General features: G+C 45.4%; 2 protein-coding genes across 2 annotated transcripts in view; one reads left to right on the forward strand and one right to left on the reverse strand.

The window, feature by feature from the left end:
• Nucleotides 1-15,244: 15,244 nt before the first annotated feature.
• On the reverse strand, nucleotides 15,245-118,541 carry HCN4 (hyperpolarization activated cyclic nucleotide gated potassium channel 4). Its single transcript, XM_026856356.1, has 8 exons — nucleotides 117,645-118,541; nucleotides 88,226-88,649; nucleotides 56,319-56,480; nucleotides 47,631-47,849; nucleotides 34,037-34,183; nucleotides 31,802-32,042; nucleotides 29,714-29,878; nucleotides 15,245-16,967 (listed from the first exon to the last, which is right to left on the reverse strand). The coding sequence occupies exons 1-8, from the start codon at nucleotides 118,349-118,351 to the stop codon at nucleotides 15,403-15,405; spliced, it is 3,630 nt and encodes a 1,209-aa protein (XP_026712157.1). The 5' UTR covers nucleotides 118,352-118,541; the 3' UTR covers nucleotides 15,245-15,402.
• Nucleotides 118,542-132,880: 14,339 nt separating this feature from the next.
• REC114 (REC114 meiotic recombination protein) overlaps nucleotides 132,881-144,179 on the forward strand; it is a gene marked incomplete at its 5' end in the record, with an annotated part of 60,599 nt that continues 49,300 nt past the window's right edge. The window contains one exon of the mRNA XM_026856003.1: nucleotides 132,881-132,955. Within this exon, the coding sequence (XP_026711804.1) occupies nucleotides 132,881-132,955 (75 nt within the window). The remainder of the gene's footprint in view (nucleotides 132,956-144,179) is intronic.

A 144,179-nucleotide genomic window follows, 5' to 3' on the forward strand; every position in this document is an offset into this window, starting at 1 on the left:
GAGCACCATGGGCCACTCAGAAAACTGATGTTTGGATTCTTAATACAATTCAGAGCAAAATAAGCTACAGAATAAGTATTTAAATAATAAAATACACACCCCTTGTCATGAAAGAGAGGGTGTACATTTTCCTTTGCCTATTTTTTACCTATACCCAAAGAAATACCATCGTACATACACAGTATTCTTAGCTGGTGGGTCTTTGTGAATATTACTTATGTATAACACCATGAATGTTAATATTGTCATTGAATTTGGGGAGGGGGAATATTTTTAATGATAAAACAACTGTTCAAAGTTGGTTTTTTAAGGTTAAACTAAAAGAAACATTTATTCAATTCAGTGTACAATCTGTATTGCACTTTTTTCACATTTTAATGCTACGTTTTCTTACATATCCTGTGATTTTAAATTTGGAACATTGTGTATCCTTGTAGTGTCATAGTCAAGCTGTTAAGTGACAGCTTCCCTCAGCGACATTTGGGGAAAAAACCAAACCTGTATATTGTTTTATGATTCTCATGTAGAATAATTTTGAGGACTGCTGTAGACGTCTACCCTTCTGTACAATTTTTTTGCTTTTCTGTAGTATTTGCTGTATACTCTATGGCTTTTTTTAATAACTTCATGTTTATTATTTTGTATTGGACATCCAATACACTTTTTTTAATCCAATCAAATTCTGGTCTGCTTGGAGAGTTTGTTCTCTTTTTTAATTATTCCTGTATCTTTTTTTTCTTAATTAGTATGGTGACCAGGTTTGGAGTTTTACTCGCCTCTCCTTTTGTTGTGGTTTGGTAGGTTGTGTCCTCTAAAGAAAGAAGAGGAACTGTTACTCTCCCCTGCCCCATCATTGTGCAGATACTGAGCTCATAATGTCTTCCTGGTTAACTCCCCTCCATCTCAAAGCTTAGTAGCAGAAGTAACAAACAAGCATCAGAACAAAGGGTTTCAAATCAGTGAAAGAACATGTAATGGTAAACCCGTAAATCACAGAAAAATAATACTATAATTCTTTGAATATAGCACTTTCTGTGTATAGATTTTAGAGTGCAATAACTGAACTCCTTAATGTTAAGCTCATGCTAAGTCCAGACTCCTCCTTTCACTACTCGAGACTCCCACTGATCAGCCTGGTCTCTGCAAGCCGTCCCCTCCCCAGTTGTGTCCCATGTCCTTGGGACCATCAGCCCATTCCTCATCCTCACCTCCGCAAACAGGACTACAGGCTACTGCCTTGTTTTACACCCCCTGACGCCCTATTTTCTAGTCAGATCCTTACATTTACTCCACACTGAGGCCTCAGGTGGGAACTGGGCCCTGAAATTCTCCTGTAGCTGGTCAGGGGCTTCTCATGTGTACGTGTACGGGAGAGGAGGAATGGGGACCAAAGGCGTTAATCAAGGTGAGAGTGTCACGAGGCTCATCCATGACAGACAGGCAGAGTAGATACAGAAGGGAAAAACCCAATCCAAAACCCGACACCCACCACACAAAACGCCCCGCCCTCTACTTACTAACCTCTAGCTTTAAGAGTATTTCTTGCTGTTAGTCAGTGCTGTGCTACCAGCGGGCAGCGTGGCAGCCCCCGGAGGCGTGCAGCCCCTCGGGCTGGTACAAGTAACAGAAAACGCCTGCGGGGAGCTGCCGCCTCCTGCGCGCCGGGGACACTAGAGGGCAGCGGTGACCCGCCGGTGAACAAAGCTGCAACGCCAACCCAGCGCCCACACCAGTTCGGCATCCACCTGGTAGAGAATAAATTGCGTCTCTCCAGCCTAGGTCAAGGGGACTAACATGAGTGGTGCTGTCTTCTTAGTAGCAGTTCAGTGACGAACTCAAGCTGCAAACCATTTTGTTCACTCCTAGCTGTGGTTTTCCCTGGTAGCCCTTTGGCTTCCAACACAGAAGCAAGGGGTTGCCTCGAACACCTTGGATAAATTGGTACAACACTCCCAGGCTTCTTCCTGTTAAGAACAGCCGCCTGTCTTCAGATGAATTGAGACTGGATTTCAGCAAATCACAGTTCGTCTCAAATAAAAGCATTCCCGTAGGGGCTCAACATGATTTAACTAAACTGCCTTTGCCAGAAATGTTAAACCACAACAACTTTTCTGTGGGGCCAGGTCTCCCCTAACCCAGCCTGGCTTCAGCCAGGTTCCACATCACCCTTTACTACACAGGGGCGTGAACACAGAGAGCCCCTGTGACTCTTAAAAGCCAAATGCTGGAGCTGTGGTGTGACTCCGAGAGCCTCACACAGCAGAACTCCTGCCTCCAAAAAAGCTTGCCAGCTCTCCAGTCTGACGGACAGCCTGGAAGTCAAGGGTACAGTCATCCAAGCAAGCAGGAGTGCAGAGCTGACGGGCAGTGGGGTTGGAAAATGAAAGCCAGCCCTTGGCAAGCACAATGTAGAAAAGCGGCCATGAGAACATGAGCGTGAGTGAAAGGGTGGCAAACTCCCACAGATCCAGAATGTACACCTGCCTTTTCAAAAGGCAGGAAAAGCCTGAATGTGACAGAGTGCCAGAGAAACAAACTGAAATTCAGTGAGGGGGAGCAAAGGAGCATTCAGCCTCCTCCGAGTGCTGCTGGGCCACCTTGCTGTGGGGAAAGTGTTCTCCACCAGCTGGGGGAGGCTCTGACCAGGGCTCCCTACATGCACAGGCAGGGTTGGTAGCAGTTGCACAAGGACAATGACCTATTCCCTGTCCTTTAGTAATTGAAAATCAACTTCTTCCAGTTACTTTCCAATTTCAGCTCCTGTTTCCCAACCTTCTTCCATCACACACTGTCTTTCCTCTCTGTAGGGACAGGGGCCAAGACAGCTGGTTCCTATAGGGCTGCAATTTAGAGCAAAGGCTAGTTTTCCTTGGTAATTTTTTCGGAGGCAATTCAGTTCCCTAACCCAGCTGTCTCGGGACATCCCACTCTCAGTCAGATGCCAAGCGGCTGCTGGCTAAGGCGATCCTGCAGGTTGTTCTGCCCACAGGGTTTGGTCATGGTGGCAGTTTGACCACAGCCCTTTTGTTCGACACACAAACTCACCAGTAACACCACTGCCAGCCTTGGAAACATGACGTAGTGCTGCTCTAGTATCTGCAAATCCACCTGAACCAGACACAGGGTAGCCCTGGTTACAACACCCTGCCACAACCCCATCACTGCAAAGGCTGGGAGAATTAAATGAGACGTGCTAGAGATGTACCAATAAAGTCATCACACATTAACTTAATCCAAATCAGTAGTACTCACCCTTAGCGGGCGCTGGGCAACAAAGCACTGGACTGCCGCAGGCTCCTCTACCTGGAGGCTTTGCTGTGACCCTTTTTCCCTTCCTATGCTGGCTGCCAGTGCCTCCATCTCCTAGAATTTCATCATTCTGTAACAAGGGTGTGAGGTCTTCTGTCCTGGGCTGCAAACCTGAAGAGAAAAGAAAGAGCATCCCCCCATTTGTAACCTCAGTGTCCCTGGCTGGCAGGGCCTCTGCAGACAGAGCTGGGATGTTTTGGAAAGCCCTGACCTGACCTCAGCCCCCCCTTAGGACCCCGTCACAGGGAGCAGAAGACCACTGCCATCCCAATGGCATGGCTAACGCAGACACCCACGTCCCATTTTGCAGCAGGACAGAGGGACTGGGTGGGGACCCCCAGCTCTGGGGCCACAGCACCATCCGGGGGGGTTGCAGAGCACAGAGGTTTGTCCCTGGGCTCCCTAGAGCCCCGCTGTGATCAGACAGATGTCCTGTGAGCCCAGGGAGGGGTTTCCCTAGTGTAACAAGAAACCAGGGGTGGCTGCATGCCTGACAACCCAGTCCCAGCCAGCATCCTCCCAGATCCCAGCATCCTTGTACGCAAGGAAAACACCAGACCCCATTTCTCCTCTGTGGGCACCGTCACCATGGCAACAGCATCTACTTAATCTGGCCAAGCTCTGCGCTGAGGACGGGCAGGCTGGGGCAGCTTCCTGCCTGCACAGGGGTTTCCCTGGCAGCTGCTGCTGTTTTATGAGGCACAGCCCTGGTCCTGCACTGTTCCTATCGATCTCCTCACTGTCTGCAGTGAAGATTTGGAGCCTTGTGACAAAAAAACCCCAAGCCTGTCATTGGAGAAGGGCACTGAGGTATTAGCAGTGAGCAGCTGCCAGGGAAGCCTTCCCCAGGGGCTCTACACAACTTCTCAGTGCCATCCATAAAACCTCTGCTGGCTCCCCTCAACCTCAAGGGCTGTCCCCGTGTTATGCTGTGCCCCAGGAAAAGCCACCCTGCCAAGCCCAGAGAGCAGGATCCTCAGGATCTCACCCTCCCCTTTTCATCTCCCTGTCTCTGCCTGGCTGCTCTTGCTCCTCTGGAGCAAACCAAAGGTTATGGTATTTTTCCATCCTCTTCTGAAGAGGCATGTAGCCCTCACAGCATCCCCATGGCCCAGAGACCAGGCTAGAGGCACAGCTGCATGAGAAGGTGCTTCACAGGGGCTCCCTTGGCTGTGTTCCCTCCCAAACCTCTACAGCATTTGCTGTCCTCCCTTGCCCAGCTCTAGGCACCAGCACAAATAACCAGGGTGGTTCTTCCCAGCCCAATCTGCCTGGGCTCCCCGAGCAGGTACTACCTGGCTTGTAGCAACTCCCTAGGCCCTAGTGCTGCCCTTCCAGGGAGCTCCAGCAGCTAAATGCTGTGATGGCCTCAGCAACATGCAGGGTTACTGAGCTGAGGCCACCTCAGCCCCACACAGGATCAGCCACAGCTGGAAGGGGAAAAAACCCTGCTGGTGCCTGCAGAGTGGGGCCAAGTGTGCAGGGAAGGTGATGGAGCCAGAAGGACAAGTCACCCACAGACACAGGGCTGCCGGTGCTGAGGGGCCAGGGCACAGAGCTCAGTTCCCAACACTGCAGCACACGGCACCCTCCAGAGCCTTTCACTCCAACCTTGTCCTCAGGGCCACCTCTAAGGGGAGGGCAGCCACAAGCAGGGGTCAGAGTCCCCAGTGGGGATTAGGAGCACGGAGCCAAGGCTCAGCTTTTCCCCCAGAGTTGTTCCCAGCACACCCCAAAAAGCAAGCTTCAGATAGTGAACCACCCTAAAATCCCCACCGCCCCTCTTACCTAGCTTAGAGGAGCCTTCTGCTTACTGTGAGGAGCTGGGCTGGAGCCTGCCCCAGTACCCCACTTTCCCCAGGTATTTTCCATCTCTATCCCCAGGGTGAGGGCCCCTTCCCAGCTGCAGGGCATTAGCCTGAGTGCCCAGCCCCGTCCTGCTCATCACCGTGGGCTGTTCTGCCTACCCGGCTGAGTTCTGGTTTGCTGGCTGGCCTAGAAACAGGGAGCTGAGCAACAGTGGAGTTTTCATAGGATTGAGGGCTGGAGTGGGGGACAGCCCTTTCCAACCAGGGTTGCTCCAGGCACTGTGGGAGACATGCCATGAGCCACTGAGATCTCAGTCAGCAAGCAAACAACACCATCACCACAAATTACAGATGGATGCTGAGTCCCCAGTGCTTGTGACTCATGGGCTCTCAGAGGATATTTCCAAGTCCCCAAGGCTGGTGCCTGCCTGTTTTCATACTGTGTGAACCAAACTCTATGATTTTGGAGACCATTTTGCTGCAGGCAGGGAAGAAAACGCGTGTGTGTGTTGTGTCCATGCACAAGTGCCTCCCGGTCTCCCTGTTCATCCCTGGGGTATCTGCAGCTCCTGTAGGTGCCCTCATCATGGCTTTGTGGGATCACATTTGAGCCTTCATGGTAGAGCTGATTAAAAGCTACATGTCAAGCATCTTTCTAGAGTTGAGTATTAAGTATATGTTCAGTAACTGTGTCGTCAGTTGCCACAGCCTTTCCAGAAGCACAAGACTTACAGTGACGTGAAATATCAAGTTGTCCTGGCACTAGATCTTTGCCATAAACTGAGGTGCAAGAGGGGTCTGAGGCACCAGGGACAAGGCTGATAACTCCTCAGGGACACTGTTCCTACCTCACTCTGCAGCCATGAGCTACAGAGGTGGTTCAGGCCAGCGGTGTCCTTCCCCCAGCACAGTGCCCCCCTCCCTCCCCAGGCTGGCCAGGGGTCCTGTGTTCCTGGTCATACATTCAGGCTGCTCCCGGGGAGTGAAGCAGAAATGCTTGCAAAGGAGCAGCCCAGAAGCCCTGTTCTCCATCTTTCCTGCCCTGTCAAGACCAAGAAGATCCTCCCAAGCCTGCTAGGCCCTTCTGACTCTGGTGGGTTTGCTCCAGCAGAGCCAGGATGCCTGCACCCCGTGCCAGGTGGTAGGGGTGAGCCCCCTCCTCCCAGGGCGGTGAGGCAGCTGGGCCAACTGGAGCATCAGCAATAGCCAGGAGCAGCTCCCACCTGCAGGCCCCCCGCTCTCTGTCGAGCCACCCCAGGGGACACAGCGGCCCACACAGTGCAGCAGAGCGGCACGTCAGCACGGAGCCTCCGCAGAGAGGAGCTGACAGTGATGGGCACGCACAAGGCCGGAGCTGACAGCATCCTTCGGCCGCAGCAGGCTGCCAGCACGGGTGGACTGAGAGGAGAGCCAGCACCAGGTCGGGGGGGCAGCTGGCCATGCCCTCCCAGGGGCCACCCCCGCTGGTCCTGTAAGCTGTGTGGGACAGAGCTGGAGGGGGGCAGAGCACGTGTGCTCCCCCGGAGAGGCTGCTGTGAGCTGTGTGGGCGAGCACCAGCCATTCCCATCACAGCTGAAAAAAAGTGGATGTATGAAAACATAAAATAAAAGGGAAGAGGGGAAAAATGACCCTGAAGAGCTGTCTAATTTGCTGCACAGTCAGGGAGGGGAAGATGTTTAGACATGTGGCACGGGGAGATGGTGTTAACACCTCCCTGCCTAGCACTTGCAGGGCAGGGCACACACAGCCCAGCTGCCAGGGGAGGGGGATTTCTGGGGGAGGTGTCCTACCCCGTACACGGGATGCCCATGCCAACAAGAGGAAGTCCTACAAAGGGCCTAGCATTTGCTCTCATTTTAACCTATCAAGCTGTTGTTTCTTTGTTAAAACAAAAGAGCATCTACCTCTTCTGTGAGACTTCAGTCAATGTCTTTTCTAATCAGGTGGCTGCTAAAAGGTGGACTTGAGCAGAACAGTCACTGCTGGTGATGAGGGTCAGCAGGTAGCTAGAGGCTGAAAGGCAGCTGTTCACAATGCCTTCTTAAAAGAAAATCAATCTACTCTCCTGCAACTGTAAGTGGCAGGACCAAGTTAGGATTTTCTTCCCTTAATTTGCCAATAGTAGATGGCATCATATTCAGCTCCATTAAAACCAGAGCCTAAAGTCAAATTGGGGCTTAGGCACAGACTCTGTGTGCTGGAATTAGTGAGACAAAATGTCTGATGCCTCTGCAAGTAACATGACAAAACCAATGTGCATATATTCGTGTGTTAAAATTCATCCCCTTTTTCTCAACAGGGAGAAAGCGGGCAGTGGGGGATTTGTCCGAAGACACCTTGCCAATGCAGCCCGCAGTGCCCTTGGGGCGGGGCCAGGGACACTGGCAGGGCCCCAGCCCTGTGCTGGCTCTGGTGACAGACCAGCCCTGGGCAGCCCAGCCCCTCAGCTCCCCAGCAGCTCTGCTGGGGTGCTGCTAACAGGGTCGTCGGGGAGGGTGGCACTGGTAGCAGACAGCAAGTAGAGGGTCATCCTGCACGTTCAGTGAGGCCTCCCAGGACAACACCTTAAAAAGAGAGAACACTTGGGACCTCAGACTTCAGCACTGATGGTCTGTTTCCAAACGCAGGTGATGCTCAGCTGTGACTTGGGGCCACAACACTGCTGTGTCCCAGGTTCTCCACTTGGTTCCCTCTTGCCAGAAAAGCAGTGTTCAGCCAAGCCTGCGCTTCTGCAGGGAGGGAGACAGTACTGCTCACAGTGTGCCAAAGCACCTTGACTTAATTTCTGCATATTTCTGAGTGTAGGTTTGAGCTTAGAAACCAAACTGGCTGCCAGTCACACCCTGGCTGAGGGGCCACATGCACACACAAAACCTGGCATCAAAACATGAGCATTTCTCCGTGTGGGGAAGGGGAGAAATGTGACCGAGGAACTGCATGACTGATGAAAAGCAGCTGCAAAACCACCTCTAACTCCTGAGGGCAAACCCAAAGTGCATCTTTCCCTGCCTTGCTTCTCTTTCCCACTACCAAGGGGAAACATTGAGCCCAGCTTTAGTTCAGTATCGGGACAGGGCAACGCACATCCCTATGCATAGGCCACCAGTCGGACACCTCAGCCAGGGATGGAGGGGTGGGATACTGTCTGCAAGGGGGTAATGGTGGATGGGGGGGGAGTCTATGGCATTAAAGTACCACCAGCAAAAACGGACTGCTTGTTTATGCTACTACAGCCTGGTTCCTTGGCCTCTACCCCCTGCAGCCACCACCCTGGTCTGGTTCTTCCACAGCATTGCCCCACTAGCCTGGCAGAGGAGGTCAGCACTGGAGCAGAGCATTGCCACTGGGTTCCCAGGGTCCTGGCCTGGGCTGGCCTCTTTCCTTCCATCTCCTGGGACTCACATAGTGCTGATGCTCCAGCTGAACCTCTCGGGGGCTTGGAGAGGTGGCTGCCACCCACCTGTGCTGGACAGAGAGAATTACCTTCAAGGGGCAAGATCCTGCCTCCTCAGGTGCTGAGCCCATGCTGGTGCCAGCAGCTGCTGTCTCTGGTTCACCAGCAGTGAAGCTCTAACTGTCCTTGCCTATGGGAAGCAGAAACTCATGGTCAACCTTTCAGCATCTCACTGCAAGGGCTGTCAAGTAGCCTGCCCCTCTCCTTTCCCTCCCTGGACTCCAGATCCCTCAGCCACAGGACTTTTCTCCCACCCTGGTGCCTCCCTGGGATCTATATTCCTGTTCCGTACCTTTGTCCCAGCGAGGGACATGGCCTGCTGGCAGAGATGGGCTGGGCTGGAAAGATTTCTGTGCACCCCATCACCTGTGCCCTCACCTTCCCCTCCCCTCACCATGTCTCCAGTCCCACAGGGAGTTTTTGGGGCCCATTCAGTCACTCATGTTCTCTGCGGTGACACGTGGTGTGATGGGCAGTTCTGGCCAGAGGTGGCTGCAGAGCAGCTCACGTGGGCAACCTGCTCCAGCTCTGGCAAGGGGTTGGAAAAGTCCTCTGCTGTCCTACAGGGGTGTGAGTAGTGAGATGTCACCTCTTTGCCTGGAATACACCAGTTTCTCCTGCTTCTGCCTGAAGGTGGAGGAGCAGCAGTGGGTGACCCTGCACAAGCCGTACCAGGCCTAGAGCAACTTTGCTTTTCACGCCCCGTGGTTTGCACACAAATGGGGGCACTGCCTTGTGTAAATCTTCCCTTCCACATCCCAAAGCGATCCTCTTCCACAAAATAACAGGGATGCAGAGTCTTGCTCACACGGTTTGCAGCTCATCCACTGCCGTACCAGTGCCTTGAGTGGGCAGGTACGAGATTGGCCCCTGAGGCTGGGTGGAGTGAATGAGTCAAAGGTGTCACTGGTGTCTGATTTTCTTTAGTTTAAATAAAGTATACACTGTAATGTATTAATTTCATTGAAGTGGTGGTTCCTGACTTACTAATGTTGCCCCTAGCAAGGAGGAGAAAGGTGCAAATCTCTTTTCCTTTTGGGCACTCACCAGAGTACCTTGTAGGGCACCTGTTGCCTCCTCTGAGCTCACCAGTCCTGTGCCCAGTGTTACAAGATCCCTGAATTTGCAGAGGAGATAAAAGAAGAACTCAGCCAGGGCATGCACAGCACCATCCCCAGTGCCAGGCTTCCTGGAACCACATTAGAGATGTCGCAGGGTCTCTCTTACAATGGTTGTGACTGGAGGACAGCGCTGAGTGGTCCTGCCAGGCTGCTGCCCAAATAGCACTCCACCATTTTGTGCTCAATGAACCTCATCCCCTTGCTGGGCCAAACAGCTCAGGGAGTTTGCAAGGAGGAAGAAAAGCCTCATTTCCAAGAGCTCATTTCCTCCCCAGCTTCTAACCACAGCACCAGCATCACTTTCCTTCCTGTCCCAGGCTGGCTGGTGCAGGGCATCCAACAATCCCAGTGCCTGTGGGAAAACATTGCCAGGAATGGGTCTGTTCTATCATCTCCAACACCTCAAAGTCTCTCATGGTGTCCAGGAGGTATGACTTTGGGAGCCCCTGCCTCTCTCCCATAACCAGAGACTGTTTGCTGTTCTCCAGGAGGGAGGGTGAGTGAGGTGGGCAGCTAGTCTGGGACAGTTTCCCAAGACAAGGCTGCAATTCCCACGAACAGCCCTAGCCAGAGTGTGCCTGGGGAAAGGAGATGGTGATCCTGCCTTTTTCCCCACTACAAATCCCCACACCAGAGGGCTGGGTCTTCACAAGGCACTGCAGGGGAGGTAGTAGTGACTAGGAGGCGGAGAAACCACTCTGTTGATAGGAGGGTGACTTGGCTCTGCCGTCTGAACAGTTTGTTCCTGACAGCCGGTGTGCAAGTATAAGAAATCCCAGTGCAGTCTTAAGTCCTTTCAATATGATAAGGAGGCATCAACACATATGCTAAACTAGTCAAGCCCTTCCAAGTGTGTTTTTCTACAGCCGATGGGGCTTCTTCTGGCTTTTCCAGAGAGTGGACCCTGAGATTTACTTTGATTGTGGAAAAATCTGGCTGTGCCATCCTGATCCATGATGGCCCAGAGCAGAGATGTGGCTACTAGCTGGGTTGAAATGCTCTGGGTGAGGTAAAGATCAGCCTCCATTAGCTAAGCCGTGTCACTGACTCCTCTGGTATCATGCTTGTCATGAGGACAAGGTTATTGTGTTCCTGTGATCTGCTCTGCCCTCAGGAAGGGCCCGACATCCCCCCGATGTACTCCTGCCCGTCCTTCTGCAACTTCTGCAGTGGGGCTGCGTCTTGAATCCCTGCTAGCTGTTCGTGGACAACAAAAGGCAGGATTCACAGGGAAGTTTAAGAGCTCAAAACTTGAATTTTGTTTTAGTCTAGCATGAAAACCTTGAAAGTTTACAAATCTTCTGTGAAATAGAATTCTAAAAGAAATTTTTGATTGGGCAGGACTGACTCATAATCCCAGTTTCCTCTGTAACAGTAATGGCAAGTAAAATAAAAAAAGCCTGGCACAGACATTCATTTTGAAAGGCAAAACAAATATTTTACTGCCTGAACTTCCCTTACCGAAAATCCAGGACAACTGACCTGCCAGGGCAGAGCCATCTGGTTTCAAGGGAATGGCATTTTCTGATTCAAAGGTTTGGTTTACTCCTTCCTCACTAGTTCTGCTCATTTACAGCCAAAGTCAGAGAATTCATGGAGGGAGACCAACAGGATCTTCCATTTTCCTATAGCATCAGAAGCAGGAGGGAAGAGAAAGGGAATGTCCTGCTTGGACAAAGCCTGTCCTGTGCTGTCAGGGGGAGTGTGTGTCCGTCTCTGCATCCTTCTCTGCAAAATGCTAATTTCATTCATGGCCCTGGGGCTCCCATTTTTCTTTTTTGCCATCTCTGGCATTGGGAGTCCTGGTAAAGAAGGTCCTGGACCTTGTTCTCAGCTCAGCAGGACAGATACACTGTTAATGTGTTAGCAAAGTCAAGTCTTTCACTAGGCAAAGTGTCAGAGGGCTAAATGCAACAGCTGGATGAGAAGGTACAAAGAAAACGAGATTTCAGAGAAGGAAAAATGAATGTGAGGCACTGTATGGAGGTGAGGCTCTTGATATGAATTGGTTGGAGAGAGAGCAGGGAGGACGGTATCTAGCTACATCTCACTGCCACAGGCTGTAGGACACACTCCAGCAGCTGGGCTGCTCTGCCCTACCTTCCCTTTGCTACGAAGAAAGGGCACAAAGCTATACAGCTCCTGTGTGAGCTACTGACCCAAATCATCAATTACATGCATACTCCCCAGAGTGGGTTCGGACAAAGACTCAAAGAGGGTATCACAGGAGTGAAATGAAAGCTAAGAGCTGAGGCTAGTTTTACCTTCCTAAAATACATCAGGTCCTGACCTTGGCATCATCATCCAGCTTAGTCTGTGATCTTGAAACGGCTACTTTCTGTCTTTCATTTTTTGTCCATTTTCTGTGATAGTCCCTATTCCAAGTTGTTAATGTCTGCATCCTGTGGTAGGGCTCCTTAGGCTCATCTCTGAGGATCACAAAGTCAGCCAGAGTTCCCATGTCTGCCATTAATGTGAAGGATTTTCATACACACATTTGCAAAATATCTACCAGATTTCTCCTTTGTACTGTTAAAAATTCAAGTGTAAGCAAAAGTTTTAAACTTTTACTGTCAGTGGCTTAATACAGACTTCCTACAAGAACATGTGAGGTGGAGATGTGGCAGCACTACTACAGCTCTAACGACATCAGGAAAATATAGACAGGAATTGAGACAAACCCCTGCATCTTCTCTGTTCAACAGGAAAGAGAAGGCTAAAATGCCACCTGAGGCTTTTTTCTTCTTGAAACCTTATGTTGCATGAAGTTCAACATTTAAAGCAGACAGCAACTCAGGGGGATGTTTTTTTCACATTTTTATTTACTAAGGTTTTATTGTGTGTTTTATATTGCAAACCCCACCCCTAGAACTCTTCCCTCCCTTCCCCCCAAAATAAAACAAAAAATAACAATAATAATAAATATAGTTCCACCTACTGAGACAAGCCTAGTGTTGACTGAGGTCCAGTCAGAATAACTCAATATTGGCTACTGCACTGCTAAGAACTGGAAAATCAAACCATATCCCCGTGAAAAACAAAGCAAAGGAACCCAACTGAAGAAGGATGTTCACCAGACTGGTGGATGGAACACACATCTACCAGAGACAGCCCTCAGGGTGTTTCTGTGCACCTCCATTTGTCTGAGTGTCCACAGGGGTTGTTGAGATTCAAGTACCAATGCAGCAGTCACAGGACAGTCATCCACGAGGGCTTGGCATGGCTGGGCTGAAGACCTTTCCCACCTGCTTATACGAGATACCCAGACCCAAACAGCTTAGCTCCCAACCTCTTGAGGTGCTCGTTCTAGGGGCCCTCTAGCACATGGGGAAAAAAGACTGATAAAACAAATATAAAACTTAAAAGGATATTGTGAGTTTTCCTTATAGGAACTGCCTCATACCTATGAAAATATGAGAGGGTCTGTGAGTCTGCTTCGATTCCGTCAACTGATTCTGTTTCAAGATGAACCTGTACATATTTGGAAAAGCAGGATCTATATATTATAATTATCACCTGCCAATCAGTCCTACGTAAGGGTCAAAATTGACATGTATTTTAAAACTAGGAGAGATATATATATATATATATATAAATATGTGTGTGTGTGTGTGTGTGCATGTTTACACATGTGCATAAATAGACTACATATGTGTATAACTATACTGTATATATAAAAGCATGTGTGTATTTATAGATATATATATATAAAATCTATACACACACACACACACACACACATGCACCCCTCCCACCACACACACTCACACATATACAGTTGTATGTAACTAGTAGAAAAAACATTTCTAGAGTTCCCCTGATCCTTTAAGGAAGACCAAAGCTGATTACATCTGAATTCTGAGCCACCAAAGCACATTGAAGCAGGAGTGCCCAGGAGTGCTTGCAGCAACATTCAAGATACAGGCACATATCATGAGTTTTGCAAACAATTCGGTATAAAAAACAACTGTCAGCCAGTGTTTTAGGAGAGAGTTGGGGGGTGGGAGGAGGTAAGAGAGGGAGTTATATGGACCTGTATCATTATCGTGATAATAGCGCGTTTTTTGGTACTGCTGCATGAAGTCCTGCTTTCCCTCTGAGGGCTGGAAGGACCCCATGATAGCTGGAAACAGAGGGAGGCTGGACATGTGTTTCTAACAAGTGTTAGAATTGAGCACCTGACTCTTTACAGTGAGGTGGCCGGGGACACCTCTTGGCCTAAATAAAAACAAATGAGAAAGAAAGGATCAGAGTAAAAGAAAAGGAGACATTTGCTCTAGAGGTAAAGGCTGTAGCTTCTCAGTGCTGTGTGCACCCCATGGCCCCTCTACTGTCTGCATCCCACTTTGACTGCCTTAAATCAGGGGAGCCCAAAACATCCAGCTCAAGGTGTCTGTCAGGCCCCAGATGTGTCCAGTGACGCTGCAACTGCAGGGCGAGACCAAAGCCAGTCAGGTGCAGGCTGTTATTGCTGGTGAAATCAAGAAAACTATTTCAATTCCCCCATGAGAGGAAAAGGTCGGACCATGGCTGGCCAAATTTCTGGTCTTATCTGGTTTAATGGGATAAACATAGTTGCAAATCTGGAGGATTCTTGGCTGGGAACCAGTATTGCCCTCAGTGCCTCAAAGCTCAAACGCCCCTGGGTTGAGGAAGAGGGCTGGGGTGACTGCACCCCACTTTTCAATCTTTTTCTACCCATTTCTCTTCAAAGTGGTCAGCCCATGGACACTGAGACATTAAAAGGGAGAGGGAAAGTTAAACTGCTGCCTGTTTCTTCATCCCTCCCCTTGCCAGGAAGGCAGCACACACACCTTCCAAACCATGGAGATGTTGAAACTTGGGCTCTTTTGCTGGCTGGGGCCAGCTGCCTGGTCCCACAGCCCACATCCACGATGCCTACGGAGAGAATATTCACTGCCTTCCTTGTGACTTGCAAGGGACTGCTTCTTGTTCCCACTAGAGCATCAGTGGAATAAGAAAAAGACAAGCATCTGAAGTTAGGCCCGTCCATCTCCTGTCACCTTTACCTTCTTCAGATGGAGTCCAAACAAAAACAGCCCTTCTGAAATCCCCGGAGGGGACTGCATCGGTGAAACTCACCCCTCTTCTGGCTTCCTCTGCAACCTGCTGAACACAAGAGAAAGCCTGGGAGGAAATGCCATCCAAGTTCCCCCCATAACTAGTTGCTGCAGGCCAGGTTCACAGCTGGTGCAAAGCAATGCGAAGCTGAGGCCAACCACAGCTGTTCTAGAAACACCAGCTACAGGCCTGACCTGATGTTCCCTTTTATGGCCCACACCAACCTTGGATCTTTGTCTCAACAGGAAAACCTTTTTTGGTGGCTTCTATGGCTGATCGTTCATATGCTCCAGCTCAGGTACACAACTTGTCTGTGCGTTACCTCGTCGGATTAAATTTGCTCATATCCTTTTGTTCCATGTATGAAAATATTCTATAAAATCAAGTGACCAAAAATCTATAGCTCTAAGAATACCTGGTTATCTTCTTTTTTTGTTGTTTTTTGTTTGTTTGTGTCTCTGTGTGTGTGTGTGTGTGTGTGTGGTTTTTGTTTGTTTCTAATCACAGTTAAACCTAAACAAAAGATATGGAGAAAAAAGGGGGGGAAGAAAAGGAAAAAATGACTCGTGAAAGTCTAATCAGGAACTGAATTGCACGGCTGACATAACCAGCTCTCAGAAGGAGTCCTCACAAATTGGAGGGCAGTTTGGATCTGACAGGTTCCAGATCCCCTGTGAGCACTATGGATTCTTTCCGCCCACCAGCAGTCAGAGAAGCGGCGCCTGCAGCGCTGGCCCCAAACACCAGCGGATGTGGTAAAGAACCTGAGGACATCTGACGGGGTAAAGTCACACGCCCGGGAATTGAGCTACAAGGCTTCCCAAGAAGTCCAGTCCCTCCACCAGGAAAAGGAGAGAAGCTGGAAACAGATTCTCTAGAGGAATGAGGAGAACTTTGGCTCAGTGTCTGAGCCAGCTCCTGGGGCAAAGATGGCTGGGAAGCAGAAATCAACTTGATGTCCTGGTTGAGCCGTCCCGGCGGCACAGGCGGCGTGCTCTTGGACTGCAGGATCTGCGGAGGTGGGCTGGCGGTCTGAGGCAGGAGCAGAGAACCGTGAGAGCCTGAGGCCCCGGAAGGGCCACACTGAAAAGTTCTTGTTGCCACTGGGCTCTGACTGGGAGGACTAAGGCCAGAAGGGGTGTAACAGGGAGAGGCGACACCAGACTGCTGTAGTGGAGACATGGAGGCAAAAGGTGGCCGTTCCTGGTGGAGCTGGGCTATCGTTCCAGTTAAAGATCCTAATGCACTTGGATGTGTTTGGCACAGGCCTGAGGACGGCCCACCAGAGCCCTGCGCCAGCTGGCTTAGGCTGGAGGATGGAGAGTTGGAAGAAGGAGGGGATTGGAAGTGATTAATTCCCCCCAAAGTCCCACTGCCCGAGAGCTGCTGTAACTGTCCCCCCTGCAGTGGTCTTGTGGTGGGCTGGAACTGATTGAGAAGACTGGGGGGTGAGTTTGATGAGAGCTGGGTGAGTGATGCTGATGGGGAGCTAGTTGTGGCTTGCTGGAAGTGCCCAAATCCACTGCTGGAAATGGCTGGCGGCTGCTGCTGCTGCTGCATGGGCTGAGCTGTACCTAGGGGTGACCCGGAAGGTGCGTGCTGGAACTGGCTCAGTCCCACCGAGGATGCACCACTCAAACCCGGCTGGCTTGAGCCGCCCGGAGGGGATCCCACCTGGAACTGGCCTAAGCTGGTGGCAGCCGAGAATCCTGCGAGCTGCTGGATGTGGAAGGAAGAGGACGACGGGGTTTCTGCTCCTGGTGTATGCAGCTGGGATGGAGTACTGGAGGGAGAGCCAACGGCAGAAGGACCAGTCGACGGGATGAGAGACTGAAGCCTTTTCAGCTGTCTTGGAGTCTGGTTGGATTGCTGCCCCAAGGAACCCAGGACAGACACCGGAGGACGGAAGATGGCTGTCGGGAGGCGTGGGTGGTGTGTCAGAGCTATAGCGACAGAAGTGGTGGCTGCGGCAGCTTGCAGGGGTGCCTGGATCAGTGGGGTCCAGATGACAGGGGTGGGTGTGGATGCGGCAGCGGCAGCAGCAGCGGCGGCAGCCTGGACGTTGTGAGCACAGTGTGCCATCTCTCTGTCGTGCTGCACGATCTGCTGGATGATCTCATTCTCTTGGTAGTTGAAAACACCCGAATTGAGGTCATGCTGGACTTTATGCAGCAGAATGGAATTTTTCTTGCCTGTAGAGAAAGTGAAGAGAGAAAGAGTCATTCTGATATGTCAAAGCATAGGAGGCTTCCTCAAAGCTTCCTGCCAGACTTTCCTCGAACTGTTGGCACTGTCTCTCCTCCACTGTCGTTATGGGATCTGTGCACAGTTTCTGTGCTCCAGCAACAAGATGACAACAAACATCATGTCTTCTGCTTTCGTGGTATGATCAACAGACCTCAAGATCCCAGAAAGATATGCCCAACAGGACACATATTCTGAGGCAGTAAAGCCACTTTGGTAAATGTGGCAGACCTGGAGCAAAGCTTATGAATCTGGAAGATTTCCATTTTGCACCTCATAATCTGAACTCCCATTAGAAAAAGAGAATAAATCTAAAGGATGCAATTGTTTTTGTGTGTGTTTGCAAGGGAAAACCTCAAAAATATAAAACCAGTAAAGTCTCCTGAGTCTTCAGCTACTCTCCTTCAGCTTATGCATTTTCCTCATCTGTCTCATGCAACTTGTTCACTCTGGAGTGAAATATGTGGTTTTAGTTGAAAGTAATGTTCTCTATGAATAAGGAACAGAAGGACTTTTATGTGCTGGAAAAGCTCAGCTGGCCCAAGGAAGAGACCTCAGATGTGCTGCAGCTACCATCTTACCTGGCCATGGCCTTCTGGCCCCAGCTTTAAGGGAACTGCAGGCTAGCAAACATCACATTCCGGCTGGACTTCCTAGCCTGCAGCAAAATATTAGCTCAGCACTTTGCCTTTTCAATGGTCTGGAAAATGTGGCGTAATGAGTTTGTCTGGTCTGAGAGTGCACCTGGCACTGAAGGGATGCACTCTCCTGGACTGAAGGACAGAACCATTCAACGCAACAGGATGAGATGCTGCCAGCGATGCCCTTTCACCAGAGCACAAACGCCTTCTCAAAGCAGAGGCTTTCTGATGTACACAGGCTCTCTGCATAACAGCATTCATATCTCTGTTCTCATAACAGCATGCACATCAGTAACTGTGCCAGCACTGATTTATAAGGAGCTGGTATATGCTGATTGGAATGATTTTCTTACAAAATCACTGTGGATTAGATCCCTGTTCTTGCCTTTTCAAGGGTCCTCTATCCTGACAACATATGCCAGTTTGAACTGGCTTCCTTTTCACTTCTGAAGCTGTTTGGATTTGAAGGGTTCAGCCTACTAAATTGTGTGTGTGTGTGTGTGTGTGTGTGTGCGCCCTCGTCACATGTCTGTACACAGCTCAATTTGCAGCTGAAGCTCAGGGGTCGAGTGTAGAAGGGTCACCCCTGGATGAGGCGCCAGCCAGTTTGGATCAGATCAAAAGCTGTATTAACCCTCCTCCTGAACTAAATGTATCCTCAGGCCCTGCACCCATTACCAAACCTCTGCTCCGATTCAAATGTCATTTCTGCTGGTTCCTGTCTGATCACTTCTAGTTCCTGTCCAGGACCAGGGCAAACAGACAGCATCTGGCCACATGCTGCGGATTCACAGAGCATGAGGTAGTGGCAGGTATGGAATGGAGGCCTGGGTGTGGAAGGGCCCCTTCTTCTGCATTTTAACCCCCAAATCATGTTATGCTTTACAAATTAAAGGCTGGCAGCACAGCTCATGTCAATTAAGTTTCCTGCAAACAAGGGGTTGTGCATTAAACTTGTCTCCACACTTTTACAAAACAATGAATTTCAAGACAAGTCAACCGTTGGTATTATTGACTAAGACCACAGTATGGTATTTAATTTGTCCCATACAGCACTCCAGTTTAAACTGGCCAGAGTGGACTGCCATGTTGGGTAGTAGTTCCCAGTGAGATTCCAGAGGAATTTCCTTTCAATCTTATACCAGTCATATCTCAGATCTTTCTGTACAGATGTTGGTACACCTCTGTGCATAGATGACATCCAGATTGCTGTTTGGGTTTTTTAGTGTATGATGTATCTTTTGCAGCTGTAACAAATAAAAGAGTAAGAGTTTAAGGACACGCCTCTTACCCTAGCCTAATGTAAAATCCAACACCTGGCAGCAAAGAACTTGAATGACACTCTGAAGAGGGTACCTGGTATCCTGGTGTCCTAAAAAGTAACTCAAAAATGGTAGAGTCTTGGCTATAACTAGTTGAGTTCCGAATCTACCACCAGAAAAAAGTGAAATAATTATTGCACAAATAAGGAGGAAATTGTAAAGTAGAAGGGAGATACTAGTCACTACTGCATATAATGATGGGAAGACATACAGTATGATGTTTTAGTTCTAGTGTCTAGCTGCAAAGCTTGAAAAGGTACAGAAAATATCCACAAGAATCAGGCTTGAAAAACATCAGTAAGTACAAGGTATTCAGCTTCTCTCAGACAAGAGATGATTTGATACCAATTTATAGGGAACTTCACAGATGAAGGAAGCTGCTAAGAACCATTCCCTTCAGTTCCAGAATGACCCATGAGATACTGTGATTTTAGAAAGCCCATAAAGAAAAGAATGAGCAATCTAACTGTAATTGTAGCTAAGTACTGGAAGAACACACTGAGGGTTTTTCCTTTACTGTACTTTTCAAAATCAACCATTTATCTCTTTATAAAGGATGAGGTGTGGCTGTAGCAACAGAGTGCCATGCAGTAGTGTTAGGCGACTGTTGGGAGCGGGTGAAGCTTGCAATCTACAGCGGGCTGAACTACACTGTAAAACCAAATCACTAAACTGCTGATGGAGTTTTGATTCTGGATCTGCAACTGGTGCATTTGGGATGTGTCTGCTGTGGGTAGTGGTACGTTTGATATGGAATTCTGCTTATACGGGATGTTTAACAGGTTTGTGGTTTACCTACTGTTAATCACTCCCTCCCAAAAAAGCAGTAAGGCAGATGAACTGACCTTTCTTTTCTCACCTTGGAGAAAGATATCAGCCCTGGAAGAACAGAGTCCTGAAAGCAAACAGTGTTCTGAGCTGCTAATGTCATTACAGGGGCTGGAGAGCTTCTCTGCACTGGAAGTGGTGTGCAGGATATGTATATAACATGTTTTATCATATACTGGCCTGGAATAGACAGCACTGGATATGCCCCAAACAGACAGATCCTGGTCCTACCCGCGCTCATGCAGCCAGGCACACCAGAGGGAGCATGAATGTCACCGCTAAACTTAAGAGCATTTTCGCAGTGAACACAGTGAAAGAGAGTGAACGGCACAGGGGGTCACGCTGCGCGCACACACACACACACACACACACACACACACACACACACGGTAGTGTCCACCTGCTATCTACTAGAGTCACATACGTGCTCACAGACAGATAGATCCCCATCACAAAGAGCTGCTTAAACCAAACCAGAAATACTAACTGCTCCAAGTCTGGAGAGAAGGAACAACTTATCTAAACAAAACTGACAGGTGAGAGAGAACCTACCCAGCACACTTGAGTTAGAGGGATTCAGACTGCAGGTTTGTAATCATTCTCTTTCTGGAGTTGAAGGTACAAATCCCAGCATGGGGAATCTGTAGCTATCCTGCACAACTGCAAGGTCAGGACGTGGACGGGAGACGACATGCTGAGTTCAAAGCAGGCAGACAAAAAAGCCGCCTTACCACATTTGCTTTCTTGGTAACAGACTGTAACAAAAGCGTGCTGAGGAGGAATGGCTAGGGGTAGGAAAAGGAGAAACAGCAGATGTTGCTAGTGCAGCTCTCCAAAAAGCTTAATACCAGCAACTGCTCTGTGATTCCATCATTACACCTCATCTCACTCTTTTAATTCCATGTCACCTGTCTTTGGCTTCTGATTTGCTTGTCTGTGCTGAATAGCCTGCAATTTCCATTGCTGCCCTCAGTTCAGGTGAGAAGCCATAGCGATGTTAATCACAGCTGCATGGCTGAATTGAGGGGACTGATGTTTTCATAACCAGAGCTCTTGAAAACACAGAAAGAACTGAACAGCAGACTCTGGTCTCCTTGGCAGAGCACTAAATGGAGAACATGCTAACATTTTCCAAACATGCATACTATTTACTGGAAAATGGTTTGATCAAAGCTCCTTAAATTTGTGTCAAATTGATAAACTACTTCCAGCAAAAACCTTGCAGTTGCTATTTTTCTTTTTTTTACTTTTTAAAACAGAACATTTCAGTTTTCCTTTGAAATTACATTACACTTTATTTTTTTTCCTGAGCCCAGCTTGGATGTATCAACTGTTTAATTAGATCAGTTTTTTCTTTTCTGTTTTGCCAAAAACGTCTCAAATTTCTGCTCCAGAACATTTAAAAAATTTACTGAAAATATTCTTTCAGTTATTGGAGGAAAGAGGAATTTTTCAAAATCATTTTTCAAAATTGTAATTGGTTAGCAAACTGAAAAATTAATTGGCTCCACCATTCTAATTAACTGCATCATTTACATGATGTTTCCACACACCAATGTAAGTTTTATTAGTTGCTTCTGGAGTCAATCCTCCTTGCAACCAGCACCAGATGAGAACAGGCACACAGCAGAGTCCTGGTAGGACAAAGACATTTTCCTGGCAGGTTTGACTAAGGTCCTGCATGAGACATAAGCCAACGGTGGAACAAGGCTGTAGAGCAAGTTTGCTTGGGCTGGTGGTCCTGAGATTATTTCTCATCATCATCATCTTACTTATGAAACCGCTTCAGTTTCAAATTAATTTTTTCTGCTCTGGATTTAGTGTCGCGGCACCTGCCTCAAAAGGCGAGCGGAGAAGACAGCAATCAGAAGACTGAAAGGCTGATTAGATTGGTTCTGTGTAACCCTAATTGAAACAACCTTCTGCAGCTCACAGCGACACTTGCTGAACTGCAATAGAGTCCTGTGTTCTTGCTAAGCCAGTGAGAAGCTTCATTAGTAGAAAGGAAAAGTGACTCCTGTTTCCCTTCAATCTAATCATGGAAGCACGGAGGCTGTATGTACAGAATTTCTCCTTCTAAATTGTTTATCCCACATGAATTAAGGTGCTGAGCAAAGTCTAAGGTACTAAGATAAACAATCCATCTAAGCATTTCTTCTCAAACCCAAAAGCACTATACGAATTTACTGAGATGCCATGGAGCTGGCATAGGAGCCATCTGCAACCACCTCATGCACCAACTCCCCACTGTTACTTACTCTGAGGTAGCTCAAGGCTCCTTACCCTACTACAGAGGGGGAGAAGCTGCTTTGGGTTTCTGCAGGACAAGTGGTGTGTGACAACCTGAAGCAGGGAGGGCTGGGCGGCTCCCGAGCAGCCTCTGGGGCTGGATGTGCCCCTGAGCCAGATGGAGAGACAGTTCAACTGATGGAACTACAGAAGCACAGACAGGTAAAGGTCTTAAAACTAAAAGGTCTCCATGGCACAACTGACTTTTTTGTTATCTTTGTACAGCTTCTAACACAGTATGATTTTTTTCCCATTTTTCATCAATGGAGTGCTCCGGGTTCTAAAAACTCCCTATTTTCCTCACTGCAACAATAGGCTAAATACAGGGGGAAAAAAAGAAAGATATTTGCAGCCTAGAAGATGTTCATAGCAAAGCTACTGGTGCTTTGAAGTGGAATGGGGAATGTAAAATTATGGAAACTAAGCAAATAGAAGTTGTTCCCTTAATAAAGAATTGCAAAGTCAGATTTTCCTCAACTGTAGATAGCACACAAAAGAACAGGGAGAAAGGCTCATGCGATTTCATAAAAGGAGCCAGCACTCAACAATAATTCTTCAATCAAATAATCAAAATTAGCCTTCTGTTGTTAGAATTCTGCACAGACACCAGGGAAATTAGCTGTGACTTTCTGTTCATTTCTCTTTTCAGTTCTGTCTGAGCTCACTGGCTGCAGTTTCAGAATTCAGGTCACTAAATTGCTTTCTGAATTTGCATGTATTTAAAATAATCTCACTTTATTAGGCTGGTTTATGCCCTGGCCTGCTGTCAGAGTGGTTGCCCCCTGCCATATGGTTACTTCTTTCAGGTCTTTGCTTCTTATTATTTATATGACTGGGTGCTAAACACCCCGCTTGGATCAGGGGTTGCAGCAAAGGGCTCAGAGCCCACTGCAGCTTTGAAGGTGGTCTCTGCCCTCCCTTGCCTATGGGTTACTTGGGTCCTGAGCTGGTCTCCTGTGGTAATTCAGCTCGCTGTCATCGTCCCCAGAGGGGCAATACAGCAACTGGCAACTGCAGGCAAAGAAACCCTGAACATACTCAATAACTGGCAGTTTGCTGCAGCTGCTTCTACGCCCCTGGGGGAAATACTCTGCACTGGGACTATGTTGGTTGGAGGATCTTGCTGCAACAGCTTTTACCACTGTCTTAAGAGTCTGTGTATACAGGGAAATTAGCTGGAACAGAGATTTCAAAATAAATCTTAACTCCCAGTGTATGTGCCCTTTTCCTGTTCAAGCCTGACTCTCTCCCAGATGTAAGTTAACCCACACTGAACTGCATTATCTGTCATGTGAAGGTTTCTGCTCAGGATTGAAGGACCCCTTGGAAGCAAAGCAAAGCCAGCTGGATCAACTCTAAAAACATCCACAGGGCAGTTCAGTGCACTTAACAAATCTGTTCTTGAAACTAATTCAGAGTAACTTTCCCGGCTGTGTAAATACTTTGCAAACTGGATGTGTAGTTCTCGATAAACTGCAGTTAATTGCCATTTGTGTGCTCCTACACCGGGATACGTACAAGGCAGCACCCGCCTGCATACTGCGGTTTCACTTCTCTCTTGCTAAAGCTGCATCCTTTGAACTCTTATGGTACATTTAAAGTACAACAGTTTCTCCTTCTCCCCTGCTCTGTCCTCTGCAAGCCTAAGTGGAGTTACACCTGTACACAGGGGTTGTATTGCAGGAAAGCCAAATACCATATTGGAAGGGAAATAAATTTTATCGGTGTAGAGCCCATTGTACTGCGGACATCAGCTGAATCTGTCTTCTTATTACCGTCTTAACAAACAATAATGAGTTCAAAAATTTAAAACAGACAATCTTTCCAAGTGGAGGTCTTCCCTCCCTGTACAGCTCAGGTCTGCCACTGATTGCTTCTCCTCTCCCACAAACCAAATAGGTATCTTCAAAAATACGTGGCATCTCTTTTAACAGACAGAACACAACCTTTAACTGGGACAAACTGCCACACATCAAATGATACATGGTGAGTAACATTATCTGATAAATATCAGGGCAGTTAAACAAAATTAAATTAAGCTTTTCCTCTCTTCACATTTATGCCCATCATAGAGAGATTTGCAGAAAAAAAGCTGAATCTATAGAGCTATCTAGAGTAAACTGTTTGTGAATATCCATGAATGGGTATAAGAACTGTGTAATGCTGGAGTGCCTCTGATGCCCTGTAATGCCTGGGGCATGATGTCCTGGCTGTTACTTATCGCTGAAGACTGAAGCCAAAGAACTGCCTTCTCCTCAAATGGCAGAAGTGCTTGTGTCTGGAGCCAGAGCTCCTGCACTCAACTCTCAGTGCCCTACTGGAGCTGACAGCTGTGACAGGGACAGATTCTAGAAGACTCTGAACATTTTGGCACTGTTTTTCTGCCAGTTGTGTGCTTTGCAGCGTGGTCTGGTTTCAGATAGCTACTGGACTGCCTTTCAAGGCAGGAAAAGTCCCCTGAGTCTAGAGGTGTGGTTGGTAAGCAGGTCCTACTTCATGCAATTAAAGAGGGGGTTGAAAAATATTTTTAAAGGTGTTAGAATGATTAAATGTTATCTGAACAGGTCTTTTATTTCAATGCAGATAGCAAAGAGCTGTGGATGTGGCTCTCTAAATATAAAAGGAATCCAGTAGTTTGTGGGACCCATGAAGATGGGGGCACAAATATATGCTATCTCCTACAAGTCCCCCAGCTCTCTCACTTCTGCTTAATGTCTCCCAGATAGCCAAGTACCAATTTTCAGTACTCTCTAGAACTCCTGCCTAAAAGAACAAACTTCCCAGAGAATGTGCACCCTGCAAGGTAGGCATGGGTTGGGACAAACTGATGTGACCAAAGTCAAAGGCAGGTCTCCTGAGACCTCATCACCGACGCCGCTGTCCCTTCTATTGGGGTGTCTTAGGCTTTATTTTCCTTCTAGAGTTGCATGAGAAATAGCATGTCATATTCAGGTGAACAGGGTTCCCAGTTCACCTTAATTAAGCTGAAGTAATTTGCATTCACTCATGGCTGGTGAGTTGTTGATATCTTTCCTTAGGCTAAACAGAAGATACTCTGAGTCTGGGCTTCACTTTCAAATAAAAAGAAATTCAAATATTTACTTTCTGCTTAAGTCCAAGCTCCTACCCTGCATCTCTGTGCTAGATAGCATTTCCAGGGTGTGATTCACCTAAGACATTTCAGATAGCCACCTTAGGAGAAGACGAATCACACTCTAAATGCCTTTTTCTCTGCTGACTATAAAAGCCAGATTCAGATGCCTATATTAGTGTTGAAATGATGGGAGAGGATTTCAAGTCAGAGGAATACACATAGTGGTATTTGAACTTTGATTCCTCATAAACAGTTATGTTCGTGAGTTATTCAGGTGACGAGAGAGGACACAACACAGGAGAACCAATGTTATCTCTTGTCAGCCACTGATACCCTCACCTACTCAGTACTTGGATAATAAGATGCCATCTCCTTAAAGGGCTGGGCAGAGTTCAATGTGATTTTGAAATAAAGCTTTCCCCCAAAGCACTCAGACTCCAGCACTGTATACCTGGGCCACAGGAACTTTTATCCTTACGTCACCTGTGCCTGTATCAGCAGCCTCAAATAAGAAGCATATATATATATATATATATATATATATATATAAAAATATCTATCTCACCTTCTGACCAAATCTGCTTCCTCATCTCACATGTGCAGCTCTTTGGGGGTTACTCACCTGCATACAGTAAACAAATCTGGGACTACAATGTGGATACAGTGCAAAATTTATGCTGAGTACATATTGTTTTATTTAAACACTATTCAGTCCGTTTCATTTATTCATATGATTTGCAGGGCACCTGCCACGAGGGAGGGGCAGCTAAGAAGCATTCAAAGACCGAGCTCCACCTTTGTTAGCATTATTTTCTCTGTAGAAGAGATGAGGAACTGAGGCACAGGGCAAAGGCATGACTAGGACAAACAGAGAATCTGTGGCAGAGCTTGGCACAGATCCCAGATCTCATTCAGAGCTCCCCTGGCCTAACACAGGGCAGCTCTTCCTCTGAGGCAGCAGATCCCAGAGTATTAGTCATGACCTAGACAAGCGGGGTTGCAAACCCAACCAGATTTCAACTGCAGAAGCATGGTCACGAGTTGATAAATAGGGTGCCCAGTCAAAAAGTTTGGGAACAGCTATTTTTGTGGCTTGTTTACAGAACAAGGCCTTTAAAACTTCTACCACTATAATATCTTGAACAGACACTCTTGTACTGCAGTAATATTATATAATTATATTTAGAGGCTGGTATTGTGTTTTCTTTACTTTTCTTTGCATTTTTAGCACCTGCAATGCCCAAAGGAAATGGAGGCACTTTTAATCCTGGGTTAACTGGGATCCTTGTATCTAAACATATGTAACTGGCATTGAAAATGTATGCATTTCAAACTACGGGGCAAAAAATTCCTGATGACTATGAAAAAATAACTTCCTCTGGCTTTAAGTATGCTTCCAGCTCTCACCAGTGACCTTGATATGGATGGTGAGCAGCCTTATGGTATTTATGGTATTTATTACAGCACCATGAACAATGGAAAATAATTGTCCCCCAATATTTTTTGAACACACTAGTGAATTTTGATTTGATTATATTCACAACCTGTATTGTATTTACATTCAATGAACATTTGAGTGGTGGTGTTTTACATGTGCAAATGCTTGTGAAACTCTGATTTTAAACTTCAATGGTCACTGAAAGCCAGTTTCAAACCAGTCAGGAACAGAATGATGCGACTTACGTAACTGACGCATCACAAACTGGGACAATTCACAAATGCTTGTCTGACAAAAATTACTCACTGGGGAAAAAAACAAATCATTTCAACACACAAATACTACAAAGAATTTTACATCTTGGTCTAGAACAAGAAAAAGAGGAAGATTTAATCAGCGATAAGATGATCACTAATCAGTGATCAGCCTCACTTCCCTGAGTCTCAGTCTTCAGGCCCTGAGCCTGGGGAGAGTTAGGCACGTGATATTCTGCAGGCTGAGGAGTTCTTCAGAGACTGAAGTTCCTCAGAGCAGAGTTAAGCAGGGACACAAATCTTTGCAGAATCCCAGCCTTAGTCAATTCATGAAGACTAATCCCTTCCAGTCTTTAAAGAGCTCTGCAAGTGCAAAACATGTGGGAAACTTCTTCCCCAGCCACACATGGCACAGGCAGGATGCCAGTATCAGTTCCCATTAAGCACAGAGGTTAGAAGGGTACATGACCATGCTCTTTGCCGAGCGATCAATGTAGCTGACAGCTCCCTGGGGGGCTGTGCCCTTCGTGCTGCTGCACTGCCCATCGACCAGCACACAGATCAGGGTGCATCTGCCCCTCTCCTTCCCCTCTGCCTAGCCACAGGCATTCAAACTGCATTTGCTCTGCAGAGTGAATGCCTGATCGCACCTCCAGTCAACCAGCACAGCTCCTGTTGCTTCAAGGGATGAGGTCTTACGTTCTCATCCTGTCTCCCTGCTACCTAGACAAGCTTAGACCATGCTTTCCGAATCCTCCACATAGCAGGGAATTCTGTAAACATCTCCCCAGTCACTGTGACTGGATGGACTGAGGATTTTTCTCCCTGCTCTCTTGACTCCTCACTGCACAGGGGGAATACCAGGTGGATCTTCTCCCGGTACCAGAATAGTGATAAAGCCCTCTGAGTCATTTCATGTACTCAGTGAGGCATGGGCTTCTCAAGGACATGTTGTCAGCTGGGTAGAAGGGAGTTAGTGAATGCACCACTGGCTTGGAAAGAGGCTCCCATTTGCTTCCATCTTGTGTACAGATCCTGAGCTGAATGTAACAGGAACCAAAAATAGGGTCCTGTTTCTGTTGATACCTTTTATGAACTGCCGTTCCCTAACTTTAGTCCTCTAGAATAATCCCTCTACTTTCAGAGAGGGTCTTGGCAGAATGCAGTAATCTTGACTTTTCTGAAGTCACATGCTGTTACACAGCTAAGAGCACTGTTCCTTCTGGATGGTGCACATTTCAGGTGAAGGTGAAGAAATGCCTTATTTATGTAGACAGGGATTTCCGATTCCAGTTTCAGCAGGGTGCACATAACTCCCTTAGGCCCTCTTGGGAAATTCCAGCCAAAGAGTGTTGGGTACAATGGGGTTGAAAGTGCTGTGAAGACGCTATTTTACAATAGTAGAGGATGTAAAGTTGATTGCCAGGGAAACAAGGGTAGGGCTAGGATTTTCACTGTACAACTCTGAAGGTTTCTGCCTTTTACATCACATAGGGACTGATGTTGTCTCAGGTCAGCAGAATGGCAAAAGGAGGGGAGGACAATGCCAGAGCTCTGCACCTAAGGGCCTGTTATTCCAGTTGCTCTTGTCACCTTCTGACCTTATGTTGACATATTTCAGCTGTCTGTGGAAGAGAATTTCTCCTAGGGGAAGAAGCATGTGATATTCTTCATGCTGGTTCAGAAATTTCCATGAATTTTAGTTACATGTGCAGCGGCACACAGAGCAAAAGACAAGCAGCACAGGATGCTCTGCCCAGGAAGCTGAGCAGCACTGACCACATAAAGCTGAAGAATTTGAGATGAAGTCAAGCTGGCCCATCCCTGGTTGTGCCTGACATTACATTTTCTTAGCGGTTTGTACAGTCTAATTTAAATAACCCAAGTGATGGGACTACTGCCACTTACACTAGGGCCTCATTAGTGTGGGCTTTGCCAAACTCTACATATTTAGCTCATAACCTTTTCCTCAGGGGTCATACTTTCTGATTTGCAGCAGGTAATGAGATGCACAGAATACAATGTTCCTGGCATGAAAAGCCCCAGAGGCACTGCACCCCTTGCTGCGATGCCAGGTTTTTCCCTACCTCCCTCACCCCATTATCCTCCTCGCCTTCTGCATTGTACTCAGACCTGCAGTGACCTTTTTGATTCTGAAAGGCAATGAAAATGCATGCAGTCTTAAGAGATGTATAATAAGAAGCTAAAGAAGTTAGACTGACATGCTTGGTCCTCAGCTCTGCAAAGACTTCTTGTGTGACCTTGCATAAGTCATTTAATCTCTCTGTGCTAAATGTCTCTGGTTGTGACCAAGGAACATTATCCTGATCTTCTCTAGTTTCTAACACGGATGTCTGCAGCACAGGGTATGTCTCCCACAGGACAGGAGAGCATCCTGGGTTCGGTCAGTATGAACTATAAAATCCAATAATACTCTTTGGTTAATTGTGCTTACTTTGAGCTGTGGGCAGTTAGGTTTTCATCAATTGTGTATTTACACATTCTGAGCTAAAATTAAAAATCCAGTGAATTCACCAGCATGCCCCTGATGGCCTCAGACTGCAGATCTTGGCTCTTCATAAAGACTCTTGGAAATAAATGGAAGCAGGGGCCAGCAGAAATGTGTATGTGTGAGAGAAAGAGAGAGAAGGATGTGAATTTTACTGATTGTGAATGGGGCTCCTTGTAAGAGCTGAAGTCAGGCAAGGAGAGATAGGCTGGGATCTCCTCCAGTTCACAACTCCAGCAAAGGAACTATGGACCAAGCCTGGAGATGGGGCGCCAGAGCAGCAGGTAATGGGAAGGAGACCCTCACACCTTCTACTCACCAATTCTGTCCAGCCTGTCAAGAGCCACGGTTTCAAAAGCTCGCCGCATCATGGGATACTCTTCCAGCACCTCATTGAAGTTGTCCACTGAGAGGGAGTAGAGCCGACAGTAGGTATCAGCTCGCACGCTGGCTGTGCGCCGGCCACGGGTCAGCAGGCAAATTTCTGGAATGAAAGACCCAGCCTGAGAACATGGGATAGACACCATCAGCCCTGCGGTACAAGACCTGGCACTGTCACTCGCAGGCAGTCCTGCCTCCCACCCAGACTCCTCTCTAACTGGACTCTACCTGCTCTCCTGCTGAAAACATAAACTGTGGTAATATTCTGCATATGCAGAAACATTTAAAAATACCAAGGGGCTCAGTTGTGGCAGCTGCTACACACAATTGCACCTCAGGGATTGTGCTGATCTAATTAGCCAGACAAGTTTTGTTATGGTGGATTATCAAAGAAATGATTTGTGCATTCAGACTGGAGACACTGTCTTTCCCCAGCTCCTCATGGGCACTGGGAGCAGAAGGTGAAGTCGTGCTCTCTCTGAAGCTAATTCTCTCTCTAGATTTGTAGTAAAGGCTCTGTGCTGACCTGTGGCCTTGGTGCCTGGTAGTAATTTTGATCCCCACACCCAGAACATTTGTCGTTTAAAAGTTTTCAAAGTTTTTTGTAGATATGCCACAAGCTTACAGATTGTCAGAGGAAGCCAAGTTAGTGGCACTTACTAACTCTTGGTGTATTTACACTGCAGTCTACTGCAATCTACTCCTAGGAGGATGCTCAGCTGGTTACAGAACAGAAAGTCCTCAACTCTACCATAAATGCCTGACTCGGGCACAGACACACCTTGAACACTCAGTGGAGAGCTCCTGAGTCCTGCTTTTCCACTGATTACACACAGAGTATGGGCAGCTAAGCCAGGAACTTAAAGACAGATGGTGTGACTTAAAGACTGCCAGTACTCTTCTCTGTGCTCTATGCTGGGTGTCAGTCCAGCAGCACCATGCTCAGGATTCATTCTGGGTCTACCCCAAAGCACTGGTATAGCAGCACTACAAGGTTATAAGTGAATTATGAGGCTGCTTTCCTAAGGAAATGATGCTTATGAGACCATGCCACGTGTGTGAGGAGGTGTGTGTATGGAATGTAAAACATAATGAATGTCACCACCAATTTTAATCAAATCTGTCAGAGTCAGGGTATCCTGAATCCAACCCTGTTAACTTCAAATCCCAGAAAACTGACCCAACTTGCTAGGGACATGCAAGATCCTTGTATGCTGGGCAGGTGCAGACAGATTGGTTCACAGGAGCTAAGAGTCTAAGAAGACTGTAGGAAATACATGGTAGGGATTTGTTAATAGAGGAAAGGCAGGCTTCTGCCCCCTCTCAGTAGGCCATTAATTGTGGTGCATTCAGTGCTCGTACTGAAACATGCATCTACCAGAGAACTGTCTGCCTTGGGCTGTCAGTGAGGTCTCTCCGGGGCCCTGATAGGAGAGGTGTCTGTGTTACTCCTAAGAGCAATATCCTAAATCTTGTTTTATAGTCTTTTCTGAGCTCATGCTAGTTTCACTGTTCCGGAGCTCTGCTGCTGATACATTATGCCTGCCTGCTGACCTTCATGACATTTTGCTGAGCCACAGGCTGGGGAGATGATGGACTACGTTTTTTCCTCCGTGTTTATACTGTACCATGTATGATAGATGCCAGACGGTAAGACTAGGCAATACTATAAAAGTGCTTGGAGAACTGAGAATGCTTCATTTTTTTTCTTTAGGATCTCAGCTTCACAGATCTGTCTGTTTGCTTGGGGCAAAAAGAAATGAACCTACAAGAACTAAGTTTCCCTTCCCCCTTTTGTTATTATTTATTATCTAGACTCCTCCACTGCCCATGAGTCCCAGTCACCTCCCACTGCACAATTTACTATATGAAAAGCTGCAAGACGGGGAAGATGAACAGAGATGGAGGATGGAGGAGGAGATACTCCATCCCTGTGGTGGATGCCATCCCTGCGCACCCAGAGCAAGTTAAGGAATGTATGAGCGATAGCAGTGGGCACTGCTGTGGGTGATTGACTAACACACACCTCCAAAGTAGGAGCCATCTGCCAGCTTGGTCTCCTTGTTGCCTTTGGTGAGGACGCTCACCACCCCATGCTGGATGAAGTACATCTTCTTGCCAATGGTGCCCTCCCGGATGATGTAATCCCCTGGCTGAAACACTTCAAACCGCAACTTGGTCAACATGGATGTCACAAAGTTGGGATCTGCATTGGCAAAGAGGGGCATGGAGGCAACCAGCTTCCGGCAGTTGAAGTTTATGATTTCCTGATCATGATGAGATGCAAAATAGAGAGAGAGAAAGAGAGGGAGGGAGGGAGAGAGAGGGGAGAAAACATGGGACAGGGAGAAGAAGAGACACACACGTTTAGTCAACATCTGATAACCTATGAAGATCTCCCACTTGACCTGTACATTACAAAGTGGGGAAAAAAAATTGCAGTTCCCTTAGTCTGGGTCCCCCTGTGGAGGCTGGAATGGGCTCTGCATGCTCAGAGCATGTAGCAGTGCGAGCTGAAGCTGACAGACTGACACCATGCTTCACAGCTTTCATTCATATGCTTTCTCTCTGAGCAGGGACAATACCCCCCCAACCTCTCAAATACACACAATATACCTCTTTCTGCAGGAAACCTTGAATTGTGAGAAGTGCACAGCACTGGTGAAACGCTCTATGAAAAAGCCCACGGCTCCTCTCTGGGAAAATGTTGTAACTCCCCTTGGCAGCCCTATGTTCTCTGTTGCCCTTGCTTGTCAGTGAGATATTAAACAGCACAAATGTGCCAAGGCCTCGGAGAAAGAATCATCCTGGGCAGATGGGGACAGCGTCAAGAGAGGGGAGGAGAGGTGCCCAACAGTCACTGTGGTATGGGCTGGATCATCAACCTCAGATGAAGAAAACCCAATTGAGCTGTTCAGCTGTCATACAGCAGACAGGGACTGTGCCTCCTCCTGTGGCTTGGTGTCACTCAGAGGGTATGACAGCGCTTTCCACTGCACAGGAGCTGCTCTGTGCCATGTCAGCCCAGAAAGAGGCAGAAAGTGATACTGAGTAAATCACCTCAGCACAATGCTCTCCAGCCAAGCAGGGAAGGAGCATCTGGATGACTGGAACAGGAAGAAAGAGGGCTGAGGAAGCATCTGTCTCCTCCTCACTGGGGTTCTTTTCAGGGTTGCCCTTTGAGACAGCCCTTTGGAAGAACTAGTTTTAAAATAAGGCTGGTAGATTCTCAGCTCTTCTCTCTTCTATGGAGGTACATTATTGGGGGGAGGAAGACAGAATAAAGACCACTTCTAGTGCTTGTGGGGAACATACTGGAGGCATATACTAGGGAGAACGTGCATTGCTAGGCTTCAGCTAGGGAAGGGGCTTTTCTGTGAAGACTTTTTTGAATTGTGGGCCCTTGTAGAAGGCTCCTCCTTCCTTTGACTCTACACGCTGTTACAGCTGATGGATGGGGCACTGATGAGGCCAGCACACTGCATAAAGGTTTATATAAATACATGAGATACAGCTTAATATTAGGGAGGACCAGGTGGGAGCGCCCTGAGATGCTGTCGAGGCAGCAGGGCATGTTTGTGTGGGGACAGAAGGGGGCTTGCAGGAGTGTGAGGTAATAGTGAGGCACTTTCCAGAGTGCTGTCCTGCAGGGGCTCTTGGGAAAGGGGATGACATTGTCAGACATTGCCATGGTCTCAGAAGGTGCCAAGATGTATCTATTCACATGCTGAGTGGGTGGCAGGGCCAGCACATTGCCCCCCACATTGCCTGTATGTCAGACATCACTTGTGCTGCAGCAGTTACCAGACTCAGGCAGGACTCCTGCAAATGACAAGGGCCTGGGTGTCTCTCTCCACGGCAGTGACTTCTGCCATGACCAAGAATACCAGCCATACACCAATGGCTAGGACCGTCACTCCCTCTGAATGAAACTGTCTCCAACAGAGGCATAGCCAAGCTGTGCATCATGTTCTTCTTGGCCTTGCCCTCACAGAAAGTTAGGCACAGCACGGGAGCAGGTACAGGCCCAAGCAAAACAGGGCCTTTGAGGCTGCTCAGACATGTGGATGTGCTGTCTCTGCTGGGCATGACACCAGAGCACACACACAGCCAGTGCTCACAGGAAAGCTGGCCTCCCACCACTCCAATCATTTGATGGTGCCCTCTGCAAAGCACTGGGAGAGGACACTGCACATCGGGGACTCCACAGCTGCCAAAGATGACAGGAATATGCATTTCCCAGTCACTGCTCCCTCCTTACCTCTCGGAGGGGCTCACTCAGCTCTCCCAGGATGCTCTCCTCATCGAACATCTTCCCCTGGTAGCGGTGCTCGTAGTAATCATGGATGCGCTGCCGCATGTCTGCGGGGAGCTTGTGGAAGGACATATACTGTTCCACTTGTTTGTACTGTGCAGGGGAGAGAGGAAGAGAAGGAGTTACCAGGACATGCGACAAGTGGCACCCGCTCATGGACAAGCACATGCTAGACCACAGTCATACCTGCTTGTTTCACACCAAGCCAGGTCCAGGCAGATAAATCCGGTGCAGGAGAGAGCAACTGTCTGAACACATGGGGAGTTTGCAGACATCTTTGTTATAGTCCCCAAATGGCTGCCTTATGTTTTAACCTTTAAATTTATCCTCAGCCAGTTACACTGCAGAGATAACTCCTCAGTGCCTGGGTGCCGAGCAGACAGACACCTGTTCTCCCCTACACACACAGCAAAACCTGGGACCAGAGATGAGTAAGAAGTGCCCAGCTGGGAAACTCCTCACAGCAAATATTGCTGAGCAAAGACTGTCCAAACCCTGTGCAGAATGAGAGCAAGGAAAGTACAACGTGCCCCCAACAGAAGGTTTTTCCATGGCACACAGCAGAATGGTGGTCAGGGTGTATGACCTGGTAGCCTGGCTCTACTCCGGTAAGTGATGCACAGCACCTCGAGGCCTCAGCCGAGCACAGGAACCCACTGTACCAGGGGCTGTGAAAAACAGGAGAGTACAGCTCTGCCTTGGATGTTCACAGTCACAGACAAACTGAAGGATGCACAAAGACAGAAATCTGAGTTGTTTGGTTGAAGCTGCAGTGGCCTGCTTTTCCTGTCTGTCCCGCTATGATGGCACCTTTACCTTCCCACCTAGGGCTGCACAGGTCCTGATTTTCTTCACCTTTTGCTGGGTCTCTATTGCCCCATGCACTTGTGCTATCTAACCTGTCCATATTTTTACCTAATGATTTGCATTTCCATCATGTCACTTAGAGTGGAATACAAGGGCACACTCTGACTGATGCCAGAGCACTATCTGGGGATGAATGGTGCTTTCTATGAATAAATGACACTTCCTCAAGGGCACAGGACTGTAAATGGGTTCACTTGCCTTAAAGGTGCTGCAGGGACAAGGTCTGTGCGTTGCAATGGTCATGCTCCCTCCAACTGGCAGACAGCACAGAATATGATCCTGAGTGTGTACCACACTAAATAATGCTGACAAAAAGGACCCTTTTGTCTGGCTTTGCCACCCCTCTTTTCCCTCTTCTTCCCAATAAATCTGTCCCTGAATGCCTCTTTACTGCAGCTTGTGCCGAAGAGCCTAATTACCAAACTTCTGCTCATTACAGACCTCTCCTGCACACATCAGTGTCACTCTGCTCTCAGCACAGTCTGTGCTGGCACTGCCTTGCATGCTAACAACTTGATCTGCACCAGAGAGGAGAAGGAATTACTCTAAGAAGCCAAGGTGGCAGAGGGGACACTCGGGGTTTCCTGGCGTTTCCAGAGCTTTTTGTCTGTAGCTAGCAGCAGAGGAGCTGGCTGTAAATATTCATGATCACTACAGCATGATCAAAGTCAAGCGAGTCACCACCTCCCCACAGGGAGCCAGGTAGGGAATTGGCAATGAACGCTGCACTTTATTATTTGGTTTGCTGAAGTTCTGTAGAGCCTGGCAGGACACTGTGTCAGGCAGCACTATGCTGGGTGCTGCACAGTCTGCAGCTCGTGCATGAGGGAGATAAAGGGAGCAGAAACCAGCATCTCACATGCGGACATCTCACTGGTCTGAGCCTGCTGAGAATTCTGCAGGTTATGCTCTTAAATGCAGAAAGTTTAAGGGCTTGGCTCAGATGCCTAAAAGTAGGTGTCTACTGCTGCTGGAGATGCACTGCAGCATTTGAGACATCCGTGGGACCCGGCAAATCAGACATAGGACATGCATGACACTCATTGTGGAAAGGGAAAGCATTAGGAACTGGTTTTTGCTGACTCAGGTTAATTAAATTTGTCCTAAATCCACAAGTAGTTCTGCTTGTTTTAATGCTGCTTTTTTGTTGAATAAATTATTTGCCAAAACCAGCACCTTATACTCTCAGTTTTAGCCCATGGTCTTGAATTGGACCAATGACCAGTGTCACAAGACGCCTCTCATCACCTACTGCCCGCCACCTGCCCGCTACCCCTCTCCTCTCCACCATAAGCACTTGTTATCAATCTTCAACTTACCTTTGATTCTCAGGAAAAACACCCCCAGCTTCTCAGATTCACAAGCACAGTTTGGATGAGGCGACTCAGACTCTTTGCTTATTCACTACTGTACATGGATTTATTGCTTTGTAACAAAGAGCAATAAATTACTGTTCTGCAAAGTCCCTAGGGCTTGTCAGATTCTCCTAAAATCACTGTCCCTAGATAAGGCTTAGAGTAAAACCAGGATAAATTTACTTCACCAGAAAAAAAGGTTCTGCTTCTAATTACAAATTAAAAATACAGTTATAAAAGAAAACCTAAAATAAGAAACCGTAATTCCCTGTCACATTTAACATCTTGGCTTTCCTGTCTTTGCTAGTGCTACCTCCTCTCACCCATGTCAGCTGGAGAGTTTCAGGGGCTCTTAACACTCCCTTTCACAGAGATGGAGTCTGCAGAGGTGCTCAGAAACAAAAGCATAAGCCCCTCCGCTCTACATTCAATAAATTGAAGATCCATGGGGGGGTTTTACCCTTTCCCTTGGAGCTGCTCAGCCAGGCTGAAGGCCACCACTCTTGCAGTGCCTACATCAATAGCTACTAACAAAAAGGCCACTAAAACATGGCATGAGGGAGGGCCTTTCCAAGTAGTGGGGTGTACATGACTCTTCTCAGCTCTAAGCTCTACACAGATCACTCCTGAGGTCACCAGCAACACTCAGTGATGGGACAAAGCAAAGGGGTAAGGGTAATCCTGTAGTGAACATCAACAGCAGAGTGTGTGGGGATTAAAGGCTTTGCCTGATAACCCTGAATTTACAGGTCTTCATTTTCTGACTGAAGCCCTGACACCATGCAGATCTGGCACTCACTAAAGCCACTTCATGCCCCCTTGAGTTGGCACCCCTTTGAGTTAGGCCAGGCCTAACCTGACAGCCCTCTTTTGCCTCCTTTCTCCCTTGTACTTTGTTCAGTCTTCCTACTTGTCTCCATGTCCTCAGTCTGACCTGTGCTCAGAGGAACGTGCATAGATTAGTGGCCTCTCTGAGTTCAACTAAAAAGACTCATTTAGCAATTATTTAAATCTCTCGGAAGACAATCAAGTCCATTTTAAATCCTAACTCATTTTCTTAAGTCTGTTTTTCCTCAAAGAAGCCCTTGAAGGAGGTATTAATATATCAAAAGGAAACCATTTAGCTGAGTATTTTTCCTTCTATAACTGGCCACTTTCCCTAGCTGTCTCACCACTCCCCTCCCCTTCTACTAAAGCTCAGATCACTCACAGTCCAAAGATAACTAAATATTTTTAACTCCTTCCATGCCCTCAATCTCTATCATGAATCCTCCTCTCTCTGGTAGTAAATCACTGGCTAAAAAGGACTATTTCCTTGCTCTACTTCTGAATATAAAAAAGATCCTGCATCTGAGAAGAGCTGCTCCCATCCCAGTCCTGGCATTGACACCTCTTCAAGTCCTCTTTTAGTCTACACACATCACTCTTCAGAGCTTCAGAGAAATTCCATTTCCTGAAGAAATCCCATTTTTGCATCTCAGTACACACACATTCGCAGTACGGCTACCAACACAAGCACACACACAACCTAATGTAATGAAAGCACTTGGGACGCTTGTCTCCTTCTTGCCAAAGATAAATATACATTTCCTACACAGAGCTGTTGTACTGCTTGCATCCTTCCAGAAATAGGCTAAAATAACCATGGGACAGAGTTTAATCTCAGTCACAGTTGCCCACATCTGGACTCTATGGAAGTCAACAGAGATGCACTTCTGTAAGAAAAAGGATAATCAAGCAGAGTAATGCATTTTCAATTAAGTGAAAAATTATGATGCTCTGACAGTATTTTGAATGCTTGGTAGCATATATCCTGTTGGATTGGATTAAGATACACATAAGCAGCCACGATGTACAACATTGTGGCTCTCTCAAGTGGATTAGCGTTTCATAGGGGTAAAGATCAAGTCATGAGATTCACCAGATGGAATGTCTGGACGGGACACAGCTGCACCTTCCTTTTATTTTCTCTCATCTATGATTAGGAGCAAAACAGTGCAGCTCCCCAGGATTTAGTCATCATCGAAACCAATAAATGCCAAGTTAACAGAATCATCTAGGTTGGAAAAGACCTTGAAGATCACCTAGTCCAACCCTTAACCTAAGTTCCATATTTTGTCTTTTAAGCTGTTCATATTTCCATTCTCAGGATTTGTTCTATGACCAGATCTACATCTCGCTCAAAATGATGAAGACACACATTCTTATGGAGTCAAATGACTCCAGGAGTGAGAGGTTTAAGGGAAGAAAAGTGAACTTTTGTAACAAAATAAAATGATGCCGACACTTCTGGTGCAATCTTTGTTGGTCTCTGTTTAGTACCAGTCCTTGCTTATATAATTTTGCTCTTCCCTCCTCCTGAAATTTTGCTGAGAACTGTAACTGGTGCAGGCTATGACAGTTTATCCAGAGTCTGCCAACACTTATGAACACAGTTAGCTCTACACACATACTCATGCTCATGAGCACTGTCCTGCTGTTTTCCAGCAAGAATATAGACATTCATAAAATTAAACGTGCACAGGGCCGTCTTCTCCATAGCAATAGGGAAGTGATTGAGAGGAGCTGTATTCAGGCACATGCTGTCCCTTCCATATCGAGGATGGGCCTACAGATGAGGCTAAAGCAGGAGCTGGATTCCTTCACAGAGGGAACCAAAGAAAACTCTAAAAGAACTAGAAAGTGGAAAGAGCTGACGTGTCTGCCTGACAGGAGTGGTAGCAGGTGGGGATCAGAGTGCCGTACAGGCAAATTGTAGCAGGTTGTATAGGAACTGGTGGTTATTTCAATTCTAATTGAACCTGAACACCTCAGACCACATCTAGCACAGCACCAAACATTATCAGTGCTATTTCTGCTTCCTGATTAATGAGCTAAATTTAAACCCATGTCCATCTTCAGCTTTGGAAGCTATTTTATAGCTATCTCCATTCTGCAAAAAGCTTTATGTTATGTCCTGGTTCTGAGTTCTTCCAAAGACTGCGTTAATTTTTGTGCCATGGCACTAGCTCAGTTTGCTGCAGGAAGATAGCTTTTAAATGTTGCATGTTACATGCTGAAAAACATGGAAGAGTTTTACCCTTACTGCAGCGATACCTTCAGAAATTATCTTACCTAGAATCAGGCTCTTTATCTCTTGCTGTGTTACAAAGACCACAGACACTAGCAGAAAATTTTTGGAGCTTTTTTCCCACTTCATATACAGCATTCATTATATTGAGGATGGCTGTAATGATCAGCTGCCATAACTGCCTCCCCTTGCTGTTAATCAGTACCTATTCAAGAAAGGATTATGCTTCAGGCAATCCCATTTCTGGGCTGTAAGATGTCAATAGACTGAGCAGGGTCAGTTGTGAGCCTGATGAAACAGTTGGCTCATAGCTGTTTCCCTCCTACCAGCTGCATTGCTGCAGTGGCCACAGCTCAAGCCAGGGAACCCCACCACGGGGATGGTGCCGTTAGCACACAGCACCGAGTTTGCTGTCACACACCCAGAGGACGTGTCCTGGCTTTGTGGCAATCCAGGACACGGCTGCTAACTTCAGGGGTCCTAGGAGAGCAGGTCCAAGAACTCTGGGACAAATCTCTGCATTAAAAGTTGTGGGCAGTGACCCATTTGTCTGCTGTTACAGGTGCTCAGCCTTAAGGTCTAATCCTGTTCATCACAGGAAGGTGGTACAATGATGAATGTATTATGTACAAACCTGGCTACAGAAACAACTTGTTTTCCATGACTAGCTCCAATCTGGGAAAGGCACCTGAAGAGAATGCCTTGCTGGGTTTGGGAGGTCACATCCTAGCATAAGTCAGTAGTGCAGCACAGGGAACTTATGGACCTGGTCGATGAATCTTTTATTATTCATTAAGCACTGTGAAACTCCTATCACAGGCTATTTTGGAGATGTCAGGTTGCATCACTGGATCCACATATCTGGAGGTGTGATGGGGAAAAAGAGATCAGCATTACATTCATCAGAAGAGCAGAATGAGAGAGATGAGGGAAAATCTGCCATCAGACAAAGGCCAGAGGTGGCGAAAAGGGAACAGTGAGTCTGTGCAATTTTAAACCAGCATTGCTGGGAGCAGCCTTTTGCCAGGAAAGACAGCTCAGCAGGGAGGCTTAGTGCTTCACATTATGATGTATTTATTTATTTATTTACAGTTCAAGTGCCAAAATGAATTTCAAAACTGATAATGAAGTTTGAAATCCCACACTGGGATATGAAGAACTGCTGAGGCAAGAGCACTTTCCTTTCCACAACCCCACATACAGTGCTTGTGCATGCACAAAACACACTGCTCAGACCGGGCTGTCATCGACGCTGCTCAAAGAACAGAACTATTTGGCTTCCACTCTCTGAAATAAGATGTCAAAATCCTAGCAATAATCACAGTATCTCTGATAGAGGAAACCAAGACGAATCCCTAACATGAACCTGCTGACAGAAGGCAATCTACATGGCAGCTTTTCGTTTCTCCTTCTTTAAAGATGTGCTACAAAGACACTGCAGTGTTGCTGACTCCTTCCTTCCCTTGTTCATGTGAGCGTGGAGAGAGTACTGCAGCTACTCCTGCACTTCGCAGCCATATGCTCCACGTGGGCACTGCCCCCCGTAAGATGGGCACACACACACCCCCAAGCACTGAACTGTCTGCTCTAAGTACTGGCTGATCCCCACCGCAGAGAGATCTGGAAGACATAGTTTACAGCTTCAAAATGGGGCTTCTCTTAGTAATACACGGGTAAACAGTTACAAGCAATAGTAAGTTCACCAATTAAATATTCTTCTGCAAGAACATAAACTACTCAACCCCAGTTTAGCTGAGGCCACAAAGGGAAGGCAAGTTGCACTGCAAGATGTTTTTAAAAGAAACCATTAGGTTTTCATTCAGAAAACATTTCTGTTTTACAACCAACTCAGGATTCTTTCATGAAAAGGATTAAATAACCTTAAACAATTGACACGAATTTCTGATTTTTTGGTTGAGCTGAACTGAATGAATCATTATTTATACCACCCCATCACCTATTTCTTACAAGCATTCTTCTAAAATTGAGATGGATGTGGTGTCTGTGAAAGGACATCTGCCTTGCAGAGCTGGATGCACAAGCCTGAGCCAGCCTTTCTCATGAGCCTTGAGTGCTCACTGCCTGAAAGCAGGCTTGGAATCAAAGAATGATATAGTTTGGAAGGGACCTCTGGGGGTCCAATCCCCACCCAAAAGAGGGTCAGCTTACATCAGGCTGCAATCTTCTGGCAGCCTCCTTGGACTTACTATCACATGTGGGTGGGTATGCAGAGAAGGTGAGGATGGGGGACTCTTTGCTGTTCCAGCCGTTCTTTAATACATCAGGGTGGAAGCTGGACCCCTTCTGTTAACTTAAACTGCATCTCACCTTTCTCCTTTTACTTGTTGACTGGACTGCAAACCAGCCAGAAAACGCAGCCCTGGGTTTTTTACAGAAAAAGATACGTAGAGGCAGTGTTGAGACACCAAGCCCAGTGCACATCAGACACCCTTGCTTCTAGACACAGTCAGTAAAGCACATCATTTATAAGCTTTGCTACCAACCCCAAATGCTTTGATTGACAGTAACATAGGATATAATAGTTCTCAGGCTATCTCTTAACAGTCTGAGGTAATACACAACTACTGCAGTCATAACAGGATAAAGCAAGGCTCTCCAAACTTTTTCCAATTAGGAAATTTGATTAAATTTTGCATTAGATTAAATTTTCCAGACACCTTTAATTTCTTGAGTGCTGCACACTCCCTACCCTTTCCTTCACACACACACTACCAGAAGATTAAGGGAGGTTTGCAGCTTTCCTGACATCCAGAACTGAGACATTAGCTCAGGAGGGGACTTCTACATAACCTCTTTGAACTCTAGGAATCTGGGAATGCCACCTGAAAACCTACAGGCATTGGTGACCAATCACCTTGGGAATGTCACTTCAAATCCTGTCCAGACTGGTAACGAACATGAAATTTCCCATCGGACAGTTCTGTGGCAAAGTAGGTGTGGGAGTAATAGCAGTCTTTGGCTAACTCCATGCTAACGGGGTTGCTGACACTAGTTATCTCAATGTATTTGTGCTGTGCTGTCCCCAAGGTAGCCCTGGCTAAGCCAACCCTAGAGCCACGAGAATTAGCACAGCTCCAGAAGAGTGCTGTGCTTGGGTTAATTAGCTCTGCTTAAAGGAGGGATGGAGGGGCGCTCATCAGCAAGGGCATGTTGCCAGGCTGATGTGATTATACTGTATCCAGGACCCCAGGTAGGGTATCTGTACCAAATTCCCTGCACACATTCATTTGGAGGCAGTTCAGAACACTGAACTGTGTAGTGAAATGGCCTAAAACCACAGGGGGGTCAGGCTGAGGGCCCTGTTCACCTGGTGGTGTGTCTCATTTGCAGGTGCTTTGAGGAAGAGGAGAAAGAATAAAAGAGGAACACAGCAACTCCTGGCCATACCCTCCTAGCTTTTCTGACAAAAGCAGATTAGGGATACTCACTGCCAGTGGTTGTATCTGCATCATAGCATTCAGTAACACTTGAAAGATTTTCCTTATATGAATTGGTCTAAATATTCTGAGGCTAATCAAACTTTGGGCCTCTGTAGCACCTGTAGCTGTGAGTTCCACAGTTTTTAATTACATACCATAAAAAAACCCAAATCCCTCCTTAAACCTGTTGCCTAATACGATTCTTTACTGCTTGTCTTGAAGAAAAAGCAAGGACTGACTAAGCCCAGAAGACAGACTCTCAGCTCTCACTGTAGTAGGCAGGCACAATGGCAGTGTCTCATTTCCCCTCTAGTGAATATTGGTCTATCATCCGCATCAACAGAGATGGCACGTTCCAGTTGTTACGATTGAGCCTTTACAATTACTAAATTTTCCCCAATTACTCTATGTTGAATTTGGGCTGATGACAGAAGAGCTGAAATGCTGATAGTTGGACAGCAAAGTGCTTTTTTGCTTGGATAGCCAGTCCATGGGGTAAAAGTGTGGCAGGGATTGTGCTGAGGGTTAAGCAGGGCTGTTTCAGGAACTGAGAGGTGATGTCACTAGTGCTTCTGTAGGATTTATAAAGCGATTCTATCTTTAGTGTTACCTGCTTGCCCCCTTGCAACTGTGCTGCAGAAGGTGCTTCTTCAGAATAATGACAAGTGAATATGCAAGTGCCTACCCAGTTTCAATACATATTTTAAGAACAAGAGTCACTGGATAGACTGTTCAGGGAGGAGGAGGAGCAGGGGAATGAATGTGGAGAGCAGAGAGCTTGAGAGAATGCCAGTGTAGCAGACAGATCTTGAGGAGAGATGAGGTTCTGTAAGGAGAGATTACAGCTTTGCTGGGCTGTGCAATGCTGACAGCAGCAATTCCTACCTCTCATCAATCATTCTTCTGTATGTACCTGAGAAGATAACATGGGAGAGCTGAGCCTCTCTGCAGGATGCCCATCACTGCTTGCATCCTGCTGGGATGGGAGAGTGAAGCCCTGAGTCTCTCTCTGCTTTGTTCCAAGGAGCATGGCTGCAGCAAGCAGCATAATCACGGCTCCCACGAACCTCAAGGTTACAAGGCTGCTGGGGAGGATGACTCTGTGGGGGTGGGGGTGTGTGTGGTGACTTGACATAAATATTAATCCATCTGAGCTTTAGGATTAGAGAAAGAAATTAACAGAGGAACCTGCAAAAAACATGAAAATAACTTGCATATTAGCCTAGTTTATTCATCTCCTGGGCAGGAATCACTCCTCCTCTCTTGTGAGCCACAGTTACTGCAGGTTGTGGGGTAATTTCACAGTCAGTGATGAACTTGCATGTTAATGCTTGAGCTGATCCACAAATAGCTGAGAAGCACCTTGCGCCTCTGCTCTTGCTTATGGACCATCTCTACCAGCACCCTGCACCAGCTCTGGCACTCACCGGCTCTACAGCAAGCTAATTCAACCCACTAATCTGGCAAAAAACTAACCCAGAAGAAAGAAATCAGCTCAGCAAAGGTCTGAGAAGTACAAAAGGTGGTGCACAAGAGTGAAATGATGCAGCTGAGAACAGTGGCTGGGAGCACTGGGTGAGAATGGTATGTGAGACTTCCCTTCTTTGGCCAAAGCTGTCAGATCAATTCAGTTATAATATGTAACTACACAACATGGCTTTGGGAATTTCTTCCATCATAATCCTTCAAGATGGACATGTAGTAATATTCTCTCACATGTAGGAAACAGACACCAATCTTTGGGTGAAAAGATATTTTGGAGCCGGACAGCAGACTGAAGAGAAGCTTCAGAGTCAGCTCCTGATCCCGCCACTGTCTCTCTTCATGACCACGGGCAAGTAATTTAGGGCATAACACACTCTGCAATGCAAGATGGGACAGACAGGTCCCTTCTAACTTTGTCACTGGGACTGGAAAAAAAACAGCCACTTCAGAGTGCCAGATCTAAAGAACTATTCCGATTCAGAGGTTTCTGAGGGAGGCACAGAGCCATTTACATGATGGCTGTGCCACTTCCAGTGCCTGAGCTGGTGTGAGTGCTCTGTGCCACATGGGACTCTCCACTTGTGCTCGGCACTGTACTGTCTTGGAGGGGGCAACTTCCCTCTCCAAATTCTCCATACTTCTTCCCACCCCATCAGCCCTATACAGCTTCCCTGCCTTGCAGCAACCAACACAGAATGAAGTCAGATGCTATGGGAGGAGATTTAGACGGGCCAGGGAGTGAATGTCCAAATGTTCAATGAATCCAACCCAGAGTGAGACAAGCCTGCTACTGAAGCCAGCAGAAAGCACATCTTGGCTTTCATTCCTCTTCTCAAAAGCCCTGTTTGTACAAGGGAAGAACAAGTTGGTTTGGCAGAGATCTAGACAATCTGAAACTTCACCACAAACTCACTCCTGAACCTTGTGCTGAAGGTTACACGAAGCAAAGCCTGTCGGTACAGTTACCAGCAATAACCTTCTGTCCTGTTACTGTTATTTCTGCTATTCCTCTCCCTCCCCACTGTCTCCCCCTCCTTTGGCTACTCCCAGAAGAGCTGCTAAAGCCTCTGTAGCCTGAGCCTCTGCTGCCATGAGAGGCAGAGCCCTGTTTGCAGCCCCAAGGTGTATTCAGCAGAGGTCTCTAAACTGCTGCCTGCTTCTACCAATCGACCTCCAAACTTGTTGAGATTCTCTGCTTATAATATGCTTCAACAGGCACATTGTCCCATGAGGACTGAACTAAATTGAGTTGCAGGCTGCAAATCATGAAGCAGCCTTATTTTAATCATGGCTATTCAAGTGCTAAGGAATGCAGAAAGTAAATACATATTTGGTTTTAGGCCATCATTTGTTGCATTTGCAAGAGGAAAATGAACGTACTCAATCCCCGAGGGTTTAATCCTAGGAGAATAATCTTGGGAAATGAACCTGTTGTAACCACTACACATGAAATACACCCTTTGTTAAATCCTCTACCCACGGCTTTGTCACTAAGCTTTTCTCCTGGATCTGTTAACCCTCTCATTCACATCTCCACATTGTAATAAGGCTTTAATGTCTCATGCTTCTTCTGCCACCCCCACCACAGTCCCTGCTGGCTTACTGGTGACTGATTTCCCTGAGGACTGACTGGAATCCAACTTTCAGGGTCAAGTTCTGCCCTTGTCTTCAGACCTGGCTTGGGAAAAAAATTGTAATGCGCAGTCCTGCAGGTGTAAACTTGGCTGTGGCTAGGATGACCAGGTGGTTGGATTTTCACATCAGTCCTTGACTTCTGTGCTACTTCAAACACATTTAAATAAATGCATACACAGATTCGATCAGCTTGCATTCCTAGTGCTGCAGTGTCCTTCTCTTTGGCATGCCTTACTCTCAATTGCAATTAGTCCACCTGATCTGTAACACAGTGCTAAAACTCTATGCAAAGCCCGATGTTCTAGTTGCATCCCAGTCCTCCACACTTCTCATGGGCCTTTTACTTCTTTTGGCTCTAGCTGTGGTTTGAGATCTTCCCTATCCTCAAACCATGATTCAGCCTCTGGTTTTATTTGCTTTCACTCTCTCCTCCACTTTCTTTCTGCGGCCCAGCATTGTAATCCCTGTGTCTCAAACCTGTTCCCAGGCCATCTAACAAATCCTTTCTCCCACCTCCTCTCTGAACTTAAAATTTACCTAGGCTGTGCATGCTAGCCATAATTTACCCACTTGAATAACAGCTACCCTTTCACCTAACCTAACTGCACCTGGCAGGGTCAGAATAGGGCTAGCAACTAATTCTTCCTTTTCTTAATCTTTAGATCAACTGCATTCGTAAGACCCTAAGACCCTGACCATAACACCTCCTTGCCTCTGGCAGACTCAGCCCTACTAATTGAGGGCAATTGTTTTTGTTGATGCCTGAAAGTAATCTACTGTCTTTGTGGTGATGTCCCTTCCTCCCCTCCGAGCCGCCCAGGCCCTTGCTCTTAGTTGTACACAGATACTCTTTAAGCAGCTCTCCTGTTTTGTGGAGGTGCAGGCCTACTGGCTCAACCAGCAGTTAAAGGCAGAAGTTTTGCCTGTGTCCTAGAGGGGAAAGTATCATTGCACCAGCAGCCCCTTTGCTTTACAGACAACAATATACTGAAGGCATGGAAAGAGGGAAGGAACCGATACAATTCCATGAGTTATCCCTCATCAGCTGAATCAGGATGACTGTCCCTGTTTGCCCCTTACCATCTTACAAATTCACAGCATCATCTTAAACCCACCACCAGCAGTTACTGCCGCTGCAGTGGTAACCTGATCAGTTGTGACATTTCTGCTCGTGCCCTACATTATGCAATTCAACAACTGTGCAACTAATTCAATAGCTACCTGAGGAACCTGTTTGGAGCTCCTGAGCTTTGATCCGTGCTTTGGGGTTTGTTATGTAGTTTCACTCAGGAGCACTGAAGTGAATAATCTGGATACTTTTAAAGAAAGTACCTGCTAAACAAAAGCTACACATTCTGGAACATTCACTTGGGATTTGAAACAAGATCTCGGAAAGGAAAAAGTGACTTACAGTTTTAGATACCAGTGACATTGATAATGTTGATCTAAAAAGACAGCCAGAGACAACAAGAATCACCCACTTGCCCTACTACTATTCATCTGATCTTGCATCTATTTCCTCCTGAGGGTCTGAGTGAACGGATGGGTGTGAATTACCAACAAACGGCCGCGGTGACAAAGACACTGCACCTTTGGCCTCTCACATGGTCACTGACAGCCCTGGCTTCCTCCAGACAGTGCGTAAACCACCCCTGGGTCACATAAGGGTTGCAAAGCCCAGTCCTTACCTTCTCCTGGTACTGACGCCGCGAGGAGTCCAGAGACTGGATTAGGGCTGTGGCATGGCCGATGAACATGGCATAGCAGGTGGCACCGACAATCATGCTCAGCATAGTGAGCCACACATCTGACATGCCAACGGGCGCCTGCTGCCCGTACCCAATGCAGAGCATGTGGCTCATTGCCTTGAACAGCGCATAGGAATACTGCTTCCCCCAGGAGTCATTCTAAAGAGACAGATAGACAGACAAAGCTTTAGCAGTGGGACAAGACATTCTCTTGAGATGAACACATTTCTGAAAAGGATACCTAACGTCAGACCCAAAAGTCCATTTTTAAAGCACCTCTATATGTTAAACGAGCAATTCATTGATGGCTTGGCACTGGTGGGCACATTCAATTTATTTTTTTTTTAAAGCCCAAATTTAGTCATCTGACATTAACTGACTTTGGCCAGGGTTTTTACAGATTCCATGTACTCCTTCCAGCAAAACTTTCCAGAAAGGAAGCCAGACAGCCAGACATACTGGTAACCTGGGATAAACTGTGATGATGCATTGCGCTATTTTCAAAATGACCCACATGTGGGAGAAGGAACTGAAGCAAATAATTAATCCACTGGGAAAAGGACTTTAACAGTGAACTGCTAAAAGAGACCCTGAGCAAGGTTGCTAGCAGCAAGATCTTAAGAGTGGGAAAAATCACTCCCCACCAATTTAGGAAATGGTCAGAATCTCTGGTCATTAACTGAAGAGATGGGAAGGGCAGAAAATTAAGATGATAATGTCCAGACAGTGAGTTCTTCTCAGTGTAGAACAGGGCTTTTTTCAGGGAGCTAAGAAACTACAAATGGTCTCATTTGAGAGATGCAATATACCACCATGAGAAGCCAGCTGAAGTCAACAGCTTCTTTCGAACACCCTGTGCTCTCCCACTGCAACTAACACAAGAAGCACCTCGGCAATTACATCATGGGATAGGGAGAAAAAACAGGATAAGTTTCATGATTATTCTGATGAGCGTGAGTTCATGGAACAGCTCAAGGTACATTCACTGTCCTGTGGGTATTATTTGCTAGCAAGTCCTTGCCACAAAACCTTGTAAAGTAAATGCACTGTCATCACACATTGCTATTACAAGGTATGTGAAAAAATACCTCTGCTACAGTGACATTCATTGCAGCACATAATCTGTACATTCATCAGTCTTCTTTCTGTTCCTAGGAAGGTGTTAACATTATGGATATAGCTTTGCTGATACATATACCACGGCAACTTAGAAGGTCATTGTACAGATGGCCTGGTCTGCGGCTTGTCAAACAGACAAGCAATGCTTTTGTGAACTCCATTCAGAGAGATGCAGCAGCCTCAGCACCAGTGACCAGTAATGCTGGGAGCCCTGGAGTTTACTGGACACCTCCTTGGAGGTATCTAATCACAAGCAGGTGGACGGCTGACGACCTCTCTGCAAACAGCTGAGTGACACTAATGTTGATGGAAATTTTTCAGTAAGCTTGCAAGTAGTAAACAGAAGCAAAGCGTATTGTTGCTGTTTGTGAGCTGTGGCAAAGAGCTGGAACCTTTGGAGAATGTTAATGCTTGGTTAGGAGATAAGCACATCGACAAAGACAGGCGATAGTGTTACCCTGGCCATATTCAGTTACATTACGCAAGACAGGCCTGATTCACACTGCAACAAGAAGGGCAAAGCAACAGAAGTGACAGCAAAGCGGACGCAGAAGAAGCAGCACATTCACAGCCCCAGAAGAGGCTGCTCCCTGCTGACGCCAGCCTGTCTGGGCTCACCTCCCTAACAAAGCAGGAACCTCTTCACCTCCCGCACTGGAAAAAACTACCCTGGAGTCAGCAGAGAGAGACAAGGGACAATGTGGCCATTGGTGTCTCTATTCCTGGCCATGCAGCTGGCCTGTCAGTGTGTGAGGAGCCACAGCCCAAAGGGGAGCCAGCGACAGAGGAAGGCAAAGAGCATTCGCACTCTGCTGCCTGTGCAGGGCAGCAGGAAGGGTCTGAGCACTGGGGCTGCCTGAGGTGTCAGCACCAAATCTGCTCGCTCCTTTGCTTCACCCATGTCGATGCTGTGGCTCCCAGGGTCCTGACCAAAGAAGTAGGGGGGGGCCATTTTTCCACCAGCCAGGTTTTGTGTCATTTTGCAGACCCACTTCTGATCTGTGAAGGCATCAAGCATCTCACACACCTTACACAGGCCTCCATGTATTTTCACTGTTAACACTTCCAGGAGCCCCAGTCCCTTTCCCTCAGCCCTGTAGTACCAGCAGTCATAAAGCCATGGCCCTGCACTTACAGAATGCCAAATGCTGTAAACTCTGTGGCTTTAACCCATCTGTTGTCCGTGCTTCAGGAGGGAAGCCGTCATCCTGAGACAACAGGCAGGAGCAGTCACACTTGACCAACCTTTGCTTAAAATGGTGCATCACTGTAAAGGTGGGCAGCATATTCACAGCTTTGCTGGGGCAGAGGTAGTAGTGTGGGTGTCCTGTCCCATCCCTTCCTGGCTAAATGAATTCCTTTCCCCTGCAGGCATTTCTCACTGGACACTGCAGACATGCTGCTGCCTTCTGAGTTCAGTGTGGCAGTAGTTTAACAGGGCAGCACATCTTCACAACAAAATTGAGAGCAGGGAGAGAAGAAATGCTGAGCTGAAATTCCAAAGGGAATCTGGGAAGACAGACTATGAATAGCTGAGCTGGAATCTGATATATCAGGAAACTGGCTGCCAGGGTCTTTAATGGCCATGAATGATCAGAGCCTAAGAGGAACATCTGGGTATCTGGCAGGTTCAAGTTTTAAAAGCCATTCTTCCAGCAACTTGCTGCTCAGGAGTGCTGTTTACGAGGAAGCTTGCCAGTGTTTTGTAGGAATTAGTCAACCAAAACTACAACATCCAACACCACTGAGCCCCTACAGCCTGCAGAAACACTACTGGCTCCCTGCAAACTCCAAACTTAAAAGTCACAACCCCAATTCCCATCAGCAGCATGGCTCCCTGTGAGGACAGCCTGCTTTGTGCCAGACAGGTCGCTGAGCAATGACAGACTGAGGGGCTAGAGCTGGAGGAAAACACAGAGTGTTTAAAAAACAATCCTGAGCAATGTGGTCTGCTGGGAGAAGAGATCAAGGACTGATGGAAGAGAGGAACTTCAATGAAGGGGAAACCTGTTGAAGCGATTACCTTTAGGACACAACCAGAGCACCTACAGCTCTGGATCCTCATGGCACAATTTATGTGATGACTCTTTGCTTACAGGTCTCAGTATTTCTCTAATTTTAGGCCTGCTCTACACTCTTTTGTTTTCCACAGAATAAGCAGGCAGGTCAAGAATGATGTACTTTAAATCAGACCAGTAGGAGTGGTTCCAAATGTACTGTGGGCACAAGTTTACTAGCACCACAGTGCTATACTGACACAGCTTGTTTCCATAACATTCGTACCCCTATTCTCAATATAGCTCTATGCCAGTCCCCACGGTGGGAGGGTTGTACTCCTTCAAATATACTGGAGTGGGTAAAATGGCCCATTAGGGTAGGTAAATGGGGCCTTAAACTGCAGAAAGAAAATGACTCCTCATTAACCACATCTCAAAGCAAGCTGAAATGGAGCTACAGATCTGTGCTTGAACATAGTCAAGAGGGATGTTATCTCAGACACATGCCAGGCACTATGAGCATTTGCAAAAGGGAATTAAAATTACTTTGAAGCGGTTTCTCAGACTAGCTCGTTTTTAACATCCACACTGGCAGTATTATAAGAGTTTCTCTGGGATTAGTGTCTGGACTGCAATGCCTCTGCTCAGATCTACCCTTGAATACTTGGACACGTTCCTGGAGCTCTTCAAAGGCAGCGTTGGGTTCTGCAATAGCTTACAGAAGCACCTAAAGCGACAGTATGGTGTCTTATAGGATGTTCTGGGTCTGACGTACATGTGAGGATACCTGGCTGAACCCTCACTGGAGAAAACCAGAGAGAGAAGACACAGAGAAGTCCTGGCAAATTCTTGTGGCAGGGGCATAGTCCGTGGGCACAGTGTTATGCCTGACTTACCTCGCTAACATTTCACAGTATTAAGGAGCTGTTTGTAGTGAAAGGGCATATTTCAAGCTTGTGAACTCCCACATTTGTCTCAGCAGTGATCTTATCTGGCCACAGAGCTGTTACTCAGGGATTGCTCCTGCACACCACTTAGGAAAAGCTGCAAAATAAGGCCTCTGAACATCACTGCCCTCCCCTGGACAACACTGTAACTGCTGGGCCGCGACAAGAAACCTTCAGATCCAGTTTAAAGGAAGGGAATAGTGGGATGAGAAAGGGAGATGACAGGTCAGACTTCACATCGGACAGAACCTGTCTGTTCTTGGCTTATTTCCAAGGAGACCTTCACATAACAGAAGAGATTTTCTCAGAACTCTGATTGCACCAGTCTTGACTGTCACAGTCAGCCTTGCCCAGGACCCCCACCCATGCAGCCCTGGTACCTGGAGCTCCATTTCAGTGCAGACCTGGGCACCCAGCACTGCGCCCTGAACATACACTTTAGCCTGGTGTCCAGCCACGCCTCTGACCCCACCTGCTGCTGCTCCCAACCAGGCTCCCTGGGTGGACCTTGGACATGACTGTCGCCCTGCCTTCACTGGAACAGTCAGTGGACCCTGTTCTGTTATCATCACTTCTGCTCTGCCCACCCTGTTTCAGACTGGTAGGGCTGTGCCCTGGTTAGCAGGGGTCACCCCTGGCTCCTGGCTCATATATCACCATGGAGCAGCCCTACTCTTGCTGCTCCCTGACATTTTATAAAACATGATTATCTACACAGCATCATACGCCTGCTGAGGGTGGGAGGGAGCTGCTGCACCAGAGGCTTGGGGGAGTTAGGAATCACACAGGAGATCTATGCAGGATTGCTCTGTCTTCCACAACAAATGCTGCATCCATTTCACCTCCTCCTTTCTATCAGCAACACTACAAGAACGTGTTGGGGGGTGGGGAAGGGGAGGGGGTTTAAGCTCAAAAGGAAAGCTACTCTCCTTTTGGAAGAAGGGAAGGCAATTGGTATTTCCCATGCAAGGTCGCTGCATTTGACATGGGGATATTTGCCTTCCCTGCAGGGTTTATCAGTTCAGCACAACACCCAAGGGAGTGAGCCTTGTGTTTCCAGCAGCTTTCCGTTCTCAGCAGAGCTCAAATTTCTCTGATGAGGAGCTGCCAGGTAAGAGTCTTGGGGAGATGCTGCTGCCTGCACACATGCCACTCTGCAGCTGACTCACTAGCATTTCTCTTTTTAATAAAACACCCTGTAGGGAACCTAATGCTGAAGCCCCTGAGATTAGGACTGAGCAATTAATACTGAAAACATCCTTCCCTGCCATTTCAGAGCCAGCTCAGAAAGAAGTCATACAGAGACATTCCTTCTACAATTGATAAAGATGAAACATGGTGCACGTAGAAAACACTAAGATGAACTGGACCCAGGGATTTATCAAGCCCTTAATATGATTTTGGCAACACCAGACCCTTCACAGATCCCCTGGAAGAGGATCAAACCTTTAGGAAGCAGATGGGACATGATGAATCTTCTCTCCCTGTTGAGTTGGAATCAGAGCTGGTTTTATGGACTGCCAAGTGGCTACGTGGGAAACTCCAGAGCAGTGGAAGAGCAGCACCAGCATACTCAAGGAGAAATCCTCCAAAGCACTGGCACCTCACTTTCAGCTCCCCTTGGCTGTAGAAGCTTCAGAAGATTTCTTTTTTGACTACAGTGGTTCCATCCCAGCTTTCTCACTCCTGTGTTCAATCAGGGTGGTCGTACATCAAGTATATTTTTCTCCACAAAGCTGTGACCAGTACAGAATGTCCTCAAATCCAACTTACCAACTCTGTCACAGACAGATGCCATCCTGGCCTTCCACATCTGAACCATCATCCATCACAGCTCTCAGACAGAGCCATTCTGGAAACTGCCATCATGATCTTGGCACCAAAGTCTGAGAACAGCCCAGACCACCAGTTTCTTGTTTCCTGACTTGGTGGCCTCTCCTGTTACTCCACTGTAGACTATACATAAATTGTTGCACTAATCATGAGATCCACATCCATCACTGGTCCCAGTGACACATCTGGAAATGTCAGGAGATCAGAGGACAGAATCTTATTGTGAGAAGAAACTGTCTGGTTCCAGAAGAACTAGTTATTCTCTTTGTTAAATGTTCTAAAATGAAGCTATTTTGGGGCTGGCATATTCCTGTACAGCTTTTAGAGTGGAATTCACCTGAACTGTAGGTGGGGCATATAACCATCTCTCCAGTTCTTCATCCCAGTTTCCTGAGGCTCCATTTCTGAGACAGTCACTGAGATAATTTTTTTTTAACTTTTATTAAGTGGAAAAAGTGAAGGTGATTTAACTGCAGAAGGGAAGGAGAAAAAATCACACAAGGAAAGTTTAATTCCCAGCTTCAGAGACTCTCAAGGCTGGGAAGAGAAATACTGCAGCACGAGTCCTTGTCTGGTCAAGCTCTGCTCTGGATAGAAACTTTCTACCCCACCCCTCCTGGAGACTCCGCTGAGCCCTTCTGCCTGTGGGATGCATCCTTAACTCCTCTTCTCAGTCCTGCTCCTAAAAAAGGTGCCTAGGCTAAATCTTTACTTCTTCTGTCCTGTCTCCTGCCACCTTTCAAGATGCTATATCTTCACTGCACAGTTACCTTGATGGTCATTTATAGGCTCTAATCATAGTCTGTCCCAGGTAACTTTTTTTCTAGACTATATAAATTCAGCTTTGTTTCTCTATTTATGTTTGCAGTTCTTCATTCCACTGGGTTACACAAGTGGTTTTCTGAGTGAAAAGTGTCCAAGACACAATTTGCATTAGCCCGTGCCATGCATTTGTGCAACGTGCTCAGTACAACCCCAGGTCTCTTGGACTGTTTGGATAGATACCCACCATTACAGTGTTTACTTAACCTCAGAAGCATCTGGGGAGATAGAACTCTCTGAGCTTCCCATCTGACTTGCCTGGGATCACACAGAACAGGGTGAGGAAATGAATCCAGGTGTCCCACTTGCAGTCAGTGCTCTAGCCATTGGATTATTCTTCTTCTCGCCATGTGTGTCTGCCACTGCTAGTAACTGCCTTCTGTGAAGGTTTTCCATGCACCAGTTAGCAGTAGATTTGGTTGTTTCGACTCTTAAGGTCACTTTTCAGCTCGTGTTGCAGCTCTCATCACACTTACAATTCTACAACTCTAGATTTTACCTCTTCCCCCAGGGTTGGATGGGAAAAGCAAATAGAACTTGCCATCAGACAGCAGCCTCCACCCAAATGTTAGGATAAAGGAAACATGGTTCAAATCTGCTGCTCTGAAGCTGTCCTGCAAGGGCACCATGACCAAGTCGCTTCATCAGAGGGGGATGATTTCTGTCTGCACCTCTGAGCTCTCCAGGATGAGGAGCTGTATGCCCTGTTGAACCTGAATAGCACAAGCACAACGGGGCTCTGATCTTTCATTGTTCTTGCCATATAAATAATGAAAACGCAGCACAGTGGAAGATAAGGCAGCTGCTGCATGGGTTGTTCTTCTTCTGTAGATAAATATAGGGTTCTAGTCTCCAGAACTGTCAGTCTGGCACCCTTCAACAGCAGGAAGTGAATGATTATTGCAGAGGGAAGAAATGAATAAATAAACACCAAACAGACGACTTTTTCATGGATGTTCACTCTTCTCAGGCATGGGCAGCATGTGCCCGCAGCTCTGCACGTGGGAGGCATGGGAAGTTGGCAGTTCTTTTATACATTTTACATTTGTTCTGTTCTGCCCGAGCGCCTGATTATTTTTTTTTTTTCAAGAAGAAATTGGCTGGGGGAATCTGGAGGTTAAGAGCTGTAATAAGAGGCAATTTTTTAAGCTTTGTCAGTTTTTGCTGCTTAATCAACTGGACATTGTCCCTTTGAATAAAAGATCCTGAATTCTCTGTGAAACGGTTGAAAGGTACCACGAACTACCCATGCGTTTACCATATGGCATAAATCTCCCTCACAGCAAACAGTAGAGTAAGCAGCACAGCTTGGGCCATTATTGGGAAGTCTGGCTACTGATCCCACGACAAACTGTGCCTTGGCAGAGTCTGCTTCAGCCCCCTCTAATGGGATATTGTGCAGCGCCCCGGGGAGAAGGGTGGGTGATCACACTGACACTTCAGGTGGATATGGAGCAGAAGGTTTAACAGTTTCCCTGGGACCAGTAATGGGAATTATGGCTCAGACCCAGCTATGGCTCTAGGACCTCTCTGCCTCCTGCCTTTGGCTCAGGATGCCCAGACCTCAGCGGAAAACCGTTTCCATTCCCGCTCTTTGCTGTCTCCTGCCAGGAGGGGGAGCCTGGCCCCTGCCTTCTGCTGCAGGCAGCCCGCAGCAGGCTCTGCTGGGGCTGGTTTCTGCTCTGCAGCCCCACTTGTCTCCTTGCAGAGATTGTCTCCAAGAAGCCTCCACGCCCACAGCGCCGTGGCTTTACAAATGCCTGCTGGATAGTGGAGGAAGGCCCTAAAAGGAGCTGGGGGGGAACGGGAAGCTGGGGGATGCCACGTTAGTGCTGGGAGGGCAATCAGTGGTGATGCCGTGACCAGCCTGGGTTTAGGGCCGTGAGGGAGCAAGGAGGGCAGGCACTTACCACCATGCGGTTGAGGGACACCCAACAATCGTCGGGGAAGTCCTGCAGCATAGGCACAAGGAACTGGAGGCAGCCATCCCAGTGACACAGCAGCAGCATCATCCCAATCAGGTTCACAATCCGCACCACAGCACTGGCCAGATCGTAGGTCATGTGGAAGATCTGCAGGGGCCAACAGGGAGCAGATTAGATGAGAGCTCCCCAAACCAACCCAACATAATTAGATGCACTATCAGGGTCAAGAACCTTTCTAAAGTAACATAAAAGGCTGCATCAGCTCAGCTCAGGTCAGCCACAGGATGCAAGCAAAACCAGCTGAAAAACAGATTAAAAACCGAAATACAAAATCATAATCGTTCACCCCTCTTGCCCTTTGATTTTGCCTTCTATTTTACATTAAAAGCTCCATAACTCAATTTATAGAATAAGTTGGTTGCAAATATTTCTGGAACATCAGTCACTCATCAGAAATAAACTCTATCATTACATCTTTGTAACTGCAATGCCCTTCTTTGATTTCTTTCTTGCTGAATATATGCTACATACTGACCCATGCTGGAAGCTGTCTTTGTCCTGGATGTCAGATGCAGCCTCTGCAAGTAGCAAATACAAGAAAGAATGGCCTCAAACTCAGCAGAGATTTCTAGAAGAGGATGTGATTCAAATATTCTTGCATTTCTTGTATTCAATTCCAGTCTTACGTGAAGGAGGGTAAGGAAAAGGGAAACATGTATAGCAGTTCATAGCAAGGAAGCTCAGAAACCTGAAAGCAAACAGCAGCAGCCACACCTCTGCAGTTAGTTCCTGAACGCAAATGGAGTCAGTCCGTGGTCGTGTTGTCCGTAGTACCAGTCATACGCAGGACACACTGAGAAATATTATTGAAGCTGCATATGCAGTCAGGAATTAAATGATGGACACTATTTTTTTCTATGAGTGGGTGGTGTGTTGTGGAGACATGGGGGCGCTTAGCTCTTTTATGCCCAGCTTTGTGATGACAGTTAGACATACAGGGCATGCCAGCAAAGGCTACCCTGAGCTACATATCTACCCAGGTTTGGTTTTCCCTACATTACAACATGCCACAGTGAGGAGAGATGGGCTCTGAAGAGCACTGGCTGGCCCTGTGTGGCTCAGCACTGAGCCCACCTTCTGGCCTCGTTTGCCATTAACACAGATCATGAAGAGAGGACACCTTCAAACTGTCACTGGGCAGTGGTTTGGACCCAGTAAGGACCGTTAGTCCTCACAGTGTGCTGGCTTCCACCTCAAAAAGCCTACTGCATCACCCTGAAAACTGAGAAACTGAACACATCTGGCATCCTCTCCCCCGTGCGGCTGTGTCACCACGGTGATCTGTGACAGAGCTGGGATGGGTGGAGGCCTGACAGCCATACCCCAGCTCTGCCAACGTGTCCTGCCCTAGAGTTTCATCTGGAGAAACGTTAATCACGGCTCCCCACACACAGTCTTGCTGTTTCTGATGGAGGAGGAGTGGAATATTTGGACAGCCGTGTGTGAATGAAGCGGGGGGGACTCCCTGCTGCCAGAGCTGAGCCTTCTCAGGAGGTCTCCCCACGGTTTGAAGGCACATACAGCCTGGCTGTTTTGCAGCCCAGACTGCAACCTGGTGACACAATGTCCTAGTTGGATTTGATGGAAGGGAACACAGAACAGAGGAATATGAGGAGCAAAGAAGACTACCGTGACTCAGATGAGGCAGCATGTCCCAGCTCTAGTCCTGCATTTCCACTCTGACCTGTAGGATGGTACCACCCTTCCAGGGTGCATTTCAATCAGCCCCGTCCTAATCCAGCTACATCACCTTGAAGTTTCCCACAGAGCTTCTTTACCCCACCCTGCAGCCCCTCCTGCTCTCTCAGTCCTGGACTCCCCAGCAGCCCTGCCATACCCCCTCCACTCTGCTGTGTCACCATCCGAGTCCCCCCCCGCAGCTCCACTCTCGTACCCCAGCCCTGCGTGGTCACACCTTGTTTTCTGAGCTGCCACCTGTGACTCCCAGTGCTGCTGTAAAACTGACCTCCAGGTGAGCAACGCAGCGCACACAGTGACACATATCCAAGCTCACCATTTCCTTAGGGATGCAGCAGGATTAACTGTCAGTTCTTCAGATGTAAAATAAACCTGTAAACACAACTTTCTTACAGGTCACCAGGCAGCGGGAGAAAAGGCACAGAGACTCTGATACAGGCTTATATAAGATAGCACAGTAATTTTTGGTTTGCTGTGTTATTAATAAAAATTGATAGTGCAGTGACTGAAACCACAGGGAGAGGCACACCTGGAGCTTCCTCAGTGCTGAACACCCCCAGAGCACTGCCAGGGAGCCTCGGTGTCAGAAGACGGGCATGCAGCAGGTCACTCAGCCACCTGGGCATCACCTCTGCAGGGGCAGGCAGTTACCGAGGGAGATGCCGTGTCTGGAGCAGGGGATAGGGGATAGGCCATAGGCATGCTCTGTGACTGTACAGCTAAGTCCATATAACTCCTTGCTGCTCTGACAGACATTCAATTTGAATGTCTGTTTGCACACCAGATATTAACACTTCCCCACTTAATCAGGATGTCACGAGGTCATAGGCATTGAGAGATGCCGACATGCTGAATCCAGACTGGGAGGGAGCCACAGAAGAATGCTAGAAACCAGAAGGATGAATGATTTGGATAACTGCTTTGAAATTCCATTATTTCCGCTGCATCCACGATGCAGCTGGAGTCCACAGTGTCACTTAGTGTGAGAAAGGCCATTCTAGTGATATTTCTGGGCTGAAAAGAAGAAAATATCCAAAATCCACCATGAAAGGCTGTTCTAGGAAATCCAACTCTCAATGCTGACTCAATAGGTCAGTATGAAAGCTGAGTACATAATTCATAAAGAATAATTCCTACTGGTTTATCTTTTTTTTTTTTTTTTTCTCATTGAAGAAATGATCATTCTCATTTAGATAACCCAAAGCGAATCCAGTCTATTTGAGTGACAGCCACAGGCTATGCTTTTAATGAAGCCAGAACAGCAGTTTGCAGAAGGATCTCTGAATGAATCTTTTGTATCACCGGGGTTTTACAGTGCTAATGAATTTTCCTCTCACCTACGTGTGTTTTTCAAAGAGCTCCAGCTCTCCTGTAACCCAGGGAACTCGAGCCAGGGACAGGAAGGAACCCTGTCAGAGTTAGGAAGTGCCTTTCTTCCTTTAATATATTAAAAGCAGAGAGTGAAGAGCCTGAGGGAATGTATGGTTTAAGGGAAAGGTAAATGGATATGGAGTTTCTGATGTGATGATTGGGATCTCTTCTAGTCAGGCTAGGGCAGAAAGCCTTTATTCTTTGGTGCACCTCTGAAAAACAGCAATAAATGGTGTTTGCTTCTGCTGTTAGGCCCCGCTGCCTCCTCTCATGCACTAATAACTCACACATTTGCTGACGGCCGAGAAACAGCAGCTCTGTGCAGAGTGTGTGTACGTCTTGGCTCACAGGTCCTCCTTCACCCTGGTCACGCTCATCGTGTAACCCACCCATAAGGGTGGGACCCAGTGTTGAAGCAAAAAGGGGAGGAGAGTCCTGTCTCTGTATTAACACCAGGGTGCCTGTGCCCTCGTAGTGCACGGCTGTTCTCAGCACAGAGCTCAGAGAGCCTGGGAGCTCAGTGGCCATTCTAAAGCCCAGCACTGACTAGAGGGAAGGATCACAACTGAGTTGACACAAACTTCCCACACAGGTAGAGACAATACCTGCTTTCTGCAAGGGTGGCTTCAGCTCACCTACTTTGGACCTTGAGATCCAGACTCTCATTAGAGTCACTGGATGGAAGCACACACCTCTGGTTTGTGGCGCTTGTTTACCTGAGCAGAGATGCACTGTGTCAGGAATTCCTCTTTCCCTCTGCTGCCCATAAAGTAAACCTAGATAATGAACTCCAACTGTAAATGTCTGAACTGCAGGTGAGACAAATCCCATTTGAAAATGTCAGTCTCAGGAGTTAGCAGCTCATGCCCACTCCTTTGAATATATTTGCATTCACATGCAAGAGAAAAGTAAGAAACACTCACTGTGCGGCACACAGGAATAACTGAAGGGGTGTGAACGAACACCTTTCACTGCGAAGATGCTCCTACTGTAAATAGGTGCCTGTGTTGCAGGGAATACTAACTCCAGTGGCATGCTAGAGAGCGCCTAAGTCAGTGCTGCAGTGCCCTAAAGCAGTCTATAGCTCGCCAGGGAGAGGTAGGGAAGAAACATTCTAGAATAGCTGGTCCATGAGCAGAGGAACATGAGTGGTAATTGGAACTTCTTTGGTTTTCATCATTAACACTCAGGGCTTTCTTGTCCTGCTGTAACACAACCCAGGCTGGGTTCCAGAGCATCACACCTCCTTTTGCCCCTGAAACTGCTTGTGCATTCTGGCTTTCTGCTGCCTGCGATTTGAAAAAGGGAGTGAGGAAAAGGACACGGCACAGAGTCACACTTAGAAGCATCTCTTTCCGAGAGTATTCTCTGATAGAGCTAACATCCCTGTTTCTGGATTGTCCAAAACAAGTTGTGGCTTCAGAATCCCTGTTACAAAGTCGGCTCTGTCCTAGCCAGAGAATACCTTGCAATGCTTTCTGAAAGGACTGCTTAGGAAAGTGGGAAGACCAAAACTTTCCTCAACAAAGCAATCTCTAGTTATATAAGAGCTCCATCTTGGAAATCCCACTTATACAGAACAAGCTATCAGGATCCTATCAGTATGAATCTGAAATCTTGTCAGCCCCAACTAACTGTACAGTACTCCTCCATTGGCTCTGCACTGCAGAAAAAATCAAGGGCACCCTGGAGAAGTGGGGGCCTGGCTCTGGCAGTGAAACAAGGGCTTTGCCTGAAATCAAAGTTGTATGTTTAATTAGACACGTTGTTTTATGTTGGCACACAGTTTGGTGTGGCTGTCCAAACCATCGGGTCACCAGAACTTCTGGGATCCTTGGGAGCAATGTTGCAATAGTGTGTCTGTCTGTCCAGGGCCGGGGAGGCTGGCCTGCTCTGAGGCTGCCTGCCCACAGCGAGGACACTGCAGGAGCGCTGTGCAACGTGGCAGCTCGGTCCAGCACAATCTGCACCAGCCCTGCCAGGCCCAGGCCAGCTCCAGCAAAGACTCTGTCTCTGTGCTCATCTCCCCAGTGTGCCAAGCTCTGCAGGCTGGGCTGTGGTTTGCACATCCCTGCTGGCTCTGGAAGGACCGGAGGTGCTACGTCTGGAACAAACAGGTTTTTCAGAGGGTCTGGGGACCACAACACAGAGGCATACCAATGCTTCTGTTAGGAGCCAGAATGGCTGAGCTGGAGCTAAACGCCCTGCTGGAGAGAGCTAACAGCATCCACACTCGCCCAGCTGAACGCTGGCTCCACACAGAACTGACTTCCATCCACAGGGTTCATGAACAGACTTTGCACCACAGGAAAGCAGTGAAACTGCTTGTTGTCCTTCACTACCTCTACTAGGAACATAGCAGTATTTCTGTAGCACTGTATCCAAACTAAGAAAGCCTGCTGGTCCAGAGCTGGTGCTGGTGTCTGTATCCACACTAGGGTTAATATGCAACTGTGATAAATCCCCTGTGGATAATGAATTAGCTGTGACACTGCCCCAGCTTAAGAGAAAGCAAAGAATTTACTCTTAATTTATGGCTTAAAAAACCCGAAGACCTTAAAAGAAAATAAAAACCTCAAAAGGAAATCAGAAGAGTATCATATGTCATTCTGAGTGCTCTAGGGTTAGAGTTAAAGTTGTTCTGCTGTGAGGAAATACTTGTTTACTTGCATTTATGAAGAGTATTTGTGGAGTAGGGGGAAGAAACTTGACACATCTTTCACTCTTCCTTTCTTTACTTGGCTTTTACAGATAAGAGAAGCAAAGATACATTTTCTTCATAGAGGCATTAGCTGACTTTTCAAACCTAAGTGTTTATCTCTCGATATACTGGGGATCAGGGGTTGCTGTGAAGAGCTTTTCTGAGCCTAAAATACTGTTAGACAGATTACTGTAGGGTGGCTGTACTACGTCCTTGTATCACCAGCTACAGTGCCTCTGTATCTAATCACTGACTGGGCCTCATCCTGTTTAGTTACAAAACCTGACTGGGCAACAGTTTAAGCTCTTACTCATTCTGGTCAATGTGCAAACTAAAGGCAGCTCATTGAAAAAACAGTGGTTTTGTTCATTTAGGGATCACGACCACAAACCAGAACCAATTCTTGTGGCAAGGGGCAAAATGTCAACTTCTCCATACTCAGCAAGAGTCCTGACTGACACAAGCCACATAAGAGGGGAATGGCTTGGGAGCCTTGATGTGTAGATCCATCCCAGGAGGCTGAAGCCAGGGGAGAGACAAACAACACGCAGAACTGGAAGGATGGGCTCCCCCCAGGAGGCAAAATCCTCTCCAGGCACACACAGCATTATGCACATTAGAGCACCGAAGCATGGAAGCCATAAGCATCCACAAGGTGCACACAGAGCCAAAACTCCAGAGCAACCCAGACACTGTGAGGATGCACAAAATATCTGAGAGAGAAAGGGCAGCTCCCCAAGAAAGTCAGCCTGTTTGAGTAAACCCACATCACTGGGAAACACAGTATTTCAGCAAAACAACATGAAAGATCTCAGCTGCTTTTATCCCTCTCCTGATGCTGCTAAGGGAAATGTATCATCAACCCCTTTACTTGCTCCTTCCTCACCCTGCCCAACTTTCTATTTATTCTTCCAATGATGTCACATTTAAGCTGTGCCAAAACATAAATTAATTTTACTCCAAAAGGTTTGCTGTCTCGAATAACTCACCAGGCCACACATTTGGTTCTTCTGGAAGAATAGACAAAATGCTGTTCTTGCCACTGAAATATACAGAGATAAAAGCTCTGAATTTCTGAGGCAACTGTTGCTCAGGCTGGCCTGCTGAAAAGGGGCTTAGTTAAGGAAGGAAAAATATGTAAAGGAACACAGTTGGGCTTATGTACAACTTCACAGTGTACTGGGAAGCAGGAGTCCCTCATGAAGAATCGGCTCTGGGTCAGACAGCTTTGGGCTGTGCTAATCCCAGTGTGTTTGGCAGAATGGAGCAATGGTATGGGAGGGAGGGAGCTCCGGGATCCAGATTGTATTGGGGCAACGCTGAAAGCACCAGTCAGCACAGAGCAGATGGACTGGAGACAGAAAATCATCTGTGGTGCACAGATACATCTGCAAGCAGTGTGCAGATTCAGGGATGCACTCGACAGTTTGAGAGGGTGTGGGATTTGGGTTTGCCTGCTTTTTGCTGTGCCAGCAAGGAAAACTATAACCAGAAGATTAAGTTTTAGATGAAGGTAAGAGTTTGGGGTTGATTCTCTTTTTATGCTTGCTTTGCACCAAATGACATAATCAATGTCAGCGGAGTTGCTGATGCTGCCTTGAGTCAGTGCGAGAGGAAAATCAGGGCCGTGATTCATTAGGTTTAACACTCACGGGGGAACATATTGTGGAGTGTGCTTGTCTCAGGGCTGCCTGGAACAGCAAGTTTGAGGGAGTGCACTGAGTGCCAGGTGTTCAGAGAGATATCCAAGTAGATTTTACACTTAAAATATAATAATCCTTTGTGCTGCTGTGGCAGTTTTCATCTGAAGGTTCTCAAGGGGCTCGGCTGACAATCTGGTATGCTTCAGTATCTCCAGTGAATGTGTGATCTCTGTTATTCTAGATGGGCAAAATGAGGCACATAAAAGGGAAAAGCCACTTGCCAGAGGTTGCAGAGGAAGCTGAGAGCAAAGTTTTGAGCCAAATCTAGGGATGCCAGCTTCGATCTCCTGCTCTAACCACTGCCCATGTATTGTGGCTACTAACTAGAGCCAAAGGAGGTAACCTTCACACTCAGAAACAGCCACCTCTGTGCCAAGGAAAGCCAGAGTGTGTATGTGCATGCGGGGTAGGCAGAAGTGATCTCGCAGCAGCCTGGTGCTGTTAAAGCTCTGTAAGAACATGATGCAAACCTGCAAGCTTCTACCTCCTCCCGAGATGATTTAACTTTTCTCAGGCAGCCTCCTTCTGGCTAATGGAAGTTCTTCTCCAGGTAGAACCTGAGAGGCCATGCAGAGAGAACAGCAGAAAGCCCATGCAAAAATGAAAGAAAAAAACCCAAACGTTTTCTTGCCTTGTCCTTCAGAGACTAGTGTCTACTGGAAAATATTTACAGCAGAGAAAGGTGAAATAGCAGGACTAATTAGCACTAAGAAAGCTGGCATAAATGGCAGATGTTTATAGACACGTGTATATAAACCATAAACCCCAAAGATCCTGCCACCACTATGTGCTTTGCCTCTTGCACTCTGAGTTGAGGTTGTCGTGACAACAGCCCCCCTTCCCCTCCCCATGCCACCATTCTCAGCCTAGACTTTAATCTTCATCATTTTAAGAACTTTTGTCACCACGGCAACGTGACACAGGCTTTTAAAAATATTTTCTAGCACAACTCAAATGACTGTCTTTCCTTCGTGGTTTTCCTTAAACCTCTACGAAAAAACATTTAGGCTTGGCTTCTGCTGCCTCTGAAGGGAGCTGTAAGCCTCCCATGGGTGCCAGTTAGCAGGGACAGGAGCTGGCCAGTGCCTCCTGTGTGGAGGGATGATGGCATTTTCACCTCCCAGGGAACATGTCCCAGAGCAGCAATGCAAACACTAGGGCCAGAGCTTTTTTCAAGAACCTCTATGACTTTGGAGGAAGTGCCCCTTTGCTTTTCAATGGGGCTTATGTTCTCATACGCCTACAGCTCAGGTTTTCAACAGTATCTCTCGATATAGTTAAACGTCCTTGGAAAAGGAATTTAAAAAATCAAGCCCCCAGAGCTGTAAGTAGGTTAGGTGTCTCACTCTCAGTGGGAATTAGATATCTTACCCGCTTAGGCATTTTTTTTAATCTCTCGTGGCTCTTATCTGCATCTTTGGGAATTGTAGTTCTTCTGAGAGGCTAGCAATGAATCACTTCTGGAAATAGGTCAGGCTTTTTTGGAAGTTTAAGAATGACCACAGTCATCAGGCAAAAGGTCTGTCTAGCTCAGTAGCTATACATAGATATGCCTAGAGAAAGAAATATCTGGGAGGCTGAGGGGAAAGGAAGCATAAATACCTGAGAAGGAGACAAGAAGCACCACTGGTTTGAAACAGGGGCATCAAGGCCTGGAAGTGGCATCAAGAGGAGCACTCCATGGTCTGAGAGCCTGGTCCACATGGCTCTGCCCTGGACTGGCACTCAGCGAAGGTATTCATTGATGGAAAAGGCAGCTGAGCAGCAAGATGAGGTAATCGATGGATGACTCAGATGATATAGGTGAGTCCAGGCTGCAAACTATGTCAGAAGGACCTCATTTGTGGTCTGATCAAAAAATGCACTGAGCTACCAGGCACAAAGTCAATTAAAACAGTTAGCATGGACAAGTAATGAGACAAAATACTAATGGCAATATTGATCAGGTTATGCTATTACCCAGGTCAGTGACACCCTTTCCTTTGCAGGACGGATCTATTTTCAATGAGGAAATTAAAAACTTGTATAAATAGGTGTCCTGGGGAAGGGGATCCCAATCTCCTTTCCTCCCAGCAGTAACATCAGGTCCCAAGCTGGGACATGTCACATACTGTTTTGAAGCTGTTTGCCTTTCACCAAGTGATCTCTTTACCATAGTTTGAAGATCCCTGGTTAAGAGGTAGGAGTTAAAAAACACTCATTATAGAACACCTCCTGGGACAGTTTGATCCGGGGAGGAAAGGGTAACAGGCAGGTAAGACACAAGTATCCCAGAAAGACGTATATATTATGGAATAGGCTTAGTGCTCTTAACTGTCCTCTCTTACCTAGAGATGAGGACTTTTTATCAAAGTGAAGGACCAGCTGATGAGAGGAAATGCTCTTTTTTCCAAACAACGTGCAGTTTAGCTTGCAGAATGCATTGCCACAGGAATCCTTCAGGCCAGGAACTTGGCAGGATATTAAATACATGCCTAAATATATAAATAAATGGCTGACTAATAATAACTTTAAAAAAATTGGTTTATATTCTTCCTTTTCAGTGATTAAAAAAAAAAAGCCTGAGGAATAAAACTGCCTGTGAGCAGATTATTTTAGAGCTGTTGTTTTGGAATTCATCACAAGCTCCCTCTGAAGCATTTCATCACTATTAAGAGCAGGAGAGTGGACTAAATGAACGTCTGGTCTGCCACAGTGTCTCCCCATCTCCATTTACATACGTGAAAGAGCCTGACCCGGAGAACTGAGGATTGCCAGCTGTCTGTATCCATAAACACACAACCAGAACACAGGAGAAAGAAAATTAGATCAACAGAACTGACTCTTCAAATGAGATAGAAAATTGTCTTCTCGAAATTCAGATTGCCCGTAAAATAGCCCTAGTTCACATTCTAGAGAAAAGCGTGGCAAAAGAAATTAGCAGTGACCTTTGTCATCATATTCCTTGCAGTCACAGTTGAAATTTTTAGTTTAAAATTCAGAACAGATTTTTTAAATCCAAGGTTGTCACTTAACATACTTATGGATTCCTATGATTACCACCTGAGATATAATATAAACTCATTAGGTCCTGCCCACTAAGTGCAAACTTGCTTAAGTACAGAACTCATGCAGTTTACTCTTGATCAATTAGTATTTCCTTAACACATCTTGCATTTCAATCCAGTGAGTAAAGCACATGCATATTAACCCACTACCAAGCCCTATTCAGATGTCTGTAAGAGCACACTGAAAGGAGCTGAGCCAAAACCCCCACATCCAAAATGGAATGAACATGTGCCTCTTTGTCTTCCAAACTCTTCTCTCTGCATAAACAGGACAACACTTGCACACACAAGTGAGGCCTCCACCTCATCCCAGGTGGGCTCCAGCAGTTAGAAGCAGAAGAGTTTATAGGCTCTTTCCCAACAGAAATCTGGTCTATGTCTCCACAGCTAAACCTCCGTGTGGGGGACCCTGGAGAAGGAGCACACAGAGATCAGGGCAGTACCCAAAATGAGTCCTATGGGCTCTTCAAATGATCTGCAGCTACACGTTTCCACACTGATCTCTTCTCGGCTCTGCATTTGTTTAAAGGATCAGGCTTTCTGTCGGCTGAAGTGATGGCAAATTTTTTCCTCCTGTTTTTAAACAGGGCAATAATGTAAATTTCTACATGCTGCATCTGCCCACTGAGACTGGTAGCGTGTTACATTTGATTATATTTAAGTACATAACCTATTGCTGCTTATAGCACAGTGCAGCCTGCCAGGATGGTTCACGTTCTGCAGGGAGACAGTACTTTCCACCTAACTCAATCCTCTAGTTTAATTCGATTACAACCACGGCAACCAAGCACAACTTCCACCCTTGACTTTTTTTTATGCCGTCAGTGACTGTAACATCCATGAAAAGAACCAGCCTGGCAGGCCTGGAGACTTGAATGGTTTCATGTGCCACGAGGCAGAGAGTGTGAGCAAAGATAATGATAGCTCCTCCGGCTGCAAACACAGTGATGTTGTACTTGAACGGAGACCCAAGTTCACAGACTGAGGATGCTCAGCACAATGGCCTGATTTCCAGATGGGCTGAGCATTTGCCTGCAAAATTTCCATTGATCCACTTTGGGCACTCTTTCATTTGCTAGCAACATTTCAGAAACAGCAGATGAGATGAATGGGGCACTTCATACCGCAGCAATAAAAATTTTTGACTGCAGCCCTGGACAAATTCAGAGGAGAGGTGTGCCAGGCTGCTGGGTAGGCTGCTGTTTGGCCCTTAGTAGCACACATCTGAATTGTTTTGTTAGTGTTGGGTATTTTCCTAAATTGCTTTGACAGAGATTGGTCTGAATATTTCCAACAAGGATCTGAATCACCTTTTGGGGGACCTCAGTTTGCTGGCAAAGCACCAGAAGATATCATTGCACAGAGTGATGCAAATTTATTTGCATACAGTGTGTCACCCATGTCTCATCTGGCCCAAGACAAGTAATGGAGACAAACGTCCTCCTACTCTGTTGGAGTAATAATAGCAATATAACCTTTTCTGTATTGCAATGTGCACCTTAGAGAAGACATCTCTGAAAAGAACGGTGCAGTGAAAGTAACTCCTTGAATAATATACCTCAGAAAACCTGTACCCTCCCGTAACCTTCACAGAGGAGACACCGAGAAATTGGAGGAAGAGGAGCTGCTGGAGGATATACAGCCATTACCCTCATATGCACACAGGCTGCACTGATCCCAGGAGGACAGTGAAAGGGGGGAAGTGCCTAAGCGCATTTTTTATTTGCTTTAAGAATCTGGGACAGGGAAAACTGTTTTTTTAACCAACAGGCAGTGTAGATTATATTTATGAGAGCATGACAGATTAATTCCTGCTGTGGTTGTATACAGATACTTTGGCTGATTATAGAAAAATGAACTAAGTCAGAACAAAGATATTTAAAAGCTGTATTTAAACTCTACCTAAAATATTCTTAAACCGCCATTAATATATGCTGGGCAGGAACATAGTCCCTAAAGGCTGCCATTTTAATTAGAAATCCAACAGGAAATTCTGCCTGATGACAGGTATCAAGACAAAAACCTCCAGAGATGCAGCCCTGGAGAAGGAGGATATTTGCACAGCTCTTTTAGGGGTATAACACAATAATATTATAATAAACATAGAAATAGTAATAATAATCGTTTGACAGGGATGTTGTATGTTCAAGTAAAATATAAGGGTGTTATAAAAAATTGCTGCTGTCCCCTCTCTCTCCAGCTGTGCCTCGGAGGTTGAGGCCTGGAGGCATGTCATCAGGCGGATAATGTGATGGAGAATCCCTCTTCTTATTCACAGCATAGGGCTTTTCTGTCCTTGAAACGAATCTTCAAACTTTGACACCCTTCCTTTGCAGCAATCCTGTATCAACCAACTACTGAAAAAGCAAAACATACTATAAAGTGCTTTTAAAAGGCCACAGCCTTCCCCAGGCAGGTTTTTAACCTTTTCCCCAGGAAAGGAAGAGCCATTCAACACTTCAGTACTAGGTCCCTGTCTGTCAGTGCTGGAACGGACCCAGACACCCCCATGGCATTGCAAGATGCTCACATAAATGCTCACAAAGCCCAAATGAAACCTCTTCTTCTTGCTGCATCATGTGATTAAAAAGTATTTTATTGGTATTTCTCTCCAAAAAGCACACTGCATGATAGAATTATTTAAACAAAGCTACCTTTGGCCCAAGTTTTGCTATTTTCCTTCTGAATTGGCTTTGCTGCTACACCTATTCAACTTTTCTGATAGGAATGGAATCCACCACTCTCTCCTGACTCACTCTTCTCCTGGCCTGTGAGCCTGACTTCCTTCACACCAGCATACACAAAGAATAATTTCACCCACTTCAGTTGGAACCGCAACTGAACAAGGTCAAACCACATCAGATGTGGAGCCCAACTGCTCCAGAAATCTCTCTCTGGCAGCAACTAGGATCAGTTAATTCAGAACAAGGCATAAGAAACCTCCCATCAGGCAGAGGGATGATAACCCACCTCCTTGGAAGACTTCACCTGAATGTGTAATAGCGAGAGATTGATTTAAACTTGGAAGCTGGAGTGTTTTTTAACCTTCCAAAGCTCTTGTCTGCCTTGTAACTCTGGATATACTTACAGCTCACATAAACATCCAAACTGCCCTTGAATTGTGTTGTCTGTGGAAGAAGCTCCGATGTCTGAATACATGCTGTCTGAAAGAGTATTTCCTTGAATGCATTTGGAATTTGCTGCCTTTTCAATTTCATTGACTGCTCTATATCTTTGCTGCATACGGCAGGAAAAATATATACAGCCGTCATATTTTTCTAGCTCACTTATTACTTTACAGGCTTTTTCTTTAAATCCCTTCCTCTTAAAGGAAAGAATTTCAAACTTTTCATTTATTCCAGGTTGTTCTCAACCGTTCTCATCCGTTTTCTCAAAATTCACTTTACTCCTACAGTGTAGAAGTAGCCTAAGTAATTAAAATTGGGATATTTTTAGACTCAGTTATCCTATGATGGCCATTTATATTATTTTTTAGTGCTTGCCTCTACCCTCTGCTCCCCCAATCCCAGTTCTTTTTTATCCCCTCCAGCAGAGAACCAGAGAGTAAGAAGCTATATAGAAGAAGCTTCTATAAAGAAGCTATACTACGAAACAGAAACAGAGCTGCTTTAAGCTTGGTTTCTTTCTTGGTTTTAAAAGAAACTGAGTCCTTTGGGAATTCACTTCATAACCTGCTCATTCGACTTCTCCTGCCTTGCCCTCTATAGTCTGGATCATTCTTCAACTTCTGCTGCCTTGTCTCATTTAATGACACTTCATTGCTGTGAAAGCCCCTGGTCCAGCAGTAGGAAAATTTGCCCCCATCAGTGTAAGAAGAAATGGGCAGAAGAAATGATGGTAGCAGCACTGAAAAATTACCAGGGGAAATAAAGTACATAAAAATGACAGCACTGATCATTTTTCACATTGCCCTGCATGGTGCTGCAGCAGAGCCTCCCTTGTCAATACCTCTGCATAATTATTCAGAGAAATTAAGTTTGGGGTAGAATCTGCTTTACCTCTGTGACTGACTGGGTCTTGCAAGAGCTATACCTACACTGGCTAGGACAAAGGCTACAGACTATGCACACAGTGCCTGTATCTACACTGGAAGGCAACAATGGACTCCAAGCAAGAATAGGTGTGTGAAGCCAGACTCATGGCACACACTCGTCCATCCCTACCAGTGGCTGTAGCTGTAGCACTGGTTCAGAGCATCAGCAGTGAATTCAGGAGGGCTGAGTATCTCAAGAGCATCTGCTGTTGGATGGCGTTCAGTCTCAGTCACACTTGATCTCTCCAGATGACATCAGTGAGAGCTGTGCAAAAGGGCAGAAAAAACTCAGCCCCTCCACCTTGGAAGAAGTAAGGCTATGGTGTAGTCTGTGCCTGGATGTGTGCTTGTACAGGTGCAGTGCAGCGAATAGACAAGCTGGGACTCACGAACAGGTTCAGACTCACACTGAAGTCACAGCAGGAATTGAGAAAGGCTGACATTGCCATTTCTCCCCCAAAAAAGAGTACTAACAGAGTGGTAAAACTGCAACACAGGCCTGGATTTCTGCCCTGGAGAGCAAGCCACGCTGTAAGAAGGGATGGAGAAGGGACCAGTGCAGTGCTTCAGTGGTTTGCATTTACTATAATGAGTGTCTTTTCCATGAGCACTTCTATCCTAAGGCAGAATTATTAAGTGTCAGCGGCGATTATAAATGAAGCTGGATCCCTGACCCCATAAAGCTTTGGCAGAGCAAGAAATGTGAATCAGGATGCGAGTATGTCAGGCAGAGGATGTCGATACCAGGAGCAGCTCCAACATATGGGATCAGGCAAGGAGAACCAGCAGGGCAGTAGGGACATTCCTCTAAGACAGTGTTTAAGTACTCACTCCAGAAAGCTTTAGCACTAGGACTAAATGATTATCTTTTTTATTACTATGAGTTTCTTTGTGTTTATGGTGCTTTCCCCCTTCACAAAGTGAACAGGGAGTTAAGTTGCAGACAAGGAGTTCTGCTAGAGCAACACGGGGCGAGAAACAGTTGAAACCCAACTTCAGGCAAACTGGACCCTTTCCCAGACTGCTGTCATCTCAGCTGCCTGAGAAGGGTGGAACAATGCCTCAAAAAGACAAGGTTAAACTGAGCATGGGATGAAGCAAATGCAAGGCACGAAAATTGAGCTCTTCAGAATTTAAAGCCTGAACGGAGGAACCCAGGTACGAGTCTGCTCCATCAGTTTAAGGCTTAGCATGAATTCAGAGCCATGGGATGAGATTTCCCAGTTCTGTGTCTGACACAGTTGAAAATGCGTTGGGATGGGCTGCCCAGGGCAGGGGGGGAGTCCCCATCCCTGGAGGGGTTGAGGAGTCGGGCTGACCCAGCGCTGAGGGATCTGGTGGAGTTGGGAACGGTCAGGGGGAGGTTCATGGTTGGACTGGAGGAGCTGCAAGGGCTTTTCCAACCGAGATGATTCTGTGAAAACTTACAAAACAGATTTCATGTCCTTTCACTAAACTTATAAGAATATCTATTGGGTTCACAGCACCATATTTCAGAATTTTGTGCACATTGTGGGCAGCTAGTGAGACGCAGGAATTGCAGTGGAGTTTCTCTTCATGATCACCTATGAACTGACGACTTCCTCAAGAGTGTTTGCTCTGAAGCACACAGATGGGCATGGGCACTCCAAAGAGCAGTAAACCAAATAATCTGAGGGATCAAATATTCACAGCTCCCAGTGGGAAGACTGAAAATGGAAGGGAGTCAGAAACAGATGTCTGATATCCCATTTATTAGTTCAGATCTCCCTAAAAGCCCAGGCATCTCAATCTCTGGACTGATTAGACTGGTGTCCAAATTTTTAACAAATGATTGGTATTTGAATCTGAGCCAGGTAACTCTCCCTACCACAGAGACAAGAAATGATCTGAACATTAGGATTTCATTACAGATCCCATCTCTCATATGTAGACTAAATATCATGGAGGATGCAAAAACTTTTGACACGACTAATGAGAAGGAATTTGGCAATTGTCTCTTCTTCAGGTCTGCTGGATGTCAAGAGGGAGGTGAGGAGGAAAGTGTTGAGAATCATTAGGGATGCGGTGAGGGGCATGGAGTAGAATGCATTGGGATGCAATTAGAGAAAACCCTAAATTGAACATCAAGGAAAAATACTGATTGTAAGGCTTTTTTAGCAGTATTACCTTGCTAAAGGAAAGGTAGGGAGCCATGTCATTTAGGGCATCAGAAATCAGGGCTGATATGGAGTACAGGAGGCTTCTGTGAGCAGCTGTGATTGCACCGGGATGTGCCCAACCCAGCATATCTTCGCTATGATTCAGTACACCAAGGTGACCTGGCAAATCCCTATCATCGCAAAAGACATAAAGGGAAGCCCCGCAGTGACAGCCTCGGACAGGCCAGGCCAGACGCAAAGGCAAGTGTCTGGTCAGTACGTCCTGTCACCCTCCAGCAAGCCAGCTGGGCTTTGCTAAGCTGTCAGCCCCATACACACAAATACACACATGGACGCAAGACGAAAGGATGTCTCCACTATAACTGATGACCACAGGTGACCTCCAGCTGCCACCACTCCAGGAACCAAGAAGATCTCTCCCTGCTCAGCCAGCGAACTGCCTGACATTGCTCTCCTGTAATTTCCGCCTGCAGGGAGCTTAGCCCTTCGCACCTGGTTTCGAGTCTTTCCAGCAGTAAGCAGAAAAGTGCACAGCTTGCTGTCCTACTCCCGGGAGGCTCCGGACCAAGGACTCGGAGCACTCTGCTGCCCTTGCTGTCAAGCCTCCCAGCCCGCCACCTGGCCTGACACATTTCCTAGGCTTTCAAACACAGATAGACGCTAGTCCCCCTCGTGTGGTTATGTCCCAGGCTACTTTCCCCACGATCACCCCGGTTTGCTCCTGGCCTTTTCTCCTGCTGCTTTTCCAATGCCAGTGCTGGCATCTGGAGTAGGCAGCTGCCTCCCATCCATCAGCACATCCCCTTTTCTGTGCCAGCTCTCAGTTAAGCTGGCACATCAGTGCAACCTTCCCACCTCGAAAAGCAACCCCCAGTGCACCGAGCTCCAGCCGCAGAGGCAAGAAGCTGGTTGTTAGCCATCAAACAGGGTAAGCTCTGGACCATCTGCAAACAAGTGACTGGAGTAAGAAGCCACTGTGCGGGGTGCTGATGCACAACCCTGGAAGGGAGCCCCCACCCCCCACATCCCCCATCCCCTTCTTTTTTTAAACTTTTTTTTTTAAACTTTTTGCTGATGCCCACCCTCATGCTGAGGAAATGCCTTGTCTGGAACAAAACAGGCTCTATCCCTTTTATCTTGGTCTTTCCACTTCAAACACTGTGGAAATATCTTCTCCCCACTGTTCTGTTTGAAAGATCTCTCCATAGAATAGTTTTTCTCCACTTCCAAACCAGGAAGTTTTGGGGTGGTGTCCTACAGCTCACGTCTGCCCCAGGAGGGAGGGAACACATGCAGGCAACTTTTCTTCCAAATGACCAGAAAAATGGCCAGCTAATCAAAACAGGCACTGCTTCACTCAAATGACTGATTGTAGCACTGGCTCTTCTCCCTTCCCTCACCCCCATTAGTTGATCAGGGTCAAATGCTGGGCTCTGAGGCTGCTTCCCCTCCATCTGCTGCTGCTGGCCAGAGGCTGCAGAGGTAGGAAGGAAAGGCTGAAATGAGCAGCACATCCTGCAGCCGGCAATTGCTCAGGCTGGGGCAATGTTTATCAGGCAAGGAAATGGCAGAGCAGTCCAACGCCTTCACCCTCAGGAGCTTGCAGCACTGCACTTGTAGGAGTAACCACACTAGTAGGTTTGCTCGGATACAAAGAGCAGGGAAGACTGCAGGGGCTATGCAAACCTCGCCAAGGCCTGGGGGTATTCACTGGGGGTATGATCCTGCTCTGACATGGAAGGTCCCGGTTCCGTGGTGCTATTGATATCTAGACTAGGGCAAAGTCGGCAGAGATACGTATGCATTTTTCTGCAATGCTGGTGAATTTTAAAAGGAGGAGGGATGCCTCTCCCATGACCGTGTGTGGCTGGTTTAGCGGATGCGGTGCTGCAGAGAGGCTGGGAGGGAGGTCCTGAGAGCTTTCTCTGTTCAGCAGCTGATGGAAAGCTGCTGCCAGCTGCTGCAGGTCCCCAGTCAGCACTCTATGCACCACGTCCACATCTGAAGGCTGCAGATAAGGGGAGAGTGCTTTGCGATAAGGTTCCCATCTCCTGTAGGAGCTTGCAGCATGCTGTGTCTCAGGAAGGGGGGAGAAGGGAGAGGGTAAAGGCCAGAGGAACATGTTCCAGCCTGGCTCCAGACCTCATCGTCTGCATTCCCAGCACTCACAGTGTGCCAGGATGGAAACTGAAGGCTTTTTTCTGTTTTCCTAAAGTGGGCTGTGTTCTTCCTTCCCTGCCAGCTGCTAAAATGACCTTGAAGAGGGCAAGGAGAGGGGCAAAAAATCTGAATATGAGAAGCATCATCGTCATGTACTTTAATTTCATCTCCAGCAATGCTATTGCCATGGGTCATGAGAGAAGCTCCAGGAAGGATTCCTCGAGTTCCCCTGAAGCACCCTACACACATCCACTCATGGGACGTACTGTTTAAGGCAGCAAACCAGGACGGAGCTGCAGTCTGCTCAGTGCTACATGCTGACCCCTCTCCCTCACAGCAGATACGAGAGAGATCTCTCTTTTTGCTTCCATGCTGGAGAAGCCAATCTCTCCCCCCTGGCAACAGCAAAGACCAGCTCTCCACTCTCTGGCCCATTTGTTCTCTGTGGGCCAAAGCAGAGTCAGACCCTGGCTAAGCATGGCAGTCTGCTGCATTGGAGAGTAATCCATCCCCTTTACAGCACAGAAGACAATGCTGCAAAATGAATATCTCAAAAAAAAGTGACAAGGTATTGCTGCTTGACATATTTAAAAGTTATCTGACAACAGCCCTTGAAAATCAAACAGACGGTTCTGTGCCAGGACAGACTACAAGATGCAGCAGGCCTTCCCCACCTCTCATTTCTACTGTCTCATTTCATCGAAGGCCTCTTCATTCTCCTTTCTTCCCTGCCGGCCTTCTTCCAATTCTCTTTCACATTCTAGAGTTGGAGTGGATCTGCTTTGTGCTCAAGACACAATACAAACATGTCATTCAGGTCTGGAGGGAAGGGAGCTGAAGGGAAAAGTTCTTATCTGCCCTTTCTCATACCTACAAGCTCGAGGTGATTTATCAGCTGAAGAAGGCAGTTGGTAGGATGTCTGCGCATCCTGGCAGGGAGCAGAAGTGCTCAGAGGAGCAAGGCTCACCCACAGGCCAGGCCTGTGGGGACAGGGAACAGCCTGCTGGAGAAGGCACAACCAACCTGAATGAACTTTTTTTCCCTCTCTCCACCTGTATGCAAATGACAGCCCTTTTTATCCTTTCTAGGATACTCTAGTGAAAGAGTAATATGGAAATAGAGAGGAAGGTGACCATGGCACAGGCTCTCCATGACTCATTAGTGGCTCCACTCTGCATCTTCCATGGATGCTCTAGCACAAGGGAGGGATAGAGATACAGGGAGATGCAGGGAGTGTGAAGATGTGCTGGGCTCATGTGATACCCAGAGTTCATCAGTGCATTACAACACATTTACACAGTCACCAGAACATCCTCCTCCAGCTGCGGGGGATACTGTCAGCCTGCCAGGAGCCCCTGGGAGGTGTGCAGTTGGCTGGGCATTCTCTAGATGCTCTCTTCAGATATCCCTGTGGCACATAAAGGCAGGTAGGGGCCATGGTAAGGCTCTGCTAGCCAAGCCATTTGTCAGGGCTGCTCCCAAGCTTTTCTGACCTCTGTGATGTGCTATAACAACTTTCCAGTGTAGCAAAGGCTCACATTTTTCAGGAAAGATCTGTGAGTGTGGTGAATTTAGGGGGATGTTGCATCTTTCTAGCACTGAGAGGGGGAAGCTTTCTCAGTGACATGGTCACGTTGACATGTCCCATCTTCCCTAGATACACTGTGCTGCTTGCAGAAACCAATTAGAGCTGGGCCCAGTAGAAAGGACTAGTTTTGGGTGGTAGTGATGAGAGGATGATTGGAAGTTATTTATCTGTTCAGGACCTTTCATTAGTGATCACTGCTGGGCCCTGACAGAAGTCTCTGGACTTTGGCTGCACCAAGTTTTAACTACACAGTTTCAGCTTAATTCTTTGTAGAATCAGAAAAGCCAGGCACACTGTTGGGATAAAGTGGAATTAGTGCGTGTTTGGGTGATGTATACTGGAGAGGAGTCTAATCAACCCTATTTGAGGGACAGCCTCTCCAAACTGGGCTGCACTGAGACACAGCAAATCAAGAGGAATTAACACCCGGCAGTTGGAAAAAAAAAATATAAATGAAAAAAAAAAAAACCAAACCAAAAAACAAAAAACAAACACAGCTGCTGCGTCTTAACTGCTTAACTGCTCTCCACCCCCTCCAGGGACTTGAGGAAGAGCAGGCCTGTCAGCTGCTTTAAGGGACATTATCCTCACAGTTTCTTCCCAGTGTTTACAAGGAAGCACGGCTGCTGCCTGTTTGATTGCTTGTTACTGCCAGCACAGAGAGAGGTTCTCTCAAAGTTCACCCTCCACAGGCTCTACCACATGAGAGTGAAGCCAGACCTAAAGTGAACCTGCAGGAGGGCAGACTCCCAGCTGCTCTCTGCTCCGGGGGCATGGCTCTGTGCACACCCCTGCACTGGGCAGCGTTTTGCAGAGTGAATTCCCCTCCCTGAGCTCGCTGCCCACAGTGTTGCTGCTCTCTCCCTTACTCCTTACCTCAAGATTTCCCATCAGACCAGTCTCCTACTCCAAATCCACTCACACACTGCATAGACCATCGTCCTTTTTTAATGATCCATCCTGGCTGGAACCAAACCTGAGAAACATACTCCCCAAATTTCTGTTTCTCTCCTAACCCTCAGGGAACAAAGATACAGAGTAACCGTGACACCATCCTCTTCCATGTTCATCTGCCTCAGTGACCCCAAGTCAACAGGTCAAGGGAGAGGATATCAGATACATCACAGAACCATGAAAACCCACATGAGACAGTGGGGTGTGCTAAGGTGAAGATACGTATATCCCACACTGGGTTAGGACTCTGCTTCTAGAGCAGGAACACGTCCCCCCAGCCCTGGGGGAAGGACCTGCCAAAGGGTACTTAGCAGAGAAGTACAGATTTATGTTGTATCTCAGTGAGATTGCTCAGGATCTGTATCAGAGCAGATCCCAGGCCTAATGGCACCTCAGAAGCATGAATGACCTGCAGGTGTTTAAGATCTGTAAGGTGACTCCACTGTTATCTTCATTTTATGGAAAGGAACGTTGTGGGACTACAGGCACGTGGCTTGTCCTAAACCCAGAAGGAAGCTAGGAGAATAATTCTGGTGTTTCTGTTCTCAGATCACATCTCTCACTTTCTTTTTCCAGCTGTCACAAAATGCAGAATGTTTCCCATGATCAGGTCTTCCCTGATTTCTGTCTTCTCCCTCATAAATACTGGATGACCAGATGGCAAAGATAGAATCGCCAGGAGTTCAGCAGGGAAGTACCTGCCACATGGGTCTGCCAAGACACATCGGGCCACCACTGCCATTTTACATTGTCAGGATAAATAATAGCTTTTTCTTTAGATTAAAATACCAAAGTCCAATCTTCATTCCCCCTGTATATGTACACATATACCCTTGCATTCTGCCCTTGACCAACCAGGCTGTGTAGAGAGCCACCGAGGTGAGGACTGAGCGTGCTGCACGGTGCAGGTTCCCCTGCACAGCGTGTGACCGGCTGCCACCACCCATCCCTGCGAAGCTGCAGCACATCCCCGGGCAACGCTGGGGAGCCCCGATGCAGGCGCGGGGTGCTCTGCTCCCCCGGACCGCTGTGCCATCCACCCACAAGGAAAAGCCTAAAACAAGGGGCCCCAGTGAAATGTTGTTCTCAGCTTCTACAATAAAAAACCCAATCACAGGACACTGGGCGGGGGTGGGGGGGAAGTATAACTCATATTTACCTGAAAGATTCAAAAAAGTAAAGCACACTTACTTTCTGGAACATAAGAGAATCACAATGGATAAGGTGGCAGCACACTAAGCCTGGGTTGAAGATTTTTATTGTGAAGTTTTATTTTTAATCTGCACGGATTTTGCATGTGTCACTAGGCTAGAATACTACATGCGTGGTGCAAATCACTTCAGGAAGTGCCAGGGGCAGGAGAGGAGGCATATTCATGAAAAGCAGGGCAATTACCCCGCTCTCTTCAATTTTTTTGGCACACTCTTGTTGAGGAGCTTCTGAACAGAACAGGCATTATCCAGCTCACAGCCCTGGCAGCTGCTGCTCTGCAGGACTTCTTCCTTAGGAGGGAAAGACACAAGGGAGTTACCAAAATACCCCTGACCGGGTAGGAGTAGAAAAGGTGATGGATGCTGGAAGAGCAGAGAACTGGGGACACACATTCCTTGGAAAACTGGGGTGAAAATCAGCACCTTCAGCACCACTTTATAATTCTTCCCTGTTGAAGTGGAGTTTGAATGAAATGAATAAAAAGGTTCTTGTACTGAAGTCACAGATGTAATTCCAAATCCTTTTCCAAGAAGGCAATAAGGAAAATTTTGACATGTATTACAAAGAGATTTCAGAAACATTTTCCATTCTAATGTGACTCTCTGGAATGTGGAAATTGCCTCACCCTTTCCTCTAGCCCTTGGGGTATTCCTGCTTACTCAGAACTGGGAGATGGAGGAGTTAAAGTAGAAGAGGAAGCTTAAAAATACGCATCCTTATGAGAGAAGCAAGAATAAAATGTCATCTCTCAGCTCTGAAAAGTTACCACATTGATTTCTGCTTCATAAAAATGAGGTTAAGTTGAAAGCATTAAGCTAGCAAACTGGATAATTGCATGTCCTGAAACTGTCTTCGAAACAGCTCTTTCCACAGCGGTGCTCAGAAAATAACTTCATCAATAAGGCTCTTGCCCATTAAACCTTCGCACCTGTCCGTGCTTTGCTCAGGAGTGAAGCTTGTCCTTCCCAAGAAAGACGACTTCTTCCTTTCACCTCAAACTAGTGGGGAAAGCAAGGCTGTTCCGCATTATATTAGCATAGTTCCAGCAAGAAGAAAAGAGGGTAAAAACCAAACATTTTCTCAGGGCTGGGGCTTTCCAGCTCCAGTTCCCCACACATAGTGTGTTGGAGAGAGTCTTGCACTGTGGCTGGCAACTTTTTCTCTAGAGTGGAAGTGAGAATTGCTCAGAGCCAAAGCTTGGCCTCAGGTTTTGCTGCCCTGTGAAAGAGCGTTCCTTCTTTCCCCAGCTAGTCTAGGCAGGGTCAGGCCCCTCCAGCCAGCTGAGCCCTCATGCAGCCTGCCTGGCAGGATGGGACCTGACCTTTCTGCGTGGCTGACACTGCCCTATCCACCCTTCCTCAGTGCACAGCACCTTTGAAAGGCAAGAGCTTGCCTTTGGCTACCTTGTTTGCGTGGCAACACATATGAATTCTATAACTCTCAGTATTATCTAGCGGTGGTGCTGGAACCTGAGGTCTGAACCCTGCACCCCATCCTAGTGAGCTTTGTCTGGGAAGGGATTCAGGCTTCTGCTGGGCCTTGAGCTCCACAACACAACAGCACTTGCCCAAGGGTGTTGTGTCTACCAACAGTGAGGTGTACCGATAACTGGTTGGTCTCTCCCACCAGCGCTATCCACTTACAATAACAAATGGACTAGGTAAGTACCCACTACTGCGGATTCCTCTGGTGTCCTGTGGTGCCTCAGAGTGCCCACCAGCTTCGAGGGGGGAGGCAAGCAAAGCAAACCAGACAGAAGAAGCCACACTCGTATCTAAAGAGCTGTTCAGATACAGAACAGATTCTTTTCCAGAATCTAAACCCTTAATTATACCAGTGAGTGGGGTATTTTTCTCTTCCTGCTGGCAGAGATTTGCTCTCCCTTTCACTCCAACTTCAGAGGAGCAGCTGTTCAGGTCCCCATCTGGCACTTCCCCAGTGACTGGCTCAGAGCACATGAGGATGCTCTGTGGGGAAATGAAGTTAACTTACTTCAATCTCTCTTGGCAAAAAGCAACTCCATGCTGTCATGCTCCTTCTTACACTCCAAAATCCCCTTTCTTTCTCCCCCACGAACCAACTTGAATTTTTTTTCCATGGTCAGATTCCGGCCAAGCTCCTGCTTCATTCAGACAACTTAGGGATTCGGCACGTTCCTTTCCAACCCTTTCTTGCCAAATACAAACAGTGAGGCGAGGAAATGCTGTTCTCTTCAGCTACCTCATTAAAGTTTTTCACTTGATATGACTGGAATCAATAGTCCCTTCCTGGAAGAAGCTTCAACAAGAGGAGCAATTAATTTGCTACCACTTGCCAGGGCTAATGTGCCTTAGACACACTGGCTTTAAAGTATTGGGTGAGTTTGGCAGAACATGATTCCCATACTGCTAAAAGACAAAACCAGATTTGGCATTGAATCAGCAACCCAAATGGTAACAGGAATCTCCCTCTGAAAAAGCTGTATTGGCTGTCCCTAACATTAGCATCCCATACACCCCATACGCTGTACTGACACAAGGCGATGCAGAGCACTGTGCAGTCTGCTTAGGGCTCAGACCCAACCTGAGGTGCTCAATTCCAGCTCCACAGAGGGTACAGCCCCTTCAAGCAGGCCTTCACAGGGCTTTTGCTGTGGGTCACAGCCCTCCTGAGGGATGATTCTGCATTTCCACACATCTAAGGGACCTGGGCACTGCCCTGGCTGGTTCCTGAGCTCACAGCATTTTTCTGTCATTTTAGAAGGCTCCCAGAAGTTTTCCTTAAGTTTGCAGTCAGAGCACAGAGTTGTCGAGACCCCTCTTCCCTTTACAAACATGTAGGTCACAACACCTCATGTGTCACCTGTATGACAGCAACATGGGGGGCTGTGTCAAGATGCTGAGGGCCCGGGGTCCCTGCATGGCTCAGCTGGAGCATGCCCCATCAGTGAGTGTAGCCTCCACGGTATTAAATCTTACAAAAAGACACTGGTTGCAGGAGGAATTCCTCATGTCAGGCTCCAGCACTTCTCCTTTGAGGACCCTCTGTTATTGTAACACAGCAGCAATAATAAAGCCTGCCAGAAACCCCCTTCCAAAAACAATGGCCTGAAGAAAAATGACAGGCAGACAGCAAGATATGGGCGTTGAGCTACAGGCAGCTGGTGCTGGCAGAGAACTACGGAGACGTGAGCTCCCAAGAGAAGGGCAAACTTATCACAGTGTCCGGTGAAGGGACACGTAAGGAGTAGGCTAGGAGGAGTCTGAGGGAAGAGGAAAATGAAAGGCTGGAACAGCAACTAGCTATCACAGTGATTAAAGATCATTAGAAGATCAGCCTATCTCTTTGAAAACCTGTATAATTCCATCCCAGCATAAAAGCCCAGACTGGTGTCGCTTGTGACACTGAGAACCAGAGGATGGGCACAGGCAAGACCCTCTTATTGACACGCCTGACACCTTGGTCAGGGGGAACTTCACTTCAGGTATGGGGGGAATTTAACCCCATTGCTGCTGCTGCTACTGGGAGCCTGAGGCTTACCAGGGCCAGGCCCCCAGGTGATTTTGTCACACAGACAGCTGTCTACTAGGAACAGATCAGAGAAGAAACATCCATGAGACAGCAAATTACTTTCACTGGCTACAAACTGGATCTGTACTACTGATCAAGAGACAAATGGCTCTGTGCTCTAATCCCAACCCCTCAAGCCATCTACTCCCCCTGTCATAGCATCCTGTTGACAGAAGACACATGAAGCACTGCCAGAAAGTGACTGTAAAAAAAATAAAAGGCTTTTTCCTTTTTATGGCAACCTCTGTAGCTGTGCAGCTATTCAAATATTTGCCTGGTTCCCTATAATTCATTATAACACATTTTTTTGTGATACTGTCTTTGAAACTGTATTCTCATTACCCAGGTGGGAAGCTTAATTTGCATTATAGCAGTAGAACTTTCTGCTAAAGACAAACTCCACCAAAAAACCTTTTTAGGGTTCTTTCTCCTGACAGGTAACACGCCACAGAGCAGGGGATGGATCACTGGCTGCCCACGGGCAGGCGAGGGAAAAGGCAGTGTCTGTGCAGGAATGGAGAACATCTGTTTCCTTCTGTTGTCTGTCCTCCCTCTGCAAGGATGTTGTGCTTCACAAGTGAAAACAGTTCAGTGTAAAAGGCTGTGGTAAAATCTTGAACAACCTTCTTCTAATATGTCAACAAGAAGATTTTTGCCATCGATTTCAGTGCAGCCAGGATTTTCTCTGAAAGGAAAAGATGTTCCAGTTTTGGGTCACTTTGTGCAGTGAAAGTGAAAATTATTGTAACTTGCATTATGGTCCTAATAAGCTCCTGTAATGACATTAAAGACAAATGCTTGATAATGCTGCCTTCAGAAATTAGGTAATGTAAATTTAGGAAGAAACCCAGCCCATTCTCGCCCTCTCTCCCACATTACCAGTGTTTGTTGAGTCTGATTTTACTCAAGGGTGGCCAGAGGTTTTAATGAGTTACTCTCATGGGTCTGCCTTGCTATTTAACATGACAGAATTGCAAATCATATCAATAAAAAATCTGCTAAACTATTTTGAACTGCTCATGGAATGGGACTCTGCTGTGCTACTCCAGAACAATCATTTTGCTCAACTCCTCCCCTCTCAGGATCCAGTTATGGCTTTGGCCTAACATGACATCCCCCAGGCCACTAGCCACGTTATTTTAGATTAATTTCAGGAAGGCTACAAATAGGTCAGAAGAAACTAAGGGAATTAGCTGTTCAAATCAAAATAAAAATCAGCTGGGAGCCATATTCTCATAGACTTTGGAAGCTCTCTCCTAGTCCTTCCACACAGGCCCTCTAGCCTTTGAATCAATTTTCTCAATATCTCTGAATCTTCTTAAAAGTGATGTCATCTTTTAGGTTATGTAATCTGTGCCCAGTAACAGACCTGAGAAGATGCATTCCCTCCATTCTGAAACTACTATATAATATGGAAACTCAAGGGAAGAAAAGGACAGCATTCAGGAGAGTTTTCAAGTTTTCATTGACATAATAGTTTGAATATGACCAAATTGTCCTTTTCTTCATGTTACAGGTACAAAAACTAAAAAATGTGATTTTTTTCTGACAAAAATATGAAAAAATCCTTCACTTATTATAATCTTATTGTGATACATATCAAAACCAGTAAACCAGTTAGTTCCTTTCCTTCCCATCATAATCCCTCATATAGATTCCAAAAATGAAATATTTTGGTTATCTTAGCCTATGTGCTATTTGGAAACCAATTTATAGGAGTAGGATTTTACTGTTGTCCCAATAAACATTCGTTGTTCATAAGGTAAAATAGTTTGATCTTAAATATAGGTTACTGAATCCTGGCACCAAACACAGGGGTAGATGCTGTGCATAAAGTAGGGAAAGCTCAGCAAATTGCTCTTAGGAAAAAAAAAAAAAATCAATCATTTTTGCCTGTGAAAACCTAAAGAGGTTTTTTTTTGTCTAACACTCACAGTCTGAACTGTATTGGTTCATTTTGTTTGAGTATATGGGTTACATGGTATTATTCTGCTTTTATTCGTTCTGCTGAGTGACCTTGGGATAAGGTTCGTAGGATGTTAGTGTTCGGTCTGCTTTCTCTGAACAGTTTCTGCAAGACAAAAGTATGAAAGCCCAACTCCCCGAGTCGGTGCATGACAACGTGCCTCCATGTTCACATGGTCAAGAACCACTGACCAACCCAGATGCCCTAAAGAGTTCTCGGAGTGGTTCAAAGGCCGAGATGGTGAGAGCTTCCCTGGGTTTGACAAGGCATGACTGGAGCACCCAGGTTTGTTCTAACCCTGGCAGTACAGCTCCAGGCACAGACCACGCCAGCCTCCTGGACGGCTTATGGACTTGGTAACTACCAGACTCTGAAGTTTATAACATCATACCCAGGCAAGCTAGGCTCAAGCCAGCACAACTGTGCCTTCCTACATTGCAATCAAGCTTCCTACTGCAGGGTAGATAAGGCAGACACTTCAAAAAGACTCTATTTATATTCTGCTCTACTGGTAAATTAATTCGTTGGACCACTCATGCAAAATTGATAATGCAAATGAAACTGCTACATTTGGAACTAAGCTTATTTTTGTACTCCAGTGAACACTAGTGCATTTTATTGTTTTTCTTCCCTTTTTTTCTTTTCTTTTTTCTTTAGGTTGTTTGCCCAGCTGTAGCCCCCAAAGCACTTGTTTCAGATCTGGGGGAGGATGTCAGAGTAGTCCGCTGCTGAGCCAGAATGGTGCAGGCACTTCAAACCACTGGCTCTTGAGCCCACAGACTCATGACTAGCATTGATCTGGAACGGCTGAGTGGCTGGCTGTTTTACAGCATTGCAGCCTTAGAGAAAGCTGCTCTCTCCTCACTGCAGGGTGAGTGATAAATTCATGCAGAGCATGGACAACTGCAGGGGAAGAAATGGAGAGGCTCACTATGAACTCAGGAAGTGACCACTTATCCCTGTGCTCACTCAGAGTTACACTAATGCTCAGATGTCATGTTTGTCTAGGAGGCAGAGTAAGTAGATTAACACTTCTGTGTATACTGGATCCCCCTCTCCTCCTCATGCAGGACTCAGAGTCTCAGAACTGGTTATAACGAAGGCAGCAGCAATTACTCCATCAAAAGTCACAGTACAAGCTCAGTACAGGGAAGTGGGGATGCTCTCTCCAGACACAACGCAGCACGCTCCCCTCTGACTAGTCCATCCACCTCTATTAACTGCCTCAGACTGCCCTACATGCATTCCTGTAGTTGGCACACATACTCTTCTCCAGCGGACCAGCGTGTCCTATTCACAAGTCTTTTTAAACTTATCTAGTCGTATGCAAAAACCCTAAGAGAAAGGACACTACCTAGCAGAAGAGACAGAGAGTGGGATAATGTGGGAGAACAAAGGAGAACAGACCTTCGACAACCCCCTCTCCCAACAGTCCTCCTCCTTTAACTCTGCACAGCAACTTGCCCCTTGCACACACTCAGAGTAAGCCTAGTTCAACACTGCTCCGTCCTACAGGAATTAACACTTCCAGATCAGCACTGCTGATCTGTGCAGCGGGGAAAGATTCATGTGAACTTGCAGAGATGGATCATCTGTAGGCACTTCAGAGTAAGAGGAAGAAAGAATTCAGTGTGGTTTCAGGGAGCACAACCATTTACTCCCATGCAAAAATGAAGAAGCACTTCTCCTCCCTGTCTCCTTATTGATTTGTAGCATGCAGTGCACCAATGACAAGGGATCATCCCTTCTCTCTGCTTCCCTCCCCCATTTGAGAAGGTGGAAAACCTCCTAGTATCATACTCTCTCCGGGAAACTGCTGCTTGGGTCGAGCCCTGTTTGAAAAAAAGACTATCATGTTTGCTCTGCTGGTCTCTGCAATGCATAACAGAGTCTGCATTGCAGTCTCAAACTGCAATCCAACACCATCTGTCCCTTCCACTTGCAGAACTGCATCACTCCAGGGAACCTGCTCTTCAGGGGGGATCCGGGGAGCGCCTGGCTGTGCTGGTCCCTGGTACCCACGACAGCCAGCAAAAGGAAAAAATGCCCCACTGATTTGTATTGCGAGACTGAAACTAGAAATGGCTGCTCAGTCAAACTGCACGAGAAGCAGGACAGGGAAAGGGCGCTGATTTGCTTTCATTTCATTATTTTTTAAAACAAATTCAGTACAAGCAAGCGAATATACTTAAATTCTCTTTAATCACCTTATGGAAAGGAAGTCAAGGAGCAGAGGCAAGCAAGCACGGAGCTCTGCACTGCTGTGGCTACACATAAATCTGGGTGAGGGAGCTACTTTAACAAAGCCTAAGCCACCAACTCGCCTTTCCTGAGCGTTCTTCGATTAGAGGACAGAGAAGTAATGCAACCAAGGGACAAGACAACAGACCTGGAGATATTTCATTGCTCTGCTCAGTCTCTGACTTACTGAGTCACACCGGGAAGGACACTTTTATTTATCTCCATCTCTCTGTGCAGTTTCTGTCTGACTGTGCAATGAAGCAAATTAACCTAGTAGTGAATTCTTCAGGGCTGTAGCCATCTCTGTACAGCACCTTGCACAATGTCATCCCAAACTGCAACAAGGCATTATGCTCTGCTGTCACTGAAGCAGTCACAAATTAGAACACCAAAAAGATGAAGCCTTAAATTTGTAAAGTATGCACCAGGGCTCTCCCTCTGAGTCTGATGCTGGAAAGAGGAAACGGCTCAGCTCTACCATGAATTAGTGTTCTGACAGCTTGGTGCAATCTAGCCCTGACTTGCATGGCTGCTTTGCCTTCACATTCCCAGGAGCACACTCTGTATTAGATCATGCTCTGCATCGGGGTCTGCTCCAAAGCAGAGGAGAAATTATGGGGAGGAAGATGAAATTGCCTTGACCAGCTTTCCTTGTCCTGAAAATATGCTCCTGACATGGGCTGCAGGGAGCTTTCTCTCTGCCTTGGAGAGCATGGAGACAGCAAAAAATAACTAATTTTGAAGTTACTTGTAAGGCTGTGGCTTCACTCACAAGGAGGCCTGAAGGCTCACCCTGCATACTGGAACTCCCCTGGGAACAGCACAGGGTCCAGGGGTAGTGGGGCTCTCGCTTTTCACCAGATCTTTATGTCTTTAAACAGACACTATTTGTCCGCAGATTACTCTTTTTTCCTCTTCTCCTTAACAGAATTTAGAAAGCAAGAAGGTAATAAATACAACACCAAGCCATTTATTCAAGAGATAAGCATGTAAAAGAAGGATGCTTGAGTAAACAAATGCCACAGGTTCTGCAGATCACCTGCCTCTAGACCTTTCCTTGGAGCTGTTTCTGGACCTTTTGGGGCTCTGAGGGGGAAAGACCCCACCGTGTGGCTAACTGCCCCACTCACAGGCAGCTCTTTAACTACACACTTCCTTGCAGGGGGTCCACCTGGACTTACTCTCCTCCCAGCTCATTCATCTCCTCAGATTATATATTTTATGATTGTGAAGCAGATACTACAGTCTCAAGTGACTAAGCAACAATATGCTGAAGGCCCTCTCAGGAACCTGCTAAATGCAAAGCATTAGACTCAAGACACAATTCTTTAGCATTCACACTGGGATAAAGTAGAAGAATGGGCATCCAAACAAAGCACTTTTGTGTAATACCAGCATAAGTGGAGAAAAGATTTAGGATGCAAGTGCATCACAGCCTCTGCTCACCTCCTCCCACTGATGAATATAGCGGATGAGCCGGGAGAGCCGCAGCAGCCGCAGGAGGCTGAGGATCTTAGTGAAGCGCACGATGCGCAGTGCCCGGGCTGTCTTGTACACCTCAGAATCAATGCGGGTTTCAACAATCAAGAAGATGTAGTCCACGGGGATGGAGGAGATAAAATCCACCACAAACCAGCTCTTCAGGTACTTCATCTTGATCCTCTGTGGGTCTAGGATGATCTCCGTGTTGTCCTCCACCACAATGCCTGTTCGGAAGTTGAGGACAAGGTCGATGAGGAAGAACGTGTCCGAAACCACATTGAAGACAATCCATGGGGTAGTGTTTTCATCCTTGAAGAAAGTGATGCCCACAGGGATGATGATCAGGTTCCCTACCATCAGGAGCAGCATGGTTAAATCCCAATAAAACCTGGACAGCAAGACAAAGACATGTGAGATCAGCTATAGAGTGGGAGATCAGGGAGCCCAGGTCAACAGAGCTAATGTGCTTTATACATCTCTACTGTCATTCATTCCCTATGCTCTGCTAGTCTGCATCATGTACACAGAGTGCACAAGCTGCTAATTAAGTAATTAAGATCATAGGAACACTTATCTTCTGGCTTAGAGGGTTCAGAAAGGAATTCTGGACATGCCCACTGGAAAACTTCCATCTGGACTTCAGAGCCACCCAAGAAAAGACTGACATACTTGCAGTTACTACAGCAACTGTTAGGTAAAAAGAGAGAGAGAACAAGTATTTGGAAGGCCTCAGAGTTCATATGCCAATAAAGCTCTTTGGGGTTCAAGTCACCAGGCTCGCTGCTACTGTCTGGTCCTTCTTTAGAAATAGCTAGCACTGATAGCATTTGGATCAGGATAGAACTGGAGACCGTGCTGTGATCCACAGTTTTCAGTTTAGATTTCATGCTAAGCTAAGCTTACGCTGAGCCTGGACTTTAGGAGTTTAGTCCACACTCTGTAGATTCTTGTGTTGTACAGAAATGATCAGTAAAGCTCAGAATCATGTGCCTAGGAATATCTATTTAATTTCTAAATGAACATTTAACTACTGTTCCATGAAGCAGTCTCCAAGAAGCTTATCTTCACTTTAGTGGCAAGTCAATATTATCCAGTGGGCCTTACAACAACATTAATTTTTGGTTTTGAAGGCATACAGTCTGAGTATAGTTTCTAATTTATTTGTTTGGCATTTTTTAATATTCTCCCCAGGTATTAGTATAAAAGATACACAATCACACAGTGTTGCCACAACTCACCCAGAGTGAGGACTAAAAACTTCTCTGGGTCTCATACTTTGCTGAGGAGTCTCACAAAGGAGCCTCACGACCCAACACTGTGGTGCTCCAGTTCCCTCCAGATGTTTCACATGTAGAGATACCAACGTATTGTGGTTTCACCTTGCCAAGATTTCGTCAGCTCTACACTGTATCCTACAGGGCACCTACTGTAATATTGTGAGCTATTATAAATAACTTGTATTAAGATGCACTTGTCACAGCAAATGAGCAAAGTAGACAGAGAAAAAAAGGTTATCAGGTTTGGTTGCTTAAACCTGAACATTCAGAAAGCTGCAGTGGCTCTTCCAGTAAGTCACACAATCTAGCATAGTGTTTATATTATTATTAATCTCTTGAGTACCAAATAAGCCTAATGTCCTAGACCATAAAAAAGGCAACAGCAATTTAATGCAATGGAGAGAATTGAGCCGTCCTTTAAACCAGTCATCTCAATAGCAGAGAAGTCAACAGAGTGACTCTGGATTTACAATGATGTAATGGAAGAAACTGTTGAGTTTGCTGAAGAATGACACACACAAGCTGCTTCTCTATCTGTCTGACAGATTACAGTCAAAATCACTGAAATGTTTTAGGAGAAATAGATTTGCCTTAAAGATCCTCAAGATCTATCTTTGGTAAGAGCTGTTCAGCTTAAGCCTGGGCCTTGGACCAGACTGAGCTGCTGCAGAACAGTTATCACTACAGTGAGGTAACTACACCGATTTGTTAAACTCTCAGCAGGAAAACAAAAAGGGCAGAATATGCCTTAAAAGCCTTCTTTGTATAGATTCTTTCTCCCTGTTGAGAACATAACACTTTAAGGCACCTAAAAGCATGTTTAAGATTCCAGCTATTACACATGTACAGCTAGGGTCACAAACCAGCAGCACACCAGCAATGCTCAGAAACATTCAGCAGAGCCTGATGGGAACTGACTTCAGTATGAGCAAAGTTATCCACTAATGAGGTTTCTAAAAATGTCATCAACTCTCTCTCTTGCTCTCAAGGTGCCATGCCCCTGCGGGCAAGGTAGCATGCAATCCTTCACTTACTATAAAGGTACAGTTGGTGCTGGTAGACAGTCAGCAATGAGATTTGTCCATAGGCTTCTGAGAGCAAGGCCGTGTCACATAGTAATATGCATTAATACTGTATAAATCCATGTTGCGGTCTTCCTTATTAAGGGCCTAAGATGATGCTTGCAGCTTTCCTAGTCAATTAATCTAGATAATCACACAATAGCAGGAAGTCTGGAAGCAGTGTGTATATTATTACCGAAAATAAATAACCTCCCAGCCATCTTTAATTTGCCTCAGGGGATACAGAAGGAGATATGCACAAAGAAAATTATTTTTCCCAAGTTTCAAATTAATGGCATGAGACAGACATGGCCAGACATGCAGAGATGTGAAGGTAAGTGGCTTTCTCCAGAGATCTTTGGATTCTTGTGCCTCTTATTTTTATGCTGGCTGGTGATTTCAATACTTAGTGGCAACTGGGAACAATGACAACAGTGGTTGGGATGGCTCACAGTTAAGTCAGATGTTTTACACACACACAACGCCAGTGAAATGCTTTCTGCCTGACTATAGCACTTCCTGCTACCCCAGCCACTTACAGTGACATGGTCACACCACGCTCAGCTGTCCTGCATCCTCATTTACAACATTTCTTGCTATTCCATTTCTAAGATCTTCAAACTCACTTCACACACACTCTTCAGTCCCAGTCCCCTATTACTGCTGAACTGCCCACAGAGAATCATGGCTTGCAATGTGGGCAAAGCAAAGATGAAGTGCTAAAATTCAATGCTATGTGTTTCTTAAGCCACAGTTCTCCTCAAGGGTGTACTAGTGCCTCAAGATTATTGCCACGGGCTCCCCTCAGTTCTGACCTTTAAAGCCATCACTTACGAAACTTTTGTATCCAATGCACCCCTGCTAATAAAAGGGTATCCAAGGTGTCAGGGAGGAAATAATCTTTGGACTCTACAATGGAGGCAGAAAAAGCTGAAAACCACCAAGAATTTGGTCTGTACACCAATTCCAGCACAGGAAATGCAACTGCCTTTACAAAGTAAACTGCCTAGAAGTAAAAATTTACCTATTAAGATTACACAGCTCCTGCACGTTTTAATTTTACCCATATGAAGTATAATCTGCTCAGGATGGCATCACTAGATTTAGACTGGAAAGACTCTCAGGGACCACAAACACCTCAGAGGTCTAATATCATCCATGTGTCATTTTGTATTTACACTGAGGGACATCTTTTCATTCCCTGTAAATTATTGGCCAGAATGACTAACGGTGCATGTGATGTATGTAAGGGCAAGCACCAGCTATTAATAACCCATGTTTTCCGTACTTCTGTTGTTCCTTTCACCCAGGGATTCCACAGAGCTGAGAGTGATGAAATTGGCTCCGCGGTACCTACAAGAGGCAGACAGAGTTATTATCCCTGTCTTGCAGATAGAGAAGCCTAATGGCAAAATTAAGAGAATGGGATTCATCCACAGAAGTCTGAGGCTAAATAAGGGTTTGAACCTGAATTTGATTCTTGAGTCTAAACAGATCTGAAACTATTCATATGGCTTGAGTTTAAGAGATGCATCTCATGGACATCTTCCTCTGATACCGTTTTCTTCTTACTTCTCTTCCTGTTTTCAAAAGCTTACATAAAAAATTAATATGAATGTATTGCTTTATTATAGTTGACTCAGAGCAACTGAACAGTTCACAGCACAGGGAACTGCCAGCACTATATAATACAGATGTCTTGTTCAAACATACTTGGTTTTTATACTACATCATACTGTATGCATGCTTCTTAGATCTGAAAATCACATTTTAACACCACTATCTCTGATCTTTTAATTCCTAATATATTATTTAGTTGTAACAGAATGCGTCTGAGAATTAGTGTGGCAAAGACACTTCAAGAATACACGCTTTTTAAGCATCATTGGTGTCACTCAATTGATCTGACAGTATGAATGCTTTGTAGGTATTAGTTTGTGGTTTTTGACCAGAAAGTTAAATCATCTTTCTGTTCTGTCTAGTGCATAATGTAACAGCAGGCTAAGAATATTGCTTTCGGATGTTGTTTTTTTAATGAAATAAACCTTGATTTTTCAAAACTATTCCATGATGCAGTGTAACCAATTATAGTACATGAGCTCAGGAAGGACTGTGACCAATTGGAGAGACACTAGTGAACTGCAGAGGTTAGACCCGTCAGCATCGCTGTGTCAGTACGGCAGTCAAAACCTGCCCGGGAGTGGGGCACATTTGTGGCCTTAACTTCTGTTCTTGCTCTGTAGTGTTTGCACTGTCAAGAGAAAATGGACTTGAGCAACCTCACCTCTAAATTAAAAAAGCGTTTTGGATGTTTTCAGCTTCTGCTGAAAGGCAGCCAACTCTGGGTTGAACTGAGGCGCTGCCTGAAAGTGCACAGAAAGGAAGCAAAGATAAAAATGCATCTAACTGAAAATGCCAGGGAGCCAGGATATTCTCACCAGCGACAGAATGTAGCTCAGACACTGTGGCCAACCTTCCTAACCTTACAAGAACAGATCTTTAATGAACGTATCTTGCTAAAACCCAAACCAATGACAAACCCAACGGCTTTACCAAGCCCAGGCAGGAGCACCGGCTGGGTGCTGACTCAAGAAACAGAGTGCCACCTACTGAGTCACAAATGACATCCTCAGCCTCTGCTTTCCATGGGGAGGAACTGCTACATTATTCCTGCACAGAGCTGATGAAACTCTGCCCTTTTCTCCGGAGTGCAGCTCCCTTCCCGCGCCTGGGCTGCATGTCGAGTTCCACACTGCTGCGCTCACCACCAACTATCCTGACAGGAAGGAGGTCGCGCTTTAATTCCCAGGACTGCTAGTCGGGCTAGAAATAGAAATCATCTTCTGTAAAGAGCATTAGTGGATGTCAGTGTGGCTGGAGCAGCAACGGTAGAAGGAAAGTTTAGTCCAGAAAGCAGCTATTCACATGGGTATCTGAACACTGAGGAGAGCGAGAGAGAAAAAGCAGGACAACATCCTTCCCTGTCTTTGGAAGCATTACTTCTCCCAGAGATGAGTAGGCGTATTTCTACTGGAGAGTTACAAACTTTGCATTATTCAAAGAGATAATAGGAGGAACATGGTGATTCATTGCTCCTAAACACACTAAAGGACACTTAACTGCTACTGAGTCCAAGAATTCAATTGCTAGAAGAATTCATTTATTTATAGGGAGTTATTCAAATACCTGTGCACTTGAAAACCTCTTTGAAATGAATACCCACCAAAAATAAGAGTCAAATTACTTACACAAATATTCTGCGTACTATATAATGAGAAATGATTAGGGGGACCTAGCTAAAGAAGAAGACAAACAGTTTTAATTCCTTCTGACCAATCTATGCAAATAATATGTATCCTCTGCCATCCTGAATAAAACCTCTGAGAGCACTGATAATTAGCCATGCATTACGACAGCACAAGGAAAAGAGCTCTGCTGTGTCCCAGCCTCCTCCTGAATTCCCTGGGTGCCTGCTTCGGCAGCACTGGCTGCTTCTCATTCAGCCGTGGTTGTCCCTGTGTTACAGAACATGGGCTGCACCAAATTCAACTTCCCTGCCCGTTGTTACTGTGCGAAGACATAGAAAATAACAGTGGAGACACACCCAGGGCTGATACAGGGGTTAAGGGCTGCACCTATGGGTCTGGAAGATGTTCCAAACACCTCCTCATGAGGACAGTAGGGGGGCAGGACTGAGAGCCCTGTACAGCTGGTAGTCTGAAATACTCATTTTTCTTCTGAGTTTAGATGCCACAGTCATCATGATGCCTCAGCTGGGTATCAGAGAGTAAGCGCTCTCAGTGAGTTACTAAGATGGGAAACAGTTCTGCATGTGATTAACTTTCCTATCAGGAGCAAAAGGACTATTAGCTAGTGATGAATTTTAAGTGCTTGCCTAAGCAGGTGTATGATTAGGGATATCTCACAGTACAGCGTCCGCTGCAAACAAGGTGTATGCCTTGGAGCACTTTGCGTCTAGATTTCTTAAAACACATGTGTTGTCTTGGACAAAATTTACACTGAATTCAACTGTCAGTTTTACCTGAGGCAAAGTATTTCCCAAGGTCTATATTTAGCCTTAGACTTAGATTATCCCCAATCTACATAATGCCTCACCTAATCCCCTCTGAACGGTGCAGAATTCCATACTGTGCTTTGAGTTTAACACATATGCTTATATTATTACCTTAAAATATAATAACTGGATTTTGGTGAGTGGAAAATTAAGAAGTCTATTGCTTATGCAATACTTTAAAATGGCATTTGCAGTCCAAGCAAGGTAGCATGTTAGCTTTTTATGGCTTCATCATCATCAATTTTTAAATCTAACACTACATTATTAAACAATAATCAACACCCTGCATTTTTCAAAGTAATGTCCATACATTAATTAAATCTCAGCACACATAATTAAAGAAGGTATAATCATCCTATATTACAACTAGTTAGGCTATGAGATACTAAACATTTAAGTAACTTATTTAGAGGTAGAACTACTGTCCAGAAAATATGGCTGTCTAATTTCAGAAGAGGTTTCCAGTCATGTTATATCCTGTAATTTGACCAGTAGCAGCAAAGGGGAATTTTCCTTTCTTTTCCATTGTAAAAATATAAATATAGCCATTACTTAGTGATATTTTTATTCCAGCTATAATACTTGACAATTTGCAAACAACACATCTGGGGCATTGATGCATTTAACCAATTATAACATAGCACATTATGAATTATGCCCTTTCTTTAACTTACAAAACATAATGCATTATATCAATAAGGGTTAGCTTAGATTATTAGTTCTTTGATAATACCTACAAATATACCCACTATACTGTCAGGCTTCTTAAGGAGATGAAGATGTGCATGACATCCAGAGAGACCACCCAGAGGGACCTGGCCAAGCTCGAGAAGTGGACCTGTGTGAACCTCATGAGGTTCAACATGTACAGGGTCCTGCACACAGGCTGGGGCAAGCTGGGTATCAACACAGGCTGAGGGGTGAAGGGACTGAGAGCAGCCCTGCCAAGAAGGACTTGGGGGTACTGGTGGATAAAAAGCTGGACATGGGCCAGCAATGTGTGCTGGCAGCCCAGAAACCAACGGTACCCTGGGCTGCACCCAGAGCAGTGTGGGCAGCAGGTACAGGGGGGGGATTCTCCCCCTCTGCTCTGCTCTTGTGAGACCCCCCTGCAGTGCTGGGTCCAGCTCTGGGGTCCTCAGCACAGGAGAGACATGGACCTTTGGAGAGAGACCAGAGGAGGCCACAAGCATTAGAGGTGAGGAGAGGATACATGTAAGACATTTTTTACAACGAGAGTGGTGAAACACTGGCACTGGTTGCCCAGAAAGGTGGCAGATGCCCCATCCCTGGGAACATTCAAGGCCAGGTTGGTCAGGGCTAAGCAACCTGATGTAGTTGAAGATGTCCCTGCTCATTGCAGAGGGGCTGGACTAGATGACCTTTAAAGGTCCCTTCCAACCCAAACCATTCTGTGATTCTATGTAATGGAGATTTTTACAGAATTCAAAAGAATTGAGGACTAGTAAAGTAGACTTTATGTTGAGGGTAGTCTGAACTACAAAACAGCTCAGTGCTCTGAACAGACACCGAGTTTGGTCGCTGTTGGCACAGCCCCTGCTGCCAGCCCGGTCAGAGTGGACCACAGACAGCACCGCGGTGGGCAGCCCCCTCAGAGGAGCTCCAGCTTCTACTGCTGTGACTATAATAGCCTTGGACCTTGCACTTCCCACCAGCTCTGGTTAAAAACTGCAAAATGCAACATGAGCTCATTGCCAGAGAAGTTGCTTTTTTCATCAAGTATTAGCTAAGGAGAAATGGCAAAGCCTTTGCCTCGTGTGGGCTCTGGCCTCTGCAGGGAGGAGGAACGCGCCACATGCTGGGACCTCCAGGGAAATCTCCCCTCCAAGGGCTCTTCGGATAGCTGGGACACTCATCACTGCCTACAGGAGCTGCCAGAGGAGCCACCAAGAAACTGGTGGTGATTGTCCTGCACAAAAACTAGATTATCAAGAAAGAGATATTTCTATGGCCTCCACCTAGTTAGTTTAAAACGGGCTTTGTGAATCAGCCAAGGCAGATAGTCCTGACATTCTGCAACTCTGTTGGAACTTCACTGTCTCCCGTTTTGCTGCCTCGGAAAACCTAAGCATTTCGTATTATCTTTGCACTGAAGTGTGCCAGTCAAGAACCAAAACCACATTAAAAATATTGTTCAAGCATGTAAAAAAATAAATGGAACCTTATCCCAAAGAGCTGATGACACCCCTTTTCATAAGTGTATTTAACTTTCACTCAGACAGGGAAGCTGATGATAGAATTTAAGTGACTTGGCTAGGACAACAGCACTCTAACTACGAGATAGTGCTATCTTTCACTCAAGTTCCTTCAAATGCCGTACGGTGTATGTGAACTGCACAGCAAGTGGTAGCACTAAGCTCAGTTTCATGGAGACTGAGCAAACCTGTCATTTCAGTACAGGCTGAGGCATGTCAGGACAGAGAAGTTCACGGAGGCTATAGTGCTGCTGCCTGATCTGCATGTGTCCTGGGATAATGAAAACCCTAGACATCTGATCTGTAATGTCAATGTCTACCACCTAACCCTGCAGTGTGCTTAATAGAAATTGTAGAAGCATTTTCAAGAGTTTTATGTGCAATCTGCCATTCAATAATTGCAAATATATCGGAACATTTAGATCTATGTCCGCAGACAGAGCGTATCACACAGAAACAATATGCTCCTGCACTTCGTTTCCAATAATGCTGAAACATAAACATGTCACAAGAATAAGGGTCATGGTGAATTCTGCACGAAGGAGTCAATTGACCACTCTCAACTCCTGCTGCCTTCCTGCCTGCCAATATCAACCTAACAAATTAAACAGTATCTTAAATCTATACTTAGAACCCAATCTTCCCAGAAAAGTAAAAATAAACAAGATTTCATCTCCCCCTTTGGGGAACACACAGACAGAAACAAGATAGCCACAAGAGACTTTATTTGTTCCAGCTCTAAATTGGGAATATGGAAGCCAATAGAGCACACATCTCATTTCTAACTAAAACCAGCATTAGTAATATTTTCTCACTTGCCTGGGCTGAGCTATTACTAGCTCATGGAGAACTCCCCTGTAACAAGCTGAAAAAGCAGTGAAAATTTTGTGGGTACTACATGTAGGAAAACTTATTCCCTCTCTTTCTGAAGGCCCAAAGGAAGAGCGTTTACACACTGAACCCAGACTATTGCTGTTCTCATAGCACCACTGAGGCGATCAAAGACCTAAATTGTTCTGCAGTGGAAATTCATTGCAGCAGTGGCTGGAGACACCATTGGAAGATAATGTGGTACAGATTTAGTGGGAGATTTATAAGCACAAGTTTCCTCTAGAGGGAAACCAAGTCATGCAACCATGGGAAAACCAAGCTCTAGCCTGTCTGGCAGGACTCCTCTCCCTACAGGTGGGACATTAGACCATTTCAGGCTCCCTGCCAAGGGAAGGTATAGACAGATTGCACACCAGCCACTGGTGGTCTGGGATTACCTCCTACAGAGCCACATCAGTGTATAAGTTGTGTTCCACTCTGTGGTTGTCTCGTCAAGACTTTATCAGAAGGAACCTGCAACACCACATCCTCCTAGATTTAAAGAATTAAGTACAATTTTCTCTTTGTAGCATTTACCAAAACTACATTCATGGCAGAAAGCGTGGGCCAGAGAGCTTAACCCTCTCTTCATATCCCATCCTACTGCACTCATAAATATTTCTTGATTCCCCTCCCTGCTGCCCCACCTCCCCATGCTGAATCCCAGAGGTTTTCAACGTGTTAGAAGTGTATTGATTTCATAGAGCTCCCAGAATACATTATGTATGAGACTGACATGCTAGGAGCCTGGCAATTCTGCATTGTTTGATCTTCCGAAATCTCTCACTTGTATGAATATGGAAAAGTTCCTCTTTGTTTGCTGTCCATTGATCCAGAGGTTGACCCTCCTCTGTGTGCATTTATCTGTGATGATTTAATAATGAAAAAGACCAATATACTGAGGAGAGGAAGAAAGCCCCTTTAGGGGGACCTATTGCCATGGAAACGTGCCATATGTTGTTGTAGAGAACGGATAGATCAATAAAGGCTGCAGCTTCCCAGTCATCATGAATATGTTGTGGAATGTGAAGGACTAAAGCCTTAAGACATGCTTAAGTTGTGACACGATGAAGTTCAGGCCCTGGCCCATATCCAACATCTAGCATGGGTCAAATTCAGATGTTCGGGCAGTCTGTTGGAAAGGTAGATCAGCACTAGGGAGTTCTGAATTATCTCAAAAAGCAACAATATTGGGCCAAGGGTTTGATTCGTACCCAAGTATATGAAGGAAAGCAACTGTATCTTATTTCAGAGTGACCAGACTCCAGTTTCTTGGAGATGTACAGGTAGAGATTTCAAAGTCTAATTCTCTGAATCTGATTTTTCACCTTTACTTGTCAGAGTATTAATAGCATCTCACACTTAGAGGATTCAGTGCTGCAGGTAGAGACTTTACACCTGTAGAGATGATACAGATATATGTACGTGTGTATATTAGTTCAGTGTAAATGCTGCCACAAGAGTGGCAGATGACATATGACATCAACTGATGGAATAGGTATCTTCCACCAATTTACTTTCTTGGTAAGTTACAAAGATGACAGGCTGAATTCTTAACTAACATGGCTCTCTTGACATCATATGAATTTACATGAGATGAGGATGTCAGCCTCACCACTAGGAACCCCATTTACTAAAATTAAACACTAAAATAGGGCAGAGTCCCATAACTGGATAAGAATCATAGTTTAGAAAGTGGAGGACAGAGGAGGGGACATTGCTCTGCTTTCTGCTACCTATTGTTTTGTTTGGATTGACAATTTTATGCCCTCGTGCTCTCCAGTAGTCCACAAAGAGGTGACAAATGCATGCAGCAGATAGCTAAGTCATCTGCCAGGCTGAGAAAAAGACTTCTAGCCATCTGAGATGCTAAAAATATTCCTCCTAGGTATTGCTATGCCACAACTTGGTGATGATTAGAAATCACAGCTCCAGTCTCCCCAGATGGAAAGCAGGGTGAAACACTAAGTTTCTTACTACAACATCCAGCCTCTCATAGAGGCTCCTAGAGACCCAGATTTGGGTACCCACCATAACCCTTGAACCATACACCACCAGGACAACCATCTCCACAGCAGGTCACCAGTGGGCTTAAGCAGCCTTAGAAACAACGATGTATGTCATTTAGGTGAACAGCTGGCCATTTACATCCAGTTAACTTACGATGAAAGACCAAAAAACAGAGGAAAAGCTCCCTGTGCCTGAGGATGGATCAAACCTGAACCTGATGGAGCTCTCGTTCAGCTACATGAGGCAACTGACTCTGAGATACATCTCTGCTTGTAGGGTAAGGCACGTGTGCTCTCCGACTCAGAGTTACTAGGATTTATGTTTGAGACAAACAACAGCATCTGCCAGACTTCAGCACCCATGCACGTTTATTCCTACCACTCTGCATGAGCCCTGGATATGCCAGATGGAGCAGGGAGAAAAATTTCAACCTCTTTCCTGCTTAATGGCAGGATGGGAATTCAAAAAGCTGCCAGGAAAAAGGTAATAGAAAGTAGTTCGGGGTTTTTGAATGGTCTGCTCTAATGATCATATTCAAAGTTGTGCTACTCTTTAAAGGCTCAAAACTTCCTAAACCACGTGCTCACTGAGGAGAGAGAAAGCCAGAGTGACAGAATGTGTTGCCTGTACATAGCTTTCATCCCTGACACTTCACAGACCTAGTGGTTACACAGCACAGGGGTAAGAAGACCTGGAAGAGAGTTCATTCCATGCCTTCTTTAACAGGCATTGCTTTTGGGTTAAAAACACTTTGGCCAACAGGGATGGCAACTCTAGTGCAAATTTTCTGCCTAGTCTGTGAACAGCAGTATGGTATCAAGTGTTAGCAGCTGAGGAAGTGCCAAAGGAGCAATGTGTAAGGACCATGGATTGGGATGGATAGAGTACATATTTTGTACTGTTTCCAAATCTCAGCTCCTACCGATCAGTATCACTTCAGGGGAATCAACAGAACAACACTGATTTACATCATTACTTTCAGCCCTGGTGGGAAATGTTAATGCTGGTGTCAATGTTTCAGACAAGCTTCAACACGATGTGCCAGCCATAAGCCTCTTTCTGTGGGGAAGAGAAGATGGGGATGGAAGGGAGTAAGACATCTAAAATGTTAATGAGGTAGTGACTATGTGTGTTTCAGTTTCTAAAGCAGAAAATATTTTTCCTCCTCAACTCTCTTGCTGCTAACATCAGACTCCTGTTCCCAATGAGTTATTCAGGCTGGATTGGAGCATAATGAATCCTCAAAAAGACTAATGCTGCTGGGATCTTGGGGCTATTCAGGTTATCTGAGACCCCAGACAAGAGATGAATCACCTTCTAAAAATGCAGCAATTAAGGAAAAAAAAAGTCCAATTGCCTCTGATTATTTTTGGTCTCAGAAGTAACATACCGTGCTAAGGCTATGCTTACCTAAGGCATCCAACGTGAATCCACTATCCCCTCCAAACACTGGATGCTGAATCAATTACTGCATGTACTGAAACAGTATGTAGCTCACAAGAGATGTTTTCCTTTTGACCTCACAGCACTTTATGGCAGGTGGCTGAGTCTCAGCATCTGCCAGCTGAGGAAACTGAGGCATGGAGACTCAGTTGTTTCCCGAGTGCCCCACTGACATGCAGGTCCACAGCAGAAGGGAGAAGAGAGACCGGGAACCCTGACATCCACTCGAGTGTCTTAAGGGCGCTCAACTCAGCTCACAACTTAGCACTTCAGCTCCACAGAAAGGCAGCTCCTTATGCAAGGAGCTCCAAAGCCCTTTTCAGTTTCTGAGAAACTAGTATTTATTGTTCCCGCAAACAGTTCTGCATTGAATTGACTGAAATGAGGAAACCCAGCAAAAGCTCAAGGGCAGCAGGAGGCTTGGGGAAAAATGAGAAGGACTTGGTGCGTACTCTGAGATAGGAGAATGAAAACCTCAGAAACTGGACATTTAAAATATGTTCTCCTCTAGAAAGGATGCTGTCAGACACTGTTGCCCAAAGAGAATGCTTTGAATCACCAATTATACAGATAAAAAATTCAGTGGCCATATTCAGGGCATCTAAGGCCTTTCCCCTCATGTCAGAATGGTAGGAGCCATTTTGGCTTTTCATCTTCCTGTGTGCCATGGAACGTGCTACATAACACTCCTGTAAAGGAACAATGTGCTTGGGGATCTGGGCATTTTCACCTAACATCTATCTGGCTTTTGCCAAGACACAGGATGTCGACAGATCTCTACCACTCTTTCCAGGACATGCTGCAAATTTCTGACTTTCAATCCTTTGTAGAAAGGGGACATCTTTGTGGTGTGGTGGGGTTCTCCTTTATCAAAACTCTATGTTGCAGGGTCTCAGTGACCCACACAGTCCACTCCAGATGTTTGTTCCAGTCAAGAAACCTTTCGGAGCAGGTTGCAACTGCAGCTCTTTCTTTCCTTACCATTACAAATCCCCATTACATCAATGGGAGTTTGCATAATACCTCTCTTCAAAAAATATCCAAAACAGGAAAACACCAGTTGCAAAACACAGCAGCTTGCTGTAACTCTACTACAAATTCCTGTGCTGTTCCTCCAATACATATAGTACTTTTCTGCCAGAGACATCCAGACAAATAGTGATGGGCACCATTAAAAAATGCTTAGATAAATCTTTTCCAGTATGGGCTGGACTTGATCTGCTCTATTTAAGTCAATGGAACACAGCCACTGAGCCCTGGGGGAGCAAGTGCCAGCCCTAAATCATTTCTTTGATTAATTGTTCTTGGGAAGGAAGAATTCATTAAGCATTCCACTCAGCAATTAGAAATAAATATATTTTTAGAATGAACAACCTGCCAGAAACAAGTTGTTTCAGAAATATATTCAGATTGATGCAACCCATTTTCCATCAATACATAACAAGGAGGCTCCAGCCTGCCAGTTTCCATCCTACCTAGAGGGACACTGCAGAAAAAGGTAGGACAGTCCTGTCACTAAGGAACTACTTGTGCTGTCTACACAACTCAAGTTCAGATTCTGTGAGCAACTCACTAGAAATTAATGTAGTTTCTCTCTATATTAGTTTTCCAGATATAAAATGGGAATATATATCCTTGCTATTTCACAGAAATATTACAAAGCTATTTCCACAAACAGCTGGGACAGCGCAGATATGATAGTCATGAAAAGCCAATAAATAATGAAAAAAAACCCCTGTATTTGCACTTCAGCATCAGGACTCAGACATGCTACAAAGTGAATGTGAAATAACAGTCTCTTTAAAGATTTTTGGACATATGACCAATATAATTACCACAGACATCGGGTGTAACTGAAACATGCAAATAGTTTTGTTGACACAGTAAACAGTTACCAAAAGGACAGCAGGACAGGTGATATGTATACCCAAGGCAGTGATATTCAAGCACTTTCCTGCCTATTTATGGTGCAGATACCACTGACAGATGAGGTGTAAGTGTATATTTTAAATCTACCTTTTTAAAATTGTAAATCCCCTTACTTCAAGGCAGGAATTCATCACAGAGCTCTCTTTTTTTTTCCTCTTTTGGTGAGGACAGGGTCTATTCATGCCTGAAGCCCAGAGAAGCACATGCAATGCAAGATGGGCAATGGCACTTTGCAGATGGCACAGCCCTTCTTACCAATCTAGAAAAATGTACTTCTGGTCCCATGTCTGGAAAAAGAAGTCCTAAAAGAACCTCAACATGCTCTGGGTACTGGAAGTTAGAGCCACAAAAAACAATTACAGGCTTTTAAATTTTGTGTCTCAAAAGACAAGACATGTCTTATCCTTTGCTCGTGGTGCCTAGAGGCAAGTCAGTTCCCTGCCCTTTTTTGGGTACCTAGGACGGCAGCAGTGTCTCAATGAATGCCATCTTTTTCAAGAAGCAACACAAGAACACACTCTCAAAGGCCCCCTTCTGTAAAACATGAAATACACTTCCACACACAGAGGACCCAATTTCACGGCCACTGCAGCAGGCACTGACTTAACCTTTGATTTCATCAGGAATGTGCTAACATACTATGTAAATCAGCCAAGAACTTGTGCACTTCAATAATTCTTGATTACATGATTTCTATGTTTTTCTTCTTTTTAGTTAATCTACTCCTTCTGTTTAAGTAAGCTTAGTAGTAAGGCAAAAGCTAGGGTTTTCCTCTGTGTTCTTTCAAATTCATCCCACCAGAAATATATGTGATATGACTCAGCCCAACTGGCAGGCACTCAATAGATCACAGGAAGGCTGAGAAAGAGAAGTATGAAGATGGTTCAGTGATGAGGGCACCTGGAAAAAAACTCTGCAAGTCACTCAAGCCAACACCCTCAGCACTGCTTGGTTTCAGTGAGGAACGGCAGAAGGTCTTTCACTGAAGTCCAGGAAAAGCAGATAGCAGATTAGCTCTGCTCTCAAGTATATCCAAAAACATTTTAGCTCATTAGATATTCAGATTGTAAATTAGGGATCTCCTTTATGAAAGACATCATTAAATCAGAAATAGCTATTTTGTGGGCGAAGAGCAGAAAATTCAGTGCTCTAAAATACTTCCACTGTAGCAAGAGAGCGCTAGCATCGCTAATCCTGCTTTGAAGATCCGTTCCACAAACATCAAAATGTGAATGTAATCTGGTATCTCTCACTGTAGTGCAATATTAGCAGGTCTCAGACAGTGCCAGACACAATGCCCGTATGTGCCTCGGGGGTACATATACAACAGAGACAGGCCAGGAGCAGCTCCACAGAGTACAGCTGATTCCCAGTGTCACCCCCACTAGATGGATTCTCACCAAGGAATTTGGCACCATACGTCTACTGATAAAAACTAATTTCAAAGACATTTCAAAGACCCTTCTGCATCCACAAGAACCCCAGAGTGTGGAGAAATAATTTTACCCAGCACTACAGCAAGGGTAATGCTGAGGGGAAATGCAGCAGTTAATCAGTACACAGCAGAGCAACATACAACTACTGCTTCTGGGCAGGGGATGAATCAGGCTGAAGCACACCATTTAAACTGGACTAAAGTTACTCGCAGTGTTATCTGGCTGCCTATAAAGGCTAGTAGTCTGCTCCATCAACGGCTGTGGATTTTGTATGATCAGAAAACTACTAGAAAATTACTAGAAACCTGCTTTTATTTTTTTAATATCCTCCCTTCCGCTTTCTGAGGTAACCAGGACCATATATATTTTTCCTTTGAAACACAAGTTTTCAAAGAGCTTGTGAAGAATTGTTTCCCCTCCTCTAGTGACCAGCTATCGGAAAGTGATATTCCACCTTGAACCATTACAGCTGGACCTATGGCAAACTGTACATCCAGGTTTGGGCAGGCACAAGTTTTCCCTCGCCTGTCCTCACTCGAGAGAGGTGCTCCTTGCCTGAAAAAAACTCCGCCACAAGGATGTGTACAGAAAGCAAGGCCTAAAGCTTATTCGTGGGCCAAGCTGAGGAAATGTGAATGACTAACGTCAAGGCATCTTGTTCAGCTCTTTCACAGCTTGTCTCTGTACATCTTATCTAAGAAGACTGGAAAGAAATGCTGATGGCCTGCCATTACTGAGAAAATGTGTTTGTGATGATTACACTAGAGGAAGTGTTTAAGAACAGCTCAGCCTTGTGAAAATAATACCCTATAACAGCTGCCAAGTCCCAGAGGGGTTACATCTCCTGACTCCCCAAGTCATGCATGACTTCTGTACATCAGTGTCTCCAAAAGCTGTGCTCACGGATAGGCACTGCCTTCCATCTCTACGGACAAGCCAACACCTCTGTCATTTCCTATTCACCATGGGGTGCTCTGCTCCGCAAAGAGGGCTGTGGTGACTGGGGGATTGAGCTTTTGAGAAATTTCGCTGCTTTTTTTTTTTTCCCCTGCTTTTAAATTTTGGCTACGGGAAACAGAGGACGGAAAAGACATCTGAGGTGTTTTAGGGTAGGAGGAAGAGAAAAAAAGAGGTAGTGATGAGCTGGATGTGGGTATCATCATCCTGTGGTACCAGGGAGAGTGATCTCTGTACATATGTTTGACAGGCACAGCTCTGTTTTACACTTCTCACATCCACATCACTCACGAGGTACTGTATCATTAGATGCACCCCCGATGTTATGTGTTAATTTCCGAAGCAGACTCATTCACACACACATAACACATCCACCCACATGCAGTAATGCTTAGACAGACACAAAGCCATCCAGCAGCCAATTATTTGGGGTGGAAACAGCTTGCATTAGCTCATGATGAAGCTTAGCCTTAATTCTACTGAGCTAGGGAGACTGGGAGCTGTGCATTGCTCTCCTGACTGACTCCAGATCTCAAAGCAGGGCAGATGATGTCAAGGCAAATCTTTTTTTGTCTGCACTGCAGATTTCGCTGTGTGAATTTACTTGCAGATGAGGCTTCTGGATCCCCTGTTCAAAAGCAGGAGCCCTAGGCCATACCCACATCTGCCACTGTTAGCCTAAATTCCTGTTTATGCTGCAAAAGGAACACACAACCAACAGAGCCACCCTTGTTTGGAAGGCTTTGGCCCAATTTTTGATCAATATATGTAGACAACAAGAAGCCAGAGGAATTTGCCCCATCTGGGTGATGGATCAGGAGTAGGTGAGAGTGGAGCGACAGTGCTGCAAAGAGACAGCACAGGAGCCCAGTCGGAACAGGAATACACCGAGAGAAGCTCCAAACAGTGTAACTTCACATGAGGTTTTGCAAAATTGAGGACCAGAAACCTTCCAATAGCAGTCAGGATTGAGCCAACTGTCATTGACAAATCTGGAGTTCGATTTAAGTATCGATTTAAGGCATTTGTTCTAGTTCCCAACTGTGGAACAAGCCTAGTTGCTTTCTAACCATAGCATACGCAGTGTATCACCTTAGCCACGGCTGGCACTGTCTGAAGCCCACTTGTGTTTGCACTAAAAGGGTCACAACAGATTATCTGAAACATTCAACAGCCGTCGAGCTTAGAGGATGTTTTCTAAAGCTGCCACACCACAGAAAAGGACGGAAATCTTGCCAGCTCCTGTGCCAGACTCTTTATTCAGGAGTGTTTACTGAAGTCAAGGAATCACATATTCCCAAAGAAAAGAGTAGCACAGCCTGCAATACACGTCACCAGTGAGGAAAAGATGGAATATTTTCTTTCTAGAGCATCTCCAAACCCCATGCAGGGGACGCACAACTCTCATTTACAGACAAAAAAAGGTAAAATTCATCTTGTCTCCCTCCCCGTACAGGCTTTTTTCTACGTTTTCCCAGCCTAGTTCTAAATTCACCATATGTGGAACTGTACAGACATTGGTAACCAGTTTCCTTAAGACAAAGGAACCAATTATTCAGAAATCACCTAACAGTACTCATTTTTGTGGTCTAACAAAAGATGGACAAGAGATGTAACCAAATCCGCAGCAGTACACAGAATAAGATAATCACGAAGAAATGCTTATGAAACTGCCTTGTAGATATTAACCACACCCTTGCTGACATCTACTCTGGCATCTTCCGTTACATTAAAATATTTCAGAGTTTCACAGCAATTCCCATGGCCCTTGGCAGTGCCCTCATCCCCTTGTCAAAGTTGGAGAAATCAAGGCACCGAGTATTCTGTTCAGGATGGCTCACAGGATCAAAACTAGATGCCTGACCTGCCTTCCAGTTTGTCCTTCTATCTGTTATACATTGCTTATGATTCAAAGTGTATCTGGAGCTAAATGAGCATGGGAGAATGATACAAATGGTTTGTATAGGCATCAAGGAGAACAGATCATGACCTGTAGCCTAGACTGGTCCTTTCTCCTGCCCGCCCCACAATTCACAGAAAATCAGGGGTGGAAAAAAATATTCCCCTTGTTATTAATAGAAGTATAACTTGTGCACACATAAGTACTTTAAAGCACAGGGGGAAAGATCAAGCATCAAGAATTTGTGCTTAATGAAAGTGGGTTTGCTATTGTTAAAAAAGCTGCATAGGGTCAGTCATCATTATCATTTCTGTTATCATTTTGACTGTTGGGAGAGCTAGTCCAAACCCTGACACTACCAGGGAATGTCACCTTTGTGCTGCTTCACTATGCCTAATGCAACTCCTGCTTCTCTGCAGAGCGCCAAGATGTCACGGCACTCGCTCAGCTCCCTGCCCTGCGCTCTGCGCCGTCCCACAGCCTAGTCACAGGGGCGGACAGGGGTGGGAGAGCACGCAAAGCCGGGCTGGAGAATTTGGGGCCTCCACGTCCTCTGGGGCAGTCGGCACATGCACACGCAGCTCCTTTGCAGACCAGACATGGCACTGGGCTGATGTTCGTGCTGTGATGAACTAGCACCTTGCCCTGAAATCACGTGTGAAGCGATGGCTGAGAGGAAGGGACTTAACGGGGAGTCCCCGAGTCTTTGGAATGCAGCTGTTATCTCCCCCACAAGCTTTGGAGTGCTGATAACTTTGCAAGACATTTTTTTCCCACACCCAGGCAAATCCATTTTTTTGCACGCAGAGGGTGGAACTGAGCATCAGACTGTAACAGTGCTCAGCAGTTCCAACCAGGAAAACTGAATCCCATCAGAGCTCCTCTGCATACTGTCTCACTGGAGCTGTGTACAGGGATGAGGAGTTACTCAGTGTACAGCCACGGATTTCCTGGCAGTCATAAGAACCCTGAGCACAGCTGTGAAATTAGAAAAAAAAAAAAAAAAAAAAAAAAAAAAGCTCCTACACTAGAGTCAGCTGGCAATCTGCAGTACCTCTCCTGCCTCTAAGCTCTTTAACATAGATGCATAAACACAGACAACCTCTCCATCCAAAGAAGCAGAGATTTAAATCCTTAATTAGCACATTTGGACGAGTCACCACAAATGAGATTAGCTTTTATGCATCACTGGGGAAACAGCCGTGCCCCTATAATGTCCAAGTGGTGGGCCCTCAAGCTGACCTTGGAATTCCCCTTTGGATGCTCTCACCAGCACTGTCTTCCCTCCCTGCATGCAGCATCTCTTCAGGAGTTAACAGCCTGGTTTTACTACAGTCTGGTGTTAATACTAGGCACGGTGTGACCATATTTGATGTCAGCCACTGTGAATATACTGCACGGAATGAATAATTTCAATTTTTAAAGGGACTTCCCAGGTAGCGAACCATTCAACATGGAAAAGGGGCAGAAAAAGGTCTCTACAATAGCACCTTGTTAGCCCAGCACACATCTGCTCTCTTCTCTGTTTCTGGAGTCCTAACTGCTTTGTCTGCTGCCATAACCCTGGTTTTAGTGCTGTCAGCACTGCAGAGCTGTAGAGCTGCACAGAGCCAAGCTGCGTTCTCATCTGCCTTGTGCTTCACCAAAAAAACTGCCCGCTTAAGCAAGGATACCTGAGCAGCTCTTACTGCTTGTCATATATAAAGCAGCTTTGATTTGGAGACCCCGGGGTGAACTTGCAGTGCTGCTTGGTCAAAGAACCTTGTCCTAATTCGTAGGCTGAAAAGCGACTGTTTTACAACCGTCTCACTAAGAAATGCTCAGATAACATGGGAATAAGCACTGTACTGCTGATAGAGGAAGAGGTTATCTAAATGTTTCAGAACAGAACTTAAATCAACCCTGTTCACCATCATAACTCTGACTCTTCTGCAACACAGAGCAAGTAAATCTCATGAAGTTATAGATTACCAGCCACCAAAAAGGTAATGATGTCACCAGCCGGGTGCTGCCTGATTTGAAAGATGGCAGCGAATACTACACCTGCATCAACAGTCACGGGAACGTGGGACACGGAGAACACATAAAGGAGGAGAAGACGACATAGGTCTCTCCACATGGAAATAAACTCATGCTCTGCTACAAATCAGGAAATGTATATATGAGTATTTGTCAGATTTAGTGATTTTCTTAGTTCTTCCTCTTGGCCTGGAGTTCTGGAAAGACTCTCACCCCTCCGCGCCCAGGAACAGCCTGGACCTTGTTCAGCCATGCACCCTGTGGCATAAACATTTAGGGGTGAAATCTCTCACCAGCCGCTCCCCTACAGACTGGCCTTTCCCTTACATTCATCAGAGGAAATGTGTTTTTTTTAAGTTCTCAAAGACAGAAAAGGAGTTGGAGCCTTTCTTTTTGAGTGACATTCATCTGTAGGTAAATTGATTTAATAGCTTGTTAGAGTGCCAATTAGAACCAACAATAACTCGATTGACCTATAACTGCCTTGGCACCCACACAGCCTTCAAAAATAAGAGAAAGGAAGAATCTATGCTCTGGCAGAGATGAGAGCTCAGATAGTTGGTTTCAAGAGCAAACTGAGGGATTCATGGGCTTGCTAATGAGGTGCTCATAACACATCAGAAACAAAGACAAATTTCAATGGTTTCAAGCTAAAATGACACTATGTTATCTTCAGACAAAGATCACTCTTTTATCTGCATAATAAATGGCTTTCAGTGCAGCAGCAGTGACTCTACAGCAGAAAAAACTCAGTGCAAGGGAGAGCACTAGCAATTACCTAACCAGAATAACACCGGTTAAAGCTTAAAGCTTAAATTTACCTGCTTATAACAGTACTGAAAAGTCCTACACTGATAAACACCTTTAGAAAACACATTTTCCCCTCAAATAAAATATGTTTCACACTAATGCAGTGGAGACTGTGCTTCTACACTAATTCATCTTTTAAAATGCGTAGCTCCAAGGATTGAGATACTTCAAGTTTAAAAAATAAAAAATGGTATTGTCTAAACATTGCTGGGCTAGTAGCATCCAAGAATGAAAAGGGGGATAATGTGGAAGGGTTTTAAATTACTAAGAAAATGATCCATTCTTTAATCAGGAAGGAAAGCGGGGGCTGAGAAAACCAAGATTGTTTGAAGAGAGAGGGATGAGAGCAACTGAGAATATATTGAAGAGAAGAGGAGACTAATTTGGGGAGACCCACACACAAAAAAACCTGAAGGCTGGAGACTGGGAAGGGAGGGAACTGGCCTGAGTAAATTGCCAAGTGTGACATACTGCAGTGGAACATGGTGGGGGCAGAGGGGGCAGGAGAGGCATTACTGAAAACTGAGGTGAGGTGGAAAATAGTGATCAGATGATAAACTGGGTAGTGGGACCTAGGACTGGCTGGACAAGCAACCTGCCACCAGAAGGCTAGAAAATGGAGGTGGTGGGATAAGAAACACAAACTTGAAGTGAGGGATGGGGAAAACAACAGGTTGGAGAGAGTGGGGCAGAAGGCGTCATGCTTTGGTGCTGGGGAGAAAACAAGTAGAGAGTTTGTAATAAGCAGAGCATGTTTCCTTTTGAAGCCTGAAAAGTAACCCAAGAATCTAGTGCATCACCGTTCCTTTGATGTAACTACCTGCTACAGCCATTGCTTCATTCAGAGCAGAGGGCAGTGCAGCATATCCTTGAAAAGATCCATACCTGCTAATGAATCCAGAGAGATGATGATAATGATGATAGGGATTGATTTTGGTTTTTAAAACCTTAACAACTGTACAGAACCACTGTATTAAAATTTAGACTGCGAAGTCAAAATCTCAGGTTATGAAATAGCAGAACTGAGGTTAGCTGTACGTATGTATTATGTCACAGTCATTACATGATTTAAACCAGTTCTTCCCATAGAATTCATGCTTCATTCAAGAGGAGAGTAAGGGCTTGAGGCAGACATGTGTGGGAAAGAGTTCTGCTATAGGAGCTCATTTCTTGCACAATCTGGAAGGTTTGCAATATAAGAGATAACTGCAGAATGAGATGTGATGGCCAGGGCAGATGAGTGGTGCCCTGGAGATTCTGTCTCTGCCAAAAAGTTCCTGCAGAGGTGCTAGGCAAATCATTCAATCCAAAACTGTAATTAGAAGAATATTCTTAGATGATGATTAAAGCGAACACTATGTCATTGTTTACAGCTGTGATTATTTTTTTTCTGTAACAACAGATAAACTAACAAACATCGGAGGCTCAGGAAGAGGGTGGGTGGGATCAGCGTACCTATTTCTCAGTCTGGCTGCTCACCAAGCTAGTCTAAGAAATGGTCCAAATCAGAATGTCCCAATCCTCTTAAAGCACCCATTACTCTTAAAACAGGTAGTCATTATCTCTGTGCCTGTGTCTTCTGGGTCGCAGTGATGCCTGATTCCTTACTAAGCACCCAGAAAGGCAGAGCTCTGAACATAAGGTGTGCTGTGTAATGCTACCTACTCTGCAAAGAGGTCCTCAAATTGCCTACACCAGGTTAATGAATGGCTTTGACCTTAATCTCTATGAGTCTCTGCCACCTTGCTATAAATTGGGGAGATGGTTTCCCAGCCAAGGTATCAGGAAGCGAAAGGAACATTTATTGCTATTATAGTTGAATAATTTATAAGGCCAAAGCAAAGAAAAAACCATGAGGAAATTAACATGTTTTTTCAGAACAGGATATGAATAAGATACAGTAAATATGGGGGTAACATATAATAAATATCTTACAAGGAGAGATGGAGAAAATATTAAGTAGTTTTTCACAAAGGAAGCATCCCTGTGTGCACTGAATGAGGCATGGGCTTCTGTGGAAGAGATAATGTGTCATCTATTAGCAGCGATTTTACAAAGGTCCTGATTTAAGTTTATGCAGAAAATCTTAATCATACCACTTTCTTAGATTTCAGTGCTTGCTTCAATATTAATTTATACTCTTTCATCTAATTTTCTGCACATGAATATACATGAAAATACCATAATATTATATGATTATAGCCTTATATTATGGTGATACACTGAGGTGTTTCATTTACTGAGGCCTTCCTGTTTTCAGACGTTGCCTTTTGTAGCATCTGAACATGTCTCATACAAAAAACTATATCCCCACACTGACTGCCTAGCGTGGGCATGAAGCACGTGATGACTTGCCTATGGACATGGGAAGCATGGCTGCACCAATTCGGTCCCCTTAGTTCATGGTCACAAAACCATCTTTCTTCTCCTGCAGCCTGTTTCACAGTCCACTGAAGACAACAGAAATCCAAACCATGCTCTTCAGTGAGATTTGGATTATCCCTGGTATTATTCTTGCTTGGATCCCTTCATTCTGCTACAGCAAAACTGCCCTGGTAGTTTGCAGGAAAGTACAGACAGCAAAATCTGACTTCAGGAAAGCATCTCCCCTTCCTTAGCTAGCAGTGTCCCCACACTATTTTGAGGCAAGTGCCACCTGCATAAACAAGAAAAGAAGACAGCCAAGTCTATGAGCTGCCTACCCATAAACCTGTGCCTGCTCTGCACTTTGTTTCTAACAACAGGCACAGGTTCTGCTACTAACACAACGGTTTGCCCGACCTTTCCCTTTAAGCAGAGGTTTCACTGAACCAGAATTTCAATTTGCTGTACATAAGGCTCACACAATGGGGAGCTTTCATTTTACTTTGCTATGAGCAGTGTGGGCCAGTCACAAGATCAGAGTTTGCCATTGTGGGCAGCCTCTGAATGTGGATAGGCATGAAGAGAAGCCGGCACAAGAAGCTGCATTCTGGGCAGCAGGTAAAGAAAAGGGCATTATTGTCTGAGAACAGGGAGAGCAGCACCCACCTAAGTGAACTGCCAAAGTCCGTGAGCAGTGCTGTATGCTTCACAAATTGTTTACCCTCCTAACAAAACAGCTTACGAATGAAAACAGTCTCCCCAGACAGAGCAGCACTCTGTGAGGCACTCTGGAAATCAGTCCTACTCAGGAGAGTGGAAAAGGCAAACACACATCCTTCCCATTTTTGCTCAGTCCCACCAGTGCTGTTTGGTTTGGTATTTAGTACCATAATTAGTAAATCCCACTGATTCCCCATGAGAAGGCAGTCTGACACCGCTCAGAGGTCTGGAGCAGCGTGAAGGGGAGCAAATTTCTTCAGAAATTCCCCTACCTTATACATCTCACCTGAGCATTTCTTCTGGTGCCACAGAAATCTCCCCAAGTTCCCAAGCAGACAGGGAGCCCTGGCAGCAGAAGCAAATGAAGAAAAGGATCAAATATTTGCAGACAAGTATTATAACAAAGGGAGAACCCTGGAAAGAATAATTCTAAAATCTGAAGTTGGGACTGTTACCGACCGGAATATTTTCCATTGTTTTCAAGGAGGCAGCAGCTTGTCTTTTCTGTGAAGAAGTTAATAGATTACTGGGCAGTGAATAATGTGCAGGTCTATTTACATCCACTGTTTGGACTATTTTGGTCCTTCAGATAATGTATCTGTTCTCAGGCCTTTCTAAGAGCAGCATGCTACACTTTTTTGCAAGCAATTCTGGATAGCAGCTACGGCCAATATGCTTCAGTCAGCTGCAAACTAGATAGATCATTGTTTGCCTGGAATTTTTTTTATTAAACCAATTGTACTGGATCAATGCTTTCTCTAAGCAATAAATTACAATTCTATCTACCCAGTGAAAAAGCTTTCAAAGTTGCAGATAAATCTTGATCTAGGAAATACAGTTTGGCTCTGCACCGATGTGCAGTCAACCACAGATGCAAATAAACTGAGGCTGCTAGCACATCCGTCTGCACCTCAGAGCAGGAGCTAGTATTCTTATTTTCATTAGAAATTGCTAAAACATCTTTTAAGTGCTTCCAGAACTAGTCCACTGCATTAGTCATGAGTACTCAGGGGCACTCAGTTTGGTTTTTATAAAGGTCATTCGGTGTCTTTTCCCCTCACAATGGACTAAAAGCAGAAATCAACAGAGTCTTAATCTATATTAATTTGCTTTACTCTTGGAGGGTCATAGATTTGCCACTGGAATTAGCCGCATTAGATGCTAAAACGATAATTTAATGAGACTATGATGAAAGCCTCTGTTCTATTCTAAAACGGCAACTCCTCTCACATAGCGCAGAGAAGCAACTCCATGAAGTCAGAGGAATTACACCAATGCCATTTCGCAGCAGAATCCAGCCCAAGTAATTAGGGCTGGAGTGTTCCATTCAAAACTTCAGATCTTGAGCTGTACTGAGACAGCTCCAAGTTATGAGGTCTGGAGCTCTACCAAAACGCCTAGAGATGCACCTCACTCTCAGAGGTGAAACTGTTTTCCCAAATAAGGCAGAAAACAAGATCAGGGTCTAAATATTTACTAACTTGAAACTTCTACACTAAATGCTGCTGCACAGCTTTGGTGATGGCAAAGTGCAGGATAATGAAGACTCATGCCTCTTACAAGATCCTAATGCTCCAGAATCTTCACCCATCTATAACAAGGAGCAATCGCGCATTGCACTGCGTAATTTGCAAAGAAGAAAATACAGTCCTTTGGGTCAGAGATATAGCTCTCGCAAATATTTTTATAATATCTGCTCTTTGGTACAATCTGCTGTTTTTCAGAGGTCAAAAAATGTTATTCATATTCATGTGAGTCATTTCCAAGACAGATGCTTTAGCAGCATTCAGAGAGGGAATACAAAACCCGAAGAGAATCTGGGAAAGCTCCCACTCTTCTCCTTCAAGGCAGCCATTGTTCACAGGTCATTTTTCATGGAAGTCCACACATTTTCTCTAAGCGACATTTATATTCAAACAGATATGCTGCAAGTGACCTAGAAACAGGGGTGAACAAAGTTCCCCAGAAGATACACATACTGACCATACAGTAATGTCTCCAACTCCTCCCCGTCTCTCCAGATGTCTCTCTGTACAATCAGTACCACTGCCCCATCTGATGTTGATATACGATAGCAAGGAGAAAGCACATACCTATGTGCTAGGCTTCTAGCGGCATTTAGAAGAAACCCAAAGCGGCACAATACCAGCCTACCTGGAATCTGACCCCAAGCAGAGAGCGTCTTGCACCAGGGCACAGATATCCAACTCACTTGCTTTCTCTGCACAAATGCAAAGCTATGTCAGGGGAGTATTATTATTATTAATACTAACGAGTCATACATGCATTCATATATATATCTGCATGCACACGAACATCTGAGCGTTAGCAGACTCAGTCTGATCATTTAGCTTGGGAGAGTCTAAGCTTGCCTGCATATTTCATTCCTTTGTGTACGGCTAGGAGTGGCCCTACAGCCAAGCACCTCAGAAATAAAAATTTACCTCATAATTTACTGTGCCATTCTGAGGAATAAGCACTGGTTCACTAAGAATCTTACAAAAATAAACTCTTAGGACCATCTCATCATAGGCAAGACTCAGCTACTGTTACAATCCTTTTGCTTAAGTTTGCCAGTCTGGTTCTATGCTGAAAATGTAGTTATAAAGATGGAAGGGAATAAATCCACTATACAGATAAATAAAAGATATGCAAACTGAACACTACTTTTGCATAAATCCAAATACAATCCCTACTAAATCCAAAATACCATGAGGATGCAACACACAGAGAACACCTTGCTAGAATAACCCAAGAAAGCACAGTAGCTAGTTTTTAACTCCAGACTTGTGGCAAAATACAAAGATCTATAGCCAAGAGTATGAAATTCATTTTGTTCCTTTTAAAGCAAATCACTCTCACATTTCACTGTGTTTGTGAGGTACTACTTGATCAGTCACAACTGGGAGGCAATTTTATATGGTTTCCCATCTGGGTTTGAGTAAGATTCTATTTGCAAGGACTATGTATCATGACGTAACTACTGGAAACCCTCAGACGCTTGGTCAGCTGTGAGCTTGGGACACTCGAATGCGCTGAATTTAAACAACAGTGCAGTCTTCCAACTCATGCAGCCTTCTAATAACATTTGTTAATCCAAGCAAATATCAAGGAATCTGTTCAGTGCCAGTGCTGAATCCTCTAAGCATGTGGACTGTTTGCTAAATCTCTAAAAGGCAGTGTCAAGAGGTTTCTGTCATTTCTGTCTTTGAGCACCCAAATCCACCCTGGAACGCCTTCCTGCTATTATCTTGCTAACTGTATTTCAGGTAATAATGCAAGGTTCCTCGAAGAGTCCAAGAATTCAATAAAATCACATAGATTGATAGATGTGTTTGAATAATGCTCTTCTACTGTCTGCTCTTAAACGTGAGATGTAAGCCAGTTGTAATTAAAGTTGAAGCAATAAACCTTAGGCATTGATTGCACTAAGTAATTAATTATTGATTGCAGAACTTTACATACATATTGCAGAGGACAATTCACCTGTGCAACAGACAACACTTTACTCAGAAATACCCAAACACAAACCCTCTGCTAAACAGAACTACAAAAATAACGGCTTTAGGGTTTCCAAGTTAATTTTCTTATTAACCTTCATGGAAACGTTGCTGTCCAAGTGAAAGAAAGCCATTCCTTTCATAAAGACAATATTAACTATTCCCTATCCAAATTAATTTTGCAAATAAGGATCTACAGATGGAAAAGAGAACATCTTTCTCTGTAAGACTCTGAAGGTGTTAAGTTCCTTCTTAATGAATGCTGCTATCCCCTGCACATACCAGTTCCTGACAAGCAGTGCTGCAGTAAGAAGCCCTACAGAACAGCAACAGTAGCAACATCCTTCTCCAACTCTTGGGGAAGAAGAGAGAGGACTTTGAAGTTCGAAAATGGGAACTGAAACGTGAATCAGGCAAACCATCCGTTCTGAGCTGGAGATGTAGGACTAGTTAGGCAGCTGACACCACGCTTTTAGTCTAGAGTTGTGCATCAGGTGGGACCATTTTTCCCCATTTACACTGAACTTACAGAGAGGCGTTCCCTTATAAAAAGCCAAAACGAAAGATATTTGTTGGTTTTAAAATGCAATTTAAAATTAGTAACAGTGTGGGTACACTAAATTAAGTTTAAATATAAATGAAACCTGCAGATTTTTGACTGGAGTGCATCTTGGAAGTGACCTCCAGCTCCTCTGACTAGAGAGCAAGGAAAGTTAGGTCTGGGTGTGTGCGCTGTGGCAGGGGAGGGGAGGGGGCAGGCCGGCTGGTTCTGAGCGGGCGAGGAGGGGGACTGTACCTGAAGTCGCTGTAGGGATGGATGATCCAGAACCCGGCAGACTTAACCCTTTCCTGCTCCCTCTCCACGGCCTTCTGGCTGCCAAACATCCTCAAGGAGAATTTGTTGACCCCCGGCTGGAGCATGGCCCCGAACTGCCTCTGCATGAAACCGGCCTGGCCCAGCCTCTGCTCCTCATCTGGGGTGATCTGGTCGCACCCTCCGCCTCCTTCCACCTTGATGGAGGTAGAGGAGCAAGCCCGGGGGGGCTGCTGCTGCTGGGGCTCCGGGGGGGACGCTGGCGGGGGGGGCGCTGGCAGTCCCTGCTCCAGCTCCCCACTGCCGGGGGGGCTCTTGTCCTCACTGGGGGAGGCCGGTTCCCCTTCGCCGCCGATCAGCCTCTTCTCCTCGGCCGCGTCGTGCAGGTGCCTGCTGGCCAGCGAGGACAGGCTCCCTTTGAAGCGGCGGCAGTCCCCGTTGGTGCTGGTCTTGGCGCCCTTGCCGCCTGCCTCCGTCTCCAGGAGGCCGGGGTCCCCCCCTCTGCCGGGGTCCCCCCCGAGTGCCCGGGTGCTCCCAGCAGAGGGCGAAGGCAGGGGCTTCAGCCTGATGCTTTTCCTCCGGGTGTCCTTGTCGCTGTCTTCCTCCTCGTCCATGATCGACGCCTTGGCTCCTATCTGCTGGGGCAGGCTGTAGAGCCTCTTGCGCATGGAGGGGGGCAGCTTGTCCATGGCCGCGACTGCTGCTGCTGCTGCTGCTCAGTTAGAGGGAGAGATCCCCCCGCTCTGCCCGGGGACGGGAACCGTCACTGTCCCCGGGCCCCTGCCCCCAGCTCAAGGGGCAGAAGGGACCAGAGGCTGGCGTGTCATCTCCTTACCGGAGTGTGGCATCCACAGGCTCTGCATCAAAAGACAGGCTCTGCATCCAGAAGGGGAAAGAAAAAAAAAAAAAGAAAAAAAAAAAGGAAAGGCAATAAAGCCCCCCTCTCCTCCGGTGTCTCGATTTGGCTACTTGCTGCTTGTCTCCCCTAGGTGAGTGTTACTACAATCCCTGTCTGCTCGGATCCAGAGCACTGGGCAAGAAGTCTAGAGGAGAGCCACACACTTCTGGCTGGAAGGCGAGGGAGGGCGGCAGCAGCAGCAGCAGCCGCCTTGCCATGTTGGCTTCGAGATGCAAATGTGCCGTGTCTCCCGGCGGGCAGACATCATCCGGAAAGCCAAGCTCAAGCCCGGGTGCCTCAAACTCCTCAACCTGCCGGCCAATAACACAATGAACTGCAACCTGCAGCAGCCACTGCTTGCTTACATCACTGTCATCACTTATTCCTCATGCAGCCCCTGCTCCTGGGAATATTCATGAAGCGATCCCTTTCTATTGGGTTGCCATAGGAGCGACTACTGCACATAGGCTCTGCCTACCTGAGCCAGCACCCGGGCTTCTTAAAAGGGCAACGCCTGCCTGCCGAGGGGGTGTGCGGCTGAACCGCCGCCGCAGCGCTGCCGCCGCCGGGCTGCGGGGATCGCCCGGTCCCGAGGACCACCTCGCCCCGAGGACGGGCCGGCCCCGGCGCTCGAAGCTCCTGCACCCGCGACGCGGCTTTAGCTGACCGTGCCAGGCTTAATGCCATCCTTGGTTTAACGGCAAAAATTACCGTGAATTTAAAAATAGCAGCATCATAAACATGAGGAAAAAAAAAAAAGAAAAACCCACACCAAACCCCCACAACAACCCAGGAGCAAGAAGATTCCTCTTTCTCTTAGATGCCTTCCCCTTCTGGAGTTGTGGGTGCTTTCTTGCAGGTTTACTTGTGAAGACACAGGGAGTTTCGTGGGAAGGGGCAGATCCAAATCTAAAGAAAAAACAGCGGTTCACCTTGAAAATCTCACCTGCATGCAAAGCAGGGTCTTGGGGAGTGTCTGTCGTTCCTAGCAGAAGTTTGCCTGCTGGGAAACACGTTTTGTACCTGTCTGCAAACTGCCGAAGGTTTGGAAGGTTTGGGTTTTTTTTTTCCTTTGCTGCCTTGCTTCCCCGTTAGACATGCCAGACCTTACTATTTCTCCTCAGCGGGGTTGGAGCTATAGAAATCATTCAAAAAAAAAAAAAAAAAAAGGCTGGACAGTGGTGGCGAGGGAGTGTGTGGGATGCGAGGGCTCTCCCCGACACATGGGGAAACCCACTTCCCAGTGGGCACCTGAGTCAGCACTTTCTGCGGCTCCCCCTCGACTAGCGGGTCTCCCAGGAGGTTGGTCCTGGGAAAACAACAGCTCCGGATGGGAATCCTTCTTCCTTTCATTGCTTGCTGCAATGCACCTCATATAAGAGGCCAAAGCAGGGGAAAAAATGGCTAAAATCGGGCATTTCCCTACCTTTTGTTCTTTCAGAGGTTTTTTGGAGAAAAGGAGGAAAAGAGGTGGCAATCAGTCCTGCCCTGTGCTTCTTTGGGAATGGCTGTTTATTCTGTCACGTTCAGGAAGCTCTTAGATTGATACACTGGTTCAAATTGTTTCCTAGTGTAAAGCCCTTCAAAACCAGTTGAGTTATATTAAGAATCTGTTTAGCCATATGAGATCCTGTTTGCATATATTTTTGCAGAGATTCCCTGTCTGAAGCTTTCTAGAATGTTTGCTGGTTTATACATATAAAATCATACCTCCTAGGAAAAGGAAACCACGTGAACTGTGCAGACAGGCAGGGATGCTAAACACAGGCTACAAATGCCCACTGCAAGCAGTGAGGAAGTCCTCAGCCGATCTCTGCGCTTCTTTCTCAGCTTATTTCATAAGCAAATAGTCACCTTTTCCCTTCCAGGAGTCACCTGTCTCTTGCCTAAGGTAACTCTGTCATTTAAAGCAGCAGGATGATACTTAAGCTCTTACTTGAAGGTAATGTAGGCACCAGCAGTGACTTCACCATACACACAGACAGCACATGCTTCCTCATCTTTGTTTGGCTGCTCTCTTGCTCGCTCTCCCAAATCCTTTCTCTGAGGACTCACCTGCTCCTCTTCTCCCACCTCCTGGCACAACCTAGAATGGCTGTGACTCATTTGAAATACGCTACAGTGAAGCAACCCAGTGCAAATATTATTTAATATTGTTATTTTCATCACAATTTCTGGTAGATCAAGCTTTTCTAGGGAAATAAATCTCAGTTTTCAAATGATTCTGTAGATTAGATAACGTAAACTGAGCCACTGATAACATTAAAGGTCTTTCTCCTCTTCTTCTTCCCTCCTCCAGGCACTAGGGATGCTGAGGTGTAAGCACTTCTGTGCCTAAGCTGCAATCAACTGCCTTCCAAAAGGATGTGTTTTGATTAATGAGGTGCATAACATCTGAAACTGATGCAGCTTCTTAAACACAGTCCCTGATGTTCCCAGAGAATGACAGAGCAATAAAGGATGTGCTCAAGGAACCAAGCTGTTTGTCCTCTTTCAGCCATAGGTATTTTAGCTGCCCCCAGAAAATACCCACACTCCTTATTTCCTGGCCTGATTGTTCTCTGAGTGCTGCCTTATTCCGTGACACAAATAAGATTCTCTTACAGACTTGAAGTAGGGGAAGAACACAACAGAGCATCCAAGCAGCAGAACGTCCCTTTACCGCTTCTGTAGCCAGGAAAGAAATTATCAGGTGCAAAGACTGAGTCAGGCTGACTGGCACACTGCTGCACAATTACAGAGCATGCAGATATCCCCGTGCCCAGAACTCTGGCTAGCACTTCCCAGCCACCGTGTCCACTCTATAGACGATGCATATGATTCCTCAGATGCAGAGAAGATTTTTAAGTTCTTGTTCTGGGACCATGTTTGTCACCCTTATCCATCTATAAAGCATTAGGCTTCACTTCAGTATCACACCTGCTTTGAAGCAATTTTTTAAGCACATCACTTCAGCAAATACTGTAGTCCCATTTACGGGGGGGAAGCTTAACCTAAAGCTTAACCTGAAATAAGAATCTCAGTGCTTTATCAAATCTAGGCCTTGTCTAGCAGATAGCCCAAAGCAGGTAGCCCAAAGTGCTAAAAAAAACCAGAAGGTGCATTCTTGTGTCGCTCTGCCTCCAAGTGTGGCTTGCTAAACACTTCTAAAAAATTGGGTAGGAGTTATAGGTACCGAACTCAGACAAAGTTTTAAAGTCCTTAAAATGTAATGGCAATTTTGTGTCCAGAGAACTTCAAAGTAATGATATTTTATTTGAGAGCCTTCCAAGAACTAAGTGCAGGAGGCTGGGAATTATCCTTGTCTAATGGTATGAAACTACTATCATGGACATTATTTATTGTCAGCATTATGGCAGTGCTTTCCATGTCAGCAAACAGACCTTTATAGGCAGATTTTTAGAACCTTTCAGAAAAGCTAGGACTCTTGTAGGACTAAGTCTTGCCTATCATTGCCTGCACAGTACATTCAAAAGGGGTATAGAGAACCCACCTGCCAGGAAAAGGGAGAACTGTTTTTGAGGGAAATGATCTCCTTTTAACAGTATTTGTCAGATACTGCTCCAAGACTTGGCACAGATACAAAGAGAATGAATTTAGTAGGGAGAATGCAGGTGAAGCAGCCGTTTCTTAGGTAATTTTGCCAGCTCATATATACATATATATATGTACATCTCTATGTGGTGCTATTTTAATAAAAATCCAGTGCTGCAATGCAAATGTGAAAAATCACATTCCAAATGAGCTCAGAACTATAGAAGAATAGACTGAGAGCCATAAAAACTGATACCCTCTAGCTCAGGGTACAGAAAGCAGCAGTGCAAGCTTTCTGCACGCTGGGCTGTTAGGACCACCTTTGCTTGAGTGAGAGTTTCAGTTATCACCCTTGAACCCTTGGATTCTCAGATAAAAAAGGAGTCAACAAACATGTGGTATAGACTGGAAGAATGGGAGCACTCCTTCCAAAGCTCCCTATTGTTCCTAGCAGGCAGCAAGTAACTCATAATTGGCATTTGAAATTCATGAAATATTCAACACTACAAAACGGGGAAATTCTACCTCAGAGTGGTAGTGTCTGCACTCACTGCCTCTGCAGCTTATATCATACCTAGAAGATAATAAAAAATAATCACCATAAATACACAAATCCTATCTTCCCCTTGTCCCTATTAATTACCCAAGTGTGCTGTCACACTTGTACTCTCTGAAATTCAGCCAGTGCTTTCTTACTGCTCTCTCACATTCCTTATAGAAACTGTAAAGTGGGGGAATGAACCGCTGGAACATCTGTTGAAACCTATTTTAAGGCACAGAGAAGAGGGCACCTGAGCGTCTGTCTGGATAAAGGAAACAGCTGAGCAAGATCCATGCCAGGATGCTGGACTCTGGGGAGTCACCCCAGAGGGCAGTGGGGAGACAAGAGTCCCACAGAGCTGGACGTCAGGATGGAAGGAAGAAGTCCGCTTTGGCTGTGCAAGAATTGTTTTCGGTTGAGTGAAAGAATGGTTCAAATTCCATCAGTGGGAGCAGATAGATACTAAACAGATCCCTAACAACAACAGGCTGTGGAGCCTAGCAGGAGAGGCAGCAGCAGGAGGTAAGATACACAACAGGATGGAAAAGCTTGCATCAGGAAGTACTTGGAAAGCTATATTCATTCCAGCATCCAGTGGTAAACAATTCTGGAGCAATCCCACTCTCTTCACCCTTATAACCAAGACCAAAATCTAAACACTTGTCCTAGGATACAGTAGGATTTCTGGGAATGTGCTTGTAACTAACAAACAGCTTTGCCACTGGACTGCCAAAGATGAAATTTTATCCAAAGAATCAGCCATGTTGGTATCTCTGGAAAGAAGTGACAGACTGCAGAAAATGAACCGCTGAGATTTTCAGGATATTTAGATGTTTTGCAAAAGCTGCTAATCCTCACTGGAGCAAGTAGCTAAAAATCACAGCTAGAAACAGATTGATTAGCATGAGCATCTTGCCACCTGACCTTTCATATTTCCCTTGGAGAATACAAAACAATAGAAATAGAAAAATAGAGACAGGTAACCAGGTATGAAGCTATGAGGAAAAGAAATGACATAGAATCCAAGAAGCTGCTGAGTTTAGAGCAACTGTATGATTTAGTCACAATTACTTTTAGTTTACAAAGTACCTACACTTTTACATGATGGTCTAAACTCTACCGATGAATTCTCCAATATTCCCATTGCAATGCTCATATTAAAATTGTATCTTGGACTTCAATAAAATTTGCCTTCCAAATATATATTCCATCAGATTTTTATTTAAAAACCGAGCACTAGCTTATTTTTCTACCCTCATCTGGAATTATTCAGGAGAGGGTTGAGACAGCATGGGGAGATTTGCTCAAACTGGATGAGTTCAGTGACTATGAAACGACTCTTTCTCAAAATAGCGCCTTTCACCAGCATTTAATGAGCTGTAGCTTCACAAAGAATAATGGATCCCTTTTCATGAGTCTGTCCCCGCCGATGTATCTTCTGTCTACATCAACTGTACTATTTTTGATTATCATGCAGTGCTGGATTTGATGGGAAATGTGCTATTGTCATCAACAACAGTAATGGCAGCCCCCGACTTTGGGAGGTCCAGACTCTGCTCTTAGTGAGCTGAATTCTGTCAGGGCTGACTTTAACCCTTTCTCTTCCTCAGTAAGTGAATCAAACTAACTCAACATCATGTTGTTGATGCAACTGCAAACCAAAGTTTCACGGCCATACCACCTGTCAGACATTTATACAGCTCTGACTTAAGAACTCGTAATCCCAGTGGATATGCCTTAACAATGCCTCCCTGCAGCAAATTGCTGAAGAAAGGCAGAATATTTAAAAATTTGAAATAAGGGACTAATTAAAAACAAGATGCTCTGTGAGCAAAATGGCTATGAAAGACATGTCCCATAGATTTATGCCTTGTGACTGGAGTCTCCCATGTCTAATGTGCAGGATTCAGCACAAGCTTTTCCTCCATAATTCATAACCGTTCTGTCATGGATTCTCTAATGTCTAGTAATTTATTGATCGTGGTGCCGTAGGCTGCAGTAGCTTTGAGCAGAAGACCCTTAGAGATCCCTTCCAACCTAAATTATCCTTTAGTTCTATGATTCTATAACTCAAGAGGAATCCTCTCTTTACTCCAGCTACCTACTTTCACAAATATGTAGGAAGATATTATCTTTGAGACAAAATCCCTCTGTCAAACTTGTTTTAAACTATCAAACAGGTTGCAGTATTAGTAGGAGGGAACTGACAGACTGATGGATACAAAGCACGACTGTGTAAGTGTCATTTCCTCAGGTAAGCAGCTAGAAGTCATTTCATTATTTTGGAGAACAAACTCAGACATTTCCATGCTTATTCATCATTTCTGAACCCCTGAAGACAGCAAAATTGCAAAAAAACCAAGCTTAGTGTCCTGGTTTCAGCTGGGATAGCGTTAGTTTTCTTCCTAGTACCTGGTATAGTGCTCTGTTTTGAATTCAGGATGAAAACACACAGATGTTTTACTTGTTGCTAAGCAGTGTTTACAGAGTCACGGACTTTTCAACTGCTCACCCCACCTCACCAGCAAGGGGGCTGGGGGGGCACAAGAAGTTGGGAGAGGACACAGCCAGAACAGCTGATCCAAACTGGCCAAAGGACTGTCCTGTACCATTTGATGTCATGCTCAGGATATAAACTAGGGGGGAAGCTGGCTGGGGGCTGCTGCTCAGGGACCAGCTGGGCATCAGTCGGCGGGTGGTGAGAAATTGCATTGTGCATCACTTGTTTTGTATATTCTAATTATTTATCATCACCATTGCTGCTGTTGTTGTTATTTTTTTCCTTCCTTTTCTGTTCTATTAAACTGTTTTTATCTCAACCCATGAATTTTACTTTTTTTTCCCCCGATTCTCTCCCCCATCCCACTGTGGGGGAGAAATGAGCAAATGGCTGTGTGGTGTTTAGCTGCCTGCTGGGTTAAACCACGACACCAGGCCAGCATGTCTAAACACTATGGCAGTAGAATTGCTTCAAGCAGAAGACCCTAGTTTATCATTACCCCTGATGGATACCCCTGGTCATGCTGCTACCCACAGAGGGATGTTTCAGGTAGTTATCCCTCCCACTCAATAACTTCAATGGAGTAGAATTTCACTGTCAATAAAAACAAGGCCAAAGGCAAAGGAGATTCTGCCTTCATTTCATTCCTTACTGGCATAGGTACATCCTCTACAAACAAGCAACCAGGTTAGACCAGTCTGAGTTCTCGAGACATTCCCATTATCTTGCAAGAGGAAAGAGTGATTTGTGCCACTGCCATGTCTGTTGCTCAGCAGCACTGTCTGCAACTGTCAGCAATGCCAAGTGCCTCAGTGAGCCGGTAGATAAGTAGAGGAAAGGGAATAGGCTTCAGTTGATAAGGCTGCAAATAATTCTATGAGATTAAAATACGGCCTCCTGTGTCTAGGCTTTGCTTTTAGAAACCAGCCCTTCAGTGCTACTGCATATAACCTGCTCAACACCAGAAGGATCTTGTGGGGTTATCCTAAATCTGGACATTATTTCCTTGAGGTTGTGCCTGCCTATGTCTACACATGCACACGTGTGGTAGTGCTAATCAAGCTTTTACTTCGATTATGGATCAAAAAAGCACTCCAAGTCCAATTTGGACCTCTGTCTGTCATTTTTTACTGTAGTTTCATTATAGGTGTTAATGAAGCATCTAGAAAACCCTGCTGATATCAAAACCTCAGCAGTCTCAGTCTAAACAGCCAAGGAACAGAATATAGCAGCAGAGTAAACAATCTGATGGTCTTCAAATCCCAGTTCAGTGCTGTCTGTTTCCTTTTTGCTTGTTTAGTTTCAGAGGCAGCTTTGCTGAGAGGAGCTACAGCAGGGTAAATAGACTGAGGAGGGTGGATCCAAAGCAGAAGAGAAGAAACTATGAATATGGAAAGAGGGCAGGGAGAGAATTGTCTGCATTGCATTCACCTCTCTGCATGATAAAGTAGTGCTACAATGCTACCATTAAAGGAGGGTATGAACTTCCATTATAAGCTTATTTATGGTCATTTTCTCAACCAACTAAACTGACATTCTGAAAACCTTATCTTTACCAAAAAGTGAATTTCCTTCTTTTGAAAGTTAAAGGAAAACCTGCTGGTTTTGTAAACAGGAAGGTTGTATGTGGAGAAGAGAAAAATGAGAAAATGCGCTTTTCCTGCTCTCTTTTTCAAATGGTGTATTAGGAACCAACGTATTACCCAATCGGCTAATAATAAAATGAGATTTGGACTTCCTAATGAAAGGGAGCGCAAGGGCTGTACACTTGACAAAGATTAAATACCCAGTAAACCCAGAAAGGTGGAGGTGGAAGGTTCATTCAGAGTTTTCTTATCTGTGCCTCTCCTTCTCCAGATGCTCCTTGCCAGCCGCATCTATTCAGACTGCGTGCCCTTGTGCTAATTAATATCTATCACGCAGGCATCTCCCTAGTTCTCAGGCATACAGACTGAGGACTAAGATTTTATCTGCCACAGTGCCACACAAGCTGGCCCTGATTAAACAGATGCTCCTGGAGCTGAGCTGCAAGGCTGTGTTTGGCTCTGCACAGGCGGGGAGTGAGCAGCCCTGCCCCATCCTGCAGCGGTTCTAGAAGTCTACCCAGGGACTCCCCATTGATTAATCTTCGCATCCTGTGCTTTCATTTGTTTTCAACACTCCGCTGACCTTTGTGTAAGAGTTTAAACAAAGCTTTACAGACTCCTGAGGCCATTGCCTTGATAGTATCAGTTCATCATTGTATAAATTTGTCTCAGTGGATGGTAGTCATGTGTTGGTGTGTGTGTGTTTTTGCAAGGGGAGAGGATCCTGCTCACCTATCTCTTCTGTGAATGCTGAAGCTTTTTTCAGTGAAGTCAATGAGAAAACTGCACACTGCATCTAATGTTACTGCTCAGTGCTGTTTAATGCAAGGGCAGGACAACACACAGCAGTTCTAGATGCTGCTTCCTGAACTCTGTCTTCTTTTTAGACAATGCCCTTTCCCATGTGGTTTGTAGAAACATTCCTGGGAGCAGGACCTGGGAGCCTTCCTGATTTTCCCTCCTGTGCTCTCCTACCAACTGATGATATTTTAAATCTTCTGTTTGATGGAGCAGCTCCACAAAGATGCTTCCTGTGGGACATTAGGGGAACAGAAAAGTGGCATTTACTTCACCAGCTGCAATTAGGAGAAGAGTGAGAACTGTTTTGTCTTCTTTAAAAAAAAAACTTAAATCTTTGTGACAGGGTTCTAGATGATGTGAAGGTATGTGCAGCCCCGCACATGGCTGAGCTGTGGTGATATGATGGGGAGAAGGAATTTGTGGCTACTTGATTGTTTCAGCATTTCCCTCGTGGCTCGGTTGGTTCCTGCTGGGCACACAGGCTGGCCCATCGTCCCTGGAGAGCCACCAGGGCACAGCGTGGGAAGGTTCTGTCTCCCACTCTGTGTTTGATCAGGCCCGCAGGAGTTACACACTGTGATACACAACACCTTTGAGCGTCTGTATCCTTCACTGGGTCTGGCATAAAAACCTTGCCTGAGGTGACGCAGGACATCTGTCCATTTAGCTTCCCAGGTTATACATGTTCCTATGGTATCTAGCAGAAAGTTACTAGCAAAACCCATTTATTTCTGCTTGCTGCTTCTGTTCACTCACTACTGCTGTAAAAAAAAAGCTGTATATATATATATATATATATATATATATATATAAAGTAGCTTAGTAGAGCTGACCTAGACACTGCAATCATTTTCTCCTCCTACTCCCATAGAGGCACGTCAGACTAAACAGCACTCTCTAGCTGGCGACATCTCCGTGTTTACTTTACTCCAGAGGAAGCACTTAAGGTTAAACAACAGCAACAACAACAAATACCACTTTCCCCCTTCTGAGAAACTTCATGGCATAGTGGATGCTCAATAGGCTGCTATTCAAAGTCTGCTCGAAGAAAAATTGTATATATTATTAGCCACTTTTGTGTTTGTTAAGTCTGTCTTTGTTTTTCACCATTCTGCAAAACCCTTCACAAATCCCTGTTTTAGTGGAGCAACAGACATCTACTTCCTTGGGTTTTCAGATTTCACTTAACAAGATTAGGTGACAGGATTTATTTAGAAATGTGTGGTGATAAAAATACCCAGTTCATGAGTAATGGGGGGAAAAGCTCACAATTTTGTTGGTGCTTTTTTTAATTCAAACTTCAGCAGGGGAAAGGGTTCAGATCAGGTGTTTGCCACCCACACTTTTCAGTACTCGAGAATGCTTAACTTTTTCTAGCAGTGAGAAGACTGGAGTGGAATAAATAGAGAAGACTGAGTCTTGCTGTGAGACCTAAAAAAATGTGAGATTCAAAATGACTTGATCTTCCCGTCAAGCCTAGGGCTGGCACAGAATTTGTTAAAACATCGTCCTGTGACTTTAAGTAGTCTGAAGATTTCACTAGCTTACTTCGGCTTTTCACAAGAGGCAGATCTATTAGTCTAAGCTAGAATATGTAACCCTCAACCATGCACTTACTCCCTGCTTTACAGAAGGGTGGTATCAATGCTGCTTTGGTGATTCTGCCCTTCCCCTTTACTTGGAAGACCTCCCCAGTGCAGAAGACTCTCAAAAGGTGGTTAAACTGGACTGAGAACTGCCCTTGCTGCTTGTGGTAGAAGATGTTAGCACCAAATCTAAGATGAAGATCCTGCTCAGTGGAAAAGAACTGGAAGACATACTTTAATAAAAAAGATCCTGGGAGCTTAACCTTTTTTGGTTAAGCAAAAGGAAGTAATTATTTGATAATAATCTGTAAGTACCCGCATGGAGAGATGGAGACCTGAACACAGAGAAATCCTCACACGAGCAGACATAGTTGCAAAAGAGATGCTGCCTGGAAGCTACACACCTTCAGGCCAGAATTAAGTTAATAATTTTTAATGTTGAGGGCAGCTAACCTCTAGATTAACACGATAAAATTTTTTGTAGATGCTCTGTCACAGGAAATTTTAAAACCAAGATTAGGTATTTTTTATAAAAGGTCAGTTTTAGCTCAATTCCAGCTACTAGACTTGAATCTGCAATTAATTTGCATTAGTCCTAGATCATGTCACGCAGGAGGCTAGAGTAAATGTTAATAATGTTCCTTTCTACATTAAAATTTGGGAAATGGGAAGAGAAAATGACCAGTAATAGTGACTCGAATGCTCACATCCTTTTCTGGGTCATTTATGAATATGCTGAACTGCCCACATTCCAGCACAAATCCCTAAAGAACTCTGCTGACACTATTGTGATGCCTGATCATTTACTTTTACCATCTTTTGTTTACCCAACTACTTACCCATGCTTGGACCTTCCCTTATCCTCTTTGGCTGCTTAGCTTCCTCAAAAACTGGATTTTCCAAAGCCTTTTGGAAATTCAAATGGACAGTATAAATCAGATCTCCATTTATTGATGACACTTTAGAGATGCCTGAGAGGTTTCTAAACTATTAGGACTCCCCTTTACAGAAGCCACTTTGACCCTTCCCAAGTAGACTGAACTGGATCATATTTATCCAAATTCATGTCCGCATATAAGAGGTTTCTGGTCCTCAGAAGTTCAGGATTCTGTTTTTGGTTATAGTGATCTATTTGAATATTAGAGATTTCCTTCTAATCTGGAAAAATAGCTATCCATTCACAGATTTTGTTGTGCTGCACTTTTAATAGGATTGCAGCTAAGTGCTACTTGTGTCCTTTCTAAAACCAGTATTATAAAACACAAATAGATTGAACTTCTTCCTTTCTAAGATCTGCCAATACCACTGCCACAACACTCACCTGACAATGCACCTGACTTGCAATATCCCCATCCTGTCCCTGCCAACATCTTCTGTAAACATCAACTAGCCCTCATATACACATACTGCTCCATTACTCGGAGTGGAATATCTCTCTCCAGAGCAGAACTGCAGTAAGAATCAGGGTCTGAACTTTCAGTGATGTAAATCCTAGTTCTCACAGAAGGTGTGTATCTTGTAGTAACTGTACTCAGAGGATAGAATACTGAAATGTGTACTGTTCATTTGATCCAGCATACAGCAGAATGCTTGCTTAATATTGGGTCTAACACAACTACATATCTTTGCAAGTCAGCCAAGATCTTTCCACACTCTTCTTGTTGAAATTATACTGTCCTTATTCAACTCCGTTTTGCTTACACTTCTGATACTTTTCAGTGCCAGCTCTGGCATTCTGATTAAAATCAGCTTGGGGGGATGTTAGTCACATGGGCTTGAAACTGAGATAATAACTTTCCTTCCTATTCCTTGGCTTCTCTCATACTCTTGATGGAACTCCTAATATGCCTATATGGAAAATGACAGTGTCGTATGGCCTTTGGGTTATCATCCCCTGAGGGTTTACTCACAGTTGTCAGAAGCTTGTGCCCACATAAAATGGGAGTACATACAGAACTTTTTTTATGGGCTTAGTACTGAGAGCTTCGACTAGGCTGGACCATCACAATTCCAGTTTCATTAGGGATCTGCTTCAAAGAAAGACTCTCAGTGAATTCCCAGGGGTCGTCTCTTTGCTTATTGCAGATATCTCCAGGGAGTGTGGCAGTGTGGCCTAATGGTGAATCCAAATTAAAACCCACAAATGGTAAACTTTGCTGCTACATAATGTTCATTTTCCTGTAGCAAATGAATGCAAAATAATGAGATTTCCCAGTCTGTGTAACTATACTGCATGGATTTCCAGGTGCAATGAAGTCAGCTTTAGCTTTTCATGTTTTATTAATGCCTTGTAGCTAAGTAAAATGACTAATAAACTGGCACTTTAAAGAAATGGAAGGAGCCATTCTGAAGACTGAATAATAACTAACTGTTCATTTACTAAGTTCCTTCTAGCACTTTTTCAGTATACATAGAATGAAAATCATGGAGCTACTGAAATAAGTTCACTCTACTTTTTACCATAGATGCTACTGACAGTAGGTGCACAAATTCACTTCAGCACTTTCGGTCTAGCTTCTGTGTAGGGAAAAGGAGGAAAAATGGTTACCTTGCCCAGATTACCCCAACAAAGGCAACGCTGGACCCAGAATTAAAAACCTGTAACAGCCTTGCTCTCACTTCCTAATTGTTAGTGACCATTCTGCAGCATATTACACAGGAAGAAAGTTAAAGATCCCCCAAAATCCAGAGTAGTTGGAGGGGTCCTTTCCCCTTTTTTCATTCTAGCTCCTCTTTATAAAGGGACCAAAGAGAGAGGATTTCCTGAAATAGGGGAAAACTAGACAGAAGTGCTCTCAGACCTGTGTTTTCCCCCATGGAGAACAGGAAATTGAGATGTATTATCACTCCCATGTGCACTGCTGGGACAATGCCGATCACCAGTATTTTCCTCTCTACTGAAAATTAAAAGAGGGAAACCATATGCACTGCTTAATTTTCTAAACAAGGCACATTTGTACTGTATCAAGCTGCCAGGCTTTGTGACTGTTCACTGAAGCAAGCTTTAATGCTACATGCGATCAAATAAGTAAGATGCTCACTACAGAGACTCTAAAAGACTTCACGAAGGCCTCTCAGAAAAGCAGTGGCAGGCCAGGAACTAAAATACAGGATTTCCTAATTCCTCATCCCATAATCAGTCCATTGGAACAAGCTATTTCTCTCCACATGTGCTTGTTCAACACTGCCTCTTAAAACCAAAATCCAGCTGTTGTCACTGAACTCAAAGCAGCTTTTGTTAAGCACTTCCCCAAATGCATTCCAAAACATGTTTTCTTTCACTAAACCTGATCTACCAGCTGCCACAACCATTGAAACTGGAATAACTCGCTTCAATCTCCATCTGATATGAATGTGCTAAGTAGAAATCTCTGACAAAAAAAGAAAACCCAGGCTGGATCTTTATGACTAGATAGTCTCAAATCTTTTTCTTTCAGTGTATAAGAAATAGATAATAATTATTCAGAAGGGTTTGTTCACCTTTGCTTCCTGTGCTACAGATACCATATACTAGCAAGCATATGATAGAAACATGAAGTTTTCATAAAACAAATAGAGCAAGTGGAATTTAAAAAAAAAAAAAAAAAGAGACAAGGCATGTAGTCAGAAAAGGTAGAAGGCACTGCTGTTTCAAGGTTGTTTGGCATTTCAGATCAATAACAATGAACTATCTCCCAGGGAAAGTCAGCTAAGGTCTCCGAGCCTCCACCACCAGCCACCTGGTCTCTGCTCCGATCCAGCTGTATGCACCGTGGGCCACTTCTGCAGATGAACATCACGGACTATATTCTGTGGAAGTGGATGTGAAAGCTGCTGTGAAGACACAAAATCTGAGAACCTTCCTAAGGTAATAAAATGGGGATCCTCTAAGCCTGCGTAGTTTCTGTTGAACTGAAACATGCCGCAGTCAGTGGGAATCATTATGTTAGGAGACAGTTGTTATCTTTTTGCCCTTGACAGAGGTCAGTCTGGAAATGCTAGAGGTGAGCCTGTGTTTCCCAGAAGAAATAGCAGCACATGCATGACATGGATTTATGCTTGCAGTTCCAATAATTCTGCCTTCTTGAATTCAACCCTAATTGTAGTGTGCCTCACTGATGATTTAGAGCATTTGATTTACTGATCTTATTTTACTCTTCCTGCAATTTCACCTCTTTGATCAGATCTTGCCAGCAGGTTTTCATTACCAAATAGGTGGGTTTTTTAAATAGCACAATTGCAAGTCATCATCATAAATATCAATCTCCATAACTCATCTGAGCACTCTATGTTCTTGTAATGTCGTGTGTCAGGATTCTGCTGTGGAGATAAACCCCCATCTGTGTGGCTGCCAGCTTCTCATTCCTTTATTGATTCTCCCCTATTTGCTGTAATTGAGTTTTTATACTTACCCTGTTCTTCAGTATATAAATGCCTATCAGCAGCAGAAAAAGAGACAGACAAGGGATTTCCACTTCTCATCACCTCTCAGCAGAAGAGGGTGCTGTGCAGCACTGATTAAAATAGATACTTCAGCCACTGAGGCAGTTGAGCTGAGGATTGCCTATCCAGGTACCAAACCATGTACTACTCACATGTCAGCAGGTGACTGTAGGAATAAGCTTATATTCCTTCTTTTCCATTGGATGGGGAAGGAGAAAGGAATAACCTGCAATTGTCCAGCACTGACTCGTCTGTTTTGAGCTGTCCATGTTAAAGCAAGCCTTAAAGGGAACTTCTTAAAAATTTTATTATACAGGACTGTAGAGAGGGTCTAGTACACATCACTGTTCTGAAATGTTTGCATGTTTAAAATCCAGATTCACCTTTAATTTAGTATGGACTCCACTCTATAGGTATGTGTTTGTAGGTATGTGTTTACAGATTGTGTCCTTAGCTAACAGGCAGCCAAGGAGCCCGTGGCTTCCTGCTATTACTGCTTTTACTACATGACCCCAGTCACAGGTGGAGTGGTAGTTACACAGATCACTCCATGCAGATCATGGTGGTTATGCCAGCATGAGGGATCACAAATGATGTGTAATACTGCTGATGTTCTCAGTGGACACTCGTCACAATTAAACAATGAGTCCTGGGTGAGGACTTTATTTCTAGTTTTGTATCCACTTGTAGTGGTTGATCTCTCAGTTTTGCAATCTTTGAAAAGACAGGACACACCTGCTTAGAGACCCTTACAAACAGTTAGCTATGACTAGATACAGGACGCCTGCTCTCCCAGGGAGGATGCTACATCTCCCAGATCTTCCATGGACTGCCAGGAGCAGCCCTCGAGATGCCCCTGGCAGACAATGCTGATGACCATTTTCTGCAGCGGGCTGCCACTTTCTTTCAGCATGCAGGATGGCCTGACACGCCACTTTTATTCCCTGATGAACCACATCACAGGGCTGTTCAACTCTGGCTGCTCAGCCGGTGCTGCGCTGCCTATCCTGGCATGAAGTGGCCTCAAACCGATGAGTGAGTCTGATTCCTGCTGCTGGCTCCTGCCTGGAACCAAACGGAGCAACTCTGGGCCCTCTGCTGCTAACGGCAGGGAGAAATTTTCACTCTGCAGAACCGTTCCTGCAAGGGCTACCTGAAAAGCAAAAAGTCCTCACTTTAAAAGCTTCCAGAATTCAGCATAATGATTGCAAATAAGACTGTGCATATACATATACGGAATTAAACTTCTTGTAGTAGTTCAGATGAAACTTCGTTGTTCCAAGTTACCAGCTTGGAATGTGGCAGCCATTTTCAGGTCTGCGCAGCAAGAGTAAGGCGTACACGTATGAGTTCGTTTCAAAGAAGCAGAACATTTTTGGCTTTTTTGTGCTTCTACCACTAGAGAGCAGGAGAATGGCTCTCCCAGCCGGCTCTCGCAGCTCCGGCAGGGATAGCTGCCGTGAACCACCGGGGAACTCATTGCATGAGGGTGTCTCAGGCTGACACTGGCAGTGAAGCTGGACAACCTCTCCGTCCATTTATCAGACCCTACCAGTTGCCATTTCCAGACAGATGAAACCAGGCTAGGTATGAAGCAGAAGAGTCTGCACCCAGCATGACGTGTTGAAGTACTAACAGCCACACAATCACCACCCTGTGTTTCACTGAGAAAAGGTGGGTGTTTTTTTGTCTTTTAACGTATGAGTCTAGCGTAGATTCCACCCAAGGAGAAGAATATTCACTATTAATGGTTGAACTCTGACAAAATATACCTAGAACTAGAATTACAAGGGAAAATACTTTCATGTGCTCTGTAGTCTGTGATAATTACCCTGTAGATATTTTTGCATAATTAGGAGAGAGATTTCCATGAAATGTGGTCCTAGGTTTTCGTTTTTTCCTAATGTTTAAGAAGATAATGGGATGAAACTACAGCTATGGTTTCACACGTTGATTTACCAGCTGGCAGATGCTGAACAAGGAGAGGTCTTCTTCACCCTCCAGTTCTGCTCTCCCTTCCCCTTTCCTTGCATGCATGAGACGTTCACAGACAAACATTTCACTAATCCAGAAAAAGTGGGGGGTTTTGTTTTGCTTCTTTAGTTGTCTGACAGATTAGTAGACTGCATCAGTTTATTAGAGCATCTGATGAGAGCCAGAGGCAGTAAAAGCAGCAGAGTGTAGGAGGTAGCTGGGGAAACAAAGCTTCCCTCTTTCAGTAGCAATAACCTTTTGATCAGGTTCACTCTGACACACAATATAGCAAGGTAAGGTGGAGATATCAGGAAGGGATTCCTTGCCAGGAAAGCTGCTGAGATGTTTTCAGAAAGAAGTGCTGGAAGCCCTGAAGAACATTCTGTACTGGGCTCTGACTGGGCAGTATCAGATGGTACCTTTATAAGAGTGTCAGGACTCTAATTTCAGCAGCATTTATCCCTGTAAATAAGGACAGAGCAACTGTGATTTGCCTTCCAGGACAAGCCATCATGTGAGAAAGGACAAAGCAGTGAATCACAGACTGAAGGAGGACCTCAGACAGAAACAACTGATCGAGACTGTATTTCCCACTCCACTTACTGTGTTAATTCTTCAAGTGCAGGGTCTATGTAAGATTGTTCTGCCTGCCAGTCAGCATTACCCTGCAAAATCTTCTGGTAAACCCAGCTCTTACAAAAAAGTGTTGTGTGGGCCTTGAGGTTACGATTGGCTCTGGCTGGACTTTGCATCCAGCAGTCCTGTCAGAGACATGCTTCTGGCCCACGAATGACACTGATCGCTCAGGTAGAATTCCTGCAATTTTAGTCCAAGAAGTATGCAGCCTCTTCCGCTATATACTTTAAAGCAAATGCATTGTTAGGTGGGACAAAGGCAGGCAGACACCAAGCAGAGTTTCTCAGCTACGCTAAAGTAGATTCAAATTCCTCTCTGCTTTGTTCCCTCACAAAAGTAGCTTTTTACACTGAAGTCATTTTCTCACCAGGTTGTATCAGCAGATTGTGCTGAAACCCAAGACACCGATTTTCTCACCTGCGATAACTAGCTAAGGTTCCACTTTACATATTGACTGACCTATTTAAGAAACAGGCAAGTCCTAGGGAGCGTGCTGCATAAATCAAATGTGGCACGCAGGGGAGCCGAGGCTCAATTCCTACCAATAGTGAAGAATGTGCATTTGCTTGTACACGTAAGTTGCAAGCTTCCTGAAGTGGACTGATGCAATCAAGGGACAAATTATCTCCATTACAGCAGTGTGCTCCAGACAAAAGTCCTGTTAAAAGTCCTGACTGTGAAGCCACAGTTTCTTAGGTTTAGAATAGACAGGTCAAACTCTCCGATCTGAGCTTTGTTTCTTTCACAAATTTGTTTTTGGTTCTTGTTCAAGATAACTGAATGAAACTCATCGTAGAAATTAAAGCTAGAAAAGAACAGAAATGAAGATCTGACGTAGCTTTGAGAAGGGTAGATGTGGAGTAGGAATCTGTGCCTAAATCACTTCATGATTTGCCTGTGTTTTAATAAAGTATTAGGCAAGCCCTATATCCTGTTACTGATGAACTTTAAAGACTGCATTTATAGTTTGTACAAAAAGTTAGTTCTTTTGCCTCCAACTTCCTTAGTGGGAAACTCTTCTGGAACATCTCTGGCTTGATGCTTAGAAAAATCTTTTTCTACTTTTCAGCCTAAATTTTAGTTGTGGCTAGCTTATGGCCATGTGTTCTTGTCCCAGGGTATCTTAGCTCATACATGGTTTAGACAATTACTTGCATTCCCTTTGTTGCCAGTCTTGTCCTCAGCAGATCGTGTGGGATTTAGCCCCACTGCAGTTCAGATAATTTAGTGAGGGGGTTATCACTCTGCTCTATTTCTGCAGTTTGTTCTATTGTGATGGGCTTCATTATGGTGATTTAGAGGAGAATCCCAGCTAAAACCAGGCCCTGCTGTGTTAGGCACTGCATAAAACATAAAAAAATAGGTAACACCTAAACCAACTCCAATCTAAACAGATCAGTTCACAGAGTGCAGTCTAGAATGTGTATAACCGCTTTTGTGAATAAACTTTGCTTTCCCTCCAGGGGCTTGCAGACAACCAGCTCTGGTGTGCCTGCACACTAGATAAACATAAATTTGCAACTGATTCTGTTTAGCTTGCCATGGGCAGTTAAAAGCAAGCAGTTGCAGATACGGGCCATTCCTCTGTATCTGAGGTGTGAGGTCAAAGGTTGATTCAGAAAATGAGTAACCAGAGCTCCTTTCTTCTGTTCTCAGCTCTGGCCATGACTCATTACCTGAATCTACTTCTATTTCAACTGGTATGTCTTGAGGGACTCCTAACCAGGTCTATCCACCCTGATAAATAATACCAGCATCCCTCCCACACTCACCCAAAAAAAAAAAAAAAAATCAACAGAAAGAAGGTGGATTGTTTTTACAAAATACTAAAGGCCAGTAACTTCTCCAAGTCCTGCATACTAGGTATGACCATGGGCAAGACCTGAGGCCTTAGGATAAACAGGAAATTGGAGGTAAGTTTTCACTAAGTTACATCAGCAAGAAGGAAGAAAAAATAAAGCAACTTTGAGGGAGAATTTGCAGTATTATGAAACAGAGAAACAGTAAAGTGTCTTCTTTCCCACTGTGGTGTAAGTGCATCTGTAACATGGTGTTCTGCCATGGACTACTTATTGTCATAAAGACACTGACAGATTTTGTAAGGAGTTCAGAAAAAAACAACACAAGTGATTATGGACTGTTTTGCCAATTATCAGGCCTAGCATAAAGGACACAGCCAGCATAAAGATGGACCAATAACCAAACTGTATTTGAAACAAAAGGGTCAGTATATGGGTAAGCACTGGGGGTACAAACAAGTCAGATTATACATAATTGACATCAATCCCACTGACCCCAACAATGACACCACACGACCAACAATGGGTGGAATAAATGGTGAAATGCAGTCTGCCATAGAAGGGATGGGAGACAACCGAGTCAGCAAACCAAATACATAAGACCAAGGAAGCCACACACTGAATCTCTACACAGCCCGTGTTTACAAAGGCCAGACCTGACTGGAGCCCAGTCCCAGGGAGGCGGGAGGTCATTCCCCAACAGGGAACTCTGCACAGGGCATCCCCCTCACAGACAGACACTGCCCCTCCTGCGAGGGGTCCCAGCTTTTATCCCTCCATGGGACACCTGACCTTGGGTTACTTACTGCAGGACCCCTGGGGCTCCTTTACCCCATGGCTCTGTCTGCCAGGCCACCGCACCCTGGAGGGAAGCCTAAAGGCAAACTCACCCCCCTTTGGGAAGGGCTGTGGGAATCACCCACATGTCAACCTTAATTTGGGGCTTGGGGTTGAAACCCCAGCATTTCACGGACCTGAAGGGATTGACTTGTGAAGAAAGATAAAATTCACAAAATTAAATATGTGTAGTTCATCTCAGCAATGATTGGGGGTCCGTGATAGCCACTTGCCAATAGCTGGAGGGTTTGAATGCAAGGAGGGAGGGAAATCTGGTTTGCTATGAATCACTATAATGAGAAGGAAGCGGAAGGGAGTGGAGTGAAGGCAGCATAGGCTAAAGCCCAAGAAAGCTTCTCAACAGTGAGAGGTTGCTGCTACATGAACAGTGCAACTGATAAGAGAAATGTTCAAAACTTGTGAAAATTAAGGTCTTGCGCACAAATGCCTAAACAGCTCTGATATACAGAACTGGAGCACAGAAAGGGAAAGCACAGTTGCCCTGAAAAACATACTGAAGTCACTGTAGGAGTACACTCCACCTACTTCCAGTTCCTGGACAACTCTTTGCAGTCCTTAGTTGCAATCAGGCAACAAGAAGACGGAAGGTCCGGCCTCTGTGAACTTGGGCAGTGTAACATAACAAATGTGTTAGCACCAGCGGGAGGCTTGTTCACGCACTAGTGACAGCATCTGCTGTGTAACAGAGACTCAGGGTGAAAGTGGTGATAAGGTATCCGTAGGCAGAGGCATTTGAGTAAGTCCCACTATTCTTAGTTTCCATGCAGGTTCCTTGAAAGCAGCTGAGGAGCAGAGTCAAAACCAAGGGAGACAATTCTATATATGTAGCCTTCAACCTCACCCCTCAGTTTTCTTTTAGACATGTATTTTCAATTTCAGAGCAAATTGAAACTGGTTCAACACTTGCTAACTGCCAGATACCCCACAGAGCTCTCACAAAAGCAGAGACTAATCAGAGAACTTAGCAAGGGAGGGTGTGCACATGTGTGTGTGTGTGTGTGTGTGTGTGTGTACGTGTGTGAAGCACATTACACCTGTTAAGTTCTTGCAGGCTGTCTTCAGAACTCTGCTATAAAACATAAAGTTGCCCTGATTCAGGAAAAAATTCCACCTTGTATCAATATAATAGGAAAAAATCCCCTACAATATTCACGATATTATGAACCTGATAAACTATTTTTAAAAACCTCAGAGATCTCTGGATGAAAGCACAAAGGGTTTATGTTTGCAGAATTCAGAAGAGATTCTCTTTACATTAACAGCTCTGGACAGAGTTAGCATTATGCTATGAACAAAGGCTAAAAATTCTCACCTTCCTACAAATTATTGCACTGGCGCTAACTGGTATCTCACAAGCCAAGAATAATCAACATAGTTATGCCAAAATCCAGCTATTTGTTTATTTTCAGGTAGTAAAGGTATATATTCAGTCATACTGTACGAGAGGCCTGCGGACACTCCAAGAGGTACAATGGCCAAAGTGTCAGGAAGAACAGTTTTTTCCAAATCTCATTAGACAGTCCTTTTCAACAGGTGCTGATTTGCAAGGCTGCTGCTCTGGCCCTGAGGAGATCAGCTCAGGATATCTTTAGAAATTACGAAGTATTGAGTGCACACCTTGGAGAAAAAGGAACACAGATAAAATCAGGATATCAGTTTCAGCTAAAACGTTGGGATTGTGCTTGAAAGAAAAAAAATGCCTTCAAATTACCAAGCTTATCTCTTGGCCTTGTGTTTTTCCTGTGCCTTGAAGATGTCTGTGCTCAAAGCTGTTCCTTTTCTTTGCACAATAGGGGCTGCAAAGGAGCCTTTTCAGTGTGTTGGGTCAATAGTCCAAAGACTGAGAAGGATTTATGCTATAGATAGTAACAGCATCAAAGAGGCCATTACATCTTCACCACCAGTAATCCCCATTTTAAAAACTCCATTATCTGACCGGTTCTTCATTTGCTTGTCACGTAATCCTTGTTGTTGTGGTAACTCAGAAACGAATGCTGTGAGCTTAACAGAGACAGTGACAGAATTGCCTGTTCCTGGATTCAGTCAGGACAGTTATGAGCAAGACAGAAAGAAATCACAGACTAATAAGGAGTTCAGAGACATTAACTCAACAACAGGAATAAGGTCTGTGAGGATGCTGCTGCAATTGTGAAATACTTATCAGACCTTCTTGGGGATCAGCTAGTTTCTGATTTTCATGAATCATTCAAGATCAAATCCCCAACTCTGTTTTTTTAGAAAACCTTTCAGTGTAGGTCATAAATAGTGAACAGATCTGTTCTCTGGGTCAGAGATTACTGGATTTCTGTAGAAATCAATGTCTGCTCCTGGGACAATGGAAAATGGGTTCCTTTATTAACCAGAACACCAATTATTTGTTAATATTTATATCCTCTTCTATGAAATTAGATGCCTTGGTAGAACAAAAAGATGCAGCACATCTCTGCTGTTGGGCCACCAGTTGTAGTCCAAACTGGTATAAGACTCAATGTATTGATCTACACAGGAATGTTTGGTTTATTTTTGAGGATGTGAGCTGCAACTCTGGCAGCTGCCTTGTCCTTGATCATTAAGCTGAAGGTAGAAGTGAGGCTCTTTTCTCATCAAAAAGGAAAAGGAAGACCAATAGGCTTTTAAGATGATCATGGCTTATCTGTGGAAGAATCCCTTGCTTTCAAAGATTCTTCTTAGTAGTCAAAAATAAGAGTCAAAAATAAGAGGCTGAGAATCAGAGTGATCATTTCTGGGAAGACCCTGTCAGGTGTAAGTAAGACTATGCTCCTGAGTGCATCTATATCCTAAATCCAACCTCTACCAATCACAGCCTGTGGCAGCCTGGTAAAAACCAGGTTTCTGCAGGATTAGGGGGAGATTATCACAAAGCTCTCTTACTAAGAATGTGCTAAAACAAGGAACACAAAGAAGACTGGTTATGGCACTAACCATTGTCAGATCATCTTTAACTCTTGGGAATCTGATTCAAAGTAAGATTTAAACCAGCTTTTTTAGATTCAATGCCTCAGGCAGGCTAAAGGCACAAGGCCTGTGACTAAACAGCATCTCATAACAATGACACCAAATGAAAAAACATAGATTCTGCCTTAATGAGCAACTTCTGTAGCGCTTCTCCTATATGAGACTGAAAGGACTCATCTCTCAGCTGTAGCATCTGACTGAAATAGAGACTTTTCTTTTGGGGAATAGCCTAATATTTTAGTCTTGAATTGGAGCAAAGTATCCAGTGGAGCAGAAGCCAAGATGTGGTGTCTAAAAGGACAGCTCAGCAGCAGCCCATGGAAGAGCCTAGAAGATATGAAGACACTGGAATGGTTAGAAAATTAGTTGACTATTTGGTTGTCTCAAAAATAAATAGTTAGGAATTAAGGGGGAAAAGATAGGCCCACCTCAAGTTGCTATATTTATGAAGGAGGGTAGAAACAAGTTTTCTTTAGAAAAGGTTCCCAATTGTTGGTTAGTAAATCATATGTGGTAGGGATGGATGCAAATTCTCTACTGCTGCTTAATGAGTGGCAGCTGGCATACATCACGGACTAAAGAGATATGATAGCTGAATTTTCATGACTAGAGTTGAGGGTGGGGGAAGGATCATTCTTCACTGACTTCACTGTCACCATAACAATGATGTGATGTCTCTCTGTCTGCAGTTTTGGATACCCAGCAGCCTCAACAAGAGTAATTTATTACTATGTGCTCTTTATTCTATCCTGTGAATTTGCAGGAAACAGCAGTTAAAGAAATAGGAAGATAAGCCTGCATCTCAAATTGCCTTGTGATGACACTTTGGAAACCAACAGAATTGCTTTACCATAAATTGCTTGCAATGGTCAGGCTGCAACTGGCTTTAGTAGATTCATTTCATTTGAATGAAGGGAACAGCAGCTCTGCATTCACAAAGCCAGCCAGCACTGTGTGAGGGGACAGGAAAGTGAGCACTCTTTTAAAGACAGATCACTATTCAACTTGCAGTGGCAGGGTCCTCAGCACACCAATAGGCCTTAACAGCCTCCCCAGCCCTACCCAAACATCCTCTGCTCTTTGCTCCGGGAACTCCCTCCAGGCTCAGGCCTGGGCACACAGTCCTGGCCTGGCCTGTGCTGTAGCTGTATCTGTTTCCATGCTTGTTCCTGAGTTGTTTGGCTTTCCTGGACTGACCTTGGACCTGACTTGTTCTTTGCCTGAGGATGGCTGGACTGCTGATGGGATCTGTTACCGTCACCACCCCTGTCCCGCTTGCCCAGCTGAGGCACGGTGGGACTGTGCCCTGTTGGGGAAGGTGCTGCCCTGCCTGTGCTGTGGTCTCCCTCAGCTGCAGGCTTCCTGAGGGCAAGGTGTGTGTGGATGAGAGGGACAGGGATGCTTGTGGGTGGAATTAAGGAAGCAATTCTTCCACAGTTACTTTCTCATTCATAGTTCTCTCCTTTTGCATACATTCATCATGTAATTCATTCTCAGTAACAAAAATAAATTATAGTCTCAGGACTAACTAGGATGGGGTATATGTTTGGGATAGGGTTAGAAAAAAGACAGAGTCACTAGAGACTGGCACTGGTAACCAGAGCCTGAAGAACAAACCTAGCTCACATGCCCACATCAGTAGAGAGTCAGAATCAATCCCTTCCCTTGATTACTGGGTAGAGAGCATTAAATGATGTCAGTTCTGCTCCCAGACAGAAACTGGCTTGCCTATTATGAACTGGATGAACCATGGAAAACAAAGTTTCTCCCTTTTTAGAGTGGCACATGCAAGGATAGGACAAGTCTTTCTGCTTGAATAATTTGATAGATGTGTAAAAGACTGGAGTTCTTCAGGGCTGTTAAATATTTATCATTATGAAAATCATACATATTCAATAGAAGTGTTGTAATTTGAAAAATGGGACAAGCTTTTGAGCAGGTGAGTAATCTGAAAGATATGTGTGCCTCAATTTCCCATATTAAGCTTTTCACAATGTAGGCACAAACTATTTCCAATGGGATGTACCCCTGTCTAAAGACATTAAAAGGATGAGTGTATGCACTGAAGTACGCTTCCATTACATAGGCTGATTTGCCTTCACATTAGACGGATTTTAAAGTAATAGAAGTGTAAAATCTCAGTACAACAGAATGAAGAAAATATTGCTAATGCTGCAGAGCTCACAGTAAACTGTAGTCACATCTCAGTCAAGCATGTGAATCGCAGCAATGCCCACTTTCACAGCAGTCTTCCTCCTGGGAAACTTAATATACTTTTTCTTGACCTTCTTCAAGAAGAGGATTAATATCACAAACTTGCAAATAAGGTCATATGCAATTTCATGACTTCTGCAAGGTTACACTATCTTGGTTTCCAGTCTAAACACTGAAGAGTTACTAAGCAAA

Source organism: Athene cunicularia (assembly GCF_003259725.1).
Source record: "Athene cunicularia isolate RWA chromosome 10 unlocalized genomic scaffold, athCun1 chr10_part1, whole genome shotgun sequence".
NCBI lineage: Eukaryota > Metazoa > Chordata > Aves > Strigiformes > Strigidae > Athene > Athene cunicularia.

What these genes read in the sequence shown, in the direction of transcription:
- HCN4 (XM_026856356.1), bottom strand. Translation starts at nt 118,351, where the DNA reads ATGGACAAGCTGCCCCCCTCCATGCGCAAGAGGCTCTACAGCCTGCCC. An exon ending in CATCCCTACAGCGACTTCAG is followed by an intron (nt 88,650 to 117,644) that starts GTACAGTCCCCC and finishes CTTGCTGTCCAG; the next exon opens with GTTTTATTGGGATTTAACCA. An exon ending in TGAGTGAGCCCCTCCGAGAG is followed by an intron (nt 32,043 to 34,036) that starts GTAAGGAGGGAG and finishes CATCATGATCAG; the next exon opens with GAAATCATAAACTTCAACTG.